The sequence below is a fragment of the Heterodontus francisci genome, unplaced genomic scaffold (genome assembly GCF_036365525.1).
Source record: "Heterodontus francisci isolate sHetFra1 unplaced genomic scaffold, sHetFra1.hap1 HAP1_SCAFFOLD_781, whole genome shotgun sequence".
In the NCBI taxonomy this organism is placed as follows: Eukaryota; Metazoa; Chordata; class Chondrichthyes; order Heterodontiformes; family Heterodontidae; genus Heterodontus; species Heterodontus francisci.
This window is the reverse complement of record NW_027141750.1, coordinates 330,486-454,234: the sequence shown is the minus strand read 5'-3', so window position 1 is coordinate 454,234 and position 123,749 is coordinate 330,486. Positions and strand designations below refer to the sequence as shown.

The following is a 123,749-nucleotide window of genomic DNA, read 5'->3' as shown; positions in this document are numbered from 1 at the left end:
TCCATCCTCCAGTCTGAAAAACATTTACCACGACTCGCTGTTATCTGTCCATAAGCCAAATTTTTATCCAAGCTGACACTGACCCTCCTATTCCAAGAGTCTCAATTTTGTTAACCAGCCTTTTATGTAGTACTTTATTAAACACTTTCTTAAAATCTAAATAGACAACATCCATTGCTTTCCCTTCATCAACCTTCTCTGTTACGTCATCAAAAAATTCAATTAGTCAAGCATGATCTCCCTTTTTCAAATCCATGCTGGCTAGCTTTAATTAACTCAAACATCTCCAAGTGCCTGTTGATTTTTTCCATGATTATTATTTCTAAAACCTTACTTGCCTTGGGATTCTTGCCTTTATTAGCCGAGGTATAGAATATAAGAGCAGGGAGGTTATGATGGAGCTGTATAAAATAGTAGTTAAGCCACAGCTGGAGTACTGTGTACAGTTCTGGGTACCACACTATCGAAAGGATGTGATTGCCTTGGAGAGGGTGCAGAGGAGATTCACCAGGATGTTGCCTGGGCTGGAGCATTTCAGCTATGAAGAGAGACTGAAAAGGCTAGGATTGTTTTCCTTACAGCAGAGAAGGCTGAGGGGTGGGGGGGGGGGGGGGTGGGGGGGGTGGTGGGAACATGATTGAGGTATACAAAATTATGAGGGGCATTGATAGGTTAGATAGGAAGAAAACTTTTTCCCTTAGTGGAGGGCTCAATAACCAGGGGGTATAGATTTAAGGTAAGGGGCAGGAGGTTTAGACGGGATTTGAGGAAAAAAATTTTCACTCAGAGGGTGGTTGGAGTCTGGAACACACTGCCTGAAGTGGTGGTAGAGGCAGGAGCCCTCACAACATTTAAGAAGTATTTAGATGAGCACTTGAAACGCCATAGCATGCAAGGTTACGGGCCAAGTGCTGGAAAATGGGATTAGAATAGTTAGGTGCTTGATGGCCAGCACAGACACAATGGGCCGAACGGGCTTGTTTCTGTGCTGTATAACTCTATGACCCACCACTGACGTTAAACTGACCAGCCTGTAGTTACTAGGAATGCCCTTAGACCTTTTCTTGGGCAAGTGTGTCACATTTACCACACCCCAATCCTCTGGCACCTGCCTCATATCTAGGGAAGATTGGAAGATTATGCTAAATCCTTCTGCTATCTCCACCCCCACTTCCTTTAGCAACTTGGGATGCAAGCCATTTGGACCAGGTGACTTATCCACTCTTTCCAGTACCTCCTGCCTCTCAATTTTCACCTCATCCATTGCCTCTACTCTCTCCACTTCTACTGATATTTTGTCAGTATCCTCTTCCTTCGTAAACACCGATACAAAGTACTCACTAAGTATTCTAGACTTGTCCTGTGCCTCTAAGCACATCCTTTGTCCCTAATAGGCCCCATCCGGCCCTTTACTACCCACCTACTATTTACATGCTGGTAGAAGATTTTTGGGTTCCCTTTTATGTTGACTGCCATTCTTTTCTTGTATTCTCTCCTTGCCAGTCTTTAGTTTCCTCTTCAGCTCCCCTCTCAACTTTATGTATTTAACCTGGTTCTTACTTGAAGAAGTCACCTGACATGCATCATACACCCTTTTTTTGTTTCTTCATATTCTCTATCTCCCATGTCCCTGGTTTTGGTTTCCCTACCTTTTGCACTTGTTGGAATGTACCTAGCCTGTACCTGAAACATATCCTCCTTAAAGATCACCCATTGATCTGCTACAGTTTATCCTGTCAGTCTGTGGTTTCATTTTACCCTGGCTAGACCCCTCTCATCGCATTGAAGTTAGCCCTCTTCCAATTTACACATTCTACTTTGGATTGTTCCTTTCTCTTCTCCATTACTCACCCAAACCTGATGATACGATGATCATTCTTACCCAAGTGCTGTCGCACAGACACTTGGTCCACTTGGCCCACCTTATTTCTCAGCACCAGATCCAGCACTGCCTCCTTTCTAGTTGGTCAAGGAAGTTCTCCTGAACACATTTTAGAAATTCCTCCCTCTCACCCTTTACTCTAATATGATCCTAATGGAGTTTTGGGTAATTAAAGTTCTCTGATAACACCACTTTATATTTCTTGTATATCTGTGATTTCCCTGCAGATTTGCTCCTTTCTCTCTCTCTCTCTCTCTCACTATTTGGAAGCCTATGGAATACCCCTAGTAGTGTGATTATCCCCTCTTTGCTTTCTCAACTCTAAGCAAATGGATTCTGCTTTTGCCCCCTCAAGAACATCCTCTCTTTCCAACACCTCCCTTTTTTCCTTCATTATCTGTTCTGAACATTTTGTACCCTTGAATATTAAGTGCCCAGTCCTCCCCATTTTTAGCCACATTTCTGTTATTGCCACTACATCAGATTCTCATACTGCTATTTGTGTTTGTAACTCACCAACGCTAATCGCCACACTTTGTGCATTTACATGCATGCATTGTAAACCTCTCTTTATATTCCTCTTAGTCCACTCCTGTCTAATGTGGTACTACTCCCTTTTTGGTGCTATTCAACATACTCACTCCTTTATGCACCTTATTATTATTTTCTACATCTATATGCTGGTGCTTATCCCACTGCCAATTTAGTTTAAACCCTCCCAAACCACACTAATGAACCTCCTCATGAGGAAATTGGTCCCAGTCCTGTTGAGTTGCAACCCATCCCTTTTGAATAGCTGTCCCCTGCCCCAGAACTGGCCCCAATGCCCCAAGAATCTGAAGCCCTCCCTCCTGCATCACGTTTCAAGCCATGCATTGATTCTCCCTATTTTCCTATTGCTACTCTCGCTAACGCATGGCACTGGGAATAATCCAGAGATTACTACCCTTGAGGTCCTACTTTTTAACTCCCTAGCTCCTGAAAATCTGACTATAGGACATCAATACCTGTCCCCTCTGTCTGATGTGTAGATTTTTGTGGTTTTGATTAATAGTAACATAAATATCTAATACCATTATCTTTCCGAAATTTGCTCACTGGTCTCCTATGTAGGACAAAAATTACAATGCGGCCCCTCACGTGAGAAGGTTGGACACCCCTGGGCTCGCAGAATGGGCAGACAAATGGCTAATGGAATTTAATACAGAGAGGTGTGAGGTGATGCATTTTGGCAGAAGGGATAGGGAAAGGCAATCTAGACTAAATGGTACAGTTCTGAAGAGTGTGCAGGGACTTGGCAGTGCATGTGCATCGATCTTTGAAGGTGGCAAGACATTTTGAGAGAGTGTTTAGGGTTCTTGGGCTTCATAAATGGAGGTACTGTGTACAAAAGCAGGGAAATTATGCTGAGCATTTATAAACCTCAGGTTAGGCGACAACTGGAGTATTGCGTCCAGTTCTGGTCACCATGCTATAGGTAGGATACGAGGGTCCTTGAGAGGGTGCCGAGGAGATTTACCAGAATGGTACCAGGGATGGAGGAGGTTACAAGGTAAGTTACAAGGTAAGGTTGGCGAAGCTGGGGTCCTTGGAACAAAGGAGATTGAGGGGAGATTTGATGGAGGCGTACAAGATTATGATAGATTTAGATAAGGTAGATGAAGAAAAGCTGTTCACATTAGCTGATGATACAAGGACTAGGGCACAGATTGAAGGTCTTGGGTAAGCGATGCAGGGTGGATGTGAGGAAGAACTTTTTTGTGCAGGGAGTGGTAATAACCTGGAACTCGCTACTTATGAGGAAACAGACGATCAGTGATTTCAAAGGAAATTGGATGGGCACTTGAAGGAAATAAAGTTGCAGGATGAGACGAATAGAGGGGGGAGGATTGGGATGGACTTTATTGCTCTATAGAGAGCTGCGATTAACTCAAATGGTCTCCTTCTGCACTGTTATGACTCTAGCAGGTAATATGTCTGACTGCAGTGTGTGAGAATTTGCAGAATCACTGAGCTGGAGTGTGAGTTGGAGACACTCTGACACATAAAGGAGGAGGTAAAGTATCTGAATAGTTTGCTCCAGACCTCGGTCACACCTCAGGGAGATGCGGGATCAGAGCGGAATCTGTGTGACCAACAGAGTACAGAGTAAGGGGAACCCAAGTAATATAGAGAACCGGGGGATTTTAACTTCACATACATTGGGATAAACAGACTAGGACATGTCAAAAAGGTACTGGTCCGGTATAATCTTCTGCAAAAATATGCCCTGGATCCCACAAGGGAGCATCCTATATTAGATTTAATAATCAGCCAGGCTTAGTTAACAGCCAAATGGTGCAAGAACATTTTATCTAATAGTGATCATAGTATGATTGAGTTCAGCGTTGTGTTTGGAAGAGAGAAACACAAAATAACTAATAAGATTCTAGATTTAGGTAAGGCTAACTTCAATGTAATGAGACAGAGGCTGTCCACAGTAAACTGGGCAAATCTGTTCATGGGTAAGAAAAAAAAAATCAGGCGGTGTTCAAAACAGCATTTAACGTGCTGCAGATGCCGTTTATATCCTTAAGGGGCAGTAGTTCTGGCCAAAAGAAAACAGCCATCGACAACTAAAGATAAAGAAAGACTTGCATTTGCATAGCATCTTTCACGACCGCAGCACATCTCAGCACTTTACAACCAATGAAGTCCTTTTGAAGGGTAGTCACTGTTGTAATGTAGGAAACAAGGCAGCTAATTTGTGCACAGCAAGCTCCCACAAACAGCAATATGATAATGACCACAGAATTTGTTGTTTGTGATGTTGATTGAGGGATAAATATTGACAAGGGCACTGGGGATAGCTCCCCTACTGTTCGAAATAGTGCTGTGGGATCTTTTACATCCACCTGAGAGGGTAGATGGGCCCTTACTTTAATGTCTCATCCAAAAAGTGGCACCTCTGACAGTGCAGTATTGAGGCAGTGCTGCACTGAGAGTGTCAGCCTAGAATTTGAGCTCAAGTTCTGGGGTGGGACTTGAACCCACAACCTTCTGACTCGAGTTCAGAAGAATGAGAGGTGGGCTTATTGAAACAATAAGGTTCTGTGGGGGCTTGACAGGGTGAATGCTGAAAGGATGTTTCCCCTCTTGGGGGAATCTAGAACTAGGGGGCACAGTTTAAAAATAGGGGTCTCCCATTTAAGGCAGAGATAAGGAGGAATTTCTTCTCTCAGAGGTTCACAAATCTTTGGAATTCTCTACCCCAGAGAGCATAAAGTTATACAGCACAGAAACAGGCCCTTTGGCCCATCATTTCCGTGCCAGCCATCAAGCACCTAACTATTCTAATCCCATTTTCCGGCACTTGGCCCATAGCCTTGTATGCTATGGTGTTTCAAGTGCTCATCTAAATACTAAAATGTTGTGAGGGTTCCTGCCTCTACCACCTCTTCAGGCAGTGCGTTCCAGATTCCAACCACCCTCTGGGTGAAAAAATTTTTCCTCAAATCCTATCTGAACCTCCTGCCCCTACCTTAAATTTATGCCCCCGGTTATTGACCCCTCCGCTAAGGGAAAAAGTTTCTTCCTATCTAACCTATCAATGCCCCTCATAGTTTTGTATACCTCAATCATGTCCTGCCTCAGCCTTCTCTGCTCTAAGGAAAACAACCCTAGCCTATCCAGTCTCTCTTCATAGCTGAAATGCCCCAGCCCAGGCAACATCCTGGTGAATCTCCTCTGCACCCTCTCCAGTGCAATCACTTCCTTCCTATAGTGTGGTGCCCAGAACTGTACACAGTACTCCAACTGTGGCTTAACTAGCGTTTTGTACATCTCCGTCATAACCTCCCTGCTCTTAAATTCTGTACCTCGGTTGATAAAGGCAAGTATCCCATATGCCTTCCTAACCACCTTATCTACCTGTGCTGCTGCCTTCAGTGATCTATGGACAAGTACACCAAGGTCCTTCTGTACCTCCTAGGGTCCTACCATCCAGTGTATATTCCCTTGACTTGTAAGTTCTCCCAAAATGCATCACCTCACACTTCTCAGGATAAAGATATAGAGCAGTGGAGGCTGGGTTGTTGAATAGATTCAAGGCTGAGATACGACAGTTTTTTGATCTACACGTGAGTCCAGGGTTGTGGGGGGGGGGGGGGGGGGCAGGCAAGAAAGTGGAATTAAGGCCACAATCAGATCAGCCATGATCATATTGAATGGCGGAGCAGGTTCGAGGGGCTGAATGGCCTACACCTGCTCCTCATTCTTATGATCTTATGAGGCAAGAGTGCTACGCACTGAGCCACAGCTGACACAAAAGACAAAATAAAACTAAAAGCAAAAAACATACAAAGATGCAAAAAAAAGCATGGATCCTAGCAAGTGGGAGAGATACAAAGAAAAGCATAGGGTGACAGAGTAGATAGTAAGAGCTACAAAAAGGGATATCAAAATCAACACAAAGTTTTTACAATTATATTAGGAAAAAGAGGTTGGATAGGAGTAAAGTGGGTATCTTGACAGATGATAACGCTATTATCAATGAAAGTAAGGAAAAGGCAGGCATGTTGACGAATGACATTGTCAGTATTTACAAGGAGAAGAAGACATTCCAAGGAAACTAATATTGAATCAGGGATAGGGACTCAACAAAATTAACGGAAGCAAAAAAAACAATAATGAAGAAAAATGTGGCACTAAAGAGGACTAGATGATTTCCATTCAGGATTTTAAAGGAAGTAGGTGAGAACATTGCAGATGTCCGAACGATAATCTTCCAAACTTCTCTCAATTCGGAAACTATTTCTTCAGATTGAAAATTGAGCATGTCACTCTGCTATTTAACGGAGGTGATGGAGGGTAACCAGGAAATTAAAGACCAATTAGTCTAATAACTGTTGTGGAGAAATTATTAGAGTTCATAATTAAGGATCGGATGACTGAACACCTTAAATTTTCAGCTGATCAAAGAGAACCAGCACAGAATCACAGATTCGTTACTAGAACAAAGAACAGTACAGCACAGGAACAGGCCATTCGGCCCTCCAAGCCTGCGCCGATCTTGATGCCTGTCTAAACTAAAACCTTCTGCACTTCTGGGGACCATATCCCTCTATTCCCTTCCTATTCATGTATTTGTCAAGATGTCTCTTAAACGTCGCTATCGTATCTGCTTCCACCACCTCCCCTGACAGCAGGTTCCAGGCACTCACCACCCTCTGTGTAAAAAAAACTTGCCTCGCACAACCCCTCTAAACTTTGCCCCTCACACCTTAAACCTATGTCCCCTAGTAACTGACTCTTCCACCCTGGGAAAAAGCTTCTGACTATCCACTCTGTCCATGCCGCTCATAACTTTGTAAACCTCTATCATGTCGCCCCTCCACCTCCGTCGTTCCAGTGAAAACAATCCGAGTTTTTCCAACCTTTCCTCATAGCTAATGCCCTCCAGACCAGGCAACATCCTGGTAAACCTCTTCTGTACCCTCTCCAAAGCCTCCACGTCCTTCTGGTAGTGTGGCGACCAGAATTGCACGCAATATTCTAAGTGTGGCCTAACTAAGGTTCTGTACAGCTGCAACATGACTTGCCAATTTTTATACTCTATGCCCCGACCGATGAAGGCAAGCATGCCATATGCCTTCTTGACTACCTTACCCACCTGCGTTGCCACTTTCAGTGACCTGTGGACCTGTACGCCCAGATCTCTTTGCCTGTCAATTCTCCTAAGGGTTCTGCCATTTACTGTATACCTCCCACCTGCATTAGACCTTCCAAAATGCATTACCTCACATTTGTCCGGATTAAACTCCATCTGCCATTTCTCCGCCCAAGTCTCCAACCGATCTATATTCTGCTGTATCCTCTGACAATCCTCATCATTATCCGCAACTCCACCAACCTTTGTGTCGTCCACAAACTTACTAATCAGACCAGCTACATTTTCCTACAAATCATTTATATATACTACAAACAGCAAAGGTCCCCAGCACTGATCCCTGCGGAACACCACTAGTCACATCCCTCCATTCAGAAAAACACCCATCTACTGTTACCCTCTGTCTTCTATGACCAAGCCAGTTCTGTATCCATCTTGCCAGCTCACCTCTGATCCCGTGTGACTTCACCTTTTGCACCAGTCTGCCATGCGGTACCTTGTCAAAGGCTTTACTAAAGTCCATATAGATAACATCCACCGCCCTTCCCTCATCAATCATCTTCCTCACTTCCTCAAAAAACTCAATCAAATTAGTAAGACACGACCTCCCCTTCACAAAACCATGCTGTCTCTCGCTAATAAGTTCGTTTGTTCCCAAATGGGAGTAAATCCTGTCCCGAAGAATCCTCTCTAATAGTTTCCCTACCACTGACGTAAGGCTCACCGGCCTATAATTTCCTGGATTATCCTTGCCACCCTTCTTAAAGGAACAACATTGGCTATTCTCCAGTCTCTGGGACCTCACCTGTAGCCAATGAGGATGCAAAGATTTCTGTCAAGGCCCCAGCAATTTCTTCCCTTGCCTCCCTCAGTATTCTAGGGTAGATCCCATCAGGCCCTGGGGACTTATCTACCTTAATGCTTAACAAGACACCCAACACCACCTCCTTTTTGATAATGAGATGACTGAGACTATCTGCACTCCCTTCCCGAGGCTCATCATCCACCAAGACCTTCTCCTTGGTGAATACTGATGCAAAGTACTCATTTAGCACCTCGCCCATTTCCTCTGGCTCCACGCATAGATTCCCATCTCTGTCCTTGAGTGGGCCGACCCTTTCCCTGGTTACCCTCTTGGCTCTTTATATATGTATAAAAAGCCTTGGGATTTTCCTTAATCCTGTTTGCCAATGACTTTTCATGACCCCTTTTAGCCCTCCTAACTCCTTGCTTAAGTTCCTTCCTACTGTCTTTATATTCCTCAAGTGCTTCATCTGTTCCTAGCCTTCCAGCCCTTACAAATGCTTCCTTTTTCTTTTTGACAAGGCTCACAATATCCCGTGTTATCCAAGCTTCCCGAAACTTGCCAAACTTGTCTTTCTTCCTCACAGGAACATGCTGGTCCTGGATTCTAATCAACTGACATTTGAAAGACTCCCACATGTCAGATGTCTATTTACCCTCAAATAGCCGCCCCCAATCTAAATTCTTCAGTTCCTGCCTAATATTGTTATAATTCGCCTTCCCTCAATTTAGCACCTTCACCCGAGGACTACTCTTATCCTTATCCACAAGTACCTTAAAACTTATGGAATTATGGTCACTGCTCCCGAAATGCTCCCCCACTGAAACTTAGACCACCTGGCCGGGCTAATTCCCCAATACCAGATCCAGAATGGCCCCATCCCTAGTTGGACTATCTACATACTGTTTCAAGAAGCCCTCCTGGATGCTCCTCACAAATTCTGCCCCATCCAAGCCCCTAGCACTAAGTGAGTCCCAGTCAATATAGGGGAAGTTAAAATCACCCACCCTGTTACCTTTACATCTTTCCAAAATCTGTCTACATATCTGCTCCTCTACCTCCCGCTGGCTGTTGGGAGGCCTGTAGTAAACCCCCAACATCATGACTGCACCCTTCCTATTCCTGAGCTCCACCCATATTGCCTCGCTGCATGACCTCTGTGCAGAAGGAGGCCATTTGGCCCATCGTGTCCGCTCCAGCTCTCTAAGAGCAACTCCCTCAGTTCTGTTTCCCTGCCTTCTCCCCATAAGCCTGCACATTTATATTACTATTTAATTCCCTTTGAATGCTTCAATTGAACCTGCCTTCACCACGTTCTCAGGCAGCGCATTCCAGACCTTAACCACTCGCTGCATGAAAGTTTTCCCTCATGACACTTTTGCTTCTCTTACCAAATACTTTAAATCTGTGCCTTCTCCTTCTCGATCCTTTCATGAGTGGGAACAGTTTCTCTCCATCTACTCTGTCCAGACAAAGAGAAAGAACAAAGAAAATTACAGCACAGGAACAGGCCCTTCGGCCCTCCAAGCCTGCGCCGATCCAGATCCTCTATCTAAACCTGTCGCCTATTTTCTAAGGGTCTGTATCTCTTTGCTTCCTGCCCATTCATGTATCTGTCTGGATACATCTTAAAAGACGCTATCGTGCCCGCGTCTACCGCCTCCGCTGGCAGCGCGTTCCAGGCACCCACCACCCTCCGCGTAAAGAGCTTTCCACGCATATCCCCCCTAAACTTTTCCCCTCTCACTTTGAACTCGTGACCCCTAGTAATTGAATCCCCCACTCTGGGGAAAAAGCTTCTTGCTATCCACCCTGTCTATACCTCTCATGATTTTGTACACCTCAATCAGGTCCCCCCTCAACCTTCGTCTTTCTAATGAAAATAATCCTAATCTACTCAACCTCTCTTCATAGCTAGCGCCCTCCATACCAGGCAACATCCTGGTGAACCTCCTCTGCACCCTCTCCAAAGCATCTACATCCTATTGGTAATGTGGCGACCAGAACTGCACGCAGTATTCCAAATGTGGCCGAACCAAAGTCTTATACAACTGTAACATGACCTGCCAACCCTTGTACTCAATACCCCGTCCGATGAAGGAAAGCATGCCGTATGCCTTCTTGACCACTCTATTGACCTGCGTTGCCACCTTCAGGGAACAATGGACCTGAACACCCAAATCTCTCTGTACATCAATTTTCCCCAGGACTTTTCCATTTACTGTATAGTTCACTCTTGAATTGGATCTTCCAAAATGCATCACCTCGCATTTGCCCGGATTGAACTCCATCTGCCATTTCTCTGCCCAACTCTCCAATCTATCCATATTCTGCTGTATTCTCTGACAGTCCCCTTCACTATCTGCTACTCCACCAATCTTAGTGTCGTCTGCAAACTTGCTAATCAGACCACCTATACTTTCCTCCAAATCATTTATGTATATCACAAACAACAGTGGTCCCAGCACGGATCCCTGTGGAACACCACTGGTCACACGTCTCCATTTTGAGAAACTCCCTTCCACTGCTACTCTCTGTCACCTGTTGCTCAGCCAGTTCTTTATCCATCTAGCTAGTACACCCTGGACCCCATGCGACTTCACTTTCTCCATCAACCTACCATGGGGAACCTTATCAAACGCCTTACTGAATTCCATGTATATGACATCAACAGCCCTTCCCTCATCAATCAACTTTGTCACTTCCTCAAAGAATTCTATTAAGTTGGTAAGACATGACCTTCCCTGCACAAAACCATGTTGCCTATCACTGATAAGCCCATTTTCTTCCAAGTGGGAATCGATCCTGTCCCTCAGTATCTTCTCCAGCAGCTTCCCTACCACTGACGTCAGGCTCACCGGTCTATAATTACCTGGATTATCCCTGCTACCCTTCTTAAACAAGGGGACAACATTAGCAATTCTCCAGTCCTCCGGGACCTCACCCGTGTTTAAAGATGCTGCAAAGATATCTGTTAAGGCCCCAGCTATTTCCTCTCTCGCTTCCCTCAGTAACCTGGGATAGATCCCATCCGGACCTGGGGACTTGTCCACCTTAATGCCTTTTAGAATACCCAACACTTCCTCCCTCCTTATGCAGACTTGACCTAGAGTAATCAAACATCTATCCTTAACCTCAGCATCCGTCATGTCCCTCTCCTCGGTGAATACCGATGCAAAGTACTCGTTTAGAATCTCACCCATTTTCCCTGACTCCACGCATAATTTTCCTCCTTTGTCCTTGAGTGGGCCAATCCTTTCTCTAGTTACCCTCTTGCTCCTTATATATGAATAAAAGGCTTTGGGATTTTCCTTAACCTTGTTTGCTAAAGATATTCCATGACCCCTTTTAGCCCTCTTAATTCCTCGTTTCAGATTGGTCCTGCATTCCCGATATTCTTCCAAAGCTGCTTCTTTCTTCAGCCGCCTAGACCTTATGTATGCTTCCTTTTTCCTCTTAGCTAGTTTCACAATTTCACCTGTCATCCATGGTTCCCTAATCTTGCCATTTCTATCCCTCATTTTCACAGGAACATATCTCTCCTGCACACTAATCAACCTCTCTTTAAAAGCCTCCCACATATCAAATGTGGATTTATCTTCAAACAGCTGCTCCCAATCTACATTCCCCAGCTCCTGCCGAATTTTGGTATAGTTGGCCTTCCCCCAATTTAGCACTCTTCCTTTAGGACCACTCTCGTCTTTGTCCATGAGTATTCTAAAACTTACGGAATTGTGATCACTATTCCCAAAGTAGTCCCCTACTGAAACGTCAACCACCTGGCCGGGCTCATTCCCCAACACCAGGTCCAGTATGGCCCCTTCCCGAGTTGGACTATTTACATACTGCTCTAGAAAACCCTCCTGGATGCTCCTTACAAATTCTGCTCCATCTAGACCTCTAACACTAAGTGAATCCCAGTCAATGTTTGGAAAATTAAAATCTCCTATCACCACCACCCTGTTGCTCCTACATCTTTCCATAGTCTGTTTACATATTTGTACCTCTATCTCACGCTCGCTGTTGGGAGGCCTGTAGTACAGCCCCAACATTGTTACCGCACCCTTCCTATTTCTGAGTTCTGCCCATATTGCCTCACTGCTCGAGTCCTCCATAGTGCCCTCCTTTAGCACAGCTGTGATATCCTCTTTGACCAGTAATGCAACTCCTCCACCCCTTTTACCTCCCTCTCTATCCCGCCTGAAGCATCGATATCCTGGGATATTTAGTTGCCAATCATGCCCTTCCCTCAACCAAGTGTCAGTAATAGCAATAACATCATACTCCCAGGTACTAATCCAAGCCCTAAGTTCATCTGCCTTACCTACTACACTTCTTGCATTAAAACAAATGCACCTCAGAGCACCAGTCCCATCTGCTCCCTGCCTACTCTTCCCCTTAGTCACGCTGACTTCATTATCTAGTTCCTTACAAGCTTTAGTTACTACCTCCTTACTGTCCACTGACCTCTTCATTTGGTTCCCATCCCCCTGCCACATTAGTTTAAACCCTCCCCAACAGTGTTAGCAAAAGCACCCCCAAGGACATTGGTTCCAGTCCGGCCCAGGTGTAGACCGTCCAATTTGTAATAGTCCCACCTCCCCCAGAACCGGTCCCAATGTCCCAAAAATCTGAACCCCTCCCTCCTGCACCATCTCTCAAGCCACGCATTCATCCTGACTATTTTTTCATTTCTACTCTGACTAGCACGTGGCACTGGTAGCAATCCTGAGATTACTACCTCTGAGGTCCTACTTTTTAACTTGGCTCCTAACTCCCTAAATTCTGCTTGTAGGACCTCATCCCGTTTTTTACCTATATCATTAGTGCCTATGTGCACAGCAACAACTGGCTGTTCACCCTCCCCCTTCAGAATGTTCTGCAGCCGATCTGAGACATCCCTGACCCGTGCACCTGGGAGGCAACATACCATTCGGGAGTCTCGTTTTCGACCACAGAACCGCCTATCTACTCCCCTTACAATCGAATCCCCTATGACTATAGCCCTTCCACTCTTTTTCCCGCCCTTCTGAACAGCAGAGCCAGCCACGGTGCCATGAACCTGGCTACTGCTGCCTTCCCCTGGTGAGCCATCTCCCTCAACAGTATCCAAAACGGTATACCTGTTTTGGAGGGAGATGACCGCAGGGGACTCCTGCGCTGCCTTCCTGCTCTTTCTCAGCCTTTTGGTCACCCATTCCCTTTCTCCCTCAGCAATCCTAATCTGCGGTGTGACCAATTCGCTATACGTGCTATCCACGACCTCCTCAGCATCGCGGATGCTCCAAAGTGAGTCCATCCGCAGCTCCAGAGCCGTCATGCGGTCTAACAAGAGCTGCAGCTGGACACACTTCCAGCACGTGAAGGAGTCAGGGACATCAGCCGTGTCCCTGAGCTCCCACATTGAGCAAGAGGAGCATGTCATGGGTCTGAGATCTCCTGCCATTTTTAATCTTAAGCTTAACTTAGTCTTAACTTAGATAAATGAAAAAGGAACAAAAAGTTTTTACCAATCACACAGAGAGAAAAAAAGAAATAGAAAAAGCCTTACCTTATCTACACACCACCAAGTCCTTTTTTTTTGGTTAGAGGAGGAGGGCGGGTGGGAGACACTACAGGTGTAAGTCCTATATATTTGGGCAGCGGCTGAACCCGAGACACTATAGGTGTAGTGTGTCAGGTTCAGCCGCTGCCCAAATATATAGGACTTACTTACCCAGCTGCCACCTCGCTCTCCCTGTCGCCGCTGCAAAATGAAAAGACCCCTCATGATTTTGAATACCTGTATCAGATCACCTCTCCGCCTTCTCTTCTCCAAGGAAAACAGTCCTAACCTCTTCAATCTATCTTCATAACTGAAGTTCCTCATCCCTGGAACCATTCTCGTGAATCTTTTCTGTACTCTCTCCAATGCCCTCACGCCTTTCCTAAAGTGTGGCGCCCAGAATTGGACGCAGTACTCCAGCTGAGGCCGAGCTAGTGTCTTATACATGTTCAACATAACTTCCTCGCTCTTGTACTCCATGCCCCTATTGATAAAGCCCTGTATGCTTTTTTAACTGCTGTCTCAACCTGCCCTGCCACCTTCAATAACTTATGCACGTATACACCCAGATCCCTCTGCTCCCCCTTTAAAATTGTACCCTTTATTTTATATTGTCTCTCCTTGTTCTTCCTACCAAAATGAATCACTTCACCTTTCTCTGCATTGAACTTCATCTGCCACCTGTCTGCCCATTCCACCAACTTGTCTATGTCCTTTTGAAGTTCTACACTATCCTCCTCACAGTTCACAATGCCTACAAGTTTCGTATCATCTGCAAACTTTGAAATTGTGCCCTGTACACCAAGGTCTAGGTAGTTAATATATATCAGGAAAAGCAGGGGGATATGAGGATAGAGTGGGAAAAGGCATTGAAGTAAATGAACAGCCATGATCGTATTGAATGGCAGAACAGGCTCGATGGGCTGAATGGTCTACTCTCCTATGTTCCTAACACTGATCCTGGGGAACTCCACTACAAACCTTCCTGCAACCTAAAAAACATCCATTAACTGCTACTCTTTGTTTCCTGTCGCTCAGCCAATTTCATATCCATGTTGCTACTGTCCCTTTTATTCCATGAGCTACAAGTTTGCTCACAAGTTTGTTGTGTGGCACTGTCTCAAACACCTTTTGAAAGTCCATGTACACCACATCAACAGCATTGCCCTCATCAACCCTCTTGTTACCACCTCAAAAAACTCCAAGTTCGTTAAACATGATTTTCCCTTGAATCCGTGCTGACTTTCCTTAATTAATTCGCATTTGTCCATGTGACTATTGATTTTATCCTAGATTATTTTTTCTAGAAGTTTTCCCACCACCGAAGTTAAACTGACTGGCCCTTTTTTGAACAAGGGTGTAACTTTTGTAATTCTGCAGTCCTCTGGCACCACCCCCGGGTCTAAAGAAGACTGATAAATTATGGCCAGTGCCTCCGCGATTTCCACCCTCACTTCCCTCAGTAACCTTGGATGCATCTCATCCGGTCCTGGCGCTTTATTCACTTTAAGTACAGACAGTCTATCTAATACTTCCTCTTTATCAATTTTAAACCCCTCTCGTGTCTGACTTACCTCCTCGTTCAACATTGCCAGGGTTGTAACTTCTTCCTTGGTAAAGACAGATGCAAAGTATTCATTTATTGCCTCAGCTATGCCCTTTGCCTCCATCTGTAAATCCCCTTTATGGTCCCCACTCCTATTTTACCATGCTTTTACTATTTATATGCCAACAGAAAACTTTGGGATTTCCTATAATGCTAGCTGCCAGTCTCTTTTCATGCTCTCTCTTTGCTTCTGTTATTTGCTTTTTCACTTCCCCTCTGGACCTTCTATATTCAGCCTGGTTCTCAATAGTATTTTCTACCTGGCATCTGTCATAAGCACACTTTTTCTTCTTTATCTTAATCTCTACCTCTTTTGTCATCCAGGGAGCTCTGGAGTTGTTTGCTCTATTTTTCCCCTTCAAGGGAACATACCTTGATTGTGCCTGAACTTTCTCTTCTTTGAAGGTAGCCCACTGTTCATCTACCAGTTTTCCTGCCAGCTTTTGACTCCAATTTATTCACCCCAGTTCCATTCTTACCCCATTGAAGTTGACATCCCACAGTTAATTATTCTTACCCTGGATTGCTCTTTGTCCTTTTCCATAGTCAGCCTAAACCTTATGATACAATGATCACTATCCCCTAAATGCCCTCCTACTGATTCTTGATCTACTTGGCCCACCTAATTCCCAAGAACCAGGTCTAACAGTGCCTCCTTTCTCGTTGGAGTAACAACATACTGTTGTAGAAAATTTTCCTGAACACACTCAAGGAACTCTTGCCCCTCACTGCCCTTTACACTACTATTATCCCAGTCTATGTTTGGATAATTAAAGTCCCCCGTTATAACTACCCTATAATGTTTGTACACCTCTAATTTCCTTGCAAATTTGTTCCTCCAAGTCCTTCCCACTAGCTGGTGGCCTATAGACAACGCCGAGCAATGTAACTGCACCTTTTTTATTCCTTAGCTCTTGCCAAATTGATTCTGTCCTTGATCCCTCTGGGACATCCTTTTTCTCCAGCACTGCAATGCTCTCCTTAATCAATACCACCACCCCTCCCTCTTTTTTTCCCTTTCCTATCTTTCCTGAACACGTTGTATCCAGGGATGTTTAACACCCAGTCCTGCCCTTCTTTGATCCAGGTCTCTGTTATAGCCACAACATCATATTTCCACAAGGCAATCTGCGCCTATACCTCACCAGTCTTGTTAACCACACTCCGTGCATTCACATACATGCACATTAACCCTGATTCACACTTTATTACTTTCTCCCTTACTCTGACCCCACCTAATAGTGTACTATTTCCTACTCGTGCTATCTCCCCCAGTATTCTGTGTACCTTGGTATTCCTCTCTAATACTTGCTCCTGGTTCCCAAACCCCAGACCACTTACCAGTTTTGCTTCCCTCCAATCTGAGCTCCCTCTCAGGTTCCCATCCCACTGACAATTTTGTTTAAATCCTGTCCAACAGCACTAGCAAATCTCCCTGCGATGATATTCGTCCCAGTCCTGCTAAGATGCAACCCATCCATCTTGTACAGGTCCCACCTGCCCCAGAGCCGGTCCCAAAGTCTGAAAAATCTGATGCCCTCCCTCCTACACCAGTTCTCTAGCCACGTGTGCAAATGCTCAATTCTCCTATTCCTATGCTCACTCGCACGTGGGACTGGGAGTAATCCTGAGATTACTGCTTTTGAGGTCCTGCTTTTTAATCTCCTAGCTCCTTAAAATTTGCTTTCAGGACCTCGCCCCCCCCCCCCCCCCTTTCTTACCTATGTCATTGGTACCAATGTGGACCACGAACTCTGTCTGTTTACCCTCCCCCAGAAGGATGTCCTGCAGTCTCTCCGTGACATTCTTGACCCTGGCACCAGGGAGGCAACACACCATCCTGGCGTCACGTTTACTGCTGCAGAAACTGTCTGTTCCCCTGACTAACAAATCCTCTATCACTACTGCTCTTCCACTCCTCTTCCTCCCCTCCTGTGCAGCTGAGCCACCTGCATGGATTGGTAAAAGCAATGCCATGCCTGATGGAACTGGTAGAGTTCTTTTGAGGTGATTAAAGTAATGGACTAGGGAATGTCTGTGAATGTTATTTATGTGAATGTCCAGAAGGCATTTAGTTCCTCATAAGAGACTGTTAGCTAAAGTTGAAGCTTATGGACTTGAATTATTGATGGGTTAGGGAATTGGCTGAGTGACAGGAGACAGAGAGTGGGGATAATGGGCAGGTAGTCTAATTGACTCGTGATGTCCCACAAGGATCTGCATTGGGGTCTCAGCTGTTCACTGCCTTTGTTAATAACTTAGAAAGCCTTGTACCTAAATTTGCCGATGCCACACAGATGGCAATTTAGCAGTGTAGATGGAAGCATAAAATTACATAGAGATATTAGTAGATTAAGGGAATTAAAAACAGAAAATGCTGGTATTACTCAGCAGGTCAACAACATCTGTAGAGACAGAGAGAAACAGAGTTAATGTTTCAGGTCACTGGCCTTTCATCAGAACAGAATCAGTGCTGCTGAAGAGAGAGAGCGTGTAGCGAATTAGAATTAGAACATTACAGCGCAGTACAGGCCCTTCGGCCCTCGATGTTGCGCCGACCTGTGAAACCATCTGACCTACACTATTCCATTTTCATCCATATGTCTATCCAATGACCACTTAAATGCCCTTAAAGTTGGCGAATCTACTACTGCTGCAGGCAGGGCGTTCCACGCCCTTACTACTCTCTGAGTAAAGAAACTACCTCTCACATCTGTCCTATATCTATCACCCCTCAACTTAAAGCTATGTCCCCTCGTGTTTGCCATCACCATCCGAGGAAAAAGACGCTCACTATCCACCCTATCTAACCCTCTGATTATCTTATATGTCTCTATTAAGTCACCTCTCCTCCTCCTCCTCTCCAACGAAAACAACCTCAAGTCCCTCAGCCTTTCCTCGTAAGACCTTCCCTCCATACCAGGCAACATCCTAGTAAATCTCCTCTGCACCCTTTCCATAGCTTCCACATCCTTCCTATAATGCGGTGACCAGAACTGCACGCAATACTCCAGGTGCGGTCTCACCAGAGTTTTGTACAGCTGCAGCACACATGGAGTGTGGATCGCAGGATGCAGCGAGAACAGGGGTCCGTAACATTCTCGTTCTAATCATGGGTGAATCCAAAACATGAAGGGTGGAATTTCAGTTGGAATCCATGTGAAATAAGTCGGGGCCAGAGACAGTTGCTGAGGAAAGAGATGTGGCTGTGAAAGCGAGTTTTAGCAGATACCTAATCAAACACGAGAAGGGAAATAGAAAGCAATGAAGGCAAAAGAGACAAACCAAAGTCCCATTGGAGAGAAGAGCAGAATTTCTTCAAAGTGGGCATTCCTGGAAAAGGAGTGGCAGTGAATTAAACACTAATAGTAAAGCAAAATCCTGCGGATGCTGGAAATCTGAAATAAAAACAGAAAATGCAGCAAATGCTCAGCAGGTAAGGCAGCATTGGTGGCAAGGAAAACAGAGTTAGCGTTTCAGGTTGATGACTTTTATCAGATTAAGTAGGCAAACTGTGGCAAATGGATTTCAATGTACACATCCACTCTGAACCCAAGAAAAATAGAACAGGGTACTTTCTAAATGGTGAAAAGCTAAAACACTGGAGGTCCAAAGAGACCTGGGGTCCATGCACATGAATCATTAAATTTCATGAACAGTTACAGAAAATAACCTAAAAGTCTAATGAACTGCTGGCCTTTATATCGAGAGGTCGAGGGGGTAGAAGTCATGATTCAGCTGAACAAAGCCCTGGTTAGACCACACTTGGAGTACTATGAACAGTTCTGGGCACCACACCTTAGGATGGATATATTGGCCTTGGAAGGACTGCAGCGTAGATTTATCAGAATACCTGAACACCCAAGGGTTAACTTACAAGGAGTGATTACACAAACCAAGGTTGTATTCTCTGGAATTTAGAAGATTAAGGGGTGGTTTGATCAAAGTTTTCAAGATATTAAAGGAAACAGGTAGGATTGATGAAGACTATTCCCACTCGTTGAGGATTCTGGGACAATGTATGAACATACGAATTAGGAGTAGGCCACTTGGCCCCTTGAGCCTGCTCTGCCAATCAATGAGATCATGGCTGATCTGATTATAACCTCAACTCCACATTCCCGCCTACCCCCAGCACCTTTCACCCCCTTGCTTATCAAGAATAGAGGTTATAGTCTGAAAATTAGAGCCAGATCTTTGAGTGGAATGAGGAGACTTGAATTATCAAAGGGGAGAGTGGGCAACAAGGGAATTGGGGGAATGGGTTACGGTGGGGGGGGGGGGGGGGGGCGGAGTGTGGGAATGAGTCACGGGGGGGAGCGGGGAAATGGGATCATGCGGGGTGTTAGTGGAATGGGTTATGGCAGGGGCGGGGAAGTGGGATCTGGTGGCGGCGGTTTAAGGGGTTAGAGGGAGACATGAGATCACATCCCACCAGAGCAGCTGGGGAATTTAAATCAATTAATTAAATAAATATCGAAGAAAGAGCGCGCATGAGTAACAGTGACCAATTGTCGATTGTTGTAAAAACCCCTCTGGTTCATTAATGCACTTTAGGAAAGGAAATGTGTTGACCTTACCCAGTCTGGTCTATTTGTGACTCCAGTTCCACAGCAATGTTTTTGACTTTTTACTATCCTGTGAAGTGGCCCAGCAAGCACTCAGTTGTATTTAAGGCAGCAGCTCACCATCACTTTCACAAGGCCAATTAGGGATGGGCAATTAATGCTGGTCTTACCAAGTCCCTATCCTGTGAATGAGTTAATAAAAAGAGGTGCAGTGGCACAGAGACAGTGAAAGGTTTACAGTAGGATCAGGATGATGGACAACATTAGAGACAGGGCAGGATGAGGCTATGGAGGGTTTTGAAAACAAATATGCAAATTTTAAAATGGCCAGATTGAGTGGCAATGTAGGTCAGCAAGTGTGAGTTATCAAGGCAGGCTGCAGAGTTTTGGGTGGGCTCAAGTTTATGGAAGGTGGAAGATGGGTGACCAGCCAAGGGAGCATTGGACTAGTCAAGTCCAGAGATAACAAAGATGTGCATGAGGGTTTCAGCAGCAGATGAACTGAGGGAGAGGCGATCAATCATTGTTAAGAGGTGGGAGTAGGTGATCTTGGTGCGGATATGTGGTCAGAAACTCATCTCAAGGTCAAATATGACACCAAGGTTCAGTCTCCATTTCAGCAGGGGATGATTTGCGAGGAGGGGGGTGGGGACCGGACGGTGAAAGTAGAGGGAAAAATAAAGGGGTGCCCTGACTGCAGCACAATCGGTGAGAGAGAGGCCATAATAATGGAGACACAAAGGATCTGGCATCCCCAATGTGTTAGAACTTAGGGGAAGTCTGCACGGTAAGGGTTAATTCTCTCTTCTTACAGGCGGGAGTCGGAGCGTAGGAATCACTCACTGGCACGTCACGCAGATATCTTGGCAGCAGTGGAGACCAGACTGTCCCTGCTCAACATGACCTTCATGAAATATGTCGACACCAACCTCTGCTGCTTCATCCCTGGCAAGGTGGGTGAGGAATGGGGCGGCCGAGTCACGGAGTGTGGGTGACTCTGCCTGTTTCAGATCTGGGGTATTTTATAATGTGACCCAGCACAGTGGGCTGAGAATCTGATCATTCTGTTGGCTGGAAATATGGAGGAGATTAAAAGAGAGAGAAAGAAACTTAGATTTATATAATGCCTATCAGGACCTCAGGATGCTCCAATGTGCTTTACAGCCAATGAAATACTTCTGAACTATAGTCACTGTTGTCATCAAGGGTCAACGACATGAATATTATAATGTAGTTCAAACAAGCTTTACTCTGTATCTAACCCTGTGTTGTACCTGTCCTGGGAGTGTTTGATGGGGACAGTGTAGAGGGAGCTTTACTCTGTATCTAACCCTGTGTTGTACCTGTCCTGGGAGTGTTTGATGGGGACAGTGTAGAGGGAGCTTTACTCTGTATCTAACCCTGTGTTGTACCTGTCCTGGGAGTGTTTGATGGGGACAGTGTAGAGGGAGCTTTACTCTGTATCTAACCCTGTGTTGTACCTGTCCTGGGAGTGTTTGATGGGGACAGTGTAGAGGGAGCTTTACTCTGTATCTAACCCTGTGCTGTACCTGCTCTGGAAGTGTTTGATGGGGACAGTGTAGAGGGAGCTTTACTCTGTATCTAACCCTGTGCTGTACCTGTCCTGGGAGTGTTTGATGGGGACAGTGTAGAGGGAGCTTTACTCTGTATCTAACCCCGTGCTGTACCTGTCCTGGGAGTGTTTGATGGGGACAGTGTAGAGGGAGCTTTACTCTGTATCTAACCCTGTGCTGTAGTTGCCCTGGGAGTGTTTGATGGGGACAGTGTAGAGGGAGCTTTACTCTGTATCTAACCCTGTGCTGTACCTGCTCTGGGAGTGTTTGATGGGGACAGTGTAGAGGGAGCTTTACTCTGTATCGAACCCGTTTTTTTCCCTAAATTGGGATGAATGGCCTCCCTCTACTGAATCGATCTTCAGTGTGAAATTGAAATGTTGTACTGATGTAACGGGACACCATACTGAGAGTGGGAATTGCAAACGTTGGGACAGTGTAGAGGGAGCTTTATTCTGTATATAACCCATGCTGTACCTGTCCTGGGAGTGATGGGGACAGTGTAGAGGGAGCTTTATTCTGTATTTAACCCATGCTGTACTTGCCCTGGGAGTGATGGGGACAGTGTAGAGGGAGCTTTATTCTGTATATAACCCATACTGTACCTGTCCTGGGAGTGATGGGGACAGTGTAGAGGTAGCTTTATTCTGTATATAACCCATACTGTACCTGCCCTGGGAGTGATGGGGACAGTGTAGAGGGAGCTTTATTCTGTATGTAATCCATACTGTACCTGCCCTGGGAGTGATGGGGACAGTGTAGAGGGAGCTTTATTCTGTATATAATCCATACTGTACCTGCCCTGGGAGTGATGGGGACAGTGTAGAGTGAGCTTTATTCTGTATATAACCCATACTGTACCTGTCCTGGGAGTGATGGGGACAGTGTAGAGGGAGCTTTATTCTGTATATAATCCATACTGTACCTGCCCTGGGAGTGATGGGGACAGTGTAGAGGGAGCTTTATTCTGTATGTAATCCATACTGTACCTGCCCTGGGAGTGATGGGGACAGTGTAGAGGGAGCTTTATTCTGTATATAACCCATGCTGTACCTGTCCTGGGAGTGATGGGGACAGTGTAGAGGGAGCTTTATTCTGTATTTAACCCATTTTTTTTTATTTTCTGTCGAGGGGGCCTTTATTCCTCAGGCCCCCTTTATATACATATTTTTAAAAAATAACTATTAAAAACAGATAAATAAACCAAAAACTCAAATTAAAATGCCATTCTTGGCGTCGACATTGCACTCCAGTCCCTGCGGTGCCCACCGGTCGCGGAAGGCCTCAAGCGTACCGGCGGACACCGCATGCTCCTTCTCCAGGGACACCTGAGCGCGAACGTAACTGTGGAAGAGGGGCAGGCAATCAGGGAGGACGGAACCCGCGACGGCCCGCAACCTGGACCTGTGAATTGATACCTTGGCCAGGCCCCGGAGCAGTCAGACAAGGAGATCCTCCTCCCGGCCCATGCCCCTCCTCACCATGCCCAAAGATCAGGAGCGTGGGACTGAAGTGCAGCCAGAACTTGAGGAGCAGCCCCTTCAAATACTCAAAGAGGGGCTGCAACCTCGCACACTCCATATATACATGGAACACGGACTCGTCCAGGCGGCCTGGGAGTCCGTGAACCTGCTTAGAAGTCTATTGCACGGGACTGCCCTGTGCAGCACCTTCCACCCCAGGTCCCCAATGTAAAGGGGGAGGACTCCCGCGTAGAGAGACCTCCATCGGGGCTTCCCCTCGCCGCCAGATGGCAACGCGGACCGCCAGGGCGTGTCTGGCCGGCTGACGAGGGCAAGGAAAAGGAGAGTGTGCTGGAGGAGCCCGTACAGGAAACCCCTCCGCGCCGATTGGAATGACACGGAGGACATTTCCGAGAGGTGGCTTGGGTTGTGCGGGACTGGCTCCCGAGGAGAGTTTCAAGGCCTGGGTCCGATAAGCAGTTCCGGCTGAGTGGGGGTCAGCTCGGCCGGGAGTGCTTGGCTGCTCCCCCTCCCATCGTTCCCTCCCCAGATCCGGCCACCTGGACAGCCGAGGCGCTCTCCTCCATCAGCGTATCGTCTTGAAGGCAGTGCCCCTGGTGGAAAAAATGCCAGCACATAACATCTGGGAGGCCGCTCGACGTACAGGTATCTCTGCAGTGTCCGCAGGCGGAGAGTCGCAGCCTGGGTGCGGACGCACACCAGCCACTGGCCGCCCTCCTCAATTGGGAGGCTCAGGATCGCAGCAGAGACCCAGTGTTTCCTCTTGCCCCAGAAGAAATCAATGAGCCTCTTTGGGATCTTGCTGGCAAATGGGGTGGGACCAAAGTGACCAATCGGTACCACAGCATCGAGCCCACTAGTTGGTTTATGACCAGCGCTCGACCCCTGTAAGAAAACACTCAGAGCAGTCCAGCTCCCCAGCCGAGTGATGACTTTCGCCTCCAACTCCTGCCAGTTTGTCAGCCTGGCTTCCTCAGCAGGGCTAAGGTGGACTCCCAGATAGAGGTTAAAAACAAGAAATGCTGGAAATACTCAGGTCTGGCAGCATCTGTGGAGAGAGAAGCAGTGTTAACGTTTCAGGTCAGTGATCCTTCTTCAGAACATGTGTGAAGCTCCACACAAAAGGTGTTAACTCCTCCGGCTGGGGGTCCGCCCACCACTGACCCACCAGGAGTCTGGAACATTTCTCCCAATTGATCCTCGCGTAGGATGCGGCAGAGGTCTATTGGCGCTCGCGCATCCTCCGCAAGTCAACGGGATCTGTGACCGTGAGGAGCACGTGATCAGCATAAGCCGAGAGGACGATCTGCATGCCCGGCCCATGCAGAGCCAAACCCACCAAACTCCTGCAAAGCAGGCACAGGAATGGCTCCACGCAGATAGTATATAATTGGCCGGACATGGGGCATCCCTGACGTACTCCTCTCCCAAAGCGAAGGGGCGCCATCAACTTTGACCAGACATTCTGTGGCAGGGTATAAAAGTCGGACCCGGGTCACAAAATGAGGCCCAAGTCCGAATGCGTGCAGAGTCCCGAGAACATATTCATCCACCCTGTCGAACACCTTCTCCTGACTGAGGGAGAGAAAGGCAACCAGCAGAACAGTCCTCTGGGAAAGCTGGATCAGGTCGCGGACCAGGTGGATGTTACCCTGGATGGACCGGCCCGGGACCGTGTAGGACTGGTTGGGGTGGATCATATGGGCCAGCACGGAGCCCAGGCAGGTAGACATAGCCCAGGCAAAGATCTACAATCCATGCTGAGGAGGGAGACCAGACACACGAGCTCTTAAGCAAGTGGAGATCGCCCTTCTTCAGCAAGACGATGACTGTGCCATGAGAGGGGCATCTCCCCGGTCGCCAGGCTTTCCCACAGGACCTGCGTTGCCTCCCAGGACATCCCAGAACGCCCTGAGGAATACCACTGTCAGCCCGTCCAGCCCCGTGGATTTGTTCCTCGAGAGCTGGTGGAGGGCACCGGTCAGCCCCGCCAATGTGAGCGGAGCCTCCAATCCTTCGGCACCCTCCGGGCTAATCTTCGGCAGATCCTCCAGAAGGATCCAGAGAGAACAACATGCTGTAATAAGTACGGATCAAAAGGCCCATTCCCTCCGGATCCGTGATGGTACATCCGTCGTCGTCCAGCAGCTTGATGAGCTGCTTATGGAGCCCCCGCCATTTTTCCAGCGAGTAGAAGAAGGGGGCGGTGTGGTCCAAATCTTCCAGGATCTGGACCTCACGTAGGCGCCTCTGGACCCTACGAGCTGCAGGTCCCTCAGTGCGCCCTTCTCTTTGTACGCCTGCAGCAGGACCATATCCGCGATGGTCTGACTGAGACGGGACTCCAAATCATGCACCTTCCTCTCCAGGTGCCCGAACTTGGCTTCCTGCCTCTTGGTTGACCCCTTCACGTACCCCTGACATAAGACGCGGATGTGAGTCTTCAGCACATCCCACCATAGCCTCAAGGAGGAGGGGAAGCCTCCCTTCTTCATTCTCCAGTTGGTTCAGAATCAACGGAACGAGTCCTGGAATCGCTTATCCTCCAGTAGCCGGTTGTTAAAGTGCCAGTTTGCGGACCCCGCCCGTGTGCAGTGCAAAATGAGCTCCGCACACACCAGGTGGTGGTCTGTGCACGGCACCAGCCGCATGGAGGCTGCCGAGATGCAGGAGAGGTACGCCTATGAAATGTAGAGGTAGTCGATTCGGGACCCCCCTCCCCCAAAACTCGATGTGAAGCGCTGGAGTCGGGATGGAGATTGCGCCAGACGTCACCAAGTCGAGGAAGCTGATCAGTTCCCTTAACTTCACCGATGCATGGCCTTGCTGGGACCGGAGCAATCCCTCACCACGAGGGTACAGTTAAAATCCTCCCCGAGGATATTGCACTCGCTGCTATCAATAGAGCAATAGAGTGCAGACACGTCTTTAAAGAATTGCGCTTGCAACACGCTGGGCCTGGGTGTGTACACGTTCACAAAGTGGAGCGGCACACTACCCAGGCATACAGCGAGGTGGAGCAAGCAGCCCTGCACAAGCTCCTTAACCTCCAAGATCTCCGGCTGTAAAGTTAGGGCCAACAAGATAGCCACCCCACTAGAAATAGGGGTGTGATGACTCACGTTGACCCCACTCTGCCACCCCAGGAGCCTGGTGGCTTTGTCTCCCAGAATGGTGGGGGTTTCCTGTAGAAAGCTCACTGCATATCTCCCTTCCCTGAGGACTGAGAGCTTGTGAAATCTGCAGAGAGACCCCCTGCTGCCGTTGATGTTGAGGCTGGCAATGATTATCTTCATGTCCAAAGTACTCTTGAAACTCGTCACCAACACCTTATTGTGAGGAGGGAGCAGAAGTGCACCGTGCCTTCCACTCCCCCAACAACCCATTGAGGAATGCTTTAAACCAGTGCCTCTCAACCAGCTTCACGCCCTTGCCCTTCCCCCTCTTCTTGTGGGTGGCATGGACAGACCGGTTGACCAGCACCAGATTCGAGGGCCATATGAACATACGAATTCGGAGCAGAAGTAGGCCATTCGGCCCCTCGAGCCTGCTCCGCCATTCAATAAAATCATGGCTGATCTGTTTGTGTTTCGAATTCCACACTCCCATCCACCCCCGATACTCCTTGATTCCCTTGCCGAACAAGAATCTGTCAAGCTCGTCCCTGGGATGAGGGCGTTGTTCGATGATAAGAGGCTCAGTAAATTGGGCCTATATTCTCTGGAGTTTAGAAGAATGAGAGGTGATCTAATTGAGACATCAAGATTCTGAAAGGGCTTGATAGGGTAGAAGCTGAGAGATTGTTCCCCCTGGTCAGGGAATCTAGAACATGGGGACCCAGTCTCGGGATAAAGGGGTCAATCATTCACAAGAACAAAAAGACTGAGATGAGGAGAAATTACTTCACTCAAAAAGTTGTAAATCTTTGGAATTCTCTACCCCAGAGGGTTGTGGATGCTCCATCATTGAATACATTTAAGGCTGGGACAGATAGATTTTTGGTCTCGCAGGGAATCAAGGAATATGGGGAGCAGGCAGGAAAGTAGAACTGAAGCCGAAGGTCAGCCATGATCGTATTGAATGGCAGAGCAGGCTCAATGGGCCATATGGTCTACTTCTCCTATTCTGTTCTTGTACCGCCACCTTAAAAATATTCAATGTTCCTGCCTCCACCACCACCTGAGGCAGAGTGTTCCAAAGTCGCACAACCCTCTGAGAGAAAAAAATTTCTCCTCATCTCTGTCCTAAAAGGATGACCCCTAATTTTAAAACAGTGCCTCCTAGTTCTGGACTCGCCCACAGGGGGAAACATCCTCACCACATCTACCTTGTCAAGACCATTCAGGATCCTATAAACTTCAATCAAGTCTCCCTTCACTCTTCTAAACTCCAGTGAAAACAAGCTCAGTCTGTCCAACCTTTCCTGATAAAGACAACCTACACATTCCAGGTATCAATCTAGTAAACCTCCTCTGAACCGCCTCCAACGTATTTACATCCTTCTTTACATGAGGAGATCAAAACCGCACACAGTATTTGAGATGCAGCCCTGTATAACTGAAGCATAACATCCTTACTTTTATTTTTCAGTTCCTCTCGTAATAAAGGATCGCATTCCAGTAGCCTTCTTTATTACTTGCTGTACCTGTTACTAACTTTTTGTAATTCCTGCACTAGAACACCTAAATCCTTCTGCACCTCAGAATTCTGCAGTTGTTCTCCGTTTAAGTAATACTCTGCTTTTTTATTCTTCCTGCCAAAGTGAACAACTTCACATTTTCCCACGTTATACTCCATCTGCCAGATTTTTGCCCACTCACTCAACGTATCTATATTGGTCTGCAAACTCCTTATGTCCTCTTCACAACATACTTTCCTACCTATCCTTGTGTCATCTGCAAAATTAGCTACCAAGCCTCCACTCCCCTCATCAAAGTCATTGATATAAATTGTGTGAAGTTGAGTTCCCAGCACAGACCCCTGCGGGACTCCACTTGTCAAATGCTGCCAATCAGAAAAAAATCCATTTATGCATACTCTGTTTTCTGCCAGCCAGCCAATCTTCTCTCCATACTAATATGTTACCCTCTACACCATGAGCTCCTACTTTGTGCAATACCTCTTTATGTGACACCATGTCAAATGCCTTCTGGAAATTCAAGTACAGTACGTCAACAGGCTCCCCTTTATCCACATCACATGTTACTCCTTCAAAGAACTCCAACAAATTGGTTAAACATGATTTCCCTTTCATAAAACCATGCTGACTATTCCTGGTTACCTTGAGTTTTTCTAAGTGCCCAGGTACAACCTCCTTAATGATCGATTCTAACACCTTCCCCACGACAGACATCAAGCTAACTGGCCTTTGGTTACCTGTTTTCTGCCTCCCTGCCCCCTTCTTGATTGAGGGGTTATATTTGCTACTTTCCAGTCTGATGGAACCTTTCCAGAATCTAGTGAATTTTGAAAAATTAATACCAATGCATCTCCTCCCTCATTCGCCACCTCTTTTAAGACCCTAGGATGAAGTCCATCAGGACCCGGGGACTTGTCAGCCTGCAGCTCCATCAGTTTGGTCAGTCCCGCTTCCCTGGTGATTGTAATTTCACCAAGTTCCTCTCTTCCTTCCACCTCCTGATTTATAGCTATTACTGGAATGTTTTTTGCATCCTTTATAGTGAAGACAGTAGCAAAATATTTGTTCATTTCATCTGCCATTTCCTTATTATCTACTATTATCTCCCCATTCTGACTCTCTAGAAGACCAACACTCACTTTACTTTTTTTTTAATACCTGTAGAAAATCTTGCTATCTGTTTTTACATTTCTAGCTAGCTTCCTCTCATACTCTAATTTCTTTCTCCTCATTAACCTTTTAGTCATTCTCTGCCATTCTTTATGTCCTGACCAATCATCTGACCTGCCAGTCATCTTTGTGCAATGATGTGCTTTTTCCTTAAGTTTGATGCTTTCTTTAACTTCTTTAGCTAACCAGGAATGGTGGGTCCTCCCCTTAGAATTTTTCTTTATAGTAGCAATATACTTATTCTGAGTATTCTGAAATATCCCCTTAAATGTCTGCCACTGCTTCTCTATTGATCTGTCTCCAAGCCTAGTAATCCAGTTCACTTCAGGTAGCTCAGCTTTCATAGTAGAGTTGATGAGGGGGAGCCAGTGGATGTGGTTTATTTGGACTTTCAGAAGGCTTTAGACAATGTCCCACATAAGAGATTAGCATGTAAAATTAAAGCGCATGGGATTGGTAGTAGTGTATTGCAATGGATGGAAAATTGGACAGGAAACAAAGAGTAGGGATAAATGGGTCTTTTTCTGAATGGCAGGCAGTGACTAGTGGGGCACCGCAGGGATCGGTACTAGTATCCCAGCCATTCACAATATATATTAATCATTTAGATGAGGGAATTAAATGTGATATCTCCAAATTTGCAGATGACACAAAACTGGGTGGGAGGATGAGTTGTGAGGAGGATACCGAGAGGCTTCAGGGTGATTTGGACAAGTTGAATGAGTGGGCAAAGGCATGGCAGATGCAGTATAATGTGGATAAATGTGAGGTTATCCACTTTGGTGGCAAAAACAGGAAGGCAGATTATTATCTGAACGGCAATAAACTGAGAGAGGGGAATATGCAGCGAATCCTGGGTGTTTTCGTACACCAGTCGCTGAAGGTTAGCATGCAGGTGCAACAGGCAGTGAAAAAGGCAAATGGTGTGTTGACCTTCATAGTGAGAGGATTCGAGTACAGGAGCAGGGATGTCTTGCTGCAATTATACAGGATCTTGGTGAGGCCACACCTGGAATATTGTATGCAGTTTTGGTCTCCTTATCTGAGGAAGGATGTTCTTGCTATAGAGGGAGTGCAGCGAAGGTTTACCAGACTGATTCCTGGGATGGCAGGACTGACATATGAGGAGAGATTGAGTCGGTTATGATTATATTCGCTGGAGTTCAGAAGAATGAGGGGAGAATCTCATAGAAACCTATAAAATTCTAAAAGGACTTGACAGGGTAGTTGCAGGAAGGATGTTCCCTATGTTGGGGGAGTCCAGAACCAGGGATCATAGTCTAAGGACACAGGGTAAACCATTCGGGACTGAGATGAGGAGAAATTTCTTCACCCAGGGAGTGGTGAGCCTGTGGAATTTGCTACCACAGAAACTAGTTGAGGCCAAAACATTGTATGTTTTCAAGAAGGAGTTAGATATAGCTCTTGGGTCTAAAGGGATCAAAGGATATGGGAGGAAAGCTGGAAAAGGTTACTGAGTTGGATGATCAGCCATGATCATAATGAATGGCAGAGCAGGCTCGAAGGGCCGAATGGCATACTGCTCCTATTTTCTATGTTTATATGCCCACATATTTGCCCTTATTCAAGTTTGTGGATGGGTGTTTTTCTGAATGGAGGGATGTGACTAGTGGTATTCCGCAGGGATCAGTGCTGGGACCTTTGCTGTTTGTAGTATATATAAATGATTTGGAGGAAAATGTAGCTGGTCTGATTAGTAAGTTTGCGGACGACACAAAGGTAGGTGGAGTTGCGGATAGTGATGAGGATTGTCAGAGGATACAGCAGGATCTAGATCAGTTGGAGACTTGGGCGGAGAAATGACAGATGAAGTTTAATCCGGACAAATGTGAGGTAATGCATTTTGGAAGGTCTAATACAGGTGGGAGGTATACAGTAAATGGCAGAACCCTTAGGAGTATTGACAGGCAGAGAGATCTGGGCGTACTGGTCCACAGGTCACTGAAGGTGGCAACGCAGGTGGATAAGGTAGTCAAGAAGGCATACGGCATGCTTGCCTTCATCGGTCAGGGCATAGAGTATAAAAATTGGCAAGTCATGTTGCAGCTGTACAGAACCTTAGTTAGGCCACACTTCGAATATTGCGTGCAATTCTGGTCGCCACACTACCAGAAGGACGTGGAGGCTTTGGAGAGGGTACAGAGGAGGTTTACCAGGATGTTGCCTGGTCTGGAGGGCATTAGCTATGAGGAGAGGTTGGAAAAACTCGGATTGTTTTCACTGGAACGACGGAGGTGGAGGGGCGACATGATAGAGGTTTACAAAGTTATGAGTGGCATGGACAGAGTGGATAGTCAGAAGCTTTTTCCCAGGGTGGAAGAGTCAGTTACTAGGGGACATAGGTTTAAGGTGCGAGGTGCAAAGTTTAGAGGGGATGTGCGAGGCAAGTTCTTTACACAGAGGGTGGTGAGTGCCTGGAACTTGCTGCCAGGGGAGGTGGTGGAAGCAGATACGATAGCGACGTTTAAGAGGCATCTTGACAAATACATGAATAGGATGGGAATAGAGGGATACGGTCCCCGGAAGTGCAGAAGGTGTTAGTTTAGGCAGGCATCAAGATCGGCGCAGGCTTGGAGGGCCGAATGGCCTGTTCCTGTGCTGTAATGTTCTTTGTTCTTGTTTAAAATACTAATCTTAGACCCACTCTTCTCCCTTTCAAGCTGGATGTAAAATTCAATCATATTGTGGTCACTGCCACCCAGAGGTTCCTTTACTCTGACGTCGTTAATTAATCCTGTCACATTACACAATACTCAAGTCCAATATAACTTGCTCTGTATTTGGTTCCAGAATGTGCTGCTCTAAGAAACTACCTCTAGTGACTTCTTTCCCCTAGTATTCCTCATCTTCACCCAAACCGTTTCTATCCTGAACCAAGATCATCTCTAACTATTGCACCAATGCCATCTTTGATTAACGGTGCTACCCCTCCACCTTTACCTAGCTTCCTATTCTTCTTGAACGTCATATACCCCTCAATATTCAGGACCCAATCCTTGTCATCTTGCAGCCACGTCTCCGTAATGGCTATCAGATCATATTTATTTACTTTGATGTGTACCTTGGGTTCATCTACTTTGTTATGAATGCTACATGCATTCAAATACAGACCCTTTAGCTTTGTCTTTTTGTTATCTTTGTAACATCGAGTCTCGACTATTGGTGTGTTTTTAGGTCTTTTCTCTCTGTCCCTTCCTGCCAGTCTCTGACCTTCATTTCCCATATTATTATTCTGCTCTCTTGCCTTGACACTACCCCTTGATTTGCTACATCTAACCAAGCTTAATCCCTCTTTTTCCCCCCCCCCCCCCCCCTTGTTTAGTTTAAAGCCCTCTCTACTTCCCCAGTTAAACGCTTTGCCAGAACAGTGGCCCCAGCACGGTTTAGGTGCAGACCATTCAAACAGTACAGCCCCCACTTTCTCCATTACTGGTTCCCGTGCCCCATGAACTGAAAGCCACTTCTCCCACACCAGTCTTTGAGCCACCTATTCATTTCACTAATCTTATATGCCCTCTGCCAATTGGCACATGGCTCAGGTAATAATGCAGAGATTATTACCCTTGAAGTTCTGCTCTTCAATCTGGTGCCTAGCTTCTCATACTGTCCAAGCAGAACCTCTTTCCTAATACAACCTATGTCGTTGGTACCTACATGGACCACGACAACTGGATCCTCCCCCTCCCACTCCAAGTTCCTGTCCAGCCCTGAGCAGATGTCCCGAAGCCTGGCACGGGGCAGGCAACACAGCCTTCTGGACTCACACTGTTGGCTGCACAGACTAGTGTCAATCCCCCTCACTATACTATCCCCTACTACCACTACATTCCCTTTTGCTTCCCCCACTTGAATGGCTTCCTGTACCACAGTGCCATGACCAGTCTCCTTATCCACCTTGCAGACCTCGCTTTCGTCCACGCAGGTTGAGAGCTCCTCAGACCTGTTTGACAATTGCAAAGCCTGAGGCTCCTCCACTACTGTCTGCACGGTCCCTTTACCTGCCTCACTCACTGCCACATCTTCCTGTCCCTCACTGCTGACCAAAACAGATGACCCTGTTCTAAGAGGTGTGACTGTTTTCCGGAACAAAGTGTCCAGGTATTCCAACCCCTCCCTTATGTTGTGCAGTGTTTGCAGTTCGGCTTCCAGATCAATAATCCTGATCCGGAATTCCTACAGCTGCTTACACTTTCTGCAGACGTGTTTGTCCTGGATCGCCTTGGCATCCGGGGAGCTCCCACATATCAGAGCTGCAACATAACACCTGTCCTGCCATTGTTACTTATGTTATTAGTTAATTTACCTTAATTACTTTCGTAATTAACTTCGAATAATTCTTAAGAATAGTAAAAATTACTGTGCTTATTAAATGCTAGTACCACCTTCAACTAAAGTTATACTTTTTTTGATTACATCGATATGTAAACCTTCCTACTGGTATTAGACCTTACCAATGATGAAGCTTTGCCAATACTAATAAACCTTACAACTATAGTAAACCTTAGGAATACTGATAAACCCTAATAATGCTTACTACAGCTGATGTTTTAAGTTGTCTTAATTTGAACTAATACATTCCCTGCTAGGTGCTCTCTCTCACTATTATAAATTATAAAATTCTCTTTAGTTTTTAGTTTATATACTAATGAATGGATCAAGTCTTATTTTATATTTGATTAAAAGCTTTACGGTATACTCACCCTGGCTGCTTTCTGTTTCCCTGCTCCCCCTGTTGATGGTGACGCGCTCTGATGTGACTTTACGATCTTTCCCCTGCTCCGCTCCCGCTGCGCGCGGGTGCTCTCTCTCTCTCTGTGTCTCCAACCTCTGACTCTGTCCTTTAGGTGTGCTGTTTACATCTCCGCTCCCACTGCTCTCTCTCTCACCTCTGACTCTGTCCTTTAGGTGTGCTGTTTAAATATCCGCTCCCGCTGCTCTCTCTCTCACCTCTGACTCTGTCCTTTAGATGTGCTGTTTAAATCTCCGTTCCCGCTGCTCTCTCTCTCACCTCTGACTCTGTCCTTTAGGAGTGCTGTTTAAATCTCTGCTCCCGCTGCTCTTTCTCTCACCTCTGACTCTGTCCTTTAGGTGTGCTGTTTACATCTCCGCTCCCGCTGCTCTCTCTCTCACCTCTGACTCTGTCCTTTAGGTGTGCTGTTTACATCTCCGCTCCCGCTGCTCTTTCTCTCACCTCTGACTCTGTCCTTTAGGTGTGCTGTTTACATCTCCGCTCCCGCTGCTCTCTCTCTCACCTCTGACTCTGTCCTTTAGGTGTGCTGTTTAAATCTCCGCTCCCGCTGCTCTCTCTCTCACCTCTGACTCTGTCCTTTAGGTGTGCTGTTTAAATCTCCGCTCCCGCTGCGCGTTCTCTCACCTCTGACTCTGTCCTTTAGGTGTGCTGTTTAAATCTCCACTCCCGCTGCTCTCTCACCTCTGACTCTGTCCTTTAGGTGTGCTGTTTACATCTCTGCTCCCGCTGCTCTTTCTCTCACCTCTGACTCTGTCCTTTAGGTGTGCTGTTTACATCTCCGCTCCCGCTGCTCTTTCTCTCACCTCTGACTCTGTCCTTTAGGTGTGCTGTTTACATCTCCGCTCCCGCTGCTCTCTCTCTCACCTCTGACTCTGTCCTTTAGGTGTGCTGTTTAAATCTCCGCTCCCGCTGCTCTTTCTCTCACCTCTGACTCTGTCCTTTAGGTGTGCTGTTTAAATCTCCACTCCCGCTGCTCTCTCTCTCACCTCTGACTCTGTCCTTTAAGTGTGCTGTTTAAATCTCCGCTCCCGCTGCTCTCTCTCTCACCTCTGACTCTGTCCTTTAGGGCGACTTCATCTGCAGGAAGTGTACCCAGTTGCAGCTCCTCACAGACCGCATGGATCAGTTGGAGCGGCAGCTGGATGCACTTAGGAGCATGCAGGTGGCGGAAAGCGTCATAGACAGGAGTTTTAGAGAAGTGGTTACACCCAAAGTGCAGGCAGATAGATGGGTGACCGCTAGAAGGGGCAGGCAGTCAGTGCAGGAATCCCCTGTGGCTATCCCCCTCTCTAACAAGTATACCGTTTTGGATTCTGTTGGGGGGGATGGCCTATCAGGGGAAAACAGCAGCAGCCAGAGCAGTGGCACCACGGCGGGCACTGTTGTTCAGGGAGGGACAAAGCGCAGAAGAGCAGTAGTTATAGGGGACTCTATAGTCAGGGGCACAGATAGGCGCCTCTGTGGACGTGAAAGAGACTCCAGGAAGGTATGTTGCCTCCCTGGTGCCAGGGTCAAGGATGTCTCTGAATGGACAGAGGGCATTCTGAAGGGGGAGGGTGAACAGCCAGAGGTTGTGGTACACATCGGTACCAATGACATAGGCAGGAAGAGTGATGAGGTACTGCAGGGGGAGTTTCGGGAGTTAGGTAGTAAGTTTAAAAAAACAGGACCTCTAGGGTTGTAATCTCTGGATTACTCCCTGTGCCACGTGCCAGTGAGGCTAGAAATAGGAAGATAGTGCAGCTAAACACGTGGCTAAGCAGCTGGTGTCGAAGGGAGGGTTTCAGATATCTGGACCATTGGGCTCTCTTCAGGGACAGATGGGACCTGTACAAGAAGGACGGGTTGCATCTAAACTGGAGGGGCACTAATATCCTGGCTGCAAGGTTTGCTAGCGTCACTCAGGAGGGTTTAAACTAGTGTGGCAGGCGGATGGGAACCAGAGCAGTAGGACAGCTAGTGAAGTAAATGAGGAGGACATAGTAAATAAGGCCAGTAGGACTAAGAGGAAGAGCAGGCAGGGAGATGTTGCTGAGCACAGCGGGACTGGTGGTCTGAAGTGCATTTGTATCAATGCGAGAAGTATGACAGGTAAGGCAGATGAACTTAGAGCTTGGATTAGTACTTGGAAATATGATGTTGCTATTACAGAGACTTGGTTGAGGGAAGGGCAGGATTGGCAGCTAAATGTTCCAGGCTTTAGAAGCTTCAGGCGGGATAGAGGGGGATGTAAAAGGGGTGGGGGAGTTGCATTACTGGTTAAGGAGAATATCACAGCTGTACTGCGGGAGGACACCTCAGAGGGGTCATGCAACGAGGCAATATGGGTGGAGCTCAGGAATAGGAAGGGTGCAGTCACGATGTTGGGGGTTTACTACAGGCCTCCCAGCAGCCAGCGGGAGGTACAGGAGAAGATATGTAGACAGATTTTGGAAAGATGTAAAGGTAACAGGGTTGTAGTGGTGGGTGATTTTAACTTCCCCAATATTGACTGGGACTCACTTAGTGCTAGGGGCTTGGATGGGGCAGAATTTGTGAGGAGCATCCAGGAGGGCTTCTTGAAACAGTATGTAGATAGTCCAACAAGGGATGGGGCCATTCTGGACCTGGTATTGGGGAATGAGCCCGGCCAGGTGGTCGAAGTTTCAGTGGGGGAGCATTTCGGGAGCAGTGACCATAATTCCATAAGTTTTAAGGTACTTGTGGATAAGGATAAGAGTAGTCCTCGGGTGAAGGTGCTAAATTGGGGGAAGGCTAATTATAACAATATTAGGCAGGAACTGAAGAATTTAGATTGGGGGTGGCTGTTTGAGGGTAAATCTACATCTAACGTGGGAGTCTTTCAAATGTCAGTTGATTAGAATCCAGGACCAGCATGTTCCTGTGAGGAAGAAAGACAAGTTTGGCAAGTTTCGGGAAGCTTGGATAACACGGGATATTGTGAGCCTCATCAAAAAGAAAAAGGAAGCATTTGTAAGGGCTGGAAGGCTAGGAACAGATGAAGCACTTGAGGAATATAAAGACAGTAGGAAGGAACTTGAAATTGATCCGGATGAAATTGACGAGCACAGCTGCCGATTCTTCAATCTCCGATCCTGCTGTCTTCACAGTCCAGAGTGTCTGCAGCCACGGCATGCGGTAAGTCCATTGAGGTGAAGAAGGAGCTGCGGGACCCGAGTGAAGTCCTGTGAAAAGGTGCCCCGAACACCCAAAACATCCACGAACGGCCCCCCCGGCCGCAACTTCAAAGCGCCCGCGGGAGATGGCTCGGAGAGCATCTGCAGCGCACTGTCGGCAATGCTGCATGCCTTTATTTAAACCACTGAAAAAAAAAACCCTTAGCAAATGTAATCACCTCTAAGTCTGCCAAATGATGCTTCACCTCCCGAAGGACGTGGATGAGCTTTCCGGACGTCGATGGTGGGCACTGAGGAAATGGCTTATTACCTGCACCAGATTCCACCCCCCCCTCCCCCCCCCCTTTACCCCCCTTCCAACCCCCCCACCCCCGTCCCCTTCCCTGCTCCACCCTCTCAGCTCACCCCCTCACAACCCCGTCCCAGCCCACCCCCCCCTCGCACCATCTTCACCCCGCACCCCCTTCCCCTGCACCCCCCCCACCCCCTCCCTCTACCCCTCCCCCTTGCATCCCCTCCTCCCACCGGCACCATCCTACACCTGTGTAGGGGCCCCAACAACCCCACTGCCTTGTGGGCGTCTCGGGAGAGACCAAGGCTAAGGGAGTAAACCCTAACAGAAAATCCGGAGCGGAACCCCGTAGGCAGTCATGTGTCACCTTTGGCATGTTTCCGGCAGTTCCTGCAGCCATACTGGTGCCAAACGTCGTGTCCTGCACTCCTTTGGACCCCACCAGAAAGGCCGAGAGGGGGGTTTTGACGACTGGGCAACTCTCAACCTCCATAAATTTGCCCAGGCATGCGCCATGGAGAGGTCACTCCATAGTTGCCTCACAGCGACTGAAACAACACGGAAGGCAGCAGTTACGGGTTATAAGTCCAGATAAATTGGCGTAGAAACTGGGCGCCACGGGTTGCCTTTGTCGGTGGGAGAGGTCATTGCACCTCACTGGACAGCTACCGCCCGCCTCAAACCGGGCAGCCCCCGGTCAATAAGGTTCTGTCCCGCCACAGTCTGCCTGCTTCAATGGATGCTTGGAGCTCAGGGTCATTGCCCGAAAGGTGGACTGATACACCGCACCAAACAACATGAAAAAAGGAAAGAAGGTACCAGCCCTTCGCTTTGCAAGCTGGAACGTCAGAACTATGTGTCCTGGCCTGTCGGAAGACCTTACACAAATCAACGATTCTCGGAAGACCGCCATCATTAACAACGAGCTCAGTAGACTCAATGTGGACATTGCAGCACTTCAGGAGACTCGCCTCCCCGCGAGTGGCTCTCTAGCAGAGCAAGACTACACTTTCTTCTGGCAGGGCAGGGATCCTGAAGAACCAAGACAGCATGGAGTGGGTTTCGCCATCAGAAACTCCTTGCTCAGCATGATAGAGCCTCCCTCAAATGGCTCGGAACGCATACTGTCCATCCGACTGCTCACCACCTCTGGTCCAGTACACCTACTCAGCATCTATGCTCCAACACTCTGTTCCGCACCTGAAGCTAAAGACCAGTTCTATGAACAACTCCATAACATCATTAGCAGCATCCCCAACACCGAACACCTATTCCTGCTGGGGGACTTTAATGCCAGGGTTGGGGCCGACCATGACTCATGGCCCTCCTGCCTTGGGCGCTATGGCGTTGGAAGGATGAATGAGAACGGGCAGAGACTGCTTGAGTTGTGTACCTATCATAACCTCTGCATCACCAACTCGTTCTTTCACACTAAACCCTGTCACCAGGTTTCATGGAGGCACCCAAGATCACGTCGTTGGCACCAGCTAGACCTCATTGTCACAAGGCGAGCCGCCTTAAACAGTGTTCAAATCACACGCAGCTTCCACAGTGCGGACTGCGACACCGACCACTCCCTGGTGTGCAGCAAGGTTAGACTCAGACCAAAGAAGTTGCATCATTCCAAGCAGAAGGGCCACCCGCGCATCAACACGAGCAGAATTTCTCACCCACAGCTGTTACAAAAATTTCTAAATTCACTTGTAACAGCCCTTCAAAACACTCCCACAGGGGATGCTGAGACCAAGTGGGCCCACATCAGAGACGCCATCTATGAGTCAGCTTTGACCACCTACGGCAAAAGTGCGAAGAGAAATGCAGACTGGTTTCAATCTCATAATGAAGAGCTGGAACCTGTCATAGCCGCTAAGCGCATTGCACTTTTGAACTACAAGAAAGCCCCCAGCGATTTAACATCCGCAGCACTTAAAGCAGCCAGAAGTACTGCACAAAGAACAGCTAGGCGTTGCGCAAACGACTACTGGCAACACCTATGCAGTCATATTCAGCTGGCCTCAGACACCGGAAACATCAGAGGAATGTATGATGGCATGAAGAGAGCTCTTGGGCCAACCATCAAGAAGATCACCCCCCTCAAATCTAAATCAGGGGACATAATCACTGACCAACGCAAACAGATGGACCGCTGGGTTGAGCACTACCTAGAACTGTACTCCAGGGAGAATGCTGTCACTGAGACTGCCCTCAATGCAGCCCAGCCTCTACCAGTCATGGATGAGCTGGACATACAGCCAACCAAATCGGAACTCAGTGATGCCATTGATTCCCTAGCCAGCGGAAAAGCCCCTGGGAAGGACAGCATTACCCCTGAAATAATCAAGAGTGCCAAGCCTGCTATACTCTCAGCACTACATGAACTGCTATGCCTGTGCTGGGACGAGGGAGCAGTACCCCAGGACATGCGCGATGCCAACATCATCACCCTCTATAAAAACAAAGGTGACCGCGGTGACTGCAACAACTACCGTGGAATCTCCCTGCTCAGCATAGTGGGGAAAGTCTTTGCTCGAGTCGCTCTGAACAGGCTCCAGAAGCTGGCCGAGCGCGTCTACCCTGAGGCACAGTGTGGCTTTCGTGCAGAGAGATCGACTATTGACATGCTGTTCTCCCTTCGTCAGATACAGGAGAAATGCCGTGAACAACAGATGCCCCTCTACATTGCTTTCATTGATCTCACCAAAGCCTTTGACCTCGTCAGCAGACGTGGTCTCTTCAGACTACTAGAAAAGATCGGATGTCCACCAAAGCTACTAAGTATCATCACCTCATTCCATGACAATATGAAAGGCACAATTCAACATGGTGGCTCCTCATCAGAGCCCTTTCCTATCCTGAGTGGTGTGAAACAGGGCTGTGTTCTCGCACCCACACTTTTTGGGATTTTCTTCTCCCTGCTGCTTTCACATGCGTTCAAATCCTCTGAAGAAGGAATTTTCCTCCACACAAGATCAGGGGGCAGGTTGTTCAACCTTGCCCGTCTAAGAGCGAAGTCCAAAGTACGGAAAGTCCTCATCAGAGAACTCCTCTTTGCTGACGATGCTGCTTTAACATCTCACACTGAAGAATGCCTGCAGAGTCTCATCGACAGGTTTGCGTCTGCCTGCAATGAATTTGGCCTAACCATCAGCCTCAAGAAAACGAACATCATGGGGCAGGATGTCAGAAATGCTCCATCCATCAATATTGGCGACCACGCTCTGGAAGTGGTTCAAGAGTTCACCTACCTAGGCTCAACTATCACCAGTAACCTGTCTCTAGATGCAGAAATCAACAAGCGCATGGGTAAGGCTTCCACTGCTATGTTCAGACTGGCCAAGAGAGTGTGGGAAAATGGCGCACTGACACGGAACACAAAAGTCCGAGTGTATCAGGCCTGTGTCCTCAGTACCTTGCTCTACGGCAGCGAGGCCTGGACAACGTATGCCAGCCAAGAGCGACGTCTCAATTCATTCCATCTTCGCTGCCTTCGGAGAATACTTGGCATCAGGTGGCAGGACTATATCTCCAACACAGAAGTCCTTGAAGCGGCCAACATCCCCAGCTTATACACACTACTGAGTCAGCGGCGCTTGAGATGGCTTGGCCATGTGAGCCGCATGGAAGATGGCAGGATCCCCAAAGACACATTGTACAGCGAGCTCGCCACTGGTATCAGACCCACCGGCCGTCCATGTCTCCGTTATAAAGACGTCTGCAAACGCGACATGAAATCGTGTGACATTGATCACAAGTCGTGGGAGTCAGTTGCCAGCGTTCGCCAGAGCTGGCGGGCAGCCATAAAGACAGGGCTAAATTGTGGCGAGTCGAAGAGACTTAGTAGTTGGCAGGAAAAAAGACAGAGGCGCAAGGGGAGAGCCAACTGTGCAACAGCCCCAACAAACAAATTTCTCTGCAGCACCTGTGGAAGAGCCTGTCACTCCAGAATTGGCCTTTATAGCCACTCCAGGCGCTGCTTCACAAACCACTGACCACCTCCAGGCGCGTATCCATTGTCTCTCGAGATAAGGAGGCCCAAAGAAAGAAAAAGAAAGGAAGGAACTTAAGCAAGGAGTTAGGAGGGCTAAAAGGGGTCATGAAAAGTCATTGGCAAACAGGATTAAGGAAAATCCCAAGGCTTTTTATACATATATAAAGAGCCAAGAGGGTAACCAGGGAAAGGGTCGGCCCACTCAAGGACAGAGATGGGAATCTATGCGTGGAGCCAGAGGAAATGGGCGAGGTGCTAAATGAGTACTTTGCATCAGTATTCACCAAGGAGAAGGACTTGATGGATGATGAGCCTAGGGAAGGGAGTGCAGATAGTCTCAGTCATCTCATTATCAAAAAGGAGGAGGTGTTGGGTGTCTTGCAAAGCATTAAGGTAGATAAGAACCCAGGGCCTGATGGGATCTACCCCAGAATACTGAGGGAGGCAAGGGAAGAAATTGCTGGGGCCTTGACAGAAATCTTTGCATCCTCATTGGCTACAGGTGAGGTCCCAGAGGACTGCTGAATAGCCAATGTTGTTCCTTTGTTTAAGAAGTGTGGCAAGGATAATCCAGGAAATTATAGGCCGGTGAGCCTTACGTCAGTGGTAGGGAAACTATTAGAGAGGATTCTTCGGGACAGGATTTACTCCCATTTGGGAACAAACAAACTTATTAGCGAGAGACAGCATGGTTTTGTGAAGGGGAGGTCGTGTCTTACTAATTTGATTGAGTTTTTTGAGGAAGTGACGAAGATGATTGATGGAAGGGCGGTGGATGTTGTCTATATGGACTTTAGTAAAGCCTTTGACAAGGTCCCGCATGGCAGACTGGTGCCAAAGGTGAAGTCACATGGGATCAGAGGTGAGCTGGCAAGATGGATACAGAACTGGCTCAGTCACAGAAGACAGAGGGTAACAGTGGATGGGTGTTTTTCTGAATGGAGGGATGTGACTAGTGGTGTTCCGCAGGGATCAGTGCTGGGACCTTTGCTGTTTGTAGTATATATAAATGATTTGGACGAAAATGTAGCTGGTCTGATTAGTAAGTTTGCGGACGACACAAAGGTAGGTGGAGTTGCGGATAATGATGAGGATTGTCAGAGGATACAGCAGGATATAGATCGGTTGGAGACTTGGGCGGAGAAATGACAGATGGAGTTTAATCCAGACAAATGTGAGGTAATGCATTTTGGAAGGTCTAATGCAGGTGGGAGGTATACAGTAAATGGCAGAACCCTTAGGAGTATTGACAGGCAGAGAGATCTGGGCGTACTGGTCCACAGGTCACTGAAGGTGGCAACGCAGGTGGATAAGGTAGTCAAGAAGGCATACGGCATGCTTGCCTTCATCGGTCAGGGCATAGAGTATAAAAATTGGCAAGTCATGTTGCAGCTGTACAGAACCTTAGTTAGGCCACACTTAGAATATTGCGTGCAATTCTGGTCGCCAGACTACCAGAAGGACGTGGAGGCTTTGGAGAGGGTACAGAGGAGGTTTACCAGGATGTTGCCTGGTCTGGAGGGCATTAGCTATGAGGAGAGGTTGGAAAAACTCGGATTGTTTTCACTGGAACGACGGAGGTGGAGGGGCGACATGATAGAGGTTTACAAAGTTATGAGTGGCATGGACAGAGTGGATAGTCAGAAGCTTTTTCCCAGGGTGGAAGAGTCAGTTACTAGGGGACATAGGTTTAAGGTGCGAGGGGCAAAATTTAGAGAGGATGTGCGTGGCAGGTTTTTTACACAGAAGGTGGTGAGTGCCTGGAACTTGCTGCCAGGTGAGGTGGTGGAAGCAGATACGATAGCGATGTTTAAGAGACATCTTGACAAATACATGAATAGGATGGGAATAGAGGGATATGGGCCCCGGAAGTGCAGAAGGTGTTAGTTTAGGCAGGCATCAAGATCGGCGCAGGCTTGGAGGGCCGAATGGCCTGTTCCTGTGCTGTATTGTTCTTTGTGTGCTGTTTAAATCTCCACTCCCGCTGCGCTCTGTCTCTCTCTTTCTCTGTCTCCGACCTCCGAGTCTGTCCTTTTGGCGCACTGTTTAAATCTCCTCTACGACTGCTCGCTCTCTCTGACTCAGGCCTCTGACTCTGTCCTTTTGGCGTGCTGTTTAAATCTCCGCTCCCGCTGCTCTCTCTCTTTTTCTGTCTCCAGCCGCCGAGTCTGGCCTTTTGGCGCACTGTTTAAATCTCCGCTCCCGCTGCTCTCTTTCTCTGTCTCCAGCCGCCGAGTCTGTCCTTTTGGCGCACTGTTTAAATCTCCGCTCCCGCTACTCTCTCTCTGTCTCTCTCTGTCTCTCTCTGTCTCTCTCTGTCTCTCTCTGTCTCTCTCTGTCTCTCTCTGTCTCTCTCTGTCTCTCTCTGTCTCTCTCTGTCTGTCTCTGTCTGTCTGTTTCTCTCTCTCTCTCTCTCTGTCTCTGTCTTTCTGTCTTTCTTTCTCAGTGTCTCAGGGCAGCTGGATTTTATAGAAAATCATAGAACGTTTAAGGCCCAGAAAGAGGCCACTTGGCCCATTGTGTCTGTGCCAGCCGAAAAACTATCCACCCATTCTAATCCCACCTTCCACATTTGGTCTGTAGCCCTGCAGATTTCGGCACTTGAGGTGCATAGCCAGAAGCCTTTTGAACAAGTTGAGGGTTTCTGTCTCAACTACCCTTTCAGGCAGTGAATTCCAGACCCCCACCACCCTCTGGGTAACAAAGGTTTTCCTCAACTCCACTATAATTTTTATATCAATCACTTTAAATATATGCTCCCTCGTCACTGACCTCTCTGCTAAGGTGAATAGACCCTTCACCTCCACTCTATCCAGGCCCCTCACAACTTTGTACATTTCAATCAGATCTTCCCTCAGCCTTCTCTGTTCCAAGGAGAACAACCCCAGCCTATCAAATCTTTCCTCATAGCTGCATTATTCCAGTCCTGGCAACATCCTTGAAAATCTCCTCTGTACCCTCTCTTGTGCAATTACATCCTTTCTGTAATGGGATGACCAGAACTGCACACAGTACCCAAGTTGTGGCCTAACCAATGAGTTGTACACTTCCAGCATAACCTCCCTGTATAATCTGTACCTCGGCTAATAAAGGAAAGGATTCCATATGCCTTCTTAAGCACCTTATCGACCTTCAGGGATCTGTGGACATTCACTTCCTCTACACTTCTCAGTATTTTTCCATTAATCGAGTATTCCTTTGCCTTGTTTGACCTCCCCAAATTCATTACCTCACACTTCTCCGGGTTGAATTCCATTTGCCACTTTTCTGTCCATCTGACCAGACCATCAATATCTTCTTGCAGTCTACAGCTATCCTCCTCACTATCTACCACATGGCCAATCTTTGTGTCATCTGCAAACTTCTTGATCATGCCCTGACATTTATGTCTAAATTGTTAATATATACCACAAAAAGCAGAGGACCCAGTACTGAGCCCTGTGGAATGCCAGTGGAAACAGCCCTCCAGTCGCTAAAACACCCGTCAACAATTACCCTTTGTTTTCTGCCACTGAGCCAATTTTGTATCCACCTTGCTGCATTTGCCTGGATCTTATTTTTTTTTAACTAGTCTGCCATGTGGGACCTTGTCAAAAGCCTTGCTAAAATCCATGTAGACCACATCAACTGCACTATCCTCATCTATCTTCCTTACTATTCTTCAAAAGATTCAATCAAGTTGGTCAAACAAGATCTTCCCTTAACAAATTCATGCTGAGTATCCTTGAGTTACCTGTGCCTTTCTAATTGACAGTTTATCCTGTGTGTCAGAATAGATTCCAATAATTTTCCCACTACTGAGGTTAGATTGACTGGCCTGGAATTATTCAGTCTATCCCTCGCTCCCTTTTTAAACAGAAGTACAACATTAGCAGTTCTCCAATCCTCCAGCACCACACCTGTATCCAGTGAGGACTGGAAAATTATGTTTAGACTTTCTGCTATTTCCTCTCTTTTAACAGCCTGGGGTACATTTCATCTGGCCCTGGTGGTTTATCAACTTTCGAGGATGCTAATCCCATTGATACTTACTCTCTCCCTATGTTTATCACATCCAATACTTCACACCCCTCTTCCTTAACTACAGTATCTGCATCGTCCCCCTCTTTTGTGAAGACAGACGCAAAGTATTCATTAAAAACAATTACAAACATCTTCCGCCCCTACACATAGGTTACCTTTTTTGGTCTTTTATGGGCTCTACTCTCTCCTCAGTTATCCTCTTACTCTTTCAAGTATTGATGAAACATCTTCGGGTTCACCTTGATTTTCCTTGTCAATCTTCTTTCATGCCCTTTCTTTGCTTTCCTAATTTTCTTTTTGATTTCACCCTTCCATTTTCTATACTCCTCTCGGCTTTCTGTAGTATTGAGTTCTCTGTGCTGGACGTAAGCTTTCCTTTTCTGCCTGATCTTACCCTGTAAGCTCCTTGACATCCATGGGGCTCTAGATTTGGCCGCCTCACCCGTTTTCTTTGTGGGAACACGTTTACCCGGCACCCCTTGAATCTCCCCTTTGAATGCCTCCCACTGCTCTGACACTGATATAACTTTCAAGTAGCTGTTTCCAGTCCACTTTTGCTAAATCACTGCTCAGTTTAGTAAAATTGTCCTTGCCCCATTTGAGAACTCTAACTCCTGTTCTATCTCTGTCCTTTTCCATAACTATGTTAAAACTGACTGAATCATGATCACTACCACCATAATGCTCTCCCACTGCCACTCTTTCCACCTGCCCATCTTCATTTCCCAAAACTAAGTCTAAAACTGTGCCCTCTCTTGTTGGACTTGCTACATACTGGGCAAAAAAGTTCTCCTGAATGCACCTCAAGAATTCTTCCTCAATTCCTTTCACACTAAAATGATCCCAGTTAATATTGGGGTAGTTAAAACCCCCTACTATTTCTGCCGTATTGTTCTTGCACTTCTCAGAGATTTGCCTACATATTTATTTATTTATTTATTTAGTTAGAGATACAGCACTGAAACAGGCCCTTCGGCCCACCGAGTCTGTGCCGACCAAGAGCCACCCATTTATACTAACCCTACAGTAATCCCATATTCCCTACCACCTACCTACACCAGAGACAATTTACAATGGCCAATTTACCTATCACCTGCAAGTCTTTGGCAGTGGGAGGAAACCGGAGCACCCGGTGAAAACCCACGCGGTCACAGGGAGAACTTGCAAACTCCGCACAGGCAGTGCCCAGAATTGAACCCGGGTCCCTGGAGCTGTGAGGCTGCAGTGCTAACCACTGCGTCACTGTGCCGCCCTTCTATCTCCCTCTGACTGTTTGGGGGCATATAGTACACTCCCAGCAGTGTGATTGCCCCTTTTTTGTTCCTTAGCTCAATCCATATGGACTCATTTGATGAACCTTCCAACATATCATCCCTCCTCACAGCTGTAATAATTTCCTTAACCAAAGTTGCCACTCCCCCTCCTTTCTTATCCCCCTCCCTATCGCGTCTGAAAACCCTGTAACCAGGAACGTTGAGCTGCCATTCCTGTCCCTCCTGAAGACATGTTTCTGTAATAGCTATGATATCATACTGCCACGTGTTTATCAGCTCAACTGCTTTATTTGCTCTACTCCTTGCATTTAAGTAGATACCCTTGAGCACTGCCAAACTCTTTTATTTCCTAACCTTTGTTTCCTCTGTTTTCCAGACTCATCCATTAATTTTCTGCCTTCCATTTTCAATTCTGATTTTGTCCCAACTGAGTCTACCTTCGGGTCCCCACCCCCCTGCCAAACTAGTTTAAACCCTCCCCAACAGCACTAGCAAAACGTCCCGCAAGGAACACAGTTCCGGCTCTGTTCAGGTGCAACCCATCCGACCTGTACCAGTCCCATCTCCCGCAGAGCCGGTGCCAATGTCCCAGGAGTCTAAAGCCCTCCTTCCTGCACCATCTTTCTAGCCACGCATTCATCTGTCTTATTCTTCTATTTCTGTACTCACTTGTGCGTGGCACTGAGAGTAATCCTGAGATGACTACTTTTGAGGTCCTGCTTGCTAATTTCTTACCTAGCTCTCTAAATTCTGACTGCAGGACCACATTCCTCTTTCTAACTATTTTGTTGGTTCCAATGTGGACCACGACTGCTGGCTGTTCACCCTCCCTTTTCAGGATGCTCTGCAGCCACTCAGTGACATTATTTATTTATTACGGCAACCCCTGCAGTTCGCAAGGAAGTCCCAGAGTTCCACAGTGGGGATGCGAGGAGACTCGGCAGGAGGGAATCCACTGCCTCACTGGCGATGCATTCAAGATCATCCTCCGTACCCCACACTGAGTCCCCATCCTCCTTCGAGTCGTCACCACCAGTGGCTGACACACCCACCACATACTGTGGGACGGACATCCCGGCCGCACCAGCCTGGTCCCACCTCCGTCGCAATCTCACCGCCAGGATCAACGATGGAGGAGTCCTCTCTGGGTTCTTCTTTGGAACTGGAGCCTACGGGTGCCAGTGGTACAGGACCCCCCTTCACCTACGTCCCCAGGCCAGTGAGTGGTCCTGGGGGGTGGGTAATTTCCGACTCCAGAAATCCAGCCAGAGCCGGGACCAGAGGTGGAGAGAGGCCATCTCGCGTCCCACCAGCGCCCACAGGCTCAGCAGATGGTGCAGCATTTTCTATTGCAGCTGGGTTGGGTTGGGTACATCCTGGTCGGGAATGGATTTTAGCTGGGAGGGCCGACCCTTCAGGGCCACGCCCTCCCCTCCACCCAGGGCACCCAGTGGCAGATGGGGAGGCTTCACCAGGACCGTTACCAGGCTCCCCCACCACAAGCAGAGCTCCACTTGCACCTTTAGGAGGGGCTGCATGTACAGGGCTTTCCCCCTCCCCTCCGCCCTGAGAGGGTAGGGAGCTCCTGCCCAGGCCTTATGGCTTTGGTGGTGGTGGCAGGGGGAACCTGGGGACCCGAACCAGGAGACAGCTCCCCTCCACCAGATGGGCCCTGCATCTCAGGGCACTGTTACCTCTGTGGAGGGGTGCCTTTCCTCTTTTTCCCACTAGGGCGCAGAGACTCAGAAACCTCCATGACATCAGAGGCCTCGGCCTCCGCGCCCTCCTTTTGCTTGGTTACCCTAGGCCTGAACCCAGCCCTGGGGCAGGTGGGATCCCCAGGATCGGGCCTTGGGCTGAGCTCAGGCTCAGGTTGTGCCACGGTATCCAGGGGACGTGCCTCTCAGTGTTTGTTCTTTCTCTGTGCCTTCCATCCACTCGGATGGGCCCCACCTCCCCGCCGGAGGCCGTGAAAACCACCCTGGGTCGCCGAGGTGGAGTTGGCATCCCGGAGGTTGGGACAGCTCTTCTGAACATGCCCCACCCCGTTGCAGGCATGGCACCGCTCCCGGTCCGAGATCCAGAAAACGCGTTAGGCTGCCCCCAGAATTCCACATTGAAGTGGCCTTCTGAAACCTCCTCCCGCACCAGCTGCATGAATAACTGGCGGTGGAAGGAGTACACATAACGGAGGCTGCTTTCTCAAAGACCGAGCGGGACTGGGATGATCCCCGACCTCATCTCCACCAGATGGTGTGGGAGAAAGAACTCACCAGGAATAAAGGGCGGGATATTGGACAGAATGACCCACTGCGCAGGGCCCAGGGGGTCCACTGGCAGGAAGGTCCCACCAACGGTGAGCCCCTTGCTCAGGACCAAGGACACCGCCCACTCGGTGTTGAGGAAAAACACTGCCTTCCCATACATTTTAGAGGCAGCAACAATGCCTCGACCATAACCTCTGCCATTGCTTTTACGCATGCCTCAATCATCATGTTCGGGTGGACATATCTCTTGACCCCATGCTTAGATGTTACTAGTGCAAAAGGTGACGGGGCAACAGGAACAGCTGCAGCAGCAGATGTACAAGAGGGCCCGCCGCCGGCAAAGAAGGGCTTGCCAGGGGGTCAAAGAGCCAAGCCCACCCCTAACAAATAAAGCAAATAACATTTTCTTAAACTTTAACCGATATGATGGGGGGGTGGGATTAGAGGAGGATAGGGGTGAAAAGAAGAGGATAGGTGGCTGAGCAGTGGAAGGGAGAGAAAGGCTTTGAGGATGTTGGTCTTGAATAGGTTGTTGGAGCACCTTACTGCAAGAGGACAAAGCCCAGTCTTCCAATTAGGGGAGGGTTCTTCACCCGGGTTGGCTGGTGCCACCCGGTTCTTTTCTCTTCCTGCTGTTGCATGAAGACTTTCTTCAGCCGGGCGGTTCCAGCTCCCTTTGTGCAGGATGGAAGAAGAGCACGAGTGAATACAGGGGTTCCCTATAGAATTTAGCCCCACCCCTGGATCTTCCAGCGAATGCTCCCTCCCCCAACAGCTCAAACAAAACTTTTTGCCTGATTGCACACAGGAAGTGCTCAAAACTCTCCAGCCAATCCCGTGCTGTACCTGCTCTGGGAGTCTTTGATGGGACAGTGTAGAGGGAGCTTTACTCTGTATCTAACCCCCAATCCTGTACCTGTCCTGGAAGTGTATGATGGGACAGTGTAGAGGGAGCTTTTCTCTGTATCTAACCTGTGCTGTTCCTGTCCTGGAAGTGTTTGATGGGACAGTGTAGAGGGAGCTTTTCTCTGTATCTAACCTGTGCTGTTCCTGTCCTGGAAGTGTTTGATGGGACAGTGTAGAGGGAGCTTTACTCTGTATCTAACCTGTGCTGTTCCTGTCCTGGAAGTGTTTGATGGGACAGTGTAGAGGGAGCTTCACTCTGTATCTAACCCCCAATGCTGTACCTGTCCTGGAAGTGTTTGATGGGACAGTGTAGAGGGAGCTTCACTCTGTATCTAACCCCCAATGCTGTACCTGTCCTGGAAGTGTTTGATGGGACAGTGTAGAGGGAGCTTCACTCTGTATCTAACCCCCAATGCTGCACCTGCCCTGGAAGTGTTTGATGGGACAGTGTATAGGGAGCTTGACTCTGTATCTAACCCCCAATGCTGTACCTGCCCTGGAAGTGTTTGATGGGACAGTGTAGAATAGCTTTACTCTGTATCTAACCCCCAATGATGTACCTGTCCTGGAAGTGTTTGATGGGACAGTGTAGAGGGAGCTTTTCTCTGTAACCCCCAATGCTGTACCTGTCCTGGAAGTGTTTGATGGGACAGTGTAGAATAGCTTTACTCTGTATCTAACCCCCAGTGCTGTACCTGTCCTGGAAGTGTTTGATGGGACAGTGTAGAGGGAGCTTTACTCTGTATCTAACCCCCAATGCTGTACCTGTCCTGGAAGTGTTTGATGGGTCAGTTTAGAGGGAGCTTTACTCTGTATCTAACCCCCAATCCTGTACCTGTCCTGGAAGTGTTTGATGGGACTGTGTAGAGGGAGCTTTTCTCTGTATCTAACCCCCAATTTTTTTTTTTTGAGGGAGCTTTACTCTGTATCTAACCCCGTGCTGTACCTGTCCTGGGAGTGTTTGATGGGGACAGTGTAGAGGGAGCTTTACTCTGTATTTAACACCGTGCTGTACCTGTCCTGGGAGTGTTTGATGGGACAGTTTAGCGGTATCCCAGAGATTCTCTCTCACTTGCCTACTCCCTTGCTGTTACCCACTTGTCTGGTTTGCTGTGATCTGTCATGCAGGTAATCGATGAGATTTACCGGATCCTGAGGTATGTCAACTCCACCCGGTCCCCTCAGAGAGCCCACGAGGTCCTGCAGGAGCTGCGGGACATCTCCTCCATGGCCATGGAATACTTCGATGAGAAGATTGTTCCCATCCTGAAGAAGAAACTAAGCGGTTCAGACATGTCGGGTCGTCTGCTCGGAGTCCCACCAGGTACTTCCCCCAAATGCTGACAATCGCTTCATCGCTCAGTCTTTGAGGCCCTGGAAATCTGCCCGGGCAAATGTAGAGGGATCTTGCTCCTGGGGTGGGTGCGGTGTGCATGGTTGTCTTGGAGCATTAGACTGCACACACATATATACATGTGCATATTCATACACGGACATGCTCAGCATATGCAATCACACACATATGTAAATTTTATTTATATAGACATATATATATATATATATGCAGACACACACGTAAAACTCCCGGTACTGCAAACATGGGGTGAACATTGTGTCATTCCACTTATAATCACATTACGATCGCTGAATCCCCCACTATCAACATCCTAGGGGTTACCATTGACGAGAAACTGAACTGGTGTAGCCACATAAATACTGTGGCCACAAGAACAGGTCAGAGGCTGAAAATGCTGCAGCAAGTAACTCACCTCCTGACTCCCCAAAGCCTATCCACCATCTACAAGGCACAAGTCAGGAGTGTGATGGAATACTCTCCACTTGCTCCAACAACACTCAAGAAGTTTGACACCATCAAGGACAATAAGATAAAAGCAAAATACTGCAATGCATGAGAACTCTGATGAAGGGTCACTGATTGGAAACGTTAACTCTACTACTCTCTCCAGATGCTGCCAGACCTGCTGAGTATTTCCTGCATTTCTTGTTTTTATTACCATCCAGGACAAAGCAGCCCGCTTAATTGGCATCCTATTCAGCACACTCAACATTCACTCCCTCCACCACTGATGCACAGTGGCAGCAGTGTGTACCATCTACAAGATTCACTGCAGCAACTCACCAAGGCTCCTTCGACAGCACCTTCCAAACCCACGATCTCTAACACCTAGAAGGACAAGGGCAGCATATGCATGGGAACACCACCACCTGCAAGTTCCCCTCCAAGTCACACACCATCCTGACTTGGAACTATATCGTCGTTCCTGCACTGTCGCTGGGTCAAAATCCTGGAACTCCCTTCCTAACAGCACTGTGGGTGTCCCTACACCCCAAAGACTGCAGCGGTTCAAGAAGGCAGCTCACCACCACTTTCTCGAGGGCAATTAGGGATGGGCAATAAATGCTGGTCTAGCCAGTGACACTCACATCCCATTTACAAGAACAAATGCACCATTGGACAGACCCAGCATGAATTGCAAAGTTCCCCTCACCTGTCCCACAGACACCCCAAGACTAAACCCAGAGGTGGAATTGTACTTTTTAAAAATTCATCCACAGGATGTGGGCATCCCTGGCAAGACCAACGTTTATTGCCCATCCCCAATTATAGTCATAGTCATTTACGGTAAAGAAGGAGGCCATTCGGCCCATGAGTCCATGCCAGCTCTCCATGAAGCTACGCTGTCAGTCCCACTCCCTGGCTCAATCCCCGTATCCCTGTAAGTCTATTTCTCTCAGGTGACCATCCAACTTCCTCTTGAATCTGTGATTTGTCTCTGCTTCCACCACCCTTGTAGGCAGCGAGTTCCAGGTCATTACCACCGCTGTGTAAAAAAAAACTGTTTCCTCATATTCCCCCTGCATCTTTTGCCCAAAACCTTCAATCGATGTCCCCCAGTCCTTGTACCATTTGTTCATAGAACAGTACAGCACAGTACAGGCCCTTCGGCCCACAATGTTGTGCCGACCCTTTAACCTACTCTAAGATCAAACTACCTACATACCCTTCATTCTACTATCATCCATGTACCTATCCAAGAGTCGCTTAAATGTCCCTAATGTATCTGCTTCTACTACTATCGCTGGCAGTGCATTCCACGCACCCACCACTCTCTGTGTAAAGAACCGACCTCTGACATCTCCCCTAAACCTTCCTCCAATCACCTTAAAATTATGCCCTCTGGTGATAGCCCTTTCCGCCCTGGGGAAAAGTCTCTGGCTATCCACTCTATCTATGCCTCTCATCATCTTGTACCCCTCTATCAAGTCACCTATCATCCTTCTTCGCTCCAATGAGAAAAGCCCTAGCTCCCTCAACCTTTCTTCGTAGGACATGCCCTCCAGTCCAGGCAGCATCCTGGTAAATCTCCTCTGCACCGTCTCTAAAGCTTCCACATCCTTCCTATAATGAGGCGACCAGAACTGAACACAATATTCCAAGTGTGGTCTAACCAGGGCCTTATAGAGCTGCAGCATAACCTCGCGGCTCTTAAACTCAATCCCCCTGTTAATGAAAGCCAACACCCCAAAAGCCGCCTTAACAACCCTATCAACTTGGGTGGCAACTTTGAGGGATCTATGGACGTGGACCCCAAGATCCCTCAGTTCCTCCACACTACCAAGAATCCTGTCTTTAAGCTTGTATTCTAATTCTAATTCCACTTGCTCGTCCAAGTCATTTATAAAAATCACAAAGAGAAGAGGTCCCAGAACAGATCCCTGCGGAACACCACTGGTCACCGAGCTCCAGGCTGAATACTTTCCATCTACTACCACCCTCTGTCTTCTATGGGCCAGCCAATTCTGTATCCAGACAGCCAAATTTCCCTGTATCCCATGCCTCCTTACTTTCTGAATGAGCCTACCATGGGGAACCTTATCAAACGCCTTGCTAAAATCCATATACACCACATCCACTGCTCTTCCTTCATCAATGTGTTTTGTCACATCTTCAAAGAATTCAATAAGGCTTGTGAGGCATGACCTGCCCCTCACAAAGCCATGCTGACTATCTCTAATCAAGCTATGCTTTTCCAAATAATCATAAGTCCTGTCTCTCAGAATCCTCTCCAATAATTTGCCCACCACCGACGTAAGACTGACTGGTCTATAATTCCCAGGGTTATCCCTATTCCCTTTCTTGAACAAGGGAATAACATTTGCCACCCTCCAATCATCTGGTACTACTCCAGTGGACAGTGAGGACGCAAAGATCATCGCCAAAGGCGCGGCAATCTCTTTCCTCGCTTCCCGTAATAACCTTGGGTATATCCCATCTGGCCCCGGGTACTTATCTATCCTCATGTCTTTCAAAATTTCCAGCACATCCTCCTTCCTAACATCAACCTGTTCGAGCATATCAGCCTGTTTCACGCAGTCCTCACAAACGACAAGGTCCCTCTCACTAGTGAATACTGAAGCAAAGTATTCATTAAGGACCTCCCCTACCTCCTCCGACTCCAGGCACAAGTTCCCTCCACTATCCCTGATCGGCCCTACCCTCACTCTTGTTCCCCACATAAGTGTAGAACGCCTTGGGATTTTCCTTAATCCTACCCGCCAAGACTTTTTCATGTCCCCTTCTAGCTCTCCTAAGTCCATTCTTCAGTTCCTTCCTGGCTACCTTGTAACCCTCTAGAGCCCTGTCTGATCCTTGCTTCCTCAACCTTAAGTAAGCTTCCTTCTTCCTCTTGACTAGCTGTTCCACATCTCTTGTCATCCAAGGTTCCTTCACCCTACCATCCCTTCCCTGCCTCATCGGGACAAACCAATCCAGCAGTCGCAGCAAGTGCTCCCTAAACAACCTCCACATTTCTGTCGTGCATTTCCCTGAGAACATCTGTTCCCAATTTATGCTCCCCAGTTCCTGCCTAATAGCATTGTAATTCCCCCTCCCCCAATTAAATATTTTCCCATCCCGTCTGCTCCTGTCCCTCTCCATGACTATAGCAAAGGTCAGGGAGTTGTGATCACTATCACCGAAATGCTCTCCCACCGAGAGATCTGCCACCAGGCCTGGTTCGTTGCCAAGCACCAAATCCAACATAGCCTCCCCTCTAGTCGGCCTATCTACATATTGAGTCAGGAAACCTTCCTGGACACACCTGACAAAAACTGCTCCATCCAAACTATTTGCACTAAGGAGGTTCCAATCAATATTAGGGAAGTTGAAGTCACCCATGACAACAACCCTGTTACTTCTGCACCTTTCCAAAATCTGCCTCCCAATCTGTTCCTCCGTGTCTCTGTTGCTATTGGGGGGTCTATAGAAAACTCCCAATAAAGTGACTGCTCCTTTCCCGTTTCTGACTTCCACCCATAATGACTCAGTAGACAAACCCTCCTCGACGACCTCCCTTTCTGCAGCTGTGATACTATCCCTGATTAACAATGCCACTCCCCCACCTCTTTTACCTCCCTCCCTATTCCTTTTGAAACATCTAAACCCCGGAACATCCAACATCCATTCCTGCCCCTGTGATATCCAAGTCTCCGTAATGGCCACAACATCGTAGCTCCAAGTACTGATCCATGCTCTAAGTTAATCACCCTTATTCCTGACACTTCTTGCGTTAAAATAGACACACTTCAACCCATCATACTGGCTGCAACTTTGCCCTGTCAACTGTCTAACCTTCCTCACAGACTCTCTGCACTCTGTATCTGCCTGTTCAACAGCTACCCCATCCACTGATCCGTAGCTCCGGTTCCCATCCCCCTGCCAAACTAGTTTAAACCCTCCCGAAGAGCTCTCGCAAACTTCCCGCCCAGGATATTGGTGCCCCTCCAGTTCAGATGCAGCCCGTCCTTGTACAGGTCCCACATTCCCCAGAAGGTATCCCAATGATCCACATATCTGAAGCCCTCCCTCCTACACCAGCTCTGTAGCCACGTGTTCAGCTGCACTCGCTCTCTGTTTCTAGCCTCACTAGCACGTGGCACTGGTATCAATCTGAGATTACTACTCTGCTCGTCCTGCCTTTTAGCTTCCAACCTAACTCCCTATATTCGCTTTTCAGGTCCTCATCCCTTTTCCTAGCTATGTCATTGGTACCGATGTGTACCACTACTTCTGGCTGCTCCCCCTCCCCCTTCAGAAACAGTTTTTCTTTGTCGAACTTACCTAAGCCTATCATAATCTTGTACACTTCTATTAAATCTCCATTCAATCGCCTTTGTTTTAAGGAGAAGAAACCCAACTTTTCCAACCTAACCTTGTAACTAAAATCCTCCATCCCTGGAACCATTCTGGTAAATCTCCTCTGCACCCTCTCAAGGACTCTCACACCTTCCTAAAGTGTGGACACAGTACTCCAGTTGAGGCCTAACCAGAGCTTTATAAAGGTTTAGCATAACTTCCCTTCTTTTGCACTCTGCCTCTATTTGTGAATCCCAAGAACTCATATGCTTTACTAACCACTCTCAATATGTCCTGCCACTTTCAAAGATCTATCCACATGCACCCCAGGTCCCTCTGTCCCTGTACACTCTAAAATGCATCACTTCACACTTGCCAATATTCAATTCCATCTGCCAGCTCTCTTCCCATTCTGCGAGCCTATCTATGTCCTGTTGCAGATGGTTTATATCATCCTCATTGTTTGCCACTCCTCCAAGTTTGGTGTCGTCAGCAATTCACTTCATCAACCTTCTCTGTTGCCTCATCAAAAAATTCAATTATATTAGTCAAGCATGATCTGCCTTTTACAAATCCATGCTGGCTATCCTTAATTAACTCAAACCTCTCCGTGTTTGTTTATTATTTTCCCTGATTATAGTTTCTAAAACCTTACTCACCACTGATAAACTAAACTGATGAACAGTCACAGACCTGAAATGTTAACTCTCCTTCTCTCTCCACAGATGCTGCCAGACCTGTTAAGTATTTCCAGCACTTCCTGTTTTTATTTCAGATTTCCAGCATCTGCAGTATTTTTCTTTTATTTTACTGATGTTAAACTAACTGGCCTGTAGTTTCTAGGACTGTCCTTACACCCTTTCACGAATAAGGGTGTCATATTTGCCACTCTCCAATCCTCCGGCACCTTTCCTGTATCCAGGGAAGATTGGAAGATTATGACAAGCTCTTCCACTATCACAAAGAACAGTACAGCACAGGAACAGGCCATTCGGCCCTCCAAGCCTGCGCCAATCTTGATGCCTGTCTAAACTAAATCCTTCTGCACTTCTGGGGACCGTATCCCTCTATTCCCATCCTATTCATGTATTTGTCAAGATGCCTCTTAAACGTCGCTATCGTAGCTGCTTCCAACACCTCCCCCGGCAGCAAGTTCCAGGCACTCACCACCCTCTGTGTAAAGAACTTGCCTCGCACATCCCCTCTAAACTTTGCCCCTCGCACCTTAAACCTATGTCCCCTAGTAACTGACTCTTCCACCCTGGGAAAAAGCTTCTGACTATCCACTCTGTCCATGCCGCTCATAACTTTGTAAACCTCTATCATGTCGCCCCTCCACCTCCGTCGTTCCAGTGAAAACAATCCGAGTTTATCCAACCGCTCCTCATAGCTAATACCCTCCAGACCAGGCAACATCCTGGTAAACCTCTTCTGTACCCTCTCCAAAGCCTCCTTGTCCTTCTGGTAGTGTGTCGACCAGAATTGCACGCAGCATTCTAAGTGTGGCCTAACTAAGGTTCTGTACAGCTGCAGCATGACTTGCCAATTTTTATACTCTATGCCCCGACCGATGAAGGCAAGCATGCCGTATGCCTTCTTGACTACCTTATCCACCTGCGTTGCCACTTTCAGTGACCTGTGGACCTGTACGCCCAGATCTCTCTGCCTGTCAATACTCCTAAGGGTTCTGCCATTTACTGTATACTTCCCACCTGTATTATATCTTCCAAAATGCATTACCTCACATTTGTCCGGATTAAACTCCATCTGCCATTTCTCCGCCCAAGTCTCCAACCGATCTATATCCTGCTGTATCCTCTGACAGTCCTCATTACTATCCGCAACTCCACCAACCTTTGTGTCGTCTGCAAACTTACTAATCAGACCAGCTACATTTTCCTCCAAATCATTTATATATACTACAAACAGCAAAGGTCCCAGCACTGATCCCTGCGGAACACCACTAGTCACAGCCCTCCATTCAGAAAAGCACCCTTCCACTGCTACCCTCTGTCTTCTATGACCGAGCCAGTTTTGTATCCATCTTGCCTGCTCACCTCTGATCCCGTGTGACTTCACCTTGTACCATTCTACCATGAGGGACCTTGTCAAAGGCTTTACTAAAGTCCATATAGACAACATCCACTGCCCTTCCTTCATCAGTCATCTTCGTCACTTCCTCAAAAGACTCAATCAAGTTAGTGAGACACGACCTCCCCTTCACAAAACCATGCTGCCTCTCGCTAATAAGTTTGTTTGTTTCCAAATGGGAGTAAATCCTGTCCCGAAGAATCCTCTCTAATAGTTTCCCTACCACTGACGTGAGGCTCACCGGCCTATAATTTCCTGGATTATCCTTGCTACCCTTCTTAAACAAAGGAACAACATTGGCTATTCTCCAGTCCTCTGGGACCTCACCTGTTGCCAATGAGGATGCAAAGATTTCTGTCAAGGCCCCAGCAATTTCTTCCCTTGCCTCCCTCAGTATTCTAGGGTAGATCCCATCAGGCCCTGGGGACTTATCTACCTTAATGCTTTGCAAGACACCCAACACCACCACCTTTTTCCACTCCATCTCCATCCCCACTTACTTTAGCAACCTGGAATGCAAGGTTGCATCCGGACCAGGTGACCTATCTACCCTAAGCATCGCCAATCTTAGCCTCGAGAAAGGACTGGTGAGCCTCTTTCTTGAACTGCTGCAATCCTTGTGTATTATAGTTTATCGTAACAGTTTTGATGCAACTGAGTGGCTTGCTAGGCCATTTCATTGGGTTGTTATGTGTCAACCACATTGCTGTGGGTCTGGAGTCACATATAGGCCAGACCTGATAAGGATGGCAGATTTCCTTCCCTGAAGGACATTAGTGAACCAGATGGGTTTTTAACGACAATCTGGTCATTTCATCTTTACCATTACTGAGATTATTGTTTTATTCCAGATTTATTTAATGAACTGAATTTAAAATCCCCCAGCTGTCATGGTGGAATTTGAACTTGCGTCTCTGGATCATTAGTCTAGGCCTCTGGATTACTTGGCCAAAAACATAACCACAATGCTCCCTTACTCAAACCCAGTGGCATTGCCAGTGAGGTGGTTGGGGGTTAGGAAGGTGTCAAGGCCCCTTGTGGTCTGTGGGGAGATTCAGGCAGGGTTCTGGCTGCCGATCCATGGCCCTCACCCTCATATTGGAAATGAAGTACACGTGGACATTGGAGTGACCTGGATATGAAACCCATGAAGGCTGACTAGCCTGTCATCGAAATGGGCCTTTCCCCATCTCTCACACAATGGCCAGTCGGGTGGAATATTGGAGGGCCTGTAGATTAGAAGTGGAGAGTGAGTGAGGAACAAAGAAGTGTGGGGAAAGGATTGCATTTTTAACAGTTTTTTGTTCCTTGTTTTCTATGTGTAGTTCCTGGGCCGTCCACCACACTGACGGCTGTGCAGCTGTTCTCCAAGCAGAACCCGTCCCGGCAAGAGCTCTGCAAACTCCAGCAACAGATGAAGGCACAGGGACTGAACGTAACAGCCACCAGGCGCGAAGTCTCAGAGTTCCGCATCAAGTTCCAGGAGCAGCTCAAGCAGCTGCAGGACCAGGACCAGAAGATCCTGGAGCAGAACCAGATCATCGGTGAGCAGAACGCCCGCCTGGCTGAACTGGACCGAAAGCTGGCCGAGCATGCCCTGAAACACCAGCAGAATGAACAGAAGATCAAGGACCTGCAGGAGCTGTTGGAGCGGGTCATTGAGACAGGGGCTGCAGGCGGGCAGAAAAAACGCAAGAAGGCACTGCCTGAGGACACTGCCTCGGACTTACCCTCCAACGCCAAGCGTCTTCGGAGCCGGAAGTGAGCTGGAGGGGGCAGAGGGAGGTTTAATTGTTATTGTGTCACTCTGTGTACATGCACCAGATTACACTGTATATAAGGTGTGGGGCTACACAAGTCAGGAGAACAGGCAGGGTATTGGTTTGCAGCAAGCTCCAGTAATGAGATTGGTTGGACTTAGCGGGAATGCGGAGGGAGCGAGAGGGAAAGCGCCACAGGGGAACGTGACCAGAGCAGCTGGTGACTTAGTGGGTTAAACTCTGTCCCTTTCCCCAGTACTGGGTGATGGATTGGGTTAAACTCTGCTCCTTTCCCCAGTACTGGGTGATGGAGTGGGTTAAACTCTGCCCCTTTCCCCAGTACTGGGTGATGAAGTGGGTTAAACTCTGCTCCTTTCCCCAGTACTGGGTGATGGAGTGGGTTAAACTCTGCCCCTTTCCCCAGTACTGGGTGACTGAGTGGGTTAAACTCTGCTCCTTTCCCCAGTACTGGGTGATGGATTGGGTTAAACTCTGCCCCTTTCCCCAGTACTGGGTGATGGAGTGGGTTAAACTCTGCTCTTTTCCCCAGTACTGGGTGATGGAGTGGGTTAAACTCTGCTCCTTTCCCCGGTACTGGGTGATGGAGTGGGTTAAACTCTGCTCCTTTCCCCGGTACTGGGTGATGGAGTGGGTTAAACTCTGCTCCTTTCCCCGGTACTGGGTGATGGAGTGGGTTAAACTCTGCTCCTTTCCCCGGTACTGGGTGATGGAGTGGGTTAAACTCTGCTCCTTTCCCCAGTACTGGGTGATGGAGTGGGTTAAACTCTGCTCCTTTCCCCGGTACTGGGTGATGGAGTGGGTTAAACTCTGCTCCTTTCCCCGGTACTGGGTGACTGAGTGGGTTAAACTCTGCTCATTTCCCCAGTACTGGGTGATGGAGTGGGTTAAACTTTGCCCCTTTCCCCAGTACTGGGTGATGGAGTGGGTTAAACTCTTCCCCTTTCCCAGAGTATAGTGTGGTTCCTTCTCCTGCGCAGCCCAATGCTCCTCTGGAAATACTCGTATATACACTATAAGTGGGGACCAGTTCGGGCTTAGCTGTGATGGCCCTATGGCCAAATAGCTTGCTGGCCACCTTGAAGCAGTTTGGCTAATGCCCATGGGGATGTAGTCCCGCCGGAGTTGGAGCATTCAGTGGAGGAGGGCAGCCTGACTTTGACAGTATGATGAATGGAGACACTTGGGCCAGCTTATGTTTCCTTTTATCGTCCTGTGAGCGTTGGATTTTTGGGATATAATTAACTCCTCCCCCACCCTGGTGTCCCAATCATGTTGGGCGCAGGTTTTATGGTAGGGTGGGTTTACATGATGCAGAGAGTTGTGAAGAATAAAGCCTGTGAGTCCAGAATCCCTCTGGCTTAACCAGTACTGGAGGAAGATTGAAACCAGGAGAAATCTTTATTCCAGAAACTAACTATAACTGAAACCGCACACGAGGAGCTGCTGTTGTGTTGAAGAGGCAACAGCGTCACAGGACGCTGTAAATCCCTGCATCAGTCAGTCCTCCCACTGGTGCTGTACAGATGGGCTGTGCGTTTGACAATTGGCTTTGGGTCTGTAGCAGTATAGCCAGAAAATCTTAATTCTCAAAGGCATGGTCCTGATTCTGACCCAGTATTGGCTGTGAAGAGTGGAGAGTTCTACTGCTACCACCAGTCCAAGATTATCATTAATTGGTTCTGACGGGAGTTAGAGTGACAGGAAATCAGGAATCCAGCTAATGCTGTAGGAAAAGTGAACAGGATGCCCGAGTAACTGCCTGGAGCTCAGCCAGTGCTGGACACAGTCCATCCTTGTTCGTATCTCAAGGTCAATGTGATATAAATGACCAGGATTAATCAAATACCTCAAAAACTGAATTTACCTCGTCACTCAAAACGTTGCCTCGAGGGGCAGTAATGTCACTCGGCACTCGGAAGCAGTGTCACTCGCAGTGATGTCACTCGCAGTGATGTCACTCGCAGTGATGTCACTCGCAGTGATGTCACTCGCAGTGATGTCACTCGCGGTAATGACACTCGCCACCCCGAGGCGGCGCCACTCACCCCGATGTCACTCGCCACCCCGAGGCGGCGCCACTCACCGCAATGTCACTCGCCACCCCGAGGCGGCGCCACTCACCGCAATGTCACTCGCCACCCCGAGGCGGCGCCACTCACCGCAATGTCACTCGCCACCCCGAGGCTGCGCCACTCACCCCGATGCCACTCGCCACCCCGAGGCAGTGCCACTCACCGCAATGTCACTCGCCACCCTGAGGCGGCGCCACTCACTGCAATGTCACTCGCCACCCCGAGGCTGCGCCACTCACCGCAATGTCACTCGCCACCCCGAGGCAGTGCCACTCACCGCAATGTCACTCGCCACCCTGAGGCGGCGCCACTCACCGCAATGTCACTCGCCACCCCGAGGCAGTGCCACTCACCGCAATGTCACTCGCCACCCTGAGGCGGCGCCACTCACCGCAATGTCACTCGCCACCCCGAGGCAGTGCCACTCACCGCAATGTCACTCGCCACCCTGAGGCGGCGCCACTCACCGCAATGTCACTCGCCACCCCGAGGCTGCGCCACTCACCGCAATGTCACTCGCCACCCCGAGGCTGCGCCACTCACCGCAATGTCACTCGCCACCCAGAGGCTGCGCCACTCACCGCAATGTCACTCGCCACCCCGAGGCTGCGCCACTCACAGCGATGTCACTCGCCACGCACTGTCTCTCTGTTTCTGCCTGGTTCCTTTTCCTCAACTTCTTTTCTTCCTCACCTTCTATCTTTGGGGGCCTGGGGTGCAAACAGCCATTCAAGTGTCAGCACCTATTAGACCACAAGTTGCATCACTGCTGATCCCGATCCTGCCTCTGCCCTTTAATTCACCCAATGTTCACAAAGGCACTCTCCAAGCTGCTGGAAGGGTCATGGAAATCTGCTGGTTTTTTCCCCTCAGAACATTGCAGCCAAATTGGAACTGGCTGTGTGTACTCCACATGGCACATTAATACACCAGAGTGAGAACTTGATTCCCACCAGAAACCACCCCCCGCCTCACCCCAGCACAAAAAAAAACACTTTATAGCCTCTTAAAGCAGATGGTGCTGTTGCCTGTGTTTTAGGGAGTGACAGTCCCAGGTTCTTCAAAAAAAAAAATCGGTGTTAAAGCAGTCTCTGATCATTGTGTGACTGTCACGGACAGCTGCTAGTCTCATCCTGTACCATTTGTATACTGATGAAGTTTTCTGCTTAAATGATTGCAATGGTAATTTGCTCCTATGTTCCCATTCCTCTCCGTCCTTTCCCTCAATGTTTAGCAAAAGGGGTTTGGGTTAATGCTCAATTTGAATTTGAATTTAATTCTCGCTGCCCTCTCTGCTCTGTGTGTGTGCCTTTGATCTGTTCACTGATTGCACCATCAATAGTTTGGGTTTTGAGGTGTCCTGAGTTTGACTCTTGCACGGTCCCTGTCAAACTCTGCAGGATCTCATGGTGATGTTCCTTGATCCTCAGAAACCACTTGCGCACCAATGGGGATCTGTTTACTGGGAGGGGAATACATCACTGACCCGAGAAGAAAAGCCTTAATGTAGCAGTCAGTGTGGGGTGGGACTCTGGTTCAGAGAAGTTTCTAAAGACACTTTACGCCATATTGAGGATCCCAAGGACCAACCATAGTCCTGCTTATTGTGTTGTCCAGGATTGTAGCAGGAAAGGACCTGGTTTACAGATACATCACCCCCAACCATGTGCAAGCCCACCTACAGACTGAATGGCTGGCTGGGTTTACAGCCCATCCTGTTGAGGGAGACTTATAGGTGAGGTTCCCATAAGTTGAATAACTCATTCGAATGGGGTAGCGTCAGTGCCCTTGGCCAGGAAGGAAAATTTCAGTCAGTTGATTGTGATCCAGTGACTGTGATTGGGGAGGGTATATCCACTGGAAGGCAGTGTTGGACTTGCCAGTGATTGTGATCCAGTGACTGTGATTGGGGAGGGTATATCCACTGGAAGGCAGTGTTGGACTTGCCAGTGATTGTGATCCAGTGACTGTGATTGGGGAGGGTATATCCACTGGAAGGCAGTGTTGGACTTGCCAGTGATTGTGATCCAGTGACTGTGATTGGGGAGGGTATATTCACTGGAAGGCAGTGTTGGACTTGCCAGTGATTGTGATCCAGTGACTGTGATTGGGGAGGGTATATCCACTGGAAAGCAGTGTTGGACTTGGCTCTGATGATTGTGATCCAGTGACTGATTGGAGAGGGTATATCCACTGGAAGGCAGTGTTGGACTTGCCAGTGATTGTGATCCAGTAACTGATTGGAGAGCGTATATCCACTGGAAGGCAGTGTTGGACCTGACTGTGATAGTTGTGATCCAGTGACTGTGATTGGCAGGGTATATCCACTGGAAGGCAGTGTTGGACTTGGCTGTGAATGTGATCCAGTGACTGATAATGGAGAGTATATCCACTGGAAGGCAGTGTTGGACCTGACTGTGATGGCTGTGATCCAGTGACTGTGATTGGGGAGGGTATATCCACTGGAAGGCAGTGTTGGTCTTGACTGTGATGTTTGTGATCCAGTGACTGATTTGGGGGGGGGGGGGGGGGGGTTGGGTATATCCACTGGAAAGCAGTGTTGGACTTGGCTGTGATGATTGTGATCCAGTGACTGTGATTGGGGAGGGTATATCCACTGGAAAGCAGTGTTGGACTTGGCTGTGATGATTGTGATCCAGTGACTGTGATTGGGGAGGGTATATCCACTGGAAAGCAGTGTTGGACTTGGCTGTGATGATTGTGATCCAGTGACAGTGATTGGAGAGGGTATATCCACTGGAAAGCAGTGTTGGACTTGGCTGTGATGATTGTGATCCAGTGACTGTGATTGGGGAGGGTATGTCCACTGGAAGGCAGTGTTGGACTTGGCTGTGATTGTGATCCAGTGACTGATTTGGGAGGCTATATCCACTGGAAGGCAGTGTTGGTCTTAGCTGTGATTGTGATCCAGTGGCAGTGATTGGAGAGGGTATATCCACTGGAAAGCAGTGTTGGACTTGGCTGTGATGATTGTGATCCAGTGACTGATTTGGGAGGCTATATCCACTGGAAGGCAGTGTTGGTCTTAGCTGTGATTGTGATCCAGTGGCAGTGATTGGGGAGGGTATATCCACTGGAAGGCAGTGTTGGTCTTAGCTGTGATGATTGTGATCCAGTGACTGTGACTGGGGAGGATGTATCTACTGGAAGGCAGTGTTGGACCTGTCTGTGATGCCCTCCAGTTGATTGACCTGCAAGAAAGGGATGATCACTGTCCTACCAGGGTGCTGTCAGTGCCTGTGGACCTGTACCCAAGCGTGGAATTAGCTTTGGAGGGGAGAGGGAGAGAATAAAATAAATGTTCAGTGTGAGTTTTTTTTTTAAAGTTCAACACAGATGAGTGGCCAAATGCACCAAAAGTTCAGTTATGGCATGATGTCTGCACCTTTGTGTCCTTAAAGTTGTGTGAAAGGGCACTGGAATACTCAAAAGGGTTAAACACACCTTGCTTTATGAAAAGAGAAAAAGCACATTTCTATTTGTTTGAAATGTTTCTTTTGCTGATTAAAGATACTCTATGTCTGGGGAAAGGCTGTTTCTTAAGTTGAGACTGTACTGATTGTTGTAATGAGCAGCAAAGCTTAAACCATTCATGGATTGTGGGGAGTTAAAAAACAAAGTTTATTTTTTAAAAAACTTTACTTCGTCGGTGACGGCTGGAGCCCTTATCTTTTTGTTTACAATTACACCCAGATTGTTCACCGTCTCATTCACTGGCTGCTTGCTTTGGTAGGGAACGCTGGTTTCACTGTCTCTGATCCAATGTGGTGTCGCTTGTTTAGGTTCCATTTGAAAGATGCTGATCCAGGAGACACCAAATTAATTTAATAATGGGCACTGTCAACAGATCTCAACTGAACACGTCCTGAGAACATAGGAAGTAGGAATAGGTCATACAGCCCATCAAGTCTGCTCTTTCATTCAGTAAGATCATGTCTGATCATTTCCATCAACTCCACTTGCCTACCTGATCCCCATATTCCTCAATTCCCAAAAATCTATTGTTCTTAGTCTTGAATATACTCATTAACTGATCATCCACAGCTCTCTGGGGTAGAGAATTCCAAAGATTTACAATTCTCCTCATCTCAGTCCTAAATGGACATATCCTTATCCTGGGACTGAGCTCTCCAGCCTTTCGGCATCTATCCATCAAGACCTTTAAGAATTTTATACATTTCAATGAGATCATTTCTCATTCTTCTAAACTTCAGGGAATATAAGCCCATTCTACTCAGTCTCCTCACAGACACGTATTATGTAACTATTGTTCAGTCAGTGTCATTGTCCAACAATTTGTATTTATGTTGCACCTTCAAAATAGTAAACATAATTTATAGGGACATTATCAGACAAAATTTGACACTGAGCCATGTGAGATATTAGGGCAGATGACCAAAAACTTGGTCAAAGTGGTAGCCAAATGGAGCATCTTAAAGGAGGAAAGAGAAGCAGAGAGCTTTAGGGAGGGAATTCCAGAGCTTGGGGCCTTGGCAGCTGAAGGCACAGCCACTAATGGTAGAACAATTAAAACCAGGAATACTGAAGAGACCAGAACTGAGGGGTTGCAGGACTGGAGGCGATTACAGAGCTAGAGAGGGCCCAGGCCAAGGAAGGATTTAAAAACAAAGATGAGAACTTTAAAATTGAGGCATTGTTTAACCAGAAGCCAGTGGAGGTCAGAGAGCATAAGAATGATGGGTGAATGGGGGTTGGTGCAAGTTAGGACACGGGCAGCACAGTTTTGGATGACTTCAAGTTGACGGAGGGTAGAACGTGGGAGGCCAGCAGGACTGCATTGGAATAGTTGTTTAGAGGTAACAGACATGGATGAGCTTTTGTTACGACCAGGTGAGAAAGATGTCTAGGGGTCTGTTACTGTCTTCACCTGGTCTTATTGTAACAGGGTTTTGAGCTCCCCCTTTGTGAATTCTTGTTCATAGCTTTCCAATTATAAGGCAAAAAAATGAGTACAAACAGGCTTTCTTTGTTTTAAAGAAGAAAAGTGAAATTTATTAAACTTAAACACTCATACGGTTCACGCCCGTATGACATCCCCACGCTAGCATGCACACATGATATACGCATGCAGATAGGGACAGAAAAGAAAAGATAAAGTGGAACAATTTGAGGCAATATCTGTTACTGTGCGTCGCTCACGGTATAGTCCTTTTGTAGGTAATTCTTGCGTTTCGTTGGGGCCCAGTATTCTGCTTAAACCTTGTTCACATAGGAAACCTTTCTCTCTTTGCGGTTCACAGGTCTTCACAAGATTCAGTTCCCTGAGAGATGAGAATGCAGACAGAAGAGGAGGTAATTCTTGCCTCAGTTCCAGGAGCACATGGCGTTCTGAGTTCAAATTCTGTTTTTCCAGTTTAAAACTCCCCTAGTTGGCCAGCAGGTGGTTATGTGACCGACGAGTTTGACCAGGTCTCTTCTGTATATCAGGGCGGGGACTGGTTCCTTTGTTTCAACACAGGTACTATGCAAATGTCCTTCCAGCCAGCCAGGGGCTTGCAATTTTAAATTTTAATGTTCATGTGTCGAAATGATGTGTGCCTCACTCTTGGCAGGTGGAGGGGTTTGCCTGATACACCCACACCCGGGGAATGAAATGTGATTTGAAGAAAAACGGAACATTTCATTACAGAGTTTGTGAGAAATATACAGAAAGAAAACCATGCATTTCATTAATTTCCATTCATTCACCAATCTTAAAGCTTATCAAAACTGGTCTGTTCTGGATGCCAGGGCTGCTTTAATTTTCTGTTTTTTCCTCAGGTGAATTAGGGGGCAGGCAGGCAGGTCTATCCTGAATTCTGAGTCATGCAAAGAATTTTGGCTTTAGGGGATGTTTGGTTCCCTTTTCCTCTGACTGTGGGGTGGATTCTTCCCTTTGTTCTCTGGGACACACTTACCTGCAGGTATTTGTGCAGACATAACTACATTCTCCTTTTACACTTCAACTAGATAAGGCATCACCCTCACGATCTCTCTTTGTCTCTGCAGGTTCCTGTAAATGCTGTTAGCATCTCTGGTGGGGTGCTTCTAGAGTCTGCATTTACATAGGAGGATGTGGGATCTAGCTTTTCACATTTTTCAGGGTTGGTTGACCGGACAATAGGGGTTTTCATCCAGGATTTAAAAAAAATTCACTTTTCTCCTTTAACCTGCCCACTTGGTCACTTTTTCCACCCCTCTTTCTAAACTTTTGCCAGCCGTGAGCCTGCCTGTCCCCTTTGGTTCTCGGCGGGGGTCCCTTATAGTCCACCAGCCCTCTTGGAGGATCCTCCGAACACCGGTACAGGACTTAGGGGTGCAGGTTTCATCGTAGGTTGGGGTTTCCCCTCAACCTGGCACATGTGGCAACTCCCGCAGTACTCTACCACATCTTTGTGGTGTTTTGGCCCGTCAAACTACTGTCTTGTGTGGGCTTTAGTCTGTCGTATACCAGCATGTACAGCCACTGTAGTCTCGTGGGCCCTTCTTAATATTTCTCTCCGGTACCTCTGTTGCACCACTAACTGGTGAACTACTGTCCACTCCTTGCTCTCAAGTCTGTGAAGAGAACTCCATTTCCTCATCAGTACCTCATTCTTTAAATAGTAGCAATCAGGGACTCCCACTGCTTCACTTTCAGACTGGGCAGCCTGTACTAACTCTCAATACTGGGTCAGCTCGCTGAGCCTCAGCTAGGGAAAATCCATTTAATTCATTCCCTGGGTCTCCTAACTTTCCAAAGAAAGTCTCGGACAGACAGACCTCATGGTCATTTGTCTGCAGTGCCAATGCAGTTTCCAGGGGGGAGCTGGTTTCATCATGGCCTGATCCATTACACATTCAGGGAAACTGCAGGAGACTCTCCTACCACCACCCTGTCTCTCTGACCTCCTGCAGTTTTTCTTTCACTACTGGGGGGGGCTACCACCTTCACCCCTGCCAGATCATTATCTAGGAGCAGGTCAACCCCGTCCACAGGTAAGCTAGGGACAATCCCGACAGTCACCGATCCCAAAACTAGGTCACACTCCAGGTGTACCCGGTGTACAGGGATAGGCATACACTGCTCTCCAGTGCCATTCACCACCATTTTGGTGTTCACGGCACTCTCTGGGGAAAGGTCAGGCATTTTCCCAGTAAAAGTGATCTGGAGGCCCCTGTGTCCCTGAGAATTACTTGCCCCACTCGATGGATATGGGGTTACTTTCCCTTCAAACACAAAACCCCGATAACCTTCAGGAATCCTATTAACTTTTCCTGCAGTGGCTGTAGTAAGCTTCCTGAGTTGCACTCTTACTGCAGTCAAAGCCACAGATTGTTCTGTGTTTTCCATCAGGGTCCCGTCTGCACAGAGCAGGTGTGCCCTGATTAACCCTACCGGTTTCCCCTCTAGTTTCTAGCAGTCAGTTTTTAAATGCCCTGCTTTATTACAATGGAAGCACACTGGTCTCACTCTTGCTCACAGCACCTTCCTTTTTGACTGGAGGAGGGCCCCCATGTCTCCTGCTTTCCTTTCTCTTCCAGGACTGCCTGGGCAGATATCACCTTCCCACCCTTTGTCCTTTTCGGATTTGTGAGGGTGATTAGGAAAGGTTCTCCCCTGGGAAACCGACTTATAAATTAAAGCAAATTCATTGGCCAGAACGGCTGCTTGCCGGGCACCCTGAACCCATTGCTCCTCGACATGGGAGTTGGAGAGAGTTTTTTAATTCCTCTAACAGAATTACTTCTCTGAGAGTCTCCTAGCTGAGTTGTATTTTTTAAAGCCCTCAGCCACTGGTCAAAAGCCAGCTGCTTACTTCTTTCAAACTCCAGATAAGTTTGATTAGCTTGCTTTCTGAGGGTTCTGAACTTTTGGCGATAAGCTTCGGGTACTAATTCATATGCCCTGAGGATAGCATTTTTGGTCAGTTCATAATGTGATGAACTTTTATCTGGCAACAAGGAATAAACCTCATGGGCTTATCCGGTTAGTTTACTTTGCAGTAAAAGAGACTAGCCATTTTAGCTGTCTTGCCATTTTCTCAAAAGACACAAAAAGCGCTTCCACACTTCCCTCACTGAATTTTGGAACTAATTGAGTGAGTTTTAGCAATACTGTAGCCAGCCCTGAATTCTGCTCCTCCATATTGGCCATGCTTTCACTGGGGTTACTCTGTCGCCCTCTAGTTAACTCAAGCCGCTTTAGCTTTCTCTCTTCTGATTCTTTCTGGAATATTCTTTCTCTCTCTCTCTCCTCTCTCTCTCTTTCCTTCTCCTGTCTTCCATTTTCTTCCCGTTCCTTCTGAAAGGCACTCTTTTTCTCCCTCTCTCTTTGCTCGAATTCAAGTTTCCTTTGTTCCAATTGTATCTTTGCTAACAATACCTTGTTGCCTTCTGTTTCTTACACTGCTTCTGCTTCTTCAGATTCAAGGGAAAAATGGTTGGCCACTAGCCTTAAGAGTTCATTCTTCCTAGCCTTGCCATATACAGTGATCCCACACTGCTCAGCCATTTTCCTCAACTCCTCCATAGACAGTGCTTTTAACTTATCCCAAGTTACTTCACCCTGGCTTGGAGAGCTACTCTCTTCAGTTGCAGCTATGTTAGTATTCAATCACACACAACCACAAGAAAACCTGGATTGAAATTTAGCTCTTTTTGATTGGGAACAATTTGGTTCCCCACTTCCAATTTCACTCGATCGTCTGTGGGTAAAATCCCGGACACTCGCACCCAATTTCTGGTATGACCAGGTGATAAAGGTCTCTAGGCGTCTGTTACTATCTTCACCTGGTCTTATTGTAACAGGGTTTAATTTTAAACACACTGTGTTTTGAGCTCCCCCTTTGTAAATTCTTGTTCATAGCTTTCCAATTATAAGGCAAAGAAATGAGCACAAATAGGCTTTCTTTGGTTTAAAGAAGAAAAGTGAAATTTATTAAACTTACTTAAACTCTAATACTCAAGCCTGCGGATATATGACGTGCCCATGCTAGCCTGCACACACGATATACACATGCAGCTCGGGACAGAAAAGATGAAGTGGAACAATTTGAGGCACTATCTTGTTACTGTGCTTCGCTCACGGTATAGTCCTTTTATAGGTAATTCTCGCTTTTCGTTGGGGCCCAGTATTCTGCTTAAACCTCGTTGACATAGGAAACTTTTCTCTTTGAGGTTCAAATGTCTTCACAAGATTCAGTTCCCTGAGAGATGAGCAGGAGAGGAGGTAATTCTTGCTTCAGTTCCAGGAGCACACGGCGTTCTGAATTCAAATTCTGCTTTTCCATTCAGGACTGCATTGGAATAGTCATTTAGAGGTAACAGACATGGATGAGTTATGTGAGCTGTACCAGGTTCACTTATTTGAGATTTTACATGGTTATACATAACTTGTGTTTAAACTGAGAGTGATCCAGCAGTGCCGACTGTGCAAGTGATACAGTGTCACAGGCTGAACCTTGGCGTCCAATTTGACCCTGGCATGAACTTCAAGCCCTCATCAAGGCTGCCTACTTCCATCTGTGTAACATTGGCCATCTCGCCCTGCCTGTCTCACCCCATATGCAGCTTAAAAATCCTCAGCTGTGCCTTTGTTACCTCCAGATTTGACTTATTCCCATACTCACTTTATTGGCCTCTTTGCTCTTTGTAAACTTGAATTCATCCAAAACTCTGCTGCCTCCATCTTGCATGAAGTCCCGCTCACCCATCACCCCTGTGCTAGCTGGCTCCCATTCCAGCAGCATCTCAATTTTAAAATCCTCATCCTTGTGCTCAAATCCCTCTGGTCTCTCCCTCCCTTTCTCTGTAATCTCCTCTAGCTCTTGGATCTCTGTGCTCCTCCGGTCTGGCCTCTTTGCTGATTTCATGGCTCCACCATTGGTGGCTGTGCCCTCAGCTGCATAGGTCCCAAGCTCTGTAAATCCCTTTCTACCTCTCCTTAAAAGATGCTCCTTAAAATGTATCTCTTTCACTAAGCAAAAAAAAAGCTGCTTGCTTTGTGAACTTATCAAGCTGAGAGGGGCAGCTCTGTGCTCAGTTAACTGACCTGAGAGGGGCAGCTCTGTGCTCAGTTAACTGACCTGAGAGGGGCAGCTCTGTGCTCAGTTAACTGACCTGAGAGGGGCAGCTCTGTGCTCAGTTAACTGACCTGGGGCGGCCGACTCCGGGGACGGTCCGGCGGGCGGAGGAGTAGCCGAAACCCCCGGGACGCCCCTCACTGTGGGTGGCGAGGGCGCTCGGGAGTGCGGGGCGCTCCCGGCCGAGCTGACCCCCGCTCGGCCGGAACTGCTCATCGGACCCAGGCCCTGAAACCCTCCTCGGATGCCGGTCCCGCACAACCCGAGCCGCCTCTCGGAAATGCCCTCCGTGCCATTCCAATCGGTGCGGAGGGGTTTCCTGCACGGGCTGCTCCTGCACACTCTCCACTTCCTCGCGCTCGCCGGCCGGACACACCCTGGCGGTCCGCGTTGCCATCTGGCGGCGAGGGGAAACCCCGATGGAGGTCTCACTACGCGGGAGTCTTCCCCCTTTACATCGGGGACTTGGGATGGAGGGTGCTGGACAGAGCAGTCCCGTGCAATAGACTTTAAAGTAGGTTCACGGACTCCCAGGCCACCTGTACTTTCTGCGGCCTGGACGAGTCCGTGTTCCACATTTATACGGAGTGTGCGAGGTTGCAGCCCCTATTTGAGTATTTGAAGGGGCTGCTCCTCAGGTTCTGTCTGCACTTCAGTCCCACGCTCCTGATCTTTGGGCACCCGGTGCGGAGGGGCTTGGGCCGGGAGGAGGATCTCCTCGTCGGTCTGCTCCTGGGCCTGGCCAAGGTGGCAATTCACAGGTCCAGGTTGCGGGCCATCGGGGGGTCCGTCCTCCCCGATTGTCTGCCCCTCTTCCGCGGTTACGTTCGCGCCCGGGTGTCCCTGGAGAAGGAGCATGCGGTGTCCGCCGGTACGCTTGGGGCCTTCTGCAACCGGTGGGCACTGCAGGGACTGGAGTGCATCGTTGACTCCAAAAATGGCATTTTAATTTGAGTTTTTGTTGATTTATCTGGTTTTAAATAAACTTATTTAAAAAAAGAATGTAAATATGTATATAAAGGGGGCCTGAGGAATAAAGGTCACCTCAACGTGAAAATATAAAAGGGGCCTGGGGTATAAAGGTCACCTTAAAGAAAAAAAGAGAGGGGCAGCTCTGTGCTCAGCTAACTGACCTGAGAGGGGCAGCTCTGTGCTCAGCTAACTGACCTGAGAGGGGCAGCTCTGTGCTCAGCTAACTGACCTGAGAGGGGCAGCTCTGTGCTCAGCTAACTGACCTGAGAGGGGCAGCTCTGTGCTCAGTTCACTGACCTGAGAGGGGCAGCTCTGTGCTCAGCTAACTGACCTGAGAGGAGCAGCTCTGTGCTCAGTTCACTGACCTGAGAGGGGCAGCTCTGTGCTCAGTTCACTGACCTGAGGGGCAGCTCTGTGCTCAGCTAACTGACCTGAGAGGGGCAGCTCTGTGCTCAGCTAACTGACCTGAGAGGGGCAGCTCTGTGCTCAGTTAACTGACCTGAGAGGGGCAGCTCTGTGCTCAGCTAACTGACCTGAGAGGGGCAGCTCTGTGCTCAGCTAACTGACCTGAGAGGGGCAGCTCTGTGCTCAGCTAACTGACCTGAGAGGGGCAGCTCTGTGCTCAGCTAACTGACCTGAGAGGGGCAGCTCTGTGCTCAGTTAACTGACCTGAGAGGGGCAGCTCTGTGCTCAGTTCACTGACCTGAGAGGGGCAGCTCTGTGCTCAGTTCACTGACCTGAGAGGGGCAGCTCTGTGCTCAGCTAACTGACCTGAGAGGGGCAGCTCTGTGCTCAGTTCACTGACCTGAGAGGGGCAGCTCTGTGCTCAGTTCACTGACCTGAGAGGGGCAGCTCTGTGCTCAGTTCACTGACCTGAGAGGGGCAGCTCTGTGCTCAGTTCACTGACCTGAGAGGGGCAGCTCTGTGCTCAGTTCACTGACCTGAGAGGGGCAGCTCTGTGCTCAGTTAACTGACCTGAGAGGGGCAGCTCTGTGCTCAGCTAACTGACCTGAGAGGGGCAGCTCTGTGCTCAGTTAACTGACCTGAGAGGGGCTGCTCTGTGCTCAGTTAACTGACCTGAGAGGGGCAGCTCTGTGCTCAGCTAACTGACCTGAGAGGGGCAGCTCTGTGCTCAGTTAACTGACCTGAGAGGGGCAGCTCTGTGCTCAGTTAACTGACCTGAGAAGGGCAGCTCTGTGCTCAGTTCACTGACCTGAGAGGGGCAGCTCTGTGCTCAGCTAACTGACCTGAGAGGGGCAGCTCTGTGCTCAGTTAACTGACCTGAGAGGGGCAGCTCTGTGCTCAGCTAACTGACCTGAGAGGGGCAGCTCTGTGCTCAGTTAACTGACCTGAGAGGGGCAGCTCTGTGCTCAGTTAACTGACCTGAGAGGGGCAGCTCTGTGCTCAGTTAACTGACCTGAGAAGGGCAGCTCTGTGCTCAGTTCACTGACCTGAGAGGGGCAGCTCTGTGCTCAGTTAACTGACCTGAGAGGGGCAGCTCTGTGCTCAGTTAACTGACCTGAGAGGGGCAGCTCTGTGCTCAGTTAACTGACCTGAGAAGGGCAGCTCTGTGCTCAGTTCACTGACCTGAGAGGGGCAGCTCTGTGCTCAGCTAACTGACCTGAGAGGGGCAGCTCTGTGCTCAGTTAACTGACCTGAGAGGGGCAGCTCTGTGCTCAGTTAACTGACCTGAGAGGGGCAGCTCTGTGCTCAGTTAACTGACCTGAGAAGGGCAGCTCTGTGCTCAGCTAACTGACCTGAGAAGGGCAGCTCTGTGCTCAGTTCACTGACCTGAGAGGGGCAGCTCTGTGCTCAGCTAACTGACCTGACCGGGGCGGCTCTGTGCTCAGTTCACTGACCTGAGAGGGGCAGCTCTGTGCTCAGTTCACTGACCTGAGAGGGGCAGCTCTGTGCTCAGTTCACTGACCTGAGAAGGGCAGCTCTGTGCTCAGTTCACTGACCTGAGAGGGGCAGCTCTGTGCTCAGCTAACTGACCTGAGAGGGGCAGCTCTGTGCTCAGTTAACTGACCTGAGAGGGGCAGCTCTGTGCTCAGTTAACTGACCTGAGAGGGGCAGCTCTGTGCTCAGTTAACTGACCTGAGAAGGGCAGCTCTGTGCTCAGCTAACTGACCTGAGAAGGGCAGCTCTGTGCTCAGTTCACTGACCTGAGAGGGGCAGCTCTGTGCTCAGCTAACTGACCTGACCGGGGCGGCTCTGTGCTCAGTTCACTGACCTGAGAGGGGCAGCTCTGTGCTCAGTTCACTGACCTGAGAGGGGCAGCTCTGTGCTCAGTTCACTGACCTGAGAAGGGCAGCTCTGTGCTCAGCTAACTGACCTGAGAAGGGCAGCTCTGTGCTCAGTTCACTGACCTGAGAGGGGCAGCTCTGTGCTCAGCTAACTGACCTGACCGGGGCGGCTCTGTGCTCAGTTCACTGACCTGAGAGGGGCAGCTCTGTGCTCAGTTAACTGACCTGAGAGGGGCAGCTCTGTGCTCAGCTAACTGACCTGAGAGGGGCAGCTCTGTGCTCAGTTCACTGACCTGAGAGGGGCAGCTCTGTGCTCAGTTAGCTGACCTGAGAGGGGCAGCTCTGTGCTCAGTTCACTGACCTGAGAGGGGCAGCTCTGTGCTCAGCTAACTGACCTGACCGGGGCGGCTCTGTGCTCAGTTCACTGACCTGAGAGGGGCAGCTCTGTGCTCAGTTCACTGACCTGAGAGGGGCAGCTCTGTGCTCAGCTAACTGACCTGAGAGGGGCAGCTCTGTGCTCAGTTCACTGACCTGAGAGGGGCAGCTCTGTGCTCAGTTAGCTGACCTGAGAGGGGCAGCTCTGTGCTCAGTTCACTGACCTGAGAGGGGCAGCTCTGTGCTCAGCTAACTGACCTGACCGGGGCGGCTCTGTGCTCAGTTCACTGACCTGAGAGGGGCAGCTCTGTGCTCAGTTCACTGACCTGAGAGGGGCAGCTCTGTGCTCAGTTAGCTGACCTGAGAGGGGCAGCTCTGTGCTCAGTTAACTGACCTGAGAGGGGCAGCTCTGTGCTCAGTTAACTGACCTGAGATGGGCAGCTCTGTGCTCAGTTAGCTGACCTGAGAGGGGCAGCTCTGTGCTCAGTTAGCTGACCTGAGAGGGGCAGCTCTGTGCTCAGCTAACTGACCTGAGAGGGGCAGCTCTGTGCTCAGCTAACTGACCTGAGAGGGGCAGCTCTGTGCTCAGCTAACTGACCTGAGAGGGGCAGCTCTGTGCTCAGTTAACTGACCTGAGATGGGCAGCTCTGTGCTCAGTTCACTGACCTGAGAGGGGCAGCTCTGTGCTCAGTTCACTGACCTGAGAGGGGCAGCTCTGTGCTCAGTTAACTGACCTGAGAGGGGCAGCTCTGTGCTCAGTTCACTGACCTGAGAGGGGCAGCTCTGTGCTCAGCTAACTGACCTGAGAGGGGCAGCTCTGTGCTCAGCTAACTGACCTGAGAGGGGCAGCTCTGTGCTCAGTTCACTGACCTGAGAGGGGCAGCTCTGTGCTCAGTTAGCTGACCTGAGAGGGGCAGCTCTGTGCTCAGTTCACTGACCTGAGAGGGGCAGCTCTGTGCTCAGTTAGCTGACCTGAGAGGGGCAGCTCTGTGCTCAGCTAACTGACCTGAGAGGGGCAGCTCTGTGCTCAGCTAACTGACCTGAGAGGGGCAGCTCTGTGCTCAGTTAACTGACCTGAGAGGGGCAGCTCTGTGCTCAGTTCACTGACCTGAGAGGGGCAGCTCTGTGCTCAGCTAACTGACCTGAGAGGGGCAGCTCTGTGCTCAGCTAACTGACCTGAGAGGGGCGGCTCTGTGCTCAGCTAACTGACCTGAGAGGGGCAGCTCTGTGCTCAGCTAACTGACCTGAGAGGAGCAAACAAAGATGTCTGTTGCTGGATGGAAAAGGAATCAGAAGTAGTTTCTGCCCCAATCCCCCAACACCCTGAAAACCCACAGGATGTAGTGAACCCCAAGTAGAAAGGGCTTCCTGATGGCTCCTCCATTCAGACTAGGAAGGTCCCAGATTCAGACCCTGGTTTGTGCTGAGTTAGCTGGGCCAGAGTTAAGAATATGACAAGATCACTGCTTCAACTTTTTTTATTATTCATTCATGAGATGTGGGCGTCGCTGGCTAGGCCAGCATTTATTACCCATCCCTATTTGCCCTTGAGAAGGTGGTGGTGAGCTGCCTTCTTGAACCGCTGCAGTCCATGTGGGGTAGGTATACCCACAGTGCTGTTAGGAAGGGAGTTCCAGGATTTTGACCCAGCGACAGTGAAGGAACGGCGATATAGTTCCTAGTCAGGATGGTGTGTGACTTGGAGGGGAACTTGCAGGTGGTGGTGTTCCCGTGTATTTGCTGCCCTTTTCCTTCTAGTTGGTAGAGGTGGTTGGTTTGGAAGGAGCTGTCTAAGGAGCCTTGGTGCGTTGCTGCAGTGCATCTTGTAGATGGTACACACTGCTGCCACTGTGCGTCGGTGGATGTTTGTAGATGGGGTGCCAATCAAGTGGGCTGTTTTGTCCTGGATGGTGTTGAGCTTCTTGAGTGCTGTTGGAGCTGCAGCCATCCAGGCAACTGGAGAGTATTCCATCACACTCCTGACTTGTGCCTTGCAGATGATGGACAGGCTTTGGGGAGTCAGGAGGTGAGTTACTCGCCTCAGGATTCCTCGCCTCTGACCTGCTCTTGTAGCCACGGTATTTATATGGCTACTCCAGTTCAGTTTCTGGTCAATGGTACCCCCTAGGATGTTGATAGTGGGGGATTCAGCGATGGTCACGAATGGCGCTGAACATTGTGCAATCATCAGCGAACATCCCCACTTCTGACCTTATGATTGAAGGAAGGTCATTGATGAAGCAGTTGAAGATGGTTGGGCCTAGGACACTACCCTGAGGAACTTCTGTAGTGATGTCCTGGAGCTCAGATGATTGACCTCCAACAACCACAACCATCTTCCTTTGCGCTAGGTATGATTCCAGCCAGTGGAGGGTTTTCCCCGATTCCCATTGCCCTCAGTTTTGCGAGGGCTCCTTGATGCCATACTCGGTCAAATGCTGCCTTGATGTCAAGGGCAGTCACTCTCACCTCACCTCAAGTTCAGCCCTTTTGTCCATGTTTGAACCAAGGCTGTAATGAGGTCAGGAGCTGAGTGGCCCTGGTGGAACCCAAACTGAGAGTCACTGAGTAGGTTATTGCTCAGCAAGTGCCGCTTGATGGCACTGTTGATGACACCTTCCATCACTTTACTGATGATTGAGAGTAGACTGATGGGGCGGTAATTGGCCGGGTTGGACTTGTCCTACTTTTTGTGTACAGGACATACCTGGGCAATTTTCCACATTGCAGGGTAGATGCCAGTGTTGTAGCTGTACTGTAACTTACTCCTGTCAAATGCAGCCCTCCTCTTCAAATAGTGCGTGTGTACAAAGAACAGTACAGCACAGGAACAGGCCATTCGGCCCTCCAAGCCTGTGCAGATCTTGATGCCTGTCTAGTCTAAAACCTTCTGCACTTCCGGGGACCGTATCCCTCTATTCCCATCCTATTCATGTATTTGTCAAGATGCCTCTTAAACATCGCTATCGTACCTGCTTCCACCACCTCCCCCGGCAGCAAGTTCCTGGCACTCACCACCCTCTGTGTAAAGAACTTGCCCCGCACATCCCCTCTAAACTTTGCCCCTCGCACCTTAAACCTATGTCCCCTAGTAACTGACTCTTCCACTCTGGGAAAAAGCTTCTGACTATCCACTCTGTCCATGCCGCTCATAACTTTGTAAACCTCTATCATGTCACCCCTCCACCTCCGTCGTTCCAGTGAAAACAATCCGAGTTTTTCCAACCTCTCCTCATTGCTAATGCCCTCCAGACCAGGCAACATCCTGGTAAACCTCCTCTGTACCCTCTCCAAAGCCTCCACGTCCTTCTGGTAGTGAGGCGACCAGAATTGCACACAATATTCCAAGTGTGGCCTAACTAAGGTTCTGCACAGCTGCAGCATGACTTGCCAATTTTTATACTCTATGCCCTGACCGATGAAGGCAAGCATGCCATATGCCTTCTTGACTACCTTATCCACCTGCGTTGCCACTTTCAGTGACCTGTGGACCTGTACGCCCAGATCTCTCTGCCTGTCAATACTCCTAAGGGTTCTGCCATTTACTGTATACCTCCCACCTGCATTAGACCTTCCAAAATGCATTACCTCACATTTGTCCGGATTAAACTCCATCTGCCATTTCTCCGCCCAAGTCTCCAACCGATCTATATCCTGCTGTATCCTCTGACAATCCTCATCACTGTCCGCAACTCCACCAACCTTTGTGTCATCCGCAAACTTACTAATCAGACCAGCTACATTTTCCTCCAAATCATTTATATATACTACAAACAGCAAAGGTCCCAACACTGATCCCTGCGGGACACCACTAGTCACCGCCCTCCATTCAGAAAAGCACCCTTCCACTGCTACCCTCTGTCTTCTATGACCGAGCCAGTTCTGTATCCATCTTGCCAGCTCACCCCTGATCCCGTGTGACTTCACCTTTTGTACCAGTCTGCCATGAGGGACCTTGTTAAAGGCTTTACTGAAGTCCATATAGACAACATCCACCGCCCTTCCTTCATCAATCATCTTCGTCACTTCCTCAAAAAACTCAATCAAGTTAGTGAGACACGACCTCCCCTTCACAAAACCATGCCTCCTCTCGCTAATAAGTCCATTTGTTTCCACATGGGAGTAAATCCTGTCCCGAAGAATCCTCTCTAATAGTTTCCCAACCACTGATGTAAGGCCCACCGGCCTATAATTTCCTGGATTATCCTTGCTACCCTCCTTAAACAAAGGAACAACATTGGCTATTCTCCAGTCCTCTGGGACCTCACCTGTAGCCAATGAGGATACAAAGATTTCTGTCAAGACCCCAGCAATTTCCTCCCTTGCCTCCCTCAGTATTCTGGGGTAGATCCCATCAGGCCCTGGGGACTTATCTATCTTAATGTTTTTCAAGACGCCCAACACCTGCTCCTTTTTGATAATGAGATGACTGAGACTATCTACACTCCCTTCCCTCGACTCATCATCCACCAAGTCCTTCTCTTTGGTGAATACTGATTCAAAGTACTCATTTAGTACCTCGCCCATTTCCTCTGGCTCCACACATAGATTCCCTCCTCTGTCCTTGAGTGGGCCAACCCTTTCCCTGGTTACCCTCTTGCTCTTTATATATGTATAAAAAGCCTTGGGATTATCCTTAATCCTGTTTGCCAATGACTTTTCATGACCCCTTTTAGCCCTCCTGACTCCTTGCTTAAGTTCCTTCCTACTGTCTTTATATTCCCCAAGGGATTCCTCTGTTCCTAGCCTTCCAGCCCTTACGAATGCTTCCTTTTTCTTTTTGACGAGGCTCACAATATCCCGCGTTATCCAAGGATCCCGAAACTTGCCAAATTTATCCTTCACCCTCACAGGAACATGTCGGTCCTGGATTCGAATCAACTGACGTTTGAAAGACTCCCACATATCAGATGTTGATTTACCCTCAAACAGCCGCCCCCAATCTAAATTCTTCAGTTCCTGCCTAATATTGTTATAATTAGCCTTCCCCCAATTTAGCACCTTCACCCGAGGACTACTCTTATCCTTATCCACAAGTACCTTAAAACTTATGGAATTATGGTCACTGTTCCCAAAATGCCCCCTACTGAAACTTTGACCACCTGGCCGGGCTCATTCCCCAATACCAGGTCCAGTATGGCCCCATCCCTAGTTGGACTATCTACATACTGTTTCAAGAAGCCCTCCTGGATGCTCCTTACAAATTCTGCCCCATCCAAGCCCCTAGCACTAAGTGAGTCCCAGTCAATATTGGGGAAGTTAAAATCACCCACCACAACAACCCTGTAACCTTTGCATCTTTCCAAAATCTGTCTACATATCTGCTCCTCTATCTCCCGCTGGCTGTTGGGAGGCCTGTAGTAAACCCCCAACATTGTGACTGCACACTGTACTCACATGGTGGGCTTGGAACTAGATTCAGCTGTGATACTCCTACAGTCAAATAGTCTGCTGATACTGTCCAATTCACACATGAGGAATGAACTCCTCGGTGAAGTACTGCAGATACAGTACACTTCTATTCATTACCTTCCTCTTTACTGATTGCCTTTTTCCTTGGCCCTTCATTGGATAATGTGTCTGTATCTCTCTCTCTCTCCACAAATATTGAGCCAGTATGAAGGAGAAAGGCCAATGGTTCAGTTACTGGTATGTGATGAGTTAGCTGATAACAGTGAGGGGAAGGAAGGGCACACATTTTTTTTCTTTTTTTTTCCCCAAAATTTACTTTATTCATAAAAATCTGTAAAAATTACATTGCCAAACAGTTTCAAAAAATACAAACATTGCAAGGGACATCAGTTTCCTTCAATACTATCGTGAGTTTCTTCACAACCCTTCCATTTCACTATTGTCATGCCAATAGTTTTACATTTACAGCAAAAGAAAATATCAACGATACAGTTCGAGGGGTTTCCCATGGATCCAGCCCCTCAGTTCAGCTTGGTGGGGGGACCTTACACTGTGGTCTTTCCCCATTGAGCCTTTGCTGCGGCTGCCCCAAGCTTTAGTGCGTCCCTCAGCACGTAGTCCTGGACCTTGGAATGTGCCAGTCTGCAACATTCGGTGGTGGACAACTCTTTGCGCTGGAAGACCAGCAGGTTTCGGGCAGACCAAAGGGCGTCTTTCACCGAATTGATAGTCCTCCAGCAGCAGTTGATGTTTGTCTCGGTGTGCGTCCCTGGGAACAGCCCGTAGAGCACAGACTCCTGTGTTACAGAGCTGCTTGGGATGAACCTCGACAAAAACCACTGCATCTCTTTCCACACCTGCTTTGCAAAGACACATTCCAGGAGGAGGTGGGCGACCGTCTCTTCCCCACCACAGCCAAATGAAACACCTGAGTGGTGTTCAGTGGTATCTCAATGCATTGTGAACCTGTGTGGGTATCAGCTGAGAATGGAATGATGATGCCCTTCATGGTCAAGTAGCTTATTCTTTAATGGTTGACTCTCGTATGAGAATAGACATTTGGGTACAGTACAGTTGGATGAGATGTTAAACTGAGGCCCCAGCTGCACTCAAGTGGATATAAAAGATCCCACAGCATCATTTTAGAGAAAAGCAAGGGAGTTCTCTCCAGCATCCTGGAGATATTTATCTCTCAACCAACGTCACTAAAATATAAACTGCTGTTTATGGGATCTCAGCAGCTGTGACTACACTTCTGAACTACTTCATTGGTTGTAAAGTGCTTTGGAAATGTAAGTCTGTTGTCTTTATTGGAAATGACCAGTGCCTGTGAGAGCAATCTACAGCAGGGGATGGCACATGACAGAGAAGGCCATTGCTAAAATAAATAGGATTCTCCTTTGCTTTTATTTGCCAAGTCTCTCCTAACTCAGTGAAGGTGTTGACCCCTTGCTGGGGCATGTCTGTACAGTGAACTCTACTATCTCACCCATGGGCCTAGATAATGACCATCAGAACACCAGCTCAATAAGTATGCTAAGCTCTTGGAAAATAAAAACCTACTCTTTTGATTTGACGGTTTACAACCGTCCGGACTCGATATTGAGTTCAGCGATTTCAGATGTAATCTTTGCCCCTGTTTTGTTTCCTTTTTGCAAGTTTTGGTTTTACTCTTTATTTTCTTGTTTTTGCTTTCAGTTGGCAATTGTTCTTCATTCTGCCATTCACACCTGCTCTGGACACATCTTCATTCTGCCATTCACACCTGCTCTGGACACATCTTCATTCTGCCATTCACACCTGCTCTGGACACATCTTCATTCTGCCATTCACACCTGCTCTGGACACATCTTTTGTTTATTTATTTGTCCCATTACCACTGCCTTTAGCACTGCACCACCAAACTTTTTGTCACAGAATCACAATTGTTTGTGCAGAAGGAGGCCATTCAGCCCATCATGGCTGCACCAGCTCTCTAAAAGAGCAATTCCCTCATTTCTATTCCCCTGCCTTCTACCCATAACCCTGCACATTCTTCCTTTTCATATAACTGTCTAATTCCCTTCTGAATGCTTCAATTGAACCTGCCTCCATCACGTTCTCAGGCAGCGCATTCCAGACCTTAACCACTCGCTGTGTGAAAAAGTTTTTCCTCATGTCACTTTTGCTTCTCTTACCAAATACTTTAAATCTGTGCCCTCTCATTCTCGATCCTTTTACAATGGGAACAGTTTCTCTCCACCTACTCTGTTCAGACCCCTCATGATTTTGAATACCTCTATCAAATCACCTTTCAGTCTTCTCTTCCCCAAGGAAAACAGTCCTAACTTCTACAATCTATCCAAATAACTGAAGTTCTTCATCCCTGGAACCATTCTCATGAATCTTTTCTGTACTCTCTCCAATGCCCTCACGTCTTTCCTACAGTGCGACGCCCACAACTGGACGCAATACTCCAGCTGAGGCCGAGCTAGTGTCTTCTACAAGTTCAACATAACTTCCTTGCTCTTGTACTCTATGCCCTCATTAATAAAGCCCAGGATGCTTTATTAACTGCTCTCTCAACCTGTCCTGCCACTTTCAATGACTTATGCACATATACAGCCAGATCCCTCTGCTCCCCCTTTAAAATTGTACCCTTTATTTCATATTGTCTCTCCATGTTCTTCCTACCAAAAGCAATCACCTCAGATTTCTCTGCATTGAACTTCATCTGCCACTTGTCTGCCCATTCCACCAACTTGTCTATGTCCTTTTGAAGTTCTACACTATCCTCCTCACAGTTCACAATGCATCCATGTTTCCTATCATCTGCAAACTTTGAAATTGTGCCCTGTACACCAAGGTCTAGGTCATTAATATATATCAGGAAAAGCAAGAGTCCCAACACTGATCCTGGGGAACTCCACTACAAACCTTCCTCCAGCCCGAAAAACATCCATTAACCACTTCTCTTTGTTTCCTGTCACTCAGCCAATTTCATATCCATGTTGCTACTGTCCCTTTTATTCCATGAGCTACAAGTTTGTTCACAAGTCTGTTGTGTGACACTGTCTCAAACACATTTTGAAAATCCATGTACACCACATCAACAGCATTGCCCTCATCAACCCTCTCTGTTACCTCCTCAAAAAACTCCAGCAAGTTAGTCAAACATGATTTTTCTTTAAGAGATCCCTGCTGGCTTTCCTTAATTAACTCACTTTTGTCCATGTGACTATTAATTTTGCCCCAAATTAGTTTTTCTAGAAGTTTTCCCACCGCCGAAGTTAAACTGACTGGCCTGTAGTTGCTGGGCTTGTCTTTACACCCTCTTTTGAACAAGGGTGTAACTTTTGTAATTCTGCAGTCCTCTGGCACCACCCCCGGGTCTAAAGAAGACTGATAAATTATGGCCAGTGCCTCCGCGATTTCCACCCTCACTTCCCTCAGTATCCTTGGATGCATCTCATCCGGTCCTGGCGCTTTATTCACTTTAAGTACAGACAGTCTATCTAATACTTCCTCTTTATCAATTTTAAACCCCTCTCGTGTCTGACTTACCTCCTCGTTCAACATTGCCTGGGTTGCATCTTCTTCCTTGGTAAAGACAGATGCAAAGTATTAATTTAATACTTCAGCTACACCCTCTGCCCCCATATGTAAATCCCCTTTCTGGTCCCTAATCAGTCCCTTACCCCCTTTTACTATTTATATGTCTATAGAAAACTTTAGGATTTCCTTTAATGCTAGCTGCCAGTCTCTTTTCATGCTCTCTCTTTGCTTCAATTATTTGTTTTTTCACTTCCCCTCTGGACCTTCTATATTCAGCCTGGTTCTCAGTAGTATTTTCTACCTGGCATCTGTCATAAGCACACTTTTTCTTCTTTATTTTAATCTCTACCTCTTTTGTCATCCAGGCAGCTCTGGATTTATTTGCCTTACCTTTCCCCTTCGAGGGAACATACCTTGACTCTTCCCGAACTACAAAGAACAGTACAGCACAGGAACAGGCCATTCGGCCCTCCAAGCCTGCGCCGATCTTGATGCTGCCTAAACTGAAACCTTCTGCACTCCCGGGGCCCATATCCCTCTGTTCCCATCCTATTCATGTATTTGTCAAGATGCCTCTTAAACGTCGCTATCGTACCTGCTTCCACCACCTCCCCTGGCAGCAAGTTCCAGGCACTCACCACCCTCTGTGTAAAGAACTTGCCTCGCACATCCCCTCTAAACTTTGCCCCTCTCACCTTAAACCTATGTCCCCTAGTAACTGACTCTTCCACCCTGGGAAAAAGCTTCTGACTATCCACTCTGTCCATGCCGCTCATAACTTTGTAAACCTCTATCATGTCGCTCCTCCACCTCTGTCGTTCCAGTGAAAACAATCCGAGTTTATCCAACCTCTCCTCATAGCTAATGCCCTCCAGACCAGGCAACATCCTGGTAAACCTCCTCTGTACCCTCTCCAAAGCCTCCACGTCCTTCTGGTAGTGTGTCGACCAGAATTGCACGCAATATTCTAAGTATGGCCTAACTGAAGTTCTGTACAGCTGCAGTATGACTTGCCAATTTTTATACCCTATGCCCCGACCGATGAAGACAAGCATGCCGTATGCCTTCTTGACTACCTTATCCACCTGCGTTGCCACTTTCAGTGACCTGTGGACCTGTACGCCCAGATCTCTCTGCCTGTCAATACTCCTAAGGGTTCTGCCATTTACTGTATGCTTCCCAACTGCATTAGACCTTCCAAAATGCATTACCTCACATTTGTCCGGATTAAACTCCATCTGCCATTTCTCCGCCCAAGTCTCCAACCGATCTATATCCTGCTGTATCCTCTGACAATCCTCATCATTATCCGCAACTCCACCTACCTTTGTGTCATCCGCAAACTTACTAATCAGACCAGCTACATTTTCCTCCAAATCATTTATATATACTACAAACAGCAAAGGTCCCAGCACTGATCCCAGCAGAACACCACTAGTCACATCCCTCCATTCAGAAAAACACCCTTCCACTGTTACCCTCTGTCTTCTATGACCGAGCCAGTTCTGTATCCATCTTGCCAGCTCACCTCTGATCCCGTGTGACTTCACCTTTTGTACCAGTCTGCCATGAGGGACCTTTTCAAAGGCTTTACTGAAGTCCATATAGACAACATCCACCGCCCTTCCTTCATCAATCATCTTCGTCACTTCCTCAAAAAACTCAATCAAATTAGTGAGACACGACCTCCCCTTCACAAAACCATGCTGTCTCTCGCTAATAAGTTTGTTTCTTCTCTTCTTTTTCTTCTTTGAACTATCTCTTCTTTGAAGGTAGCACATTGTTCAGCTACTGGTTTTCCTGCCAACTTTTGACTCCAATTTATTTGCCCCAGCTCCATTCTTACCCCATTGAAGTTGGCTTTCCTCAGTTAATTATTCTTACCCTGGATTGCTCTTTGTCCTTTTCCATAGTCAGCCTAAACCTTATGATGCAATGATCACTGTCCCTGAAATGCTCTCCGACTGATACTTGATCCACTTGGCCCACCTCATTCCCAAGAACCAGGTCTTGCAGTCCTCCTTTCTCATTGGACTAGCAACATACTGTTGTAGAAAATTTTCCTGAACACACTCTAGGATCTCTTGCCCCTCACTGTCCTTTATACCACTATTATCCCAGTCTGTGTTTGGATAATTAAAGTCCCCCATTATAACTATAATTTTTGCACCTCTTTGTAATTTCCTTGCAAATTTGCTCCTCCAAGTCCTTCCCTAGACAACACCGAGCAATGTAACTGCAACTTTTTTGTTCCTTAGCTCAAGCCAAATTGATTCTGTCCTCGACCCCTTTGGGACAACCTTTTTCTCCAGCACTGTCATTTAATCCCTCCTGCCCTCCATCCAATCACAGACTTTCCCTTTTCTTCATTTTCTCATTCTCCCTCCTTTCACTTGCTGAAAACCTATCATATTTCTAACCTTTCTCTAACTTTAAAATGTTGGTTTATAGATATGTAAAGGAAGATGTGTAAATTGATGATTTATAGCACTAGGGATTTATTGATGGTTTTATAAAAAAAACTGCTGTGATTGCAGCAGAAGAATAATTTCTTCAAAAAAAGGTCAAATATTACTGAATTGTTACCACTAAAATTCTCACTTGGAGACAGGATTAAAGCAAGACACCAAGTAAAAGTTAAACAGAAGCAGTGTATTCCTTTTAATGGTGTTTATAGAGGGGAATGTGCTCTTGACACCAGCTCTAAATAAAGCAGTATTAAATCCAGAGTTAGTTGTGGCCAATCAGCCCAAACCGATGAATTAAGGTCCCTGCCACATTGCAAAGCAGCCGGGCCTGACCATCATTGCATTCTGCTCCGGAGCCCATGAGCGATCCCTGGAAGTTATGATGCTGTTCCATTGCTCAATAGCAGTGAATGTCTCAGCATTCACGACTATTGGGACCGCAAAATCTGGGCCATGGTAACTCTGTGCATTAGTTGGGGGGGGTGGGGGGGGGGTGCTCAGTGGTGATTTATCCAGCAGGCCCCACAGCATATGTTGTAAAGCTCCCTTTTCTCTGCCATGGCAGCTTCAGAACAGCATTCATATCAGCAGTGCAAAACCCATCAGAGCATTTCCTAGCAGAGCATATCCCATCAGTACAAAACCCATCAGCATAACCTATCAGAGCATATCCCAGCAGTGCAAAACCCATCAGAGCATTTCCTAGCAGAGCATATCCCATCAGTACAAAACCCATCAGCATAACCTATCAGAGCATATCCCAGCAGTGCAAAACCCATCAGAGCATTTCCTAGCAGAGCATATCCCATCAGTACAAAACCCATCAGCATAACCTATCAGAGCATATCCCAGCAGTGCAAAACCCAGAAGAGCATAATCCCATCAGAGCATCTCCCAGTACAGCAAAACCCAACAGTGCATATCCCAGCACAGCATAACCCATCAGGGCATATCCCATCAGTGCAAACCCCATAGGTGCATATCCCAGCAGAGCATCACCCATCAGTGCAAAACCCATAGGTGCATATCCCAGCAGAGCATCACCCATCAGAGCAAATCCCAGTGGAGCACAAGTAAAAGCATATACTGGCAGAGCATAATCCCAGCAGACCATGATCCCATCAGAGCATATCCCATCAGTGTATATCCCAGCAGAGCATATCACATCAAAGCATATCCCAGCAGAACATAATCCATCAGAGCATATCCCAGCAGAGCAAAACCCATCAAAGCATATCCCAGCAGAACATAATCCAGCAGAGCATATCCTAGCAGAGAATATTGTAAGATTAGTAGGTTGCTAAAAGTTACTAACCAGCACACTAATTGTCAAAATCTAGCTATTATAAACTAACAAATGACTTATCAAAAACTAACAGTTAGATTTATTAGAAGCCTTCTTTGCAGTATGGTAAAGTGGGAAAATGTAGGAAATAGGCACAGTATGGACAAGATGTCAAGGCAGAGGGCTTTTGGGAGATTACGTCAAGTTTTAAAATACTTGCAGCAAAAGTGTCAGACCTTGCGAGCACAGTGAAAACAGCTTCTGTGTAGATGATGAGGCATCTTCAAAAAGTAAAAGCATTGAGATAAAGTGATAAACACAAAGACCCCCTTTGAGTACTATTTGCATAAATCTGAAAGGTTAGTAACCATCACAAAACAATCCTTGGTTGGTTAAGAAAGGCATCCTTTAATACAAGATTAATCACTGATTGGGAGAGGGAAGGGTTAACTGGAAAGCTGCCAGGATAAAACAAGTCCTGTCCTTGCTAGTGTACGGCAGAGAATTTTGAACAAGAGAAACTATGAGAGAGAGAGAGCCAAAAGCTTGAGGACCCAAAGCTGCAAGAGAAAGAGTTCTGTGCTTTGCTGTCCAGTCTCTAATTCAGGTAGTATCTGTGTTAGACTATTAATTACTGCATGAGTTGGTGACGATGGTTTATCTGGAAACTTAATAAACTTGTCCTTACCTTTACCTCAATAAAATCGATTGACAAAAAGCTGTTGTGATGCCAAGTCTGTTCCCACTGTAGAAGGGGACATAAAACACCCCTATCTTATCAAATCCTACATCTAGCACCCCAGATGGGACTTGGCGCATTGTGATCTCGAGTTTGATCGACCGGCCAACACGCATCTTGGGAGGGAACACCCTTTTGGGGAGTGATCCAAAGGCACTTAAACAAGAATATATAAAGAGAATAATAAAGTCATGTTGTCTAACGATGTTAAATGGGTCTTCAAGCAGAAATTCATTCAAGATAGGATAGGCCAGAAGAAGTTAAAGATAGAGAAGGCAAAAAAAACCTCCTGGCTTACAGCACTCAGAAAGATAAAGAGGTTGAATGACTGAACCAGCAGGTTCGAGATTTAGAGCTGGTCCACAAGCTCTGTTAGAGCAACAACATGTGTCTAACCTGAACACTGGTACAGCTGTGATTGACACTCAGGAAAATAAAAGTCAGCTAAGACAGCAGGAGGAGGAAAATGAATGCGTCAAAAGAAGATTTGGAACTGCAGAGAAGATTGGGGAAACAACGGGCAATTGTGTCTTCAGTAACCGTGGGAGACACTGTCCCAGCCTCCTACCCGGACGGTGGTTCGAATGTAGATCAGGGAGAACTGGAGTGGGAAAATGAGAGTTATCAGAATGAGGAACAGGACAATTTAAGTTGCCTTTAGTCAACTTTAATGTGAGTGAAAGAAAGTTACTGTGTCTATCTCCTATCTTATCAAATCTTACAATATCCCAGCAGAGCATACCCCAGCAGAGCAAGTCCCATCTGTGCAGATCCCAGCAGAGCATACCCCAGCAGAGCAAGTCCCATCAGTGCAGATCCCAGCAGAGCTGATCCATCAGTGTATAACACAGCAGAGCATAACACAGCAGAGCATATACCAGCAGAGCAAAACCAATCAGAGCATATTCCATCAGAGCATATCCCATTTCCCATACCATGAGGATGCCAACTCAGCTTGGAGATATCACTGGAGGTCTGCATGTGACATCTGCGATTGTGCTTGTCTTTGACTTTGTGAGCTGGGTCCCCTGAAGTTGAGTACAAAGAACAAAGACCAGTACAGCACAGGAACAGACCATTCGGCCCTCCAAGCCTGCGCCGATCTTGATGCCTGTCTAAACTAAAACCTTCTGCACTTCCGGGGACCGTATCCCTCTATTCCCTTCCTATTCATGTATTTGTCAAGATGCCTCTTAAACGTCGCTATCGTACCTGCTTCCACCACCTCCCCCGGCAGCAAGTTCCTGGCACTCACCACCCTCTGTGTAAAGAACTTGCCTCGCACATCCCCTCTAAACTTTGCCCCTCTCACCTTAAACCTATGTCCCCCAGTAACTGACTCTTCCACCCTTGGAAAAAGCTTCTGACTATCCACTCTGTCCATGCCGCTCATAACTTTGTAAACCTCTATCATGTCGCCCCTCCACCTCCGTCGTTCCAGTGAAAACAATCCGAATTTATCCAACCTCTCCTCATAGCTAACGCCCTCCAGACCAGGCAACATCCTGGTAAACCTCTTCTGTACCCGCTCCAAAGCCTCCACGTCCTTCTGGGAGTGTGGCGACCAAAATTGCACGCAATATTCTAAGTGTGGCCTAACTAAGGTTCTGTACAGCTGCAGCATGACTTGCCAATTTTTATACTCTATGTCCCGACCGATGAAGGCAAGCATGCCGTATGCCTTCTTGACTACCTTATCCACCTGTATTGCTACTTTCAGTGACCTGTGGACCTGTACGCCCAGATCTCTCTGCCTGTCAATACTCCTAAGGGTTCTGCCATTTACTGTATACTTCCCACCTGCATTAGATCTTCCAAAATGCATTACCTCACATTTGTCCGGATTAAACTCCATCTGCCATTTCTCCGCCCAAGTCTCCAACCGATCTATATCCTGCTGTATCCTCTGAAAATCCTCATCACTGTCCGCAACTCCACCAACCTTTGTGTCGTCCACAAACTTACTAATCAGACCAACTACATTTTCCTCCAAATCATTTATATATACTACAAACAGCAAAGGTCCCCAGCACTGATCCCTGCGGAACACCACTAGTCACATCCCTCCATTCAGAAAAGCACCCTTCCACTGCTACCCTCTGTCTTCTATGAAAGAGCCAGTTCTGTATCCATCTTGCCAGCTCACTTCTGATCCCGTGTGACTTCACCTTTTGCACCAGTCTGCCATGAGGGACCTTGACAAACGCTTTACTGAAGTCCATATAGATAACATCCACTGCCCTTCCTTCATCAATCATCGTTGTCACTTCCTCAAAAAACTCAATCAAATTAGTAAGACACGACCTCCCCTTCACAAAACCATGCTGCCTCTCGCTAATAAGTCCATTTGTTTCCAAATGGGAGTAAATCCTGTCCCAAAGAATCCTCTCTAATAGTTTCCCAACAACTGACGTAAGGCTCACCGGCCTATAATTTCCTGGATTATCCTTGCTACCCTTCTTAAACAAAGGAACAACATTGGCTATTCTCCAGTCCTCTGGGACCTCACCTGTAGCCAATGAGGATGCAAAGATTTCTGTCAAGGCCCCAGCAATTGCTTCCCTTTCCTCCCTAAGCATTCTGGGGTAGATCCCATCAGGCCCTGAGGACTTATCTACTTTAATGCTTTGCAAGACACCCAACACCTCCTCCTTTTTGATAATGAGATGACTGAGACTATCTGCACTCCCTTCCCTAGGCTCATCATCCACCAAGTATTTCTCTTTGGTGAATACTGATGCAAAGTACTCATTTAGTACCTCGCCCATTTCCTCTGGCTCCACACATAGATTCCCTTCTCTGTCCTTGAGCGGGCCAACCCTTTCGCTAGTTACCCTCTTGCTCTTTATATATGTATAAAAAGCCTTGGGATTTTCCTTAATCCTGTTTGCCAATGACTTTTCATGACCCCTTTTAGCCCTCCTGACTCCTTGCTTAAGTTCCTTTCTACTGTCTTTATATTCCTCAAGGGATTCGTCTGTTCCTAGCCTTCCAGCCCTTACAAATGCTTCCTTTTTCTTTTTGACGAGGCTCACAATATCCCGCGTTATCCGAGGTTCCCGAAACTTGCCAAACTTGTCCTTCTTCCTCACAGGAACATGTCGGTCCTGGATTCTAATCAACTGACGTTTGAAAGACTCCCACATGTCAGATGTTGATTTACCCTCAAACAGCCGCCCCCAATCTAAATTCTTCAGTTCCTGCCTAATATTGTTATAATTAGCCTTCCCCCAATTTAGCACCTTCACCCGAGGACTACTCTTATCCTTATCCACAAGTACCTTAAAACTTATGGAATTATGGTCACAGTTCCAGAAATGCTCCCCTACTGAAACTTCGACCACCTGGCCGGGCTCATTCCCCAATACCAGGTCCAGTATGGCCCCTTCCCTAGTTGGACTATCTACATATTGTTTCAAGAAGCCCTCCTGGATGTTTCTTACAAAATCTGCCCCATCCAAGCTCCTAGCACTAAGTGAGTCCCAGTCAATATTGGGGAAGTTAAAATCACCCACCACTACAACCCTGTTACCTTTACATCTTTCCAAAATCTGTCTACATATCTGCCCCTCTACCTCCTGCTGGCTGTTGGGAGGCCTGTAGAAAACCCCCAACATCGTGACTGCACCCTTCCTATTCCTGAGCTCCACCCATATTGCCTCGATGCATGACCCCTCTGAGGTGTCCTCCCGCAGTACAGCTGTGATATCCTCCTTAACCAGTAATGCAACTCCCCCACCCCTTTTACATCCCCCTCTATCCTGCCTGAAGCTTCTAAATCCTGGAACATTTAGCTGCCAATCCTGTCCTTCCCTCAACCAAGTCTCTGTAATAGCAACAACATCATAGTTCCAAGTACTAATCCAAGCTCTAAGTTCATCTGCCTTACCTGTTATACTTCTTGCATTGAAACAAATGCATTTCAGACCACCAGTCCCGCTGTGCTCAGCAACATCTCCCTGCCTGCTCTTCCTCTTAGTCTTACTGGCCTTATTTACTAGTTCCCCCTCATTTATTTCACTTGCTGTCCTACTGCTCTGGTTCCCACCCCACTGCCACACTAGTTTAAACCCTCCCGAGTGACGCTAGCAAACCTCACAGCCAGGATATTTGTGCCCCTCCAGTTTAGATGCAACCCGTCCTTCTTGTACAGGTCCCATCTGTCCCTAAAGAGATCCCAATGGTCCAGATATCTGAAACCCTCCCTCCTACACCAGCTGCTCAGCCACGTGTTTCGCTGCACTATCTTCCTATTTCTAGCCTCACTGGCACATGGCGTAATCCAGAGGTTACAACCCTAGAGGTCGTGTCTTTTAACTTTCTACCTAATTCCCTAAACTCCCCCTGCAGGACCTCGTCACTCTTCCTGCCTGTGTCGTTGGTACCGATGTGTACCACAACCTCTGGCTGTTCACCCTCCCCCTTCAGAATGCCCCCTGTCCGTTCAGAGACATCCTTGACCCTGGCACCAGGGAGGCAACATACCATCCTGGAGTCTCTTTCACGTCCACAGAAGCGCCTATCTGTGCCCCTGACCATAGAGCCCCCTATAACTATTGCTCTTCTGTGCTTTGTCCCTCCCTGCTGAACAACAGTGCCAGCCGTGGTGCCACTGCTCTGGCTGCTGATGTTTTCCCCTGATAGGCCATCCCCCCCCAACAGTATCCAAAACAGTATATTTGCTGGAGAGGGGGATAGCCACAGGGGATTCCTGCACTGACTGCCTTCCCCTTCCAGCAGTCACCCATCTATCTGCCTGCACCTTGGATGTAAGCACTTCTCTAAAACACCTGTCTATGACGCTCGCTGCCACCTGCATGCTCCTCAGTGCATCCAGTTGCCGCTCCAACCGATCTATGCGGTCTGTGAGGAGCTGGAAACGTCACGGACATTCCACATCTCACAGGAGAAGCACTTGACCCCTCTAATGAGTACCACATCTTGAGTGAGGATCTCAGCTTGTGTGAGGTCCTCAGCTTGTGTGAGTACCTCAGCTTGTGTGAGTTCCTCAGCTTGTGTGAGTACCTGAGCTTGTGTGAGTTCCTCATCTTGTGTGAGTATCTCAGCTTGTGTGAGTACCTCAGCTTGTGTGAGCTCCTCAGCTTGTGTGAGTACCTCAGCTTGTGTGAGTTCCTCAGCTTGTGTGAGCTCCTCAGTTTGTGTGAGCTCCTCAGTTTGTGTGAGTTCCTCAGCTTGTGAGAGCTCCTCAGCTTGTGTGAGTTCCTCAGCTTGTGTGAGTACCTCAGTTTGTGTGAGAACCTCAGCTTGTGTGAGTTCCTCAGCTTGTGTGAGCTCCTCAGCTTGTGTGAGTACCTCAGCTTGTGTGAGTTCCTCAGCTTGTGTGAGCTCCTCAGTTTGTGTGAGCTCCTCAGTTTGTGTGAGTTCCTCAGCTTGTAAGAGCTCCTCAGCTTGTGTGAGTTCCTCAGTTTGTGTGAGTACCTCAGTTTGTGTGAGTTCCTCAGCTTGTGTGAGCTCCTCAGTTTGTGTGAGCTCCTCAGTTTGTGTGAGCTCCTCAGTTTGTGTGAGTACCTCAGCTTGTGTGAGTTCCTCAGCTTGTGTGAGCTCCTCAGCTTGTGTGAGTACCTCAGTTTGTGTGAGTTCCTCAGCTTGTGTGAGTACCTCAGTTTGTGTGAGTTCCTCAGCTTGTGTGAGCTCCTCAGTTGGTGTGAGTACCTCAGCTTGTGTGAGTTCCTCAGCTCGTGTGAGTATCTCAGCTTGTGTGAGCTCCTCAGTTTGTGTGAGTTCCGCAGCTTGTGTGAGTACCTCAGATTGTGTGAGTTCCTCAGCTTGTGTGAGCTCCACAGTTTGTGTGAGTAACTGAGCTTGTGTGAGTTCCTCAGCTTGTGTGAGCTCCTCAGTTTGTGTGAGCTCCTCAGTTTGTGTGAGCTCCTCAGTTTGTGTGAGTACCTCAGCTTGTGTGAGTTCCTCAGCTTGTGTGAGTTCCTCAGCTTGTGTGAGCTCCTCAGCTTGTGTGAGTACCTCAGTTTGTGTGAGTTCCTCAGCTTGTGTGAGCTCCTCAGTTTGTGTGAGTATCTCAGCTTGTGTGAGCTCCTCAGTTTGTGTGAGTTCCGCAGCTTGTGTGAGTATCTCAGATTGTGTGAGCTCCTCAGTTTGTGTGAGTTCCGCAGCTTGTGTGAGTTCCTCAGCTTGTGTGAGTTCCTCAGCTTGTGTGAGTTCCTCAGTTTGTGTGAGTAACTGAGCTTGTGTGAGTTCCTCAGCTTGTGTGAGTTCCTCAGCTTGTGTGAGTTCCACAGTTTGTGTGAGTAACTGAGCTTGTGTGAGTTCCTCAGCTTCTGTGAGCTCCTCAGCTTGTGTGAGTTCCTCAGCTTGTGTGAGCTCCTCAGTTTGTGTGAGTAACTGAGCTTGTGTGAGTATCTCAGCTTGTGTGAGCTCCTCAGTTTGTGTGAGTACCTCAGCTTGTGTGAGTTCCTCAGCTTGTGTGAGCTCCTCAGTTTGTGTGAGTAACTGAGCTTGTGTGAGTATCTCAGCTTGTGTGAGCTCCTCAGTTTGTGTGAGTACCTCAGCTTGTGTGAGTTCCTCAGCTTGTGTGAGCTCCTCAGTTTGTGTGAGTACCTGAGCTTGTGTGAGTTCCTCAGCTTGTGTGAGTACCTGAGCTTGTGTGAGTTCCTCAGCTTGTGTGAGTATCTCAGCTTGTGTGAGCTCCTCAGTTTGTGTGAGTACCTCAGCTTCTGTGAGTATCTCAGCTTGTGTGAGTATCTCAGCTTGTGTGAGCTCCTCAGTTTGTGTGAGTACCTCAGTTTGTGTGAGTAACTGAGCTTGTGTGAGTATCTCAGCTTGTGTGAGCTCCTCAGTTTGTGTGAGTACCTCAGCTTGTGTGAGTTCCTCAGCTTGTGTGAGCTCCTCAGTTTGTGTGAGTACCTGAGCTTGTGTGAGTTCCTCAGCTTGTGTGAGTATCTCAGCTTGTGTGAGTTCCTCAGCTTGTGTGAGTATCTCAGCTTGTGTGAGCTCCTCAGCTTCTGTGAGTACCTCAGCTTCTGTGAGTACCTCAGCTTCTGTCAGTACCTCAGCTTTTGTGAGCACCTCAGCTTGTGGGAGCTCCTCAGCTTGTGTGAGTATCTCAGTTTGTGTGAGTATCTCAGCTTGTGTGAGTACCTCAGTTTGTGTGAGCTCCTCAGTTTGTGTGAGCTCCTCAGTATGTGTGAGTTCCTCAGCTTGTGTGAACTCCTCAGCTTGTGTGAGTATCTCAGCTTGTGTGAGTACCTCAGCTTGTGTGAATACCTCAGCTTGTGTGAGTTCCTCAGCTTGTGTGAGTATCTCAGTTTGTGTGAGCTCCTCAGTTTGTGTGAGTTCCGCAGCTTGTGTGAGTTCCTCAGCTGTGTGAGTATCTCAGTTTGTGTGAGCTCCTCAGATTGTGTGAGTTCCGCAGCTTGTGTGAGTACCTCAGATTGTGTGAGTTCCTCAGCTTGTGTGAGCTCCACAGTTTGTGTGAGTAACTGAGCTTGTGTGAGTTCCTCAGCTTGTGTGAGTTCCTCAGCTTGTGTGAGCTCCACAGTTTGTGTGAGTAACTGAGCTTGTGTGAGTTCCTCAGTTTGTGTGAGTTCCTCAGCTTGTGTGAGCTCCACAGTTTGTGTGAGTAACTGAGCTTGTGTGAGTTCCTCAGCTTGTGTGAGTTCCTCAGCTTGTGTGAGCTCCACAGTTTGTGTGAGTAACTGAGCTTGTGTGAGTTCCTCAGCTTGTGTGAGCTCCTCAGCTTGTGTGAGTACCTCAGTTTGTGTGAGTTCCTCAGCATGTGTGAGCTCCTCAGTTTGTGTGAGTTCCTCAGCTTGTGTGAGTACCTCAGTTTGTGTGAGTTCCTCAGCATGTGTGAGCTCCTCAGCTTGTGTGAGCTCCTCAGTTTGTGTGAGTACCTCAGCTTGTGTGAGTTCCTCAGCTTGTGTGAGCTCCTCAGTTTGTGTGAGTAACTGAGCTTGTGTGAGTATTTCAGATTGTGTGAGCTCCTCAGTATGTGTGAGTACCTGAGCTTGTGTGAGTTCCTCAGCTTGTGTGAGTATCTCAGCTTGTCTGAGTATCTCAGCTTGTGTGAATTCCTCAGCTTGTGTGAGTATGTCAGTTTGTGTGAGTATCTCAGCTTGTGTGAGTATCTCACTTTGTGTGAGTTCCTCAGCTTGTCTGAGTATCTCAGCTTGTGTGAGTTCCTCAGCTTGTGTGAGTATGTCAGTTTGTGTGAGTATCTCAGATTGTGTGAGCTCCTCAGTTTGTGTGAGTACCTCAGCTTCTGTGAGTACCTCAGCTTGTGTGAGTATCTCAGCTTGTGTGAGCTCCTCAGTTTGTGTGAGTACCTCAGCTTCTGTGAGTATCTCAGCTTGTGTGAGTATCTCAGCTTGTGTGAGCTCCTCAGCTTGTGTGAGTATCTCAGTTTGTGTGAGTACCTCAGCTTCTGTGAGTACCTCAGCTTCTGTGAGTACCTCAGCTTTTGTGAGTACCTGAGCTTGTGTGAGTATCTCAGCTTGTGGGAGTATCTCAGCTTGTGTGAGTACCTCAGCTTGTGTGAGTACCTCAGCTTGTGTGAGTATCTCAGCTTGTGTGAGTATCTCAGTTTGTGTGAGCTCCTCAGTTTGTGTGAGAACCTCAGCTTGTGGGAGCTCCTCAGCTTGTGTGAGTATCTCAGTTTGTGTGAGAATCTCAGCTTGTGTGAGTCCCTCAGCTTGTGTGAGTTCCTCAGCTTGTGTGAGTACCTCAGCTTGTGTGAGTATCTCAGTTTGTGTGAGTACCTCAGCTTGTGTGAGTATCTCAGTTTGTGTGAGTTCCTCAGCATTTGTGAGTATCTCAGCTTGTGTGAGTATCTCAGCTTGTGGGAGCTCCTCAGCTTGGGTGAGTACCTCAGCTTGTGTGAGAACCTCAGCTTGTGGGAGCTCCTCAGCTTGTGTGAGTATCTCAGTTTGTGTGAGAATCTCAGCTTGTGGGAGCTCCTCAGCTTGTGTGAGTATCTCAGTTTGTGTGAGAACCTCAGCTTGTGGGAGCTCCTCAGCTTGGGTGAGTATCTCAGCTTGTGTGAGTATCTCAGTTTGTGTGTATCTCAGCTTGTGTGAGTATCTCAGTTTGTGTGAATATCTCAGCTTGTGTGAGTATCTCAGCTTGTGTGAGTATCTCAGCTTGTGTGAGTATCTCAGTTTGTGTGAGTATCTCAGCTTGTGTGAGTCCCTCAGCTTGTGTGAGTTCCTCAGCTTGTGTGAGTATCTCAGTTTGTGTGAGTATCTCAGCTTGTGTGAGTATCTCAGCTTGTGTGAGTATCTCAGTTTGTGTGAGTATCTCAGTTTGTGTGAGTATCTCAGTTTGTGTGAGTATCTCAGCTTGTGTGAGTCCCTCAGCTTGTGTGAGTTCCTCAGCTTGTGTGAGTACCTCAGCTTGTGTGAGTATCTCAGTTTGTGTGAGTACCTCAGCTTGTGTGAGTATCTCAGTTTGTGTGAGTATCTCAGTTTGTGTGAGTATCTCAGCTTGTGTGAGTCCCTCAGCTTGTGTGAGTTCCTCAGCTTGTGTGGGTACCTCAGCTTGTGTGAGTATCTCAGTTTGTGTGAGTATCTCAGCTTGTGTGAGTATCTCAGTTTGTGTGAGTTCCTCAGCTTGTGTGAGTATCTCAGCTTGTGTGAGTATCTCAGCTTGTGTGAGTTCCTCAGCTTGTGTGAGTATCTCAGCTTGTGTGAGTATCTCAGCTTGTGTGAGTTCCTCAGCTTGTGTGAGTTCCTCAGCTTGTGTGAGTATCTCAGCTTGTGTGAGTTCCTCAGCTTGTGTGAGTATCTCAGCTTGTGTGAGTTCCTCAGCTTGTGTGAGTATCTCAGCTTGTGTGAGTATCTCAGTTTGTGTGAGTATCTCAGCTTGTGCGAGTCCCTCAGCTTGTGTGAGTTCCTCAGCTTGTGTGAGTATCTCAGTTTGTGTGAGTACCTCAGCTTGTGTGAGTATCTCAGTTTGTGTGAGTACCTCAGCTTGTGTGAGTATCTCAGTTTGTGTGAGTACCTCAGCTTGTGTGAGTATCTCAGTTTGTGTGAGTACCTCAGCTTGTGTGAGTATCTCAGTTTGTGTGAGTACCTCAGCTTGTGTGAGTATCTCAGTTTGTGTGAGTACCTCAGCTTGTGTGAGCTCCTCAGTTTGTGTGAGTAACTGAGCTTGTGTGAGTATCTCAGCTTGTGTGAGCTCCTCAGTTTGTGTGAGTACCTCAGCTTGTGTGAGTTCCTCAGCTTGTGTGAGCTCCTCAGTTTGTGTCAGTAACTGAGCTTGTGTGAGTATCTCAGCTTGTGTGAGCTCCTCAGTATGTGTGAGTACCTCAGCTTGTGTGAGTTCCTCAGCTTGTGTGAGCTCCTCAGTTTGTGTGAGTAGCTGAGCTTGTGTGAGTTCCTCAGCTTGTGTGAGTATCTCAGCTTGTGTGAGTTCCTCATCTTGTAAAGTTCCTCAGTTTGTGTGAGGATCTCGGCTTGTGTGAGTTCCTCAGCTTGTGTGAGTATCTCAGCTTGTGTGAGTTTCTCAGCTTGTGTGAGTATCTCAGCTTGTGTGAGTTCCTCAGCTTGTGTGAGTATCTCAGCTTGTGTGAGTTTCTCAGCTTGTGTGAGTATCTCAGCTTGTGTGAGTTCCTCAGCTTGTGTGAGTTCCTCAGCTTGTGTGAGTATCTCAGCTTGGGTGAGTATCTCAGCTTGTGTGAGTATCTCAGCTTGTGTGAGTACTTCAGCTTGGGTGAGTATCTCAGCTTGTGTGAGTATCTCAGCTTTATTGAGTACTTCAGCTTGTGTGAGTTCCTCAGCTTGTGTGAGTACTTCAGCTGGTGTGAGTATCTCAGCTTGTGTGAGTACTTCAGCTTGGGTGAGTATCTCAGCTTGTGTGAGTATCTCAGCTTGTGTGAGGATCTCGGCTTGTGTGAGTACCTCAGCTTGTGTGAGGATGTCAGCTTGTGTGAGGTTCTCAGCTTGTGTGAGTTGATCAGCTTGTGTGAGTATCTCAGCTTGTGTGAGTATCTCAGCTTGTGTGAGTATCTCAGCTTGTGTGAGTACCTCAGCTTGTGTGAGTATCTCAGCTTGTGTGAGTTCCTCAGTTTGTGTGAGTATCTCAGCTTGTGTGAGTATCTCAGCTTGTGAGTGTACTTCAGCTTGTGTGAGGATCTCGGCTTGTGTGAGGATCTCGGCTTGTGTAGGATCTCGGCTTGTGTGAGGATCTCGGCTTGTGTGAGGATCTCGGCTTGTGTGAGTATCTCAGTTTGTGTGAGTTCCTCAGCTTGTGTGAGGATCTCAGCTTGTGTGAGGATCTCAATCTGTGTGAGTACCTCAGTTTGTGTGAGTTTCTCAGCTTGTGTGAGGATCTCAGCTAATGTGAGTACCTCAGTTTGTGTGAGGATGTCAGCTTGTGTGAGGATCTCAGCTTGTGTGAGGATCTCAGCTTGTGTGAGGCTCTCAGCTTGAGTGAGTACCTCAGTTTGTGTGAGTTCCTCAGCTTGTGTGAGTACTTCAGCTTGTGTGAGTATCTCAGCTTGTGTGAGGATCTCAGCTTGTGTGAGTATCTCAGCTTGTGTGAGTACCTCAGTTTGTCTGAGTATCTCAGCTTGTCAGAGTATCTCAGCTTGTGTGAGTATCTCAGCTTGTGTGAGTGTCTCGGCTTGTCTGAGTACCTCAGCTTGTCTGAGTATCTCAGCTTGTCGTGAGAACCTCAGCTTGTGTGAGGATCTCGGCTTGTGTGAGTATCTCATCTTGTCTGAGTACCTCAGCTTGTCAGAGTATCTCAGCTTGTGTGAGTATCTCAGCTTGTGTGAGGATCTCGGCTTGTCTGAGTATCTCGGCTTGTGTGAGTATCTCGTCTTGTCTGAGTACCTCAGCTTGTCAGAGTATCGCAGCTTGTGTGAGTTCCTCAGCTTCTGTGAGTACCTCAGCTTGTGTGAGTATCTCAGCTTGTGTGAGTATCTCAGCTTGTGTGAGTTCCTCAGCTTGTGTGAGTACTTCAGCTGGTGTGAGTATCTCAGCTTTATTGAGTACTTCAGCTTGTGTGAGTTCATCAGCTTGTGTGTGCACCTCAGCTTGTGTGAGTATCTCAGCTTGTGTGAGTACCTCAGCTTGTGTGAGTATCTCAGCTTGTGTGAGTACCTCAGCTTGTGTGAGTATCTCAGCTTGTGTGAGTTCCTCAGCTTGTGTGAGTACTTCAGCTGGTGTGAGTATCCCAGCTTGTGTGAGTACTTCAGCTTGGGTGAGTATCTCAGCTTGTGTGAGTATCTCAGCTTGTGTGAGTACTTCAGCTTGGGTGAGTATCTCAGCTTGTGTGAGTATCTCAGCTTGTGTGAGTTCCTCAGCTTGTGTGAGTACCTCAGCTTGTGTGAGTATCTCAGTTTGTGTGAGTATCTCAGCTTGTGTGAGTATCTCAGTTTGTGTGAGTTCCTCAGCTTGTGTGAGTATCTCAGCTTGTGTGAGTATCTCAGCTTGTGTGAGTTCCTCAGCTTGTGTGAGTATCTCAGCTTGTGTGAGTATCTCAGCTTGTGTGAGTTCCTCAGCTTGTGTGAGTTCCTCAGCTTGTGTGAGTATCTCAGCTTGTGTGAGTATCTCAGTTTGTGTGAGTACCTCAGCTTGTGTGAGTATCTCAGTTTGTGTGAGTATCTCAGCTTGTGTGAGTCCCTCAGCTTGTGTGAGTTCCTCAGCTTGTGTGATTATCTCAGTTTGTGTGAGTACCTCAGCTTGTGTGAGTATCTCAGTTTGTGTGAGTACCTCAGCTTGTGTGAGTATCTCAGTTTGTGTGAGTACCTCAGCTTGTGTGAGTATCTCAGTTTGTGTGAGTACCTCAGCTTGTGTGAGTATCTCAGTTTGTGTGAGTACCTCAGCTTGTGTGAGTATCTCAGTTTGTGTGAGTACCTCAGCTTGTGTGAGCTCCTCAGTTTGTGTGAGTAACTGAGCTTGTGTGAGTATCTCAGCTTGTGTGAGCTCCTCAGTTTGTGTGAGTACCTCAGCTTGTGTGAGTTCCTCAGCTTGTGTGAGCTCCTCAGTTTGTGTCAGTAACTGAGCTTGTGTGAGTATCTCAGCTTGTGTGAGCTCCTCAGTATGTGTGAGTACCTCAGCTTGTGTGAGTTCCTCAGCTTGTGTGAGCTCCTCAGTTTGTGTGAGTACCTGAGCTTGTGTGAGTTCCTCAGCTTGTGTGAGTATCTCAGCTTGTGTGAGTTCCTCAGCTTGTAGAGTTCCTCAGTTTGTGTGAGGATCTCGGCTTGTGTGAGTTCCTCAGCTTGTGTGAGTATCTCAGCTTGTGTGAGTTCCTCAGCTTGTGTGAGTTCCTCAGCTTGTGTGAGTATCTCAGCTTGTGTGCGTTTCTCAGCTTGTGTGAGTATCTCAGCTTGTGTGAGTTCCTCAGCTTGTGTGAGTTCCTCAGCTTGTGTGAGTATCTCAGCTTGTGTGAGTATCTCAGCTTGTGTGAGTATCTCAGCTTGTGTGAGTACTTCAGCTTGGGTGAGTATCTCAGCTTGTGTGAGTATCTCAGCTTTATTGAGTACTTCAGCTTGTGTGAGTTCCTCAGCTTGTGTGAGTTCCTCAGCTTGTGTGAGTACTTCAGCTTGTGTGAGTATCTCAGCTTGTGTGAGTACTTCAGCTTGGGTGAGTATCTCAGCTTGTGTGAGTATCTCAGCTTTATTGAGTACTTCAGCTTGTGTGAGTTCCTCAGCTTGTGTGAGTTCCTCAGCTTGTGTGAGTACTTCAGCTGGTGTGAGTATCTCAGCTTGTGTGAGTATCTCAGCTTGTGTGAGTACTTCAGCTTGGGTGAGTATCTCAGCTTGTGTGAGTATCTCAGCTTGTGTGAGGATCTCGGCTTGTGTGAGTACCTCAGCTTGTGTGAGGATGTCAGCTTGTGTGAGGTTCTCAGCTTGTGTGAGTTCATCAGCTTGTGTGAGTATCTCAGCTTGTGTGAGTATCTCAGCTTGTGTGAGTTCCTCAGTTTGTGTGAGTATCTCAGCTTCTGTGAGTATCTCAGCTTTATTGAGTCCTTCAGCTTGTGTGAGTTCCTCAGCTTGTGTGAGTTCCTCAGCTTGTGTGAGTACTTCAGCTGGTGTGAGTATCTCAGCTTGTGTGAGTACTTCAGCTTGGGTGAGTATCTCAGCTTGTGTGAGTATCTCAGCTTGTGTGAGTATCTCAGCTTGTGTGAGTACTTCAGCTTGGGTGAGTATCTCAGCTTGTGTGAGTATCTCAGCTTGTGTGAGGATCTCGGCTTGTGTGAGTACCTCAGCTTGTGTGAGGATGTCAGCTTGTGTGAGGTTCTCAGCTTGTGTGAGTTCATCAGCTTGTGTGAGTATCTCAGCTTGTGTGAGTACCTCAGCTTGTGTGAGTATCTCAGCTTGTGTGAGTTCCTCAGTTTGTGTGAGTATCTCAGCTTGTGTGAGTATCTCAGCTTGTTAGTGTACTTCAGCTTGTGTGAGCATCTCTGCTTGTGTGAGGATCTCGGCTTGTTTGAGGATCTCGGCTTGTGTAGGATCTCGGCATGTGTGAGGATCTCGGCTTGTGTGAGGATCTCGGCTAGTGTGAGTATCTCAGTTTGTGTGAGTTCCTCAGCTTGTGTGAGTTTCTCAGCTTGTGTGAGGATCTCAGCTAATGTGAGTACCTCAGTTTGTGTGAGGATGTCAGCTTGTGTGAATACCTCAGCTTGTGTGAGTATCTCAGCTTGTGTGAGGATCTCAGCTTGTGTGAGTATCTCAGCTTGTGTGAGTACCTCAGTTTGTGTGAGTATCTCAGCTTGTCAGAGTATCTCAGCTTGTGTGAGTGTCTCGGCTTTTCTGAGTACCTCAGCTTGTCTGAGTATCTCAGCTTGTACTGAGAACATCAGCTTGTGTGAGGATCTCGGCTTGTGTGAGGATCTCGGCTTGTGTGAGTATCTCATCTTGTCTGAGTACCTCAGCTTGTCAGAGTATCTCAGCTTGTGTGAGTATCTCAGCTTGTGTGAGGATCTCGGCTTGTCTGAGTATCTCAGCTTGTGTGAGTATCTCGTCTTGTCTGAGTACCTCAGCTTGTCAGAGTATCTCAGCTTGTGTGAGTTCCTCAGCTTCTGTGAGTACCTCAGCTTGTGTGAGTATCTCAGCTTGTGTGAGTATCTCAGCTTGTGTGAGTTCCTCAGCTTGTGTGAGTACTTCAGCTGGTGTGAGTATCTCAGCTTTATTGAGTACTTCAGCTTGTGTGAGTTCATCAGCTTGTGTGTGCACCTCAGCTTGTGTGAGTATCTCAGCTTGTGTGAGTACCTCAGCTTGTGTGAGTATCTCAGCTTGTGTGAGTACCTCAGCTTGTGTGAGTTCCTCAGCTTGTGTGAGTACTTCAGCTGGTGTGAGTATCCCCGCTTGTGTGAGTACTTCAGCTTGGGTGAGTATCTCAGCTTGTGTGAGTATCTCAGCTTGTGTGAGTATCTCAGCTTGTGTGAGTACTTCAGCTTGGGTGAGTATCTCAGCTTGTGTGAGTATCTCAGCTTGTGTGAGTTCCTCAGCTTGTGTGAGTACCTCAGCTTGTGTGAGTATCTCAGTTTGTGTGAGTATCTCAGCTTGTGTGAGTATCTCAGTTTGTGTGAGTTCCTCAGCTTGTGTGAGTATCTCAGCTTGTGTGAGTATCTCAGCTTGTGTGAGTTTTCAGCTTTTGTGAGTATCTCAGCTTGTGTGAGTATCTCAGCTTGTGTGAGTTCCTCAGCTTGTGTGAGTTCCTCAGCTTGTGTGAGTATCTCAGCTTGTGTGAGTATCTCAGTTTGTGTGAGTACCTCAGCTTGTGTGAGTATCTCAGTTTGTGTGAGTATCTCAGCTTGTGTGAGTCCCTCAGCTTGTGTGAGTTCCTCAGCTTGTGTGAGTATCTCAGTTTGTGTGAGTACCTCAGTTTGTGTGAGTATCTCAGTTTGTGTGAGTACCTCAGCTTGTGTGAGTATCTCAGTTTGTGTGAGTACCTCAGCTTGTGTGAGTATCTCAGTTTGTGTGAGTACCTCAGCTTGTGTGAGTATCTCAGTTTGTGTGAGTACCTCAGCTTGTGTGAGTATCTCAGTTTGTGTGAGTACCTCAGCTTGTGTGAGCTCCTCAGTTTGTGTGAGTAACTGAGCTTGTGTGAGTATCTCAGCTTGTGTGAGCTCCTCAGTTTGTGTGAGTACCTCAGCTTGTGTGAGTTCCTCAGCTTGTGTGAGCTCCTCAGTTTGTGTGAGTAACTGAGCTTGTGTGAGTATCTCAGCTTGTGTGAGCTCCTCAGTATGCGTGAGTACCTCAGCTTGTGTGAGTTCCTCAGCTTGTGTGAGCTCCTCAGTTTGTGTGAGTACCTGAGCTTGTGTGAGTTCCTCAGCTTGTGTGAGTATCTCAGCTTGTGTGAGTTCTTCAGCTTGTAGAGTTCCTCAGTTTGTGTGAGGATCTCGGCTTGTGTGAGTTCCTCAGCTTGTGTGAGTATCTCAGCTTGTGTGAGTATCTCAGCTTGTGTGAGTATCTCAGCTTGTGTGAGTTCCTCAGCTTGTGTGAGTTCCTCAGCTTTTGTGAGTATCTCAGCTTGTGTGAGTATCTCAGCTTGTGTGAGTATCTCAGCTTGTGTGAGTACTTCAGCTTGGGTGAGTATCTCAGCTTGTGTGAGTATCTCAGCTTTATTGAGAACTTCAGCTTGTGTGAGTTCCTCAGCTTGTGTGAGTTCCTCAGCTTGTGTGAGTACTTCAGCTGGTGTGAGTATCTCAGCTTGTGTGAGTGCTTCAGCTTGGGTGAGTATCTCAGCTTGTGTGAGTACCTCAGCTTGTGTGAGTATCTCAGCTTGTGTGAGTACTTCAGCTTGGGTGAGTATCTCAGCTTGTGTGAGTATCTCAGCTTGTGTGAGGATCTCGGCTTGTGTGAGTACCTCAGCTTGTGTGAGGATGTCAGCTTGTGTGAGGTTCTCAGCTTGTGTGAGTTCATCAGCTTGTGTGAGTATCTCAGCTTGTGTGAGTATCTCAGCTTGTGTGAGTACCTCAGCTTGTGTGAGTATCTCAGCTTGTGTGAGTTCCTCAGTTTGTGTGAGTATCTCAGCTTGTGTGAGTATCTCAGCTTGTGAGTGTACTTCAGCTTGTGTGAGCATCTCCGCTTGTGTGAGGATCTCGGCTTGTGTGAGGATCTCGGCTTGTGTAGGATCTCGGCTTGTGTGAGGATCTCGGCTTGTGTGAGGCTCTCGGCTTGTGTGAGTATCTCAGTTTGTGTGAGTTCCTCAGCTTGTGTGAGGATCTCAGCTTGTGTGAGGATCTCAGTCTGTGTGAGTACCTCAGTTTGTGTGAGTTTCTCAGCTTGTGTGAGGATCTCAGCTTGTGTGAGTACCTCAGTTTGTGTGAGGATGTCAGCTTGTGTGAGTACCTCAGCTTGTGTGAGGATCTCAGCTTGTGTGAGGCTCTCAGCTTGAGTGAGGACCTCAGTTTGTGTGAGTATCTCAGCTTGTGTGAGTACTTCAGCTTGAGTGAGTATCTCAGCTTGTGTGAGGATCTCAGTTTGTGTGAGTATCTCAGCTTGTGTGAGTCCCTCAGCTTGTGTGAGTTCCTCAGCTTGTGTGAGTATCTCAGTTTGTGTGAGTACCTCAGCTTGTGTGAGTATCTCAGTTTGTGTGAGTACCTCAGCTTGTGTGAGTATCTCAGTTTGTGTGAGTACCTCAGCTTGTGTGAGTATCTCAGTTTGTGTGAGTACCTCAGCTTGTGTGAGTATCTCAGTTTGTGTGAGTACCTCAGCTTGTGTGAGCACCTCAGTTTGTGTGAGTAACTGAGCTTGTGTGAGTATCTCAGCTTGTGTGAGCTCCTCAGTTTGTGTGAGTACCTCAGCTTGTGTGAGTTCGTCAGCTTGTGTGAGCTCCTCAGATTGTGTGAGTAACTGAGCTTGTGTGAGTATCTCAGCTTGTGTGAGCTCCTCAGTATGTGTGAGTACCTCAGCTTGTGTGAGTTCCTCAGCTTGTGTGAGCTCCTCAGTTTGTGTGAGTACCTGAGCTTGTGTGAGTCCCGCAGCTTGTGTGAGTATCTCAGCTTGTGTGAGTTCCTCAGCTTATAGAGTTCCTCAGTTTGTGTGAGTATCTCGGCTTGTGTGAGTTCCTCAGATTGTGTGAGTATCTCAGCTTGTGTGAGTATCTCAGCTTGTGTGAGTATCTCAGCTTGTGTGAGTTCCTCACCTTGTGTGAGTTCCTCAGCTTGTGTGAGTATCTCAGCTTGTGTGAGTATCTCAGCTTGTGTGAGTATCTCAGCTTGTGTGAGTACTTCAGCTTGGGTGAGTATCTCAGCTTGTGTGAGTATCTCAGCTTTATTGAGTACTTCAGCTTGTGTGAGTTCCGCAGCTTGTGTGAGTTCCTCAGCTTGCGTGAGTACTTCAGCTGGTGTGAGTATCTCAGCTTGTGTGAGTACTTCAGCTTGGGTGAGTATCTCAGCTTGTGTGAGTATCTCAGCTTGTGTGAGTATCTCAGCTTGTGTGAGTACTTCAGCTTGGGTGAGTATCTCAGCTTGTGTGAGTATCTCAGCTTGTGTGAGGATCTCGGCTTGTGTGAGTACCTCAGCTTGTGTGAGGATGTCAGCTTGTGTGAGGTTCTCAGCTTGTGTGAGTTCATCAGCTTGTGTGAGTATCTCAGCTTGTGTGAGTATCTCAGCTTGTGTGAGTACCTCAGCTTGTGTGAGTATCTCAGCTTGTGTGAGTTCCTCAGTTTGTGTGAGTATCTCAGCTTGTGTGAGTATCTCAGCTTGTGAGTGTACTTCAGCTTGTGTGAGCATCTCCGCTTGTGTGACGATCTCGGCTTGTGTGAGGATCTCGGCTTGTGTAGGATCTCGGCTTGTGTGAGGATCTCGGCTTGTGTGAGGTTCTCGGCTTGTGTGAGTATCTCAGTTTGTGTGAGTTCCTCAGCTTGTGTGAAGATCTCAGCTTGTGTGAGGATCTCAGTCTGTGTGAGTACCTCAGTTTGTGTGAGTTTCTCAGCTTGTGTGAGGATCTCAGCTTGTGTGAGTACCTCAGTTTGTGTGAGGATGTCAGCTTGTGTGAGTACCTCAGCTTGTGTGAGGATCTCAGCTTGTGTGAGGCTCTCAGCTTGAGTGAGTACCTCAGTTTGTGTGAGTTCCTCAGCTTGTGTGAGTACTTCAGCTTGTGTGAGTATCTCAGCTTGTGTGAGGATCTCAGCTTGTGTGAGTATCTCAGCTTGTGTGAGTACCTCAGTTTGTGTGAGTATCTCAGCTTGTCAGAGTATCTCAGCTTGTGTGAGTATCTCAGCTTGTGTGAGTGTCTCGGCTTGTCTGAGTACCTCAGCTTGTCTGAGTATCTCAGCTTGTAGTGAGAACCTCAGCTTGTGTGAGGATCTCGGCTTGTGTGAGTATCTCATCTTGTCTGAGTACCTCAGCTTTTCAGAGTATCTCAGCTTGTGTGAGTATCTCAGCTTGTGTGAGGATCTCGGCTTGTCTGAGTATCTCGGCTTGTGTGAGTATCTCGTCTTGTCTGAGTACCTCAGCTTGTCAGAGTATCTCAGCTTGTGTGAGTTCCTCAGCTTCTGTGAGTACCTCAGCTTGTGTGAGTATCTCAGCTTGTGTGAGTATCTCAGCTTGTGTGAGTTCCTCAGCTTGTGTGAGTACTTCAGCTGGTGTGAGTATCCCAGCTTGTGTGAGTACTTCAGCTTGGGTGAGTATCTCAGCTTGTGTGAGTATCTCAGCTTGTGTGAGTACTTCAGCTTGGGTGAGTATCTCAGCTTGTGTGAGTATCTCAGCTTTATTGAGTACTTCAGCTTGTGTGAGTTCCTCAGCTTGTGTGAGTTCCTCAGCTTGTGTGAGTACTTCAGCTGGTGTGAGTATCTCAACTTGTGTGAGTACTTCAGCTTGGGTGAGTATCTCAGCTTGTGTGAGTATCTCAGCTTGTGTGAGTATCTCAGCTTGTGTGAGTACTTCAGCTTGGGTGAGTATCTCAGCTTGTGTGAGTATCTCAGCTTGTGTGAGGATCTCGGCTTGTGTGAGTACCTCAGCTTGTGTGAGTGCCTCAGCTTGTGTGAGTTCATCAGCTTGTGTGAGTATCTCAGCTTGTGTGAGTATCTCAGCTTGTGTGAGTATCTCAGCTTGTGTGACTATCTCAGCTTGTGTGAGTATCTCAGCTTGTGTGAGGATCTCGGCTTGTGTGAGGATCTCGGCTTGTGTGAGGTTCTCAGCTTGTGTGAGTACATAAGCTTGTGTGAGTACTTCAGCTGGTGTGAGTATCTCAGCTTGTCAGAGTTTCTCAGCTTGTGTGAGTTCCTCAGCTTGTGTGAGTATCTCAGCTTGTGTGAGTATCTCAGTTTGTGTGAGTACCTCAGCTTGTGTGAGTATCTCAGTTTGTGTGAGTATCTCAGCTTGTGTGAGTCCCTCAGCTTGTGTGAGTTCCTCAGCTTGTGTGAGTATCTCAGTTTGTGTGAGTACCTCAGCTTGTGTGAGTATCTCAGTTTGTGTGAGTACCTCAGCTTGTGTGAGTATCTCAGTTTGTGTGAGTACCTCAGCTTGTGTGAGTATCTCAGTTTGTGTGAGTACCTCAGCTTGTGTGAGTATCTCAGTTTGTGTGAGTACCTCAGCTTGTGTGAGTATCTCAGTTTGTGTGAGTACCTCAGCTTGTGTGAGCTCCTCAGTTTGTGTGAGTAACTGAGCTTGTGTGAGTATCTCAGCTTGTGTGAGCTCCTCAGTTTGTGTGAGTACCTCAGCTTGTGTGAGTTCCTCAGCTTGTGTGAGCTCCTCAGTTTGTGTGAGTAACTGAGCTTGTGTGAGCATCTCAGCTTGTGTGAGCTCCTCAGTATGCGTGAGTACCTCAGCTTGTGTGAGTTCCTCAGCTTGTGTGAGCTCCTCAGTTTGTGTGAGTACCTGAGCTTGTGTGAGTTCCTCAGCTTGTGTGAGTATCTCAGCTTGTGTGAGTTCCTCAGCTTGTAGAGTTCCTCAGTTTGTGTGAGGATCTCGGCTTGTGTGAGTTCCTCAGCTTGTGTGAGTATCTCAGCTTGTGTGAGTATCTCAGCTTGTGTGAGTATCTCAGCTTGTGTGAGTATCTCAGCTTGTGTGAGTTCCTCAGCTTGTGTGAGTTCCTCAGCTTGTGTGAGTATCTCAGCTTGTGTGAGTATCTCAGCTTGTGTGAGTATCTCAGCTTGTGTGAGTACTTCAGCTTGGGTGAGTATCTCAGCTTGTGTGAGTATCTCAGCTTTATTGAGAACTTCAGCTTGTGTGAGTTCCTCAGCTTGTGTGAGTTCCTCAGCTTGTGTGAGTACTTCAGCTGGTGTGAGTATCTCAGCTTGTGTGAGTGCTTCAGCTTGGGTGAGTATCTCAGCTTGTGTGAGTACCTCAGCTTGTGTGAGTATCTCAGCTTGTGTGAGTACTTCAGCTTGGGTGAGTATCTCAGCTTGTGTGAGTATCTCAGCTTGTGTGAGGATCTCGGCTTGTGTGAGTACCTCAGCTTGTGTGAGGATGTCAGCTTGTGTGAGGTTCTCAGCTTGTGTGAGTTCATCAGCTTGTGTGAGTATCTCAGCTTGTGTGAGTATCTCAGCTTGTGTGAGTATCTCAGCTTGTGTGAGTACCTCAGCTTGTGTGAGTATCTCAGCTTGTGTGAGTTCCTCAGTTTGTGTGAGTATCTCAGCTTGTGTGAGTATCTCAGCTTGTGAGTGTACTTCAGCTTGTGTGAGCATTCCGCTTGTGTGAGGATCTCGGCTTGTGTGAGGATCTCGGCTTGTGTAGGATCTCGGCTTGTGTGAGGATCTCGGCTTGTGTGAGGCTCTCGGCTTGTGTGAGTATCTCAGTTTGTGTGAGTTCCTCAGCTTGTGTGAGGATCTCAGCTTGTGTGAGGATCTCAGTCTGTGTGAGTACCTCAGTTTGTGTGAGTTTCTCAGCTTGTGTGAGGATCTCAGCTTGTGTGAGTACCTCAGTTTGTGTGAGGATGTCAGCTTGTGTGAGTACCTCAGCTTGTGTGAGGATCTCAGCTTGTGTGAGGCTCTCAGCTTGAGTGAGTACCTCAGTTTGTGTGAGTATCTCAGCTTGTGTGAGTACTTCAGCTTGAGTGAGTATCTCAGCTTGTGTGAGGATCTCAGTTTGTGTGAGTATCTCAGCTTGTGTGAGTCCCTCAGCTTGTGTGAGTTCCTCAGCTTGTGTGAGTATCTCAGTTTGTGTGAGTACCTCAGCTTGTGTGAGTATCTCAGTTTGTGTGAGTACCTCAGCTTGTGTGAGTATCTCAGTTTGTGTGAGTACCTCAGCTTGTGTGAGTATCTCAGTTTGTGTGAGTACCTCAGCTTGTGTGAGTATCTCAGTTTGTGTGAGTACCTCAGCTTGTGTGAGCACCTCAGTTTGTGTGAGTAACTGAGCTTGTGTGAGTATCTCAGCTTGTGTGAGCTCCTCAGTTTGTGTGAGTACCTCAGCTTGTGTGAGTTCCTCAGCTTGTGTGAGCTCCTCAGATTGTGTGAGTAACTGAGCTTGTGTGAGTATCTCAGCTTGTGTGAGCTCCTCAGTATGTGTGAGTACCTCAGCTTGTGTGAGTTCCTCAGCTTGTGTGAGCTCCTCAGTTTGTGTGAGTACCTGAGCTTGTGTGAGTTCCTCAGCTTGTGTGAGTATCTCAGCTTGTGTGAGTTCCTCAGCTTATAGAGTTCCTCAGTTTGTGTGAGGATCTCGGCTTGTGTGAGTTCCTCAGATTGTGTGAGTACTTCAGCTTGGGTGAGTATCTCAGCTTGTGTGAGTATCTCAGCTTTATTGAGTACTTCAGCTTGTGTGAGTTCCTCAGCTTGTGTGAGTTCCTCAGCTTGCGTGAGTACTTCAGCTGGTGTGAGTATCTCAGCTTGTGTGAGTACTTCAGCTTGGGTGAGTATCTCAGCTTGTGTGAGTATCTCAGCTTGTGTGAGTATCTCAGCTTGTGTGAGTACTTCAGCTTGGGTGAGTATCTCAGCTTGTGTGAGTATCTCAGCTTGTGTGAGGATCTCGGCTTGTGTGAGTACCTCAGCTTGTGTGAGGATGTCAGCTTGTGTGAGGTTCTCAGCTTGTGTCAGTTCATCAGCTTGTGTGAGTATCTCAGCTTGTGTGAGTATCTCAGCTTGTGTGAGTATCTCAGCTTGTGTGAGTACCTCAGCTTGTGTGAGTATCTCAGCTTGTGTGAGTTCCTCAGTTTGTGTGAGTATCTCAGCTTGTGTGAGTATCTCAGCTTGTGAGTGTACTTCAGCTTGTGTGAGCATCTCCGCTTGTGTGACGATCTCGGCTTGTGTGAGGATCTCGGCTTGTGTAGGATCTCGGCTTGTGTGAGGATCTCGGCTTGTGTGAGGTTCTCGGCTTGTGTGAGTATCTCAGTTTGTGTGAGTTCCTCAGCTTGTGTGAAGATCTCAGCTTGTGTGAGGATCTCAGTCTGTGTGAGTACCTCAGTTTGTGTGAGTTTCTCAGCTTGTGTGAGGATCTCAGCTTGTGTGAGTACCTCAGTTTGTGTGAGGATGTCAGCTTGTGTGAGTACCTCAGCTTGTGTGAGGATCTCAGCTTGTGTGAGGCTCTCAGCTTGAGTGAGTACCTCAGTTTGTGTGAGTTCCTCAGCTTGTGTGAGTACTTCAGCTTGTGTGAGTATCTCAGCTTGTGTGAGGATCTCAGCTTGTGTGAGTATCTCAGCTTGTGTGAGTACCTCAGTTTGTGTGAGTATCTCAGCTTGTCAGAGTATCTCAGCTTGTGTGAGTATCTCAGCTTGTGTGAGTGTCTCGGCTTGTCTGAGTACCTCAGCTTGTCTGAGTATCTCAGCTTGTAGTGAGAACCTCAGCTTGTGTGAGGATCTCGGCTTGTGTGAGGATCTCGGCTTGTGTGAGTATCTCATCTTGTCTGAGTACCTCAGCTTTTCAGAGTATCTCAGCTTGTGTGAGTATCTCAGCTTGTGTGAGGATCTCGGCTTGTCTGAGTATCTCGTCTTGTGTGAGTATCTCGTCTTGTCTGAGTACCTCAGCTTGTCAGAGTATCTCAGCTTGTGTGAGTTCCTCAGCTTCTGTGAGTACCTCAGCTTGTGTGAGTATCTCAGCTTGTGTGAGTATCTCAGCTTGTGTGAGTTCCTCAGCTTGTGTGAGTACTTCAGCTGGTGTGAGTATCCCAGCTTGTGTGAGTACTTCAGCTTGGGTGAGTATCTCAGCTTGTGTGAGTATCTCAGCTTGTGTGAGTACTTCAGCTTGGGTGAGTATCTCAGCTTGTGTGAGTATCTCAGCTTTATTGAGTACTTCAGCTTGTGTGAGTTCCTCAGCTTGTGTGAGTTCCTCAGCTTGTGTGAGTACTTCAGCTGGTGTGAGTATCTCAACTTGTGTGAGTACTTCAGCTTGGGTGAGTATCTCAGCTTGTGTGAGTATCTCAGCTTGTGTGAGTATCTCAGCTTGTGTGAGTACTTCAGCTTGGGTGAGTATCTCAGCTTGTGTGAGTATCTCAGCTTGTGTGAGGATCTCGGCTTGTGTGAGTACCTCAGCTTGTGTGAGTGCCTCAGCTTGTGTGTGTTCATCAGCTTGTGTGAGTATCTCAGCTTGTGTGAGTATCTCAGCTTGTGTGAGTATCTCAGCTTGTGTGACTATCTCAGCTTGTGTGAGTATCTCAGCTTGTGTGAGGATCTCGGCTTGTGTGAGGATCTCGGCTTGTGTGAGGTTCTCAGCTTGTGTGAGTACATCAGCTTGTGTGAGTACTTCAGCTGGTGTGAGTATCTCAGCTTGTCAGAGTTTCTCAGCTTGTGTGAGTTCCTCAGCTTGTGTGAGTATCTCAGCTTGTGTGAGTTCCTCAGCTTGTGTGAGTACTTCTGCTGGTGTGAGTATCTCGGCTTGTGTGAGTACTTCAGCTTGGGGGAGTATCTCAGCTTGTGTGAGTATCTCAGCTTGTGTGAGTATCTCAGCTTGTGTGAGTACTTCAGCTTGGGGGAGTATCTCAGCTTGTGTGAGTATCTCAGCTTGTGTGAGTTCCTCAGCTTGTGTGAGTACCTCAGCTTGTGTGAGTATCTCAGCTTGTGTGAGTATCTCAGCTTGTGTGAGTATCTCAGCTTGTGTGAGGATCTCGGCTTGTGTGAGTATCTCGGCCTGTGTGAGCACCTCAGCTTGTGTGAGTGTCTCGGCTTGTCTGAGTACCTCAGCTTGTCTGAGTATCTCAGCTTGTAGTGAGAACCTCAGCTTGTGTGAGTATCTCAGCTTGTGTGAGTACCTCAGCTTGTGTGAGTATCTCAGCTTGTGTGAGTACTTCAGCTGGTGTGAGTATCCCAGCTTGTGTGAGTACTTCAGCTTGGGTGAGTATCTCAGCTTGTGTGAGTATCTCAGCTTGTGTGAGTATCTCAGCTTGTGTGAGTACTTCAGCTTGGGTGAGTATCTCAGCTTGTGTGAATATCTCAGCTTTATTGAGTACTTCAGCTTGTGTGAGTTCCTCAGCTTGTGTGAGTTCCTCAGCTTGTGTGAGTACTTCAGCTGGTGTGAGTATCTCAGCTTGTGTGAGTACTTCAGCTTGGGTGAGTATCTCAGCTTGTGTGAGTATCTCAGCTTGTGTGAGTATCTCAGCTTGTGTGAGTTCCTCAGCTTGTGTGAGTACTTCAGCTGGTGTGAGTATCCCAGCTTGTGTGAGTACTTCAGCTTGGGTGAGTATCTCAGCTTGTGTGAGTATCTCAGCTTGTGTGAGTACTTCAGCTTGGGTGAGTATCTCAGCTTGTGTGAGTATCTCAGCTTTATTGAGAACTTCAGCTTGTGTGAGTTCCTCAGCTTGTGTGAGTTCCTCAGCTTGTGTGAGTACTTCAGCTGGTGTGAGTATCTCAACTTGTGTGAGTACTTCAGCTTGGGTGAGTATCTCAGCTTGTGTGAGTATCTCAGCTTGTGTGAGTATCTCAGCTTGTGTGAGTACTTCAGCTTGGGTGAGTATCTCAGCTTGTGTGAGTATCTCAGCTTGTGTGAGGATCTCGGCTTGTGTGAGTACCTCAGCTTGTGTGAGTGCCTCAGCTTGTGTGAGTTCATCAGCTTGTGTGAGTATCTCAGCTTGTGTGAGTATCTCAGCTTGTGTGAGTATCTCAGCTTGTGTGACTATCTCAGCTTGTGTGAGTATCTCAGCTTGTGTGAGGATCTCGGCTTGTGTGAGGATCTCGGCTTGTGTGAGGTTCTCAGCTTGTGTGAGTACATCAGCTTGTGTGAGTACTTCAGCTGGTGTGAGTATCTCAGCTTGTCAGAGTTTCTCAGCTTGTGTGAGTTCCTCAGCTTGTGTGAGTATCTCAGCTTGTGTGAGTTCCTCAGCTTGTGTGAGTACTTCTGCTGGTGTGAGTATCTCGGCTTGTGTGAGTACTTCAGCTTGGGGGAGTATCTCAGCTTGTGTGAGTATCTCAGCTTGTGTGAGTATCTCAGCTTGTGTGAGTACTTCAGCTTGGGGGAGTATCTCAGCTTGTGTGAGTATCTCAGCTTGTGTGAGTTCCTCAGCTTGTGTGAGTACCTCAGCTTGTGTGAGTATCTCAGCTTGTGTGAGTATCTCAGCTTGTGTGAGGATCTCGGCTTGTGTGAGTATCTCGGCCTGTGTGAGCACCTCAGCTTGTGTGAGTGTCTCGGCTTGTCTGAGTACCTCAGCTTGTCTGAGTATCTCAGCTTGTAGTGAGAACCTCAGCTTGTGTGAGTATCTCAGCTTGTGTGAGTACCTCAGCTTGTGTGAGTATCTCAGCTTGTGTGAGTACTTCAGCTGGTGTGAGTATCCCAGCTTGTGTGAGTACTTCAGCTTGGGTGAGTATCTCAGCTTGTGTGAGTATCTCAGCTTGTGTGAGTATCTCAGCTTGTGTGAGTACTTCAGCTTGGGTGAGTATCTCAGCTTGTGTGAATATCTCAGCTTTATTGAGTACTTCAGCTTGTGTGAGTTCCTCAGCTTGTGTGAGTTCCTCAGCTTGTGTGAGTACTTCAGCTGGTGTGAGTATCTCAGCTTGTGTGAGTACTTCAGCTTGGGTGAGTATCTCAGCTTGTGTGAGTATCTCAGCTTGTGTGAGTATCTCAGCTTGTGTGAGTACTTCAGCTAGGGTGACTATCTCAGCTTGTGTGAGTATCTCAGCTTGTGTGAGGATCTCGGCTTGTGTGAATACCTCAGCTTGTGTGAGGATGTCAGCTTGTGTGAGGTTCTCAGCTTGTGTGAGTTCATCAGCTTGTGTGAGTATCTCAGCTTGTGTGAGTATCTCAGCTTGTGTGACTATCTCAGCTTGTGTGAGTATCTCAGCTTGTGTGAGGATCTCGGCTTGTGTGAGGATCTCGGCTTGTGTGAGGTTCTCAGCTTGTGTGAGTACATCAGCTTGTGTGAGTACTTCAGCTGGTGTGAGTATCTCAGCTTGTCAGAGTTTCTCAGCTTGTGTGAGTTCCTCAGCTTGTGTGAGTATCTCAGCTTGTGTGAGTTCCTCAGCTTGTGTGAGTACTTCAGCTGGTGTGAGTATCTCGGCTTGTGTGAGTACTTCAGCTTGGGGGAGTATCTCAGCTTGTGTGAGTCTCTCAGCTTGTGTGAGTATCTCAGCTTGTGTGAGTACTTCAGCTTGGGGGAGTATCTCAGCTTGTGTGAGTATCTCAGCTTGTGTGAGTTCCTCAGCTTGTGTGAGTACCTCAGCTTGTGTGAGTATCTCAGCTTGTGTGAGTATCTCAGCTTGTGTGAGGATCTCGGCTTGTGTGAGTATCTCGGCTTGTGTGAGTACCTCAGCTTGTGTGAGGATGTCAGCTTGTGTGAGGTTCTCAGCTTGTGTGAGTTCCTCAGCTTGTGTGAGGAACTCAGCTTGTGTGAGTTCCTCAGCTTGTGTGAGTTCCTCAGCTTGTGTGAGTATCTCAGCTTGTGTGAGTATCTCAGCTTGTGTGAGGATCTCAGTTTGTGTGAGTTCCGCAGCTTGTGTGAGTACCTCAGATTGTGTGAGTTCCTCAGCTTGTGTGAGCTCAACAGTTTGTGTGAGTAACTGAGCTTGTGTGAGTTCCTCAGTTTGTGTGAGTTCCTCAGCTTGTGTGAGCTCCACAGTTTGTGTGAGTAACTGAGCTTGTGTGAGTTCCTCAGCTTGTGTGAGTTCCTCAGCTTGTGTGAGTTCCTCAGCTTGTGTGAGCTCCTCAGATTGTGTGAGTAACTGAGCTTGTGTGAGTATCTCAGCTTGTGTGAGCTCCTCAGTATGTGTGAGTACCTCAGCTTGTGTGAGTTCCTCAGCTTGTGTGAGCTCCTCAGTTTGTGTGAGTACCTGAGCTTGTGTGAGTTCCTCAGCTTGTGTGAGCATCTCCGCTTGTGTGAGGAACTCGGCTTGTGTGAGGATCTCGGCTTGTGTGAGGATCTCGGCTTGTGTGAGGATCTCGGCTTGTGTAGGATCTCGGCTTGTGTGAGGATCTCGGCTTGTGTGAGGTTCTCGGCTTGTGTGAGTATCTCAGTTTGTGTGAGTTCCTCAGCTTGTGTGAAGATCTCAGCTTGTGTGAGGATCTCAGTCTGTGTGAGTACCTCAGTTTGTGTGAGTTTCTCAGCTTGTGTGAGGATCTCAGCTTGTGTGAGTACCTCAGTTTGTGTGAGGATGTCAGCTTGTGTGAGTACCTCAGCTTGTGTGAGGATCTCAGCTTGTGTGAGGCTCTCAGCTTGAGTGAGTACCTCAGTTTGTGTGAGTTCCTCAGCTTGTGTGAGTACTTCAGCTTGTGTGAGTATCTCAGCTTGTGTGAGGATCTCAGCTTGTGTGAGTATCTCAGCTTGTGTGAGTACCTCAGTTTGTGTGAGTACTTCAGCTGGTGTGAGTATCCCAGCTTGTGTGAGTACTTCAGCTTGGGTGAGTATCTCAGCTTGTGTGAGTATCTCAGCTTGTGTGAGTACCTCAGCTTGTGTGAGTATCTCAGCTTGTGTGAGTATCTCAGCTTGTGTGAGTTCCTCAGCTTGTGTGAGTACTTCAGCTGGTGTGAGTATCCCAGCTTGTGTGAGTACTTCAGCTTGGGTGAGTATCTCAGCTTGTGTGAGTATCTCAGCTTGTGTGAGTACTTCAGCTTGGGTGAGTATCTCAGCTTGTGTGAGTATCTCAGCTTTATTGAGTACTTCAGCTTGTGTGAGTTCCTCAGCTTGTGTGAGTTCCTCAGCTTGTGTGAGTACTTCAGCTGGTGTGAGTATCTCAACTTGTGTGAGTACTTCAGCTTGGGTGAGTATCTCAGCTTGTGTGAGTATCTCAGCTTGTCTGAGTATCTCAGCTTGTGTGAGTACTTCAGCTTGGGTGAGTATCTCAGCTTGTGTGAGTATCTCAGCTTGTGTGAGGATCTCGGCTTGTGTGAGTACCTCAGCTTGTGTGAGTGCCTCAGCTTGTGTGAGTTCATCAGCTTGTGTGATTATCTCAGCTTGTGTGAGTATCTCAGCTTGTGTGAGTATCTCAGCTTGTGTGACTATCTCAGCTTGTGTGAGTATCTCAGCTTGTGTGAGGATCTCGGCTTGTGTGAGGATCTCGGCTTGTGTGAGGTTCTCAGCTTCTGTGAGTACATCAGCTTGTGTGAGTACTTCAGCTGGTGTGAGTATCTCAGCTTGTCAGAGTTTCTCAGCTTGTGTGAGTTCCTCAGCTTGTGTGAGTATCTCAGCTTGTGTGAGTATCTCAGTTTGTGTGAGTACCTCAGCTTGTGTGAGTATCTCAGTTTGTGTGAGTATCTCAGCTTGTGTGAGTCCCTCAGCTTGTGTGAGTTCCTCAGCTTGTGTGAGTACTTCTGCTGGTGTGAGTATCTCGGCTTGTGTGAGTACTTCAGCTTGGGGGAGTATCTCAGCTTGTGTGAGTATCTCAGCTTGTGTGAGTATCTCAGCTTGTGTGAGTACTTCAGCTTGGGGGAGTATCTCAGCTTGTGTGAGTATCTCAGCTTGTGTGAGTTCCTCAGCTTGTGTGAGTACCTCAGCTTGTGTGAGTATCTCAGCTTGTGTGAGTATCTCAGCTTGTGTGAGTATCTCAGCTTGTGTGAGGATCTCGGCTTGTGTGAGTATCTCGGCCTGTGTGAGCACCTCAGCTTGTGTGAGTGTCTCGGCTTGTCTGAGTACCTCAGCTTGTCTGAGTATCTCAGCTTGTAGTGAGAACCTCAGCTTGTGTGAGTATCTCAGCTTGTGTGAGTACCTCAGCTTGTGTGAGTATCTCAGCTTGTGTGAGTACTTCAGCTGGTGTGAGTATCCCAGCTTGTGTGAGTACTTCAGCTTGGGTGAGTATCTCAGCTTGTGTGAGTATCTCAGCTTGTGTGAGTACTTCAGCTTGGGTGAGTATCTCAGCTTGTGTGAATATCTCAGCTTTATTGAGTACTTCAGCTTGTGTGAGTTCCTCAGCTTGTGTGAGTTCCTCAGCTTGTGTGAGTACTTCAGCTGGTGTGAGTATCTCAGCTTGTGTGAGTACTTCAGCTTGGGTGAGTATCTCAGCTTGTGTGAGTATCTCAGCTTGTGTGAGTATCTCAGCTTGTGTGAGGATCTCGGCTTGTGTGAGGATCTCGGCTTGTGTGAGGTTCTCAGCTTGTGTGAGTACATCAGCTTGTGTGAGTACTTCAGCTGGTGTGAGTATCTCAGCTTGTCAGAGTTTCTCAGCTTGTGTGAGTTCCTCAGCTTGTGTGAGTATCTCAGCTTGTGTGAGTTCCTCAGCTTGTGTGAGTACTTCAGCTGGTGTGAGTATCTCGGCTTGTGTGAGTACTTCAGCTTGGGGGAGTATCTCAGCTTGTGTGAGTCTCTCAGCTTGTGTGAGTATCTCAGCTTGTGTGAGTACTTCAGCTTGGGGGAGTATCTCAGCTTGTGTGAGTATCTCAGCTTGTGTGAGTTCCTCAGCTTGTGTGAGTACCTCAGCTTGTGTGAGTATCTCAGCTTGTGTGAGTATCTCAGCTTGTGTGAGGATCTCGGCTTGTGTGAGTATCTCGGCTTGTGTGAGTACCTCAGCTTGTGTGAGGATGTCAGCTTGTGTGAGGTTCTCAGCTTGTGTGAGTTCCTCAGCTTGTGTGAGGAACTCAGCTTGTGTGAGTTCCTCAGCTTGTGTGAGTTCCTCAGCTTGTGTGAGTATCTCAGCTTGTGTGAGTATCTCAGCTTGTGTGAGGATCTCAGTTTGTGTGAGTTCCGCAGCTTGTGTGAGTACCTCAGATTGTGTGAGTTCCTCAGCTTGTGTGAGCTCCACAGTTTGTGTGAGTAACTGAGCTTGTGTGAGTTCCTCAGTTTGTGTGAGTTCCTCAGCTTGTGTGAGCTCCACAGTTTGTGTGAGTAACTGAGCTTGTGTGAGTTCCTCAGCTTGTGTGAGTTCCTCAGCTTGTGTGAGTTCCTCAGCTTGTGTGAGCTCCTCAGATTGTGTGAGTAACTGAGCTTGTGTGAGTATCTCAGCTTGTGTGAGCTCCTCAGTATGTGTGAGTACCTCAGCTTGTGTGAGTTCCTCAGCTTGTGTGAGCTCCTCAGTTTGTGTGAGTACCTGAGCTTGTGTGAGTTCCTCAGCTTGTGTGAGTATCTCAGCTTGTGTGAGTTCCTCAGCTTATAGAGTTCCTCAGTTTGTGTGAGGATCTCGGCTTGTGTGAGTTCCTCAGATTGTGTGAGTATCTCAGCTTGTGTGAGTATCTCAGCTTGTGTGAGTATCTCAGCTTGTGTGAGTTCCTCACCTTGTGTGAGTTCCTCAGCTTGTGTGAGTATCTCAGCTTGTGTGAGTATCTCAGCTTGTGTGAGTATCTCAGCTTGTGTGAGTACTTCAGCTTGGGTGAGTATCTCAGCTTGTGTGAGTATCTCAGCTTTATTGAGTACTTCAGCTTGTGTGAGTTCCTCAGCTTGTGTGAGTTCCTCAGCTTGCGTGAGTACTTCAGCTGGTGTGAGTATCTCAGCTTGTGTGAGTACTTCAGCTTGGGTGAGTATCTCAGCTTGTGTGAGTATCTCAGCTTGTGTGAGTATCTCAGCTTGTGTGAGTACTTCAGCTTGGGTGAGTATCTCAGCTTGTGTGAGTATCTCAGCTTGTGTGAGGATCTCGGCTTGTGTGAGTACCTCAGCTTGTGTGAGGATGTCAGCTTGTGTGAGGTTCTCAGCTTGTGTGAGTTCATCAGCTTGTGTGAGTATCTCAGCTTGTGTGAGTATCTCAGCTTGTGTGAGTATCTCAGCTTGTGTGAGTACCTCAGCTTGTGTGAGTATCTCAGCTTGTGTGAGTTCCTCAGTTTGTGTGAGTATCTCAGCTTGTGTGAGTATCTCAGCTTGTGAGTGTACTTCAGCTTGTGTGAGCATCTCCGCTTGTGTGACGATCTCGGCTTGTGTGAGGATCTCGGCTTGTGTAGGATCTCGGCTTGTGTGAGGATCTCGGCTTGTGTGAGGTTCTCGGCTTGTGTGAGTATCTCAGTTTGTGTGAGTTCCTCAGCTTGTGTGAAGATCTCAGCTTGTGTGAGGATCTCAGTCTGTGTGAGTACCTCAGTTTGTGTGAGTTTCTCAGCTTGTGTGAGGATCTCAGCTTGTGTGAGTACCTCAGTTTGTGTGAGGATGTCAGCTTGTGTGAGTACCTCAGCTTGTGTGAGGATCTCAGCTTGTGTGAGGCTCTCAGCTTGAGTGAGTACCTCAGTTTGTGTGAGTTCCTCAGCTTGTGTGAGTACTTCAGCTTGTGTGAGTATCTCAGCTTGTGTGAGGATCTCAGCTTGTGTGAGTATCTCAGCTTGTGTGAGTACCTCAGTTTGTGTGAGTATCTCAGCTTGTCAGAGTATCTCAGCTTGTGTGAGTATCTCAGCTTGTGTGAGTGTCTCGGCTTGTCTGAGTACCTCAGCTTGTCTGAGTATCTCAGCTTGTAGTGAGAACCTCAGCTTGTGTGAGGATCTCGGCTTGTGTGAGGATCTCGGCTTGTGTGAGTATCTCATCTTGTCTGAGTACCTCAGCTTTTCAGAGTATCTCAGCTTGTGTGAGTATCTCAGCTTGTGTGAGGATCTCGGCTTGTGTGAGTATCTCGGCTTGTGTGAGTATCTCGTCTTGTCTGAGTACCTCAGCTTGTCAGAGTATCTCAGCTTGTGTGAGTTCCTCAGCTTCTGTGAGTACCTCAGCTTGTGTGAGTATCTCAGCTTGTGTGAGTATCTCAGCTTGTGTGAGGATCTCAGTTTGTGTGAGTTCCGCAGCTTGTGTGAGTACCTCAGATTGTGTGAGTTCCTCAGCTTGTGTGAGCTCCACAGTTTGTGTGAGTAACTGAGCTTGTGTGAGTTCCTCAGTTTGTGTGAGTTCCTCAGCTTGTGTGAGCTCCACAGTTTGTGTGAGTAACTGAGCTTGTGTGAGTTCCTCAGCTTGTGTGAGTTCCTCAGCTTGTGTGAGTTCCTCAGCTTGTGTGAGCTCCTCAGATTGTGTGAGTAACTGAGCTTGTGTGAGTATCTCAGCTTGTGTGAGCTCCTCAGTATGTGTGAGTACCTCAGCTTGTGTGAGTTCCTCAGCTTGTGTGAGCTCCTCAGTTTGTGTGAGTACCTGAGCTTGTGTGAGTTCCTCAGCTTGTGTGAGTATCTCAGCTTGTGTGAGTTCCTCAGCTTATAGAGTTCCTCAGTTTGTGTGAGGATCTCGGCTTGTGTGAGTTCCTCAGATTGTGTGAGTATCTCAGCTTGTGTGAGTATCTCAGCTTGTGTGAGTATCTCAGCTTGTGTGAGTTCCTCACCTTGTGTGAGTTCCTCAGCTTGTGTGAGTATCTCAGCTTGTGTGAGTATCTCAGCTTGTGTGAGTATCTCAGCTTGTGTGAGTACTTCAGCTTGGGTGAGTATCTCAGCTTGTGTGAGTATCTCAGCTTTATTGAGTACTTCAGCTTGTGTGAGTTCCTCAGCTTGTGTGAGTTCCTCAGCTTGCGTGAGTACTTCAGCTGGTGTGAGTATCTCAGCTTGTGTGAGTACTTCAGCTTGGGTGAGTATCTCAGCTTGTGTGAGTATCTCAGCTTGTGTGAGTATCTCAGCTTGTGTGAGTACTTCAGCTTGGGTGAGTATCTCAGCTTGTGTGAGTATCTCAGCTTGTGTGAGGATCTCGGCTTGTGTGAGTACCTCAGCTTGTGTGAGGATGTCAGCTTGTGTGAGGTTCTCAGCTTGTGTGAGTTCATCAGCTTGTGTGAGTATCTCAGCTTGTGTGAGTATCTCAGCTTGTGTGAGTATCTCAGCTTGTGTGAGTACCTCAGCTTGTGTGAGTATCTCAGCTTGTGTGAGTTCCTCAGTTTGTGTGAGTATCTCAGCTTGTGTGAGTATCTCAGCTTGTGAGTGTACTTCAGCTTGTGTGAGCATCTCCGCTTGTGTGACGATCTCGGCTTGTGTGAGGATCTCGGCTTGTGTAGGATCTCGGCTTGTGTGAGGATCTCGGCTTGTGTGAGGTTCTCGGCTTGTGTGAGTATCTCAGTTTGTGTGAGTTCCTCAGCTTGTGTGAAGATCTCAGCTTGTGTGAGGATCTCAGTCTGTGTGAGTACCTCAGTTTGTGTGAGTTTCTCAGCTTGTGTGAGGATCTCAGCTTGTGTGAGTACCTCAGTTTGTGTGAGGATGTCAGCTTGTGTGAGTACCTCAGCTTGTGTGAGGATCTCAGCTTGTGTGAGGCTCTCAGCTTGAGTGAGTACCTCAGTTTGTGTGAGTTCCTCAGCTTGTGTGAGTACTTCAGCTTGTGTGAGTATCTCAGCTTGTGTGAGGATCTCAGCTTGTGTGAGTATCTCAGCTTGTGTGAGTACCTCAGTTTGTGTGAGTATCTCAGCTTGTCAGAGTATCTCAGCTTGTGTGAGTATCTCAGCTTGTGTGAGTGTCTCGGCTTGTCTGAGTACCTCAGCTTGTCTGAGTATCTCAGCTTGTAGTGAGAACCTCAGCTTGTGTGAGGATCTCGGCTTGTGTGAGGATCTCGGCTTGTGTGAGTATCTCATCTTGTCTGAGTACCTCAGCTTTTCAGAGTATCTCAGCTTGTGTGAGTATCTCAGCTTGTGTGAGGATCTCGGCTTGTGTGAGTATCTCGGCTTGTGTGAGTATCTCGTCTTGTCTGAGTACCTCAGCTTGTCAGAGTATCTCAGCTTGTGTGAGTTCCTCAGCTTCTGTGAGTACCTCAGCTTGTGTGAGTATCTCAGCTTGTGTGAGTATCTCAGCTTGTGTGAGTTCCTCAGCTTGTGTGAGTACTTCAGCTGGTGTGAGTATCCAAGCTTGTGTGAGTACTTCAGCTTGGGTGAGTATCTCAGCTT

At 47.8% G+C, this 123,749-nt stretch overlaps 1 protein-coding gene across 1 annotated transcript; it reads left to right on the top strand.

The window, feature by feature from the left end:
* The first annotated feature begins 3,405 nt into the window (after positions 1-3,405).
* On the top strand, positions 3,406-64,202 carry fbxo28 (F-box protein 28). Its single transcript, XM_068027719.1, has 4 exons — positions 3,406-3,434; positions 20,868-21,006; positions 50,707-50,902; positions 59,152-64,202. Exons 1-4 carry the CDS (start codon positions 3,406-3,408, stop codon positions 59,589-59,591), a joined length of 804 nt encoding a protein of 267 aa, XP_067883820.1. The 3' UTR covers positions 59,592-64,202.
* The last annotated feature ends 59,547 nt before the right edge of the window (positions 64,203-123,749 follow it).

Bases quoted from the DNA above. Each gene is read 5' to 3' on its own strand.
- fbxo28 (XM_068027719.1), top strand. From the start codon at position 3,406: ATGGTACCAGGGATGGAGGAGGTTACAAG. The intron at 3,435-20,867 runs GTAAGTTACAAG...CTCTTCTTACAG, and splicing joins GGGATGGAGGAGGTTACAAG to GCGGGAGTCGGAGCGTAGGA. The intron at 21,007-50,706 runs GTGGGTGAGGAA...TCTGTCATGCAG, and splicing joins GCTGCTTCATCCCTGGCAAG to GTAATCGATGAGATTTACCG.